The sequence below is a fragment of the Ischnura elegans genome, chromosome 4, assembly GCF_921293095.1.
Source record: "Ischnura elegans chromosome 4, ioIscEleg1.1, whole genome shotgun sequence".
Lineage (NCBI taxonomy): Eukaryota > Metazoa > Arthropoda > Insecta > Odonata > Coenagrionidae > Ischnura > Ischnura elegans.
In genome coordinates, this window is record NC_060249.1 from 51,143,037 (window position 1) to 51,287,215 (window position 144,179).

Genomic DNA, 144,179 nt, shown 5'->3' on the forward strand with positions numbered 1-144,179 from the left:
CTTTGAAAGTGTGTTACAAGCCCTTTCATATTTATGTACTCCAGACATTAATTCAGACAATGTATATTTGGAGTTCATGTACACTTATATTACATATTAAAATTAAAGTGAATGATACACTCAACGTTATTACGATTCACCTGCAGTCATTTCATACTGAATGGTGGTCTTCATTAAAATCAACTCAATGGTTAATTGATTTCAATTCAACTTTATTCTATTAGATATCTGCATTGAGGAAAAGGCATCTTGAAGAACTGAACTCTAGCTCTGGTATACATATTTCTTTTGTGAAGGTGCATTTATTAAAGACATCATTACAAGGTGATGGAAATATCACAGTATGGAACAAAAGTCAGCGTTAAATGAAAAAGAAAATGTTTAGCAATGCATATGTGGCCTGAAAGGAGGAGGAATACGCAAATATTCTAAGTAAAACCATTATGTGGTCTCGAAGGCTTAAACAACTTAAGTTCACTTCACTATTGAATTATGTAAGTTTGAAAAGTGGTCTCACATTTTGAGCAAATGCACCATGATTAATAATGCTAACTGTAGACTACTAAGCAAACAAATATCCACAATAATTGTACAATATGCTAATCTTTGCAAATGCTGACACATATGAGCTTCACTGTGGATATTTCAAGGTTTTGTTGGGAGAAATAGATTATGTTATGGTGGCTGCAATGATTATGATGACATATGTTAATGAAAGTCACACTTATGACTTTTGAGAAGTAGCAAAGACAATCCTAACTCTTAGTTTAACGAAAATTCATCACAAACAGCAAACTCAAGAGCTTCTCGCTCAATACTGATGTTGCCATGTTCCTTTCTTCTTTTAATGAGCTCCCTTTGCCTATTTGAAGAGCATTTATTTCTACATAAATAGATCAATTAAATTCTTAAGAGTTAGCAAATTATAGAATTCTAATGATTTAGTGAATATGTACCAATTTTTCTTACCCTGTCGATTTCTGAAACAACAATGCCTGTTCGCTGTCCGTTTGAAGTCTGTTGATAGCCTGTTGGAGATTAGTGAACAGAGTATAAACAGGCAACGAACAATCTCGGGTCACTCACAAGTAGGAACAACTTACGAACAGCCTACCAACAGTTTGTACTCTGTTTGCAGCTTGTTCCTTAACAGGCAGGCAACAAGCATTTCGGGAACAATAGTGAACAAGATTTTAACAGGCAGGGGCCGGTTGGTAGTTTGTTTCACCGAACAGGGAATGAACAGACAACAGTGAACAAACACTAAACACCCTATCGATTTACGTAAAAATAATGCCTGTTCGCTGTCAGTTTGGAACCTTTTGGAGATTTTGAGAACAAATTATGAACAACGTACGAACAATTGTTTTAAGTTTCGGAATTTGGACAACAATTTGGATTAATCCAAATTTAATTGAGTACAAGGAAGTTTAATTGAATCCAAAGAAAATATCATCTACTTAAACAGTAATTATATACGGTTGAATTCATTATCACGATTACCATCAACCACGGATGACGGTTATTGAAGTGAGCACGCAAATTATATTAGCTATCTGCTCGGCTAACGCACGTTTAGTACTTTACTTCGCCAATTACAGGCAGGGGCCGTATGTTTCAGCCAAAGAGTATGTTCTCTGTTGTTTCAGCGGACTGGGAACGAACAGACAACAGTGAACGGACAGTCAACAGGCAAGGGCCGGTTCATAGTCCGTTTCACGGTACAGGGTACGAACAGAAAACAATGAACAGCTAGTGAACAGGTTCTCAACAAGGACGGAAAGATAGCGTGGTGCTGCTACCTACCTATAGAAGATATAACCGCAATAACCGATACCGTTATCCGGACAGTTTACGAGCACATGGTCAACTGTGTTGTGGTGAAGTTGTTGGTTGCGGAGAAAACAGTTATTTATTTGATTATTATTTAACCTGTGCTAAATGCCCGCAGTGACGAATTAAGTAATTCGTGCATCCATTCAGTGATAGTGAAAGTCGTGAAGTGATATTTGTTCTTGAGTGTGTATTTAATAATTTATTGTGTCTCTTAAGTTTTTGAGCAAGTACTGAGATTTGTATTATGCGTATGTGCATTACGTCGCCAATAAGAACCGACAAACATTGTCAGAGGACTGTCTTTCTTGTAGGTTTGTTTGTGAGAAGTGAAATCATCGTGTTCATAAATATTCTTTAAAGGCGTGTTTCTCTTTTAAAATCGCACGTATTATATTGACATAGTGCAGAATCCGAGTTGTATTAATTTAAGGAAGTACATATTTCTTTGATGAAGGCATGTGAAATATTTGTTGGTGTAGTGGTTGTTCTGTTAATGATGACAAAGCTTGCTTTTCTGCAACTATTCAAGATTTTTATAACTAATGGAATATGTGGAAAAGCACAATAAAAGTTTTTCTTACAATCATTCAAATGAATTTCAACTTTTAATTCTATTTTAACATAAATTATCTCTTGTCTATTATGTCCAACTTAGCAACAGCGAACAGTTAAGGAACAAAGTATGCGCATAGGGAGAGAGCAGACAAATAACCGTCTTCCCACATTGTCACAGACAAGGAACAGACAAGGCGTTCCAATTTACATTCTACGAACAGTCGCCTGCCTGTTCTCTCTTGGTCAAGGAACAGGGAACAAACAACCTAAGAAAACAGGCAATGAACTGACAGCGCACAGTCCCCTGCCTGTTCATTGTCTGTGGTCCAACAGGTAAGGAACAGAGAATGCCGCTTTCTTAACAGGGAGGGAACAGACAAGTAACCCTTTTCTCACAGACAAGGAACAGACAAGGCGTTCCAATTTACATTCTACGAACAGTCACCTGCCTGTTCTCTCTTGGTCAGGGAACAGGGAACGAACAGCCAACTGACAGACAATGAACAGACTTTATTGTTACAGAAATCGACAGGGTACATCAAAATGTGCCGTACACACAAGATTTACACATTTATTTTTAAAAATTAATGGAGATTAGAGAAGTGTATGCAGAAAATAAAATGACAAAAAATATTATCTTGTATTACCCACGTAATATCTGCATATTATAGTTATACATGTGCCAAATCATGAAATGTGTGAAAATGAATGTGTATTATAACCATAAAGTAAGTATAAGTAGGTACAGTGAAACATTGTTACAATGAACTCCCATACAACAAAATTTTAAGTGAACCTCCCAATTTCAAAGGCATTGGCCCGGTCCCGGACCCGTCCAATCAACTATGCACACACCAAAACCCTCCCGATTGGAACCTCTCCAACTACGAAAACTCCGTGCAATGAAGCCTGCTCTTGGGCCCAAAACGTGGAAAGTTCCCCTCTAGAACAAATTTTTGAGAAAAATGTATATATTTTTGAATTTACAGGTTATTTTTCCATTAATGTTTATGTAATAAGCAGGATGTAGAACCGCTGCAGAGGATACAGCATCTTAACCATACCGCTCCGATCTTCTAAGGGTTCACATTCAAGACCTACAGAGTGGAAGGGTATGGAGGAAACTTGATGCTACGGCTCGGTGAAGGCCATAGTCAATTCTTACAGTTCCTGCCTTAAGAAACGTGAATGGAAAGAAAGGGAATCCAAAGCTCCGCTCCGCACGGCACCGTAGACTGCTCCGCTCTGCGCTGCTACGTCTATTGCTTTGCTGAGTGTGGCTATGTCAATTGCTTGTAAAATACCACTATATACCAATATCATAATAATAATAATAATAATATTTATTCAACGGGATTACACTCTTTTTCCAGTTTACAGAAAGATTTACAAAGAAAGAAAGAAAAAAAATTAAAAAGATGCATACATAAAATACATAAGTATGCAATTGTATTTATACTTTAAAGAACTTTTTATTTATTTAAAAATATATGAAATATGATAACAAAGTATATATATATATATGTGACGGTATCACATTGTTACGTTATTTATTACATATTTCTTAAAACAAGTATAGGAAGAATGGAATAGATCGAAGTTATCACAATATAAGTTAATTTCTGACATTGCTCTGAAAATAATCAAGTTCTTTGTATAATTGGATGGTTGAAAAGGAGCACAGAAAGTAGATGAATTTCTCGTATGGATGTTTGGGATTCGGAAAGTTATTAAGGACAATAAATCAGGGGATTTAATCTTATTATTAAGGAAGAACATACCAATATGTCTTCTACGAAGTGAGAGAGATTGCAAATTCAAATGTTTGGTAATTTCAATTCCAGGGTCATTATGTGACTTTTTCTTGAGATTATATTCAAATAACTTGAGAAATTTCTTTTGGATCATTTCCAGAGCATTAATATGTGTCTCATAATATGGATTCCATATCACAGTGCCATATTCCAGAATAGATCTCACTAGGGTAACATAAAGTAGTGATAAGCAATTTATGTTTTTAAAATCCCTACAAATTCGGTTGATAAACCCCAACATTTTGTATGCCTTAATAGTTATGTGTTCAATATGCATTCTAAAGCTTAAATTATTTTCGAATAATATTCCCAAGTCAGAGAAGCAATTTACTCTCTTCAAGGGGGTACCAGCTAAAACATAATTACGTAGAAAATGGGCATTATTTTTGCAAAAGGTCATTACCTTGCACTTATTAAAATTCAATTGCATATGGTTAGAACCACACCAAATGAGTAAATTGTTGAGGTAGTGTTGTAGCTCCTTGACGCTCTCAGTGCAATGAATAGGGTGGTAAATATCCTCTTATAAATTTAGGGTTTCGCTTGCATAAAGTATTGACCTTGGCCCGATACGCATTTTTTTTTATGCGAGACTGCCATGAGCGGTCTGCGCCCTTGAAGGCTTCTTCGGGGACCTCTCACGAGATTTTGCGTGGGATCTCTTCTATGGACGAAAAAAAGGGTTCGTTTATCCGAGGGAGCAGAAAGAAGTCTGCTGGGGTGACTTCAGTACTATTGGGGGGTAGGGTTAGCATTTGAACCTGGCGTTAGGCCAGGAACTCGCGGACTTGTGGCCAGTAGCGGACAGGGGCACAGCTAGGAATTAAGGCTGGAGGGGGGGGGGTTAGGTGCAACTAATACCTGGGTGCGTGGGGGCATGGAATACCCACCAGGATAAGCAGTAGGTGCGAGATTAATAAATTGAGGAATTTTAAGATAAATGGTTCAAAATGGTGAGTTTTGCGGCTTTCTGAGGGATATTTTATAAATCCTTACATTATTCTATTAGTAATACCAATCTAATTAAGTAAAATGGATTAAACTTAAAAATTTCTCTGAGCTCCAGAGGGGGTTTTATCCCTCAAAACCCCCCTCGCTACGCCACTGGTAGCGGATACAGAAAAAACTCAAGGGGGAGGGGGTTGCGCCAAAAATATCTTGAGTTACCTTTACTTTTATTCTAATAAAAATAATCAAGTTTGATTGAAATCAGTTTAAAATAATCAAAATTTTAATGAAATTTATAACACACATATACAAGGCAATGCTATCTTATGATATAAAAAAGTTGTACTTGAGGTTTTGCTATATTTGGCAATACGGACGGGCCCGCAAGGGGGGGCGCGTGCTCCTTGCGCCTCCATCTGTATCCGCCACTTCTCGTAACCCTTTGTGGCTAAGCTATGTCTTTCAAGACATCTTTTCTCGTCCTGATGACCCTTTTTCAGTCTTTCCAGCCCGTTCTTGTAATAGGCAGGTTTAATTTTCTGTCCCTGAGGAACAAATTCCTATTGGATCTCTGTTTTGCTGTCGAGAAAGACAATAAGCAGTCATTTCACTTTTGAATCGCTCGTTCTAGTCTTTTTGGCCGAGAAACTCTTCCCGGCCCCCCCTTAAGGTCCTTAACCATCCCAAAACCTGAGAGCTGGACAGAACAGAGTCCACGCAAGCCTCACGAATCATTAATGATTCATTGGTCGTGTAGGTATCAATAATTATGTTTGTCTCTTGGAGAAATATTTTCAGTTTATCACGAAACTTAAACTTTGCCCGATCGTTGATTCAATTTTTTCTGCGTGATACGGGCGACGCGCAGAGGTTTACAATAACTGACGTTCTGCATCTTCCACAGCTTGTAGAGCATCGAATCTGGTTTTGAGAAAAAGCTTCCATACCACCTCACATACAAATAGTTGTTTGATACCATTCCGACCAAGAGGAGCGACGCCAGAAATTCAATTGCATTACTTTCGGAATGCATCCTTGGTAGAGATTATTCACTGAGATTAAATCTTCATCTATATTCCACCACGCTAGCCGCCCAAAAGGCGTGTGGCAGGGGTGTTAGGGCACCCGCCTTTTACAAATAAAAAGGATATGCGAAATTACGATTAGCATTTATTTAAGTCCTTTATTGTTCGAGGGAAAAACGAATTCCCATATCTATCCGTTCGGCAAAACATCTCTCTTAATTTATCGCTTCTGTCGGACCTGGAAATATAGTGGGGCTCTAATAATATGATCTCCGTGTCGCTCTTAAAGATATCTATTCTCAATTGTTCAAGCAATCTAAGCCTAGCGCGCAGCCTCCGAGTCTCCAGCGTCTCCCAGCCTAATTCGCTTAACATCTGGGTAACGCTCTCGGTACTCCCGGAGCAGTTTTTGACGAACCGCACAGCCTCCCCTAGTATTTTATTCAGTCCACGGATTAATTCTTTCTGCGCCGGATCCCATATGCTCGTTGCATATTCACGGTGCAGTCGGACGAGTGCGAAATGGCACCTTTCTTTTACTTTCTCATCCGAAAATCTTCCCACAATACGCTTGACGAATCCTTATTTCTTCAGGACTATACCGCAAATATTCCTTAATAAAATTCCTTAAATATGTGTTTCCCAGGAGAGGTTCCAGGTTATCGTAACTCCCAGGTAATTCACTTCGTCTGTTGCCTTTAATTTATTTTTCCCCATTCTATTTTAATTGATTCCCCCCTTCATTTTTATCATTATTATTCAGTTTATAACAGAATAAATCGAGACAATAGTCTGATGCTTGCTGTTGCGGATTATGGTTACTATAAGGAGCGAATGATCGGCCATCGTTCGAAAGAGGTCAGCCATGTTCAGGTTGCCGGGACGTGGGCGGAGGCCGCGTGGCATGTGGGCGATGCTTCTGTCCACGAAAGGTCGAGAGTTCACGTCTGCGGCGAGGGCGTGGGTGCGGATATGAATTGGCAGCAAGGAAGGGCGGTCTGGGGTGATTGGGGGCCCTCGGCTGGGACTCGTGATGGGGCCCTCCTTACCGGAGGGCCCCATATTCGGAGGTCCTCGCACAGAAAATTTTAGCTAATTGTATTCTCGGAAATGGATCATGACGTTATATTATAGCTCTTAAAAAGTTAGGTAAAAGTTAATAAAAATAGCTATTTCGTGAGAAAAAAGTGAGAATTTCTCAGCTCATTAATTTTAATAATGTACGTATTACGGTTCTATTATCCATTTAGTGAGTTTGTTCCACAAAGCTGCACTGAAATCTTAAAGAACGTCTTAGATAACCTTAACAAAAACCATCAGTTTCTCTTTTATCTTTATTTTATTTTCAATGTTTTTTATGTATTTTTATTAAGTATTCTATAAATAACGTAACTAATGAAAACGTACAATTTTATAATAAAAAAAATTTTGTTCGTGTAATCCGAGTCTTTTTTTTACTACAGCTTCCGTATACGCTTCACGATAGTCGCGAGCGTTGTGAGGGGCTTTTAAGCTCGGGGCCCGTGGCGATTGCCGACCAGCAGACCTGGCCAGACCCCTAGTTGACAGATAGGAATAGGGTGGTTTCCTATTATTTTTATAGCCTAAATCGAAATATTACTTTTTCCTGGAGTACGCATTTCACGCTTTAAGATTTTTCAATGACTATTTTTCGCGATTAAATTAAAAGTGAAAAATTTCAAGCGCGCGAAAAGGCGACGGCGAAGTATGAATGCTGGGAAAAGCCCGTGCGACTTCATTCTGGTTCCCGCTGTCGCTGTTTGAGGTGACCTTGGGGCGACGATATGTGCGCCGCTGCGATGCGCGCTGCTAGCAGGTAGTAGAGTACCCTGCTAGCAGGTAGCGCTTGGCTTAAATAAGGATTATTAATACCTTTCAAAAGAAGGAAAGTTTCCGACCGTAGGCAGTTTTAATAGGTGATTATTAAGAGATGTTTCCCCGAGCTCTGTGCCTCATGCATGCATTGGTAATCTCAGACGATGTAAAACTCCTATCTACTCGTATAGAAACTAGGTCCCTGTGACGTCACGAGGAGTGGTATCGCATGGGCGCCAATCTGGCCGTTTTCAAATGCGGTTAAAATTGACCATTGCTATTCGTCGAAACTGGGATTTGTGAAACCTAATAATTTGTATGTTATGAATACACTAATGGTGGGTAACGAATCGCAATCAATGCCTTCCGTTTTCTTTGATGAAGGAAGCTACCCTATTACAAAGTGCATTTAAGTTTCCCCCCTGCGGTCCACTGCTCGTGTGCATCCATGTCTGTGTGCGCGCGTATTGATGCGACTTATTACTATAACCATGTTTAAAAACATGGTAATTTTAATGCCATATTTTTATTGATATACGTTGTTATGTCGTGGCCCAGTGGTTACGGTGTTTGATTACGAGATTGTAAGGTCGAGTCTCGTCTGCGGTACTATTTATAAAAATATATTTTTCTACTTTTCCTCTTACAGAAGTCTGCTTTTCACAATAGCGTAGTATCCTGCATCAAAGAAAACGAAAGGCATTGATTGCGATTCGTTATAAACTGTTTTATTTCCTAGTCGCAATACCATGTTATCTTATCTATACGTTATTTTAGCATATATGCTGTGGATGATATTAAAATAAAGGCAGCAGACGAAGTGGTGTACCTGGGAGTTACGATAACTTCGAACCAATTGTGGGGAACACATATAAGGAATATTTGTGGCCTAGCCCAGAAGAAAATAATTACTCAGCATTTTCCGATTTTTCGACTGCAAAGGATCAGCTTTACAGCTTGTCCGGTTTAGTCCTCCGTAGCTTAACTGACTAAATTAACCGGGAATTGCGAGATACGGGTGCGAATCCCGACCAAGGCGAATGATTTTTGCCATAAGGTTTATTTTTCTGTAGGAGGCTCCAATGGGGAGCAGTTGCCGCGTTGCTGTGAAACCCAAAGAGTGAAACCGGTTTGCGCGCATTAATTCGCACTCCAACTTGAGTCACTAGTGGCGCAAGGATCGGTAGCTGTAAATGTATTTAGCTTTGAATTCCGTTTAGATCTCTGCATGTAATCAAACACTGTAGTGGCTCAGTGGTTACGGTGTTCGATTACGACGTTGAGATTCTAAGGTCGAGTTGCGTCTGTGGTACTTTTTTAAAAATTTCTTTCTACTTTTTCTCTTACAGAAGTCTTCTTTTCACAATTATTTTCATTGAAATTTTCACTTTTTCTGTGCGAAATTTTCACTTTTTTGTGTTCATGCGGCATGTTATGTTTTCCCAATTTTTCTCTTTGAATTGTTTTGTTTCCTTGTCGAAACATGACGCATTGTAAAGGTACACATGTACTTTGATTCCTTCTATATTGCAATACGGGTTTGTGGACTTTAACGATTCAAGCCTAGCTTTCAAATCGTTGGAAATGAACCGTAAAATCGAGATAGAGCGAGGCAGGGAGGGAATGGGTTCTTCCTCAGGTGTTGAGGACGGTCAACCAACTTTTCACTCGGCGATCAGCTGTCACTCATCTAACGAGAGGCTCCAGAGAGGCGTCTTGTTGGTAAATTTTGCTTTATCCATCCGGGAATTATCCATTTTAATCATCAAAGAATAAATATTTTCCGGTTATGTTTTTTCCTACTCCACAAGGTGTTAAACGTTCAACCAATAACGAAATCCGATACGAAAACTAGGCATGGATGGTAATAATGAGTCCATAATATCATACTTCAACATAAAAGGAAACCAAATATATGTGTATCTTAACCCGGTAACGCCTGAATAAAAAAGTTTCTGCGATTTTTGTGGCAATCATTTATCTAAATGTCATTGAAACTCTGAGTCATTAGGTGCAAAATTTATCCTTTTACCACTAAGAGTTACGCCTACCGGTACCATATGGTACCACCAACATATTTGGCATCATAACATCCCAAATATTAGGCTCATATCAAATAATCATACTTTATACGAGATATACAGGCTACAAAAATCATAATTACATAATAAAACCTTAGCATTAGCAATACATAGGGCGTAAGTAAAGAAAATGAAATGCTTGCTCTAAAAAATTCCGTTTTTTTGGGCTAGTTGATAATTCTCGAATTTCAAACGGCTCTAAATGCGTTAAATACAGCTTTAAAATACCAAAATTTTCGGAAAATGTCATTAAAAATGTTCACAGCAACTTAAAATTCTCAAAAATCCTTATAAATTACGATAAATAATTTTAAAAAGTTACGTTTAACACTGCACTACCAGCTGGTACCATTTGGTACCGCTAAGCGTTAACGAGTTAATAATGCGTCGTGTTGCGGCACGAAAATAAAATAATTCAAATGAACCTTCCGCGTAAAAAAATGGGAAAACATCAGACGTCGTAAGTCTACAAAACATTTCCGCGCACAGAATCAAAATTTTCAGTGAAAATAATGAATATAATTGGGAATAGCAGGTTTCTGCAAAAAGGAAATTATGAAGAAAATTATTACTGATGGGAAACGAACATGGAACTCCAAAATGGTAGTCCGTCACCGTAACCGTCACTGGTGATTGATCACCCCCTGCCAAACACTCTAGAGGTGGCTCGCAGGGTAATATGTAGATGTAGATGTAACCACTAGACCGCATTTAATAGTACTTGCTTATCGTTTTGAAGGGAGTACATGTCACTTGTAAATGTTTAGTTCCTTTCTTAACTATAGGTATGAAATTTAGTTTCATATCAATTAATTGAGCTTGAGTTTGCATTCAACGCGTAGCGTATCTCTTGCTGGCTAATGCGTATGGTGACTTGTGTCCGAGCGACTGGAGCGCCACTATTTATTACGACCGGTGGTAATCAACGGAACCATGGGAGAGAAGAATCCTGTGTTATTTATGACTTTTACTATGTTGATTTTTTGCCATTGTCTATGTTGTTGTAACAACGAAACGCGTCGTATTCGAATAAATCCTATGGAAGTATCGCAATGACTCATTTAACTAATGCTTTAAGAATTGTCCAAGTTGAGCCGCGCCACCTCTTGGCCAAGCCGGCCAAGCCACAAAACTTTCGGTTTCAGTTTTTCGTTTGTTTTTGCTCCGTGGATGCGAGTGGATTCGTGTCGTGGTCAGTTTTCTTGCGAAAGTGGTGTGGAGTACACCGAAACGCCGGATTTGAAAAGAAGTCATCAGGCTGCCTGCGGCATGGGCCCACCTTTGGTGAGTGGCACACACCCGCGAGGCTCAACTATGTGTCGTGGCTCGATCCATTTCTAGTAAAACAGGACCATCATTAGTCTACAATGCAAACGTTGGTTTGAAGCAGCTCTCCATTCCTCTCTCTTATCCGCTAGCTTTTTAATAGCGACGTATTTCTTTTCTTTGGCATCCTTTATAAGTTGTCCAATCAGTGCTCCAAGCGTCGAGCGAATGTTCCTTAAGTACTATGATTTGATTTAAAGTGCAAATTTATTGATAATATGCTACAGGAATCAGCGTTGATTAGAAAATGTTGAAATTTATATTATTAGGCAAATTATTGGTGGAGATAGTTATCACTGTTTTGAAACATAGAGGATCATGCATCAATCATCCCGAGACTATATTGAAAAATTGACGATGTACACGAGATCTTCAAAATTAGAAGAGGATAGTTGTGTTGCGACCAAAACCCATTGCCAGAAAAATATAACTTTGAAAAGGCTCAAGAAATTCCCAAAGTAAGATACGATAGTTATGTTGTTTTGTGGTGATATTTGCCCACCATGGGAGGCGGTGGGATCAGAGCAGGGGCAGCTATACCATTTTCCGAACTGAAGGCGGCTGGGTGGAAAATAGAAAGTAGCCAATGGGAAGCGCTGCCCCTTCCACCTCTCCGTTCCCCTCCATCCCCTTCCCTTTTCCCCTCCGCTCCCGTCCATCCGGTCGACCGGTGTTGCCAGCCTTGGGAGTAACGGTACTTACGGGGGCAGCAGAACGAGCGCTCGGCGATCTCCAAAGATTCGGCTAGGCAACACTGCCAGCTGGAGAGCGATGTGCACTCAACGGAGTTCGAAGAGAGACTGCGGGCTCTTGCACACTTTCTCCTGTCGCTCTTCTGTGATTGGCTAGAAGAGTGGGTGGGTTGCGAGCACGCTCAAGGTCAGCCGCCTTCAGTTCAGGAAAATGGTATAGGAATTAAGGCTAGGGGGGTTTTAGGCGCAACTAGATCTGGGACGTGTGGTATACCCGCCAGGATAAGCGGGAGGTGCGGGGGCCATCTCCAAGAAAATTTTTAAGATAAATAGTTCAAAATGGTGAGTTTTATGGCTTCCTGAAGGATATTTTATAATTCCTTACACTCGTCTATAAGTATATTAATCAAATTAAGTAAATGGATTAAACTTTATAGTTTCTCTGAGCTCTGGGGGAGGTTTTATCCCAAAAAAGCCCCCCCCCCCCCTAGCTGCGCCACTGGTCCTATGTAAGTTATTCGTGGATGTCCCTTACCTTTCTTCCCTCCCATTTTTCTTTCTACGATTGTCTTCATCTGGGTAACATGAGTCATAATGTGGCCATCTAGGTAAGTTGTTTCGTCTTCTGCTTCAGGTTTTTAGAAACTTCTCTTTTCTCCCACTCTTCCAAGCGTTTCCTTAATTTTACTCGGTTGATCCATTTTATCTTCATAATTCTTCGGAAGCACCCTCTATAATCCGCCGCTTCATTTCTCCGACTCAGCCGTTAATGCGGCGTTTTTATGCATCCAGCTACCAAACGGGTAGCTTGGTCATTTCGAGTAGTGTACTTCGGAGGTGAGCTTAGTCCGACCCAGAAAATAGGGAAAGTAATGCTTATTGAGAGGGGAGACATGCATGAACAGTTGTCCCGCGGTGGAAAGGTTAGTCAACGTTAAGAATTTAATGGCGTGTATGTATTATAGTTTTCAGTAATATGTAGTCATCCACGAGTCCCACTTAAGGCCCATTGCTAACGCACCGATTTTGGACGGCCGGGAAAATACCGGCCTATATTTTACTGGTGGAGCTCTACTTGCACGCACGCCGGATTTTAACCGGTTGAACTAACACTTGCTTGGTTCTTATGTCGGCGGCGGTCATGAGGAGACTTCGGGATGGCCACGGGGGCACATACCCCGGGGCCCGGCCCCCCAGACGCTAAAAAATAGTTTTTTATACTGTTATCATTACCTTCGTTTTGTTTTGTGTACGGGGCCTCAATCATTTAATTTCTAATTGAGTTCATAACATATTAATAACTTTCATGTTAAAATAAAGAAGAGTATTTCGTGCATTAATTCTTGCACCTTGTTTTTTACCTCATGCATGAGAAGATAATTTGCCTGTCAGATCCTTGTGCCCCCCCTAGAAAAAATTCTGGATCCGCCCCTGGCACCGATCATCCACAGTGGCAACGGCTGCCTGCTAATGGGCATTTTATCGGTGCCGATGCGTGGTCGGTCTGTATGCAAGCTCCCTTGCCTTGGTGCAATGATTTTTTCTCTATTTCAGTATTGCAATGTGGACGGCCGATATTTTACCGGCCGTCAAAAATCGGTGTGTGTAAGAGGCCTATTTGATGGGGCTGAGTCGCTGAAAGGTTGGCACATTAAGCAGCCTGCATCCTTTGCCTTAGCGGAACCGAGAGCCGACGAGGACAGACGTGGACGCCTTATGAGTCTACAGATTGGAAAAACCTCGCCACGTAGCCCGAAAGAAAACACTCTGACGGCCCAACGTGAGCGTGGACGTGAGTTTCCATGGTGCATTCTATCCGCTAATCTCAGTAAAGCACAAAGAGAAAACTCAAGGGGGGGGGCGCAAAAGATATTTTGGGTTACCTTTACTTATATCATAGTAAAAAATAATCAAGTCATATGCAGAACTTCAGAAATTCTTAATTAAAGTGATTGCACACATATTCAGGACAATGCCATCTTATGATATAAAAAAGTTACAATCGTGGTTATGCTATGTTTGGCAATGCGGGTGGTCCCGTAAAGGGGGGTGGCGCGCCCCCTGCGTCCCTCATCTGTATCCGCCACTGGGTAATCTTAATTTCGATGGGGCATTTGCTCCTGGAGTTTGACTACAGCTTCGATAGCTCAGTCGCGTCCGCGGCAGTCCTCGTCGGCTCATGGTGCCGTGAAGGGATAGGATACAAGTTGCTTCATGAGTCAACCTTCGAAATTTTCACCGACCTGGCCCCATCAGTTAGTGGGACTCGTGGATATCTACATATTATTGACAACGATGTAGTGCATAATACAATATATTATATACCTGTATGCAGTGGTGTAACTTGGAATATGCTATGGGGGGGGGATGGGATGGCCTGGGCGGCGACCCTCCCAGGAAACGGGGGTCCGGGAAAATTTTTGAAAACTGATATGCCTTGTTATACATTTTATATCATTTTGGCACTAGTAATTTAACTTTCAGTAGATGCAGTTATTAAATTTCAAAGCTAGACGGTATTTAAACGGTAAACTTAACATTTTTTCTCTGAGGCTTTGGGGGGGGGGGGGATCTATCCCCTCACTCCCCCCCATAGTTACGCCACTGCCTATATGTATAAAGTGAACATAGCTTCTGCCGTTTCATGGCGTCATTGTTAGTGATTTCTTTCTTTTCGGTAATCCGGTAGTGCTCTGGTCCGATATCTGCTGCATTTGATTATCGTTGCAGTGTCATTGCTGGCATTACGAGGTGCATTCAAGTTCTGAGGCCTACAATTTTTTTCTCCAGACTGGAAACAAACAGGAACCTGCGTATTGTTTTAAAACAAGCGCCTACTCTTTGTCAATACGTGTCAGAGATGAGACAGAATTGTAGGACTGACAGAACTATTGCGAGAGCGTCAATAATGAGAAATGTTTTAGACACTTCAAATGACGACGTTTTCCTTAAACAAACAGCGTGCAATGAATCTTTTTCTGCATTTTCATGGTGTAAAACCATTTGAAATTGATTGACAATTAAAGGAAACGTGTGGTGATGGAGTCATGGATGTGTCGGAAGTGCGTCCATGGGTGCGAAAGTTTGGTGAAGGCAGAACATAAAGTGTCTAAAAACCAATATAATCCAGGCGATTTTCCAGTGGTAAAAACATACTCCTAAAGAAGCCCTCGCCGCGGCCACGAATATTACAAAAGAGTATCCTCAAGTCGGCCTCTTAAATATGTTGTCATCCACCGCGCATTTAAATAGTTTGCAAAATTCGCCACTCGCGTCGCTGACGGACTAAGTGATCCGAGTTTCACGGAAAAATATGGTATAATTAGGGGTATTTATCGGAATGTATACACATAATCATGTGATATATCAAATCCATAACTTTTCAATGCTATTCCTCGCAATTCTAAACACGATAATTCAAATTATTTGAAAAAAAAAAGAGTATCGCATTTACTCATCACCGCGCCGCGGACATTTTTGAAAACCGATTAAAATGCGACTTAAGTAAGTGGCAGCAGAAATCAGACTTCTACGGGATGGAATTGGGCCTCCTCCATGCAGTCCACTTGGCCGCGGCCGCCTCGACATTGTGAAAAATGTGTAAGGAGATTACGCCTTAGAACTTGAAAGCACCTAACACTAAGATTCTGTTGTGGTTTTCATCTTGCTTGTTTTTTTTTACGTTGGTATTCCAGGGAGTCCAGCGACCGGAAAATCGGTAATTGTGCGTGAAGTTTTAGTCCCTGGGATTTTGGGTGAATTATTATTTGAATTTTCGCCCCGACCTGAAATTTCAAAATCTTTTATTCCAAATTCATATCACATAAAATGTTACCTGCAGTTCAACACCCATTTTCTGGCCTAAAGGCCTGTTTACACGATTCATTATCACGTACGAGTTAATATCTGTTTGCACGAATGATTTTTGTGGACCGGAACGGAACATGTACGAATGCGTGAACCAAATTAGACCATGTTCTATTTTCTGTGAATGTTCGTATTAGTTGGGTGGTTACACGGTGCATTTTGGCGTTCATTCTCGCGTTCATACATTTAGACATTAACCTTTACGTGTTAATGTACCGTGTAAACAGGCCTTAAAATGCGTTTGTCGTAATTTTAAGTGCAGTAACTTAGTAGAAGTTTTACAGCCGTATCGAGACAACGTAATGGAATGTCAGACAAGACAACAGAATCGAAATGTCTAGCAATCTTGACTCAAGTAAGATTAAAAAAATACTAAGAAAAGAACTCCAGGTGACGTCAACATGTACTTTAAATTTGAAGCAGCCTCTTGGTTTGCATTGAATAAATTTATTTTGAGATTGGCTGGACTCTTTGTATTCGTAGGATACTGTTGGATTTTTTATCAGTGTTGGTTGGTTTTCTGTTGGTTGGCTGTTGCTTGGCTCAAATGGAAAAGGTTGAAAATGCTGGCGATCTAGAGTTTCGTATTTCATCTCTCATAGCAAAGATGGTTGCATTGATAAAGTGCTTTAGGCTACCGAAGGGTCGTTGGAACTTCTACCTCTACTTATGTAGAAATTTGTGAACGTAGGGGATTGATTCCTCGGTAGCTTAACTGACTGAAGCACTCGGTCGCAAATCGTGGGATAAGGGTTTGAACCTCGGTCATGGCAAAAGTTTTTTCCACCGTGGAATTCCTAGAATCAGGTGCTCAGGTTTAATTCTAGGTTAATTCTAATTCTAGGTTGCTTGACGCACAATTTCTTGGCTCCAAATGGAGAGAGAAAATTCTATTGTTTGCAGTTCAGTGGTTCCGAGAAGTTAATAGGGGAATATCTTGAAATATCTGGATGAAATTCAGTTAAATTACGCCAGGAGATGCTTTTCGTGTAAAAAGTCCCGCAGTTTGATATCCTGTTGATAACGTGAATAACCTCCAGCGTCCTGGGAAAAGCAAGTGGTCCTAAGGCGATAAATAAAAACAAATCTTTCTTTACATAATTTGGGGATTATTTTCATAATATTAATACCTTGAGAAATTTTTATATTTTCTCTTTGTAGTAAGTGATAATGGCCAAATAATGTTTGTATATTGACTATGGCTGAATTCAGCGTTAAGTACTAGATATTGAGAGCTCTGCTTTTCTCTCCTGAAAACAATCGAATGGAGGATTTAATTCTGCAAAATTACGTTTTGAATGGCATCCTCATATTTTTTTACGCAATTCTATGCCACTCATAGGTTTTCATTTCCACATAGGGTCCTTGTCATGAATTTGTAGAAAATATTTTAAATTTTAAATTCATTGTTCATTTTTTCTCTTAAAATTAAGAAAAAAAATCGGAATTTATTTAGGTTTTCTAAATGACAATACACGAATTTAAGATTTAAGGCAGCCCTAACCAAGTAAGAAATGTTGAGAAATAGAGAGTTTTTATAATGGAGCCCATTAGTAAATAATATTGATTATCCACTGAATAAAATTATGTTTTGTTATAATATGTAAACGACCTATGGGAAAAATTCTGAATCATTGCCTTATAAAAATGTTTATTTTTTATAAATATGTCTATTATTTAAAATAAGATGTACCTTTTAGGTCAGCTCGATGTAGTGTCTGGGAAAATGGAATAGAGCGATGTGATTGCTGCTGTTAAAAATATGAATGTTTTCAAAGGGCGTGGACATATATTGAGGACTGTCAGAAATTGTTTTCAATAAATGTGCCTCGTTCTTTCCTAGTTTAATTTCTTACCATGCCTTTCACGACATTCTTCGGTACGTTGTGAATATTGGTACTTACCTTGCAATCCTTTTGATCAATTTTACTTTGTTTTGTAAGCAATGAACTAAAATAACACCTGATGGCCGTAATGAGTCCAGTAAAATCAACATGATTTCTTCAAGATCAGAAATCATCTTTTGAGTACATGATTAATTTTTTTACCAACTTAAACTGACTTAAAATATTGGTTTCTAAATCTGAAATGAAATAGAATCATCAATGATCACTAACTCATTACATCATTTTGGTTACCGAAGTGTATTCAGAAGTGGCTCGTGATCGAAAACTATCGAGAAAGTTTTTTAAATTTCTCTTTTTCCTTCAATTTTGTTAAATATGTATTTGAGTACAAAGTGATTAAATGACCTTTTTGATCACATCCGTAGGTTATATATTTAGAGGGATAGCAACCATGTGGTAACAAGGTTTTGAGCGTTTTTTTTAATGATTAAAAAAACAGGGGTTGAATTTCAAGTGATTTATTTCAGCATCACCGTTTTTTATACAGATTTTTCACACCAAAGAGAACACGCACACAATATTTGTAAGTAGGCTTCTTTTTTGGGGAAAGCAATCCCTTATATCTCAAAATAGTATTTACAACGTCGTATAAAATATATATCAAGCGCGGATATGTACACTCATGTTTATATCAGGAAGGCCAATGTTCCAAGTAAACCGGACTCCGTCATGGAATTTCTTGGCGGAGCACAGCATGCAGGTCAACAGGTTTCATGGGAATAATGGAGGAGGTCAGGGCGATAGAAAAAAAACAGGAAAGAGGGAATAAGGGTATTGAAGAGGGTTAGAGACGGAGGAAATTATAGAAAGGGGTTCTGTAGAAGGGGAAGGTTAGGGAGAATGATTTAGTGGGGTTTGTTATTTATTATTTTTATTAAAAAAATGGAAGGTTTAGAGATTCAAAGTTCTCCTTCCTAGAGCCGCCGTTAACTGTTGTCTATGAACGGCTTGACGGGTATTAAGTTTATTACCCAGTGTGAGAGCACCGTTATAGCACTCGAAAAAAATGGTGCGGGATTACTAAGAGCTTTTTTTTTTTGAATTGACTTCACATGAATTGTTTCGCTTTTCTTAATCCGTTCCCATTCATAGTCTTGCGCGCTCTTCATCGCGGTGTCTACTTCATGCTCGATTAAAAAAAAACCATTGTAGACAAGTGTGTTTATGCCATATTTCGTAATTAAGGCTACTGCGTCATGCTCTCTGTAGGATTTCTTTTCTTTCATGACGACATTGATCGAAGTCATGCCGAAGGCTTTTGTATTCGGTTAATATTTTCGGAAAGGCTTGGGTAATTTATCTTTATCCTATTTTTGCTCGGAAGATGAATCAATCAGACTAAATACCATCGTGTGTGGAATGAAGAGTGGTGTTTGAAAATTGTGTAATGGGTAATTTTTTAAAGTTTGCGGACTTACTTTCAATAAATACGATATAGGAAATCAAAATTCACTTGGAACACTGTTTCTTTATTTTCCTAATATAGTATGTCGTTGTCAAGTTATACATGACAATGACACACTCTTGTAGAAATAATTATCTAAAGTAAAGTTTTAGTGAGAAGTGCACCTAGTGAATTTTCATTTCCTATTTCCAAATGGACTTCATGCTGTGCATAAATGTTTAAATTGGGTTAATTTCTGTTGCCTACTTTAATATTAAGAAAACACGTGTTTCAATATCCCAGGATTGGTGATAGACGCACATCAAGGCTTGAATATCTCTTTTCATAGACTTATATATAGCTTTGATCACGCTAAACATTTGAAATGGTTATTTCCTTCTGATTGAAACAGGTGTTTATGCAGTAATAGGTTTATCATCTTCAAGATTTTTCCACCACCAAACCTCATAGTTCAGGTCTTACTTTTTTTTTTACTAAGATTCATCCCAGAAACAATAGCATTTCATCCATTTGTTGACGTCATCCATGCATAGTTGGTATTACCTTTCAAACAACATATTAATTGTTAAAGCCTCCGTCATGAATATACGAGAGTCATGGCCATAAGTTTCTTTTGTCGGAAATAAGTTTTTGGTTCCGATCCAAAACATAGTTTTCCATAGCCTCAATCGTCTGGCGTGTTAATTAGTGGTACATTTTTGTAATCGAGTGACACCGCGATATATCTCTTTCTAGCAGCAGTCGCAGGTTTTTTTTTATCAAATTGATTGAAGAGAAGTGAAGAGAGTGAAAAATGTTCTTGGAACGAGTCGTGGAGTGCCCGAGATAACCAAGTTTCTTTATTCAAGATTTAAAAAAAGTGACTTAGTGAAAAGTAGATTTGTTATCATATTAGTCAGCGCACACCACACTGCCTTCTATGAAACTTTGTAGGGCATTCCTTGAAAAGATGGTTTCATCTAAGAAACAATCCACACATTTTTTTTTTTACTTCGGACAGCAAATCTTTTCTTAAAAAATTACACCCCTATTTATAGTAACCGGGACCGCTATTTTTAGTGTTTTTGTTTGAAATTTTTTCCTTTTGTTTTTTTTGACATATTATGACGTAGGAAGACAAAATATGTAGTAATTAAACAGACAACGTTAGTAACATACGATTTTTTTAAGGAGCAATAATAAGTTGTCTTTGATAATCTTTTGAGTTTTGAAATTGACAACACGTCAGAGTGGATAGGTAAAATATACTCAGTCAATTGCAATCTGACGTTTCGATCCATACGCACACTGTCATCATCGGCTCTGGCGGTTATTTTCCCTCGAGATCGGTGGGCACGGATGTTACGTGAAAAAGAGGATCTTCAATACGCCACTGAAGTTGCCACTCGCGTCTCTGATGGACAAAGTGATCCGCATCACTAATCGATAGACGATATTTCAAATTCATTACTTTTTCAATGCTTTTCCTTGCAGTTACAAACAATATAATGCAATGTATCGGAAAAAAAGTGGATCGCATTGCACTCATCACCGTGCTGCGGACATTTTTGAAAACCGATTAAAATACGACAGAAGTGGCAACAGAATTCTGCCATCTATGGGATGGAACTGGGACTCCTCTATACAGTCCCATTGTCAGTGGGATTGCGTCCAGAGTGCCGGGGCACGAATCACGAAAACCATCTCGGATGTCAACTTTGAGCTCCGCCAAAGCTCCCGACACATTTACAGATATTTTCGTTCACGCATGTATTTGAACAGCTTAGTCTCACATATCAACACGTACCCTTGCGAGTGACACGGAATATGATTACATCAAAGCACAATACTATTCCAATTCCTCACCCCACTCCTGGGGCAGCACAGATTAGATATATATATTTTTTAAATAGGTATATGTATATTTTTTTTAGATTTATGAGTAGTCAGTAGTATTTATTATTACTATTATTTGTGTTAGCAACGACTGCTCTCTCTCTCTCTCCTTCTCTCCTTTACGGGAATGCACGTATGAGTATGACCAAACGACACTAACTAAGTTATTTTTTTTTGGCGTCTTGACATTTCCGAAGCGCCTAATATCAAGTTAACTTGATTTCGAGTTCTATTGAAACTCAAGGACTGCGATATCATAGGAACAGAGTACCTCCAGCGGAAGAGGCTTCGCGTGGTCACCACGGTGATAAAAAAAGGGCATCGGAATGCCAATAGCATCGTGGTAAATTAACCCACGGATATTAGAGTCCGTTTTTCTGCATGACGTCTCTTCCGGTAGAGGTACCCTCAGAGGAAATATGTACAGCATATATAATGCGCTTCGGCTTCCGCCTATGGGTCCAAGATTGAAATGTCAAAAACCTAGATCACGTGATGGATCTGAGTGGCTGAATGCGACGATGGAATTCGTTTTCATGGAGTTTATTTCTGTTGGAAATTTTGTCTCCAATGAATTCGCGGAGGAAGAATAGTAAGAGAGGTAAAATAAAATCTATTTTTGGGTATTTTAGTGATCAGTATACTTGAAAATGACCTGAAGGTCGAAACTCGGATGACGTCGCTCAATAAAATAGAGGACAAATACCATATCTTTATTATTAAGTTCAGATAAGTTTTTCAGTTGCTGTTTCCATTTATTATTGTAAAAAAGTAGTTGGGAATTAAAATTGGCCGTCTTTTGGTAACTGCGCAGTCAACATGCGCGGTTTTGTTTACATATCCTCAGAGGAAGCACCTAGTTCGTTGGTACGATATCAGGTTGCAGTAATCGAGTTTCAAGTGAGCTAAGGTAACTTGATGTTTGGAGCTTTCGGAGACGACCTTAGGGGTCCTTCATTTTAGGACTCTCAGTGGCTCCCGAGCGAGCGTTGAAGTCACCCGATTAGCCTCCCAACAGAGGAGCGTGTTGGCTGCCGTTAAAGTCTCCCCCTCGAGTTTTCTAGTTTTTCTAAGCTACCGGTTTGCGCGTGAAGGCTTGGAGCGCATGCGCGGGAAAAATTTTCAGTTCTGGGCGATTCCATTTAGAAGAATCGAGAGGATTTCGTGCGACCTTCGTATGGTTGGCTTTTGAGAGGTTTCCGTTTCCTCTCCGAAGTTTATCTGATCAATCGAAGTCAAGCTTCTCGGAATGTTCCACATCTTTGCTATGCTTTTTTACGTATCGGGTGAGTTATTTGACTCAAATTGGGGCGACCAATTAATGCGTGGCAGCGACGATTCGTCGTCAGATTCGCAGTATGTTAAATTATAGTTTTTCAAGACCTAATAACACTGTGTTGCTGCAGGAAACAGCATCTACACGAGACCGACGCTGTCGCGTATAAATGGTCGCTCCAAAGAATATCTTGTAATCATCATGAATGTTGAAATGCTTCAGTCAGCGCGTGCTCTTTAACGTAGTAGAGAGTTCTGTTCTACTTTTTTGCGATGTGTTTCGTCAAGACGTTTTAGGTGCGTCATAACTTCATCCTCCCCCAAGTTTTAAGTCGATTTTCCTCTTTTCGTTGCTTCGAGACGAGATGCTTCAATCTGCTCGTCTCGAAGAGAAAATTCCTCCCTCCTCTAGATATTGCCTTGAGAGCTGTAGATTTTTTTTAGATATATGGTTTAGTGGCTCTTACACATCAATTAAAACCTGGAGATAGATGCTGCAACTCACCAAAAACGTCGCACACTTTGTAAAGACAACAGCGTGGGAAATCCCGAAAAGCTTGAATTAATGGAGGAAGAAACACCGTGAAACCTCCAGGAGGACATTTTCTCCGTTAACTTCGCCTACCCTTAGCTTTTGGTTTCATTTCCACTTTTACTCAGGGGCCATTAGAAGCCTTCACGCGAGCCATATATACATTCCTCAAATACTTTTACTCAGTGTATTTCCACCGAGGATAATCCTTAAGGGCTGGTTCCACAATGCACGAACCCTTTTGCGAATAGATGAAGCAATGCTCTTGTGGATTGGGAAAAGGTCCCATTTTTTTCGGCCACTTTCGTGGTTAAGGTCGCGAATATTTCGCGTCCTCGTCGCATTGTGCAACCAGATAGATAAAAACGACTAAGATCTTTCTCCTCGGCTACTGTCTTGACTTCGTCCCCTTTCTTTCTTTACGTCATTCGGAGATGGTCCTATCCCTCTGTAAGGGAGGATACGAGCATTCGAGGCGCTCCAAAATCCCTCCAAAATTGACACAAAGAGGATGTATTTAAAAGAAATACGATTGGAAGCCATCTCCCTGGTTGTGTGGTCACACCACGGGCGAGCGATTGCCCCCACAGGGTCCGCTTGGCGAGCCCTGGCTGGGGTACACCCACTGTCACCAGGTGGACCCCTTGATTTCTCATTATCCTCCACCCCACCCCGAAATTAATCGGTAATGGTCACGGGCCACCGGGTGACATTGATTCTTCGGTATGGTAGAGAAGGCATGGAAGAAATGATGGAGATCTGAGTACGAACATATACACGCTTCTGCTATTTGCACGAATATTCAGGTATTTATGTACAGTCGAGAAAGGGGAGTGTGAGTTTCTGTTTTTCAGGCTTTGCCTTTCTAACGCTCTCTTCTCCGACCGGTAGGCCGTTTTGTCCATTCGGACGAGGGAGGAGGATTTGCGTGTAAACAGAGGGAGGGAATAGCTATGGGAGGATAAGGATCTTACTTAGACGATAGGGGAGGGAAGAATATATATGTGTGTTTGTGGAGCGTTAAAAAGGGGGCAGAGTTTGGTTTTACCCCCCACAAGTCCACGGACACCTCTTCTATGTTCTCCCTCCCAACGCCCCCAGTCAAAAAGGATGAGTAACTCAAGGAATCATCCCATCTTCCCTTTTCTTTCCCGCCCTCCCTTTGCTCGAAGATTAAAAAAAAGAAACAACTCTTTTTTGTAAATCCTCTTCACTTTCTTTCCCTCTCTGTTAGTCTTGTCATCAGTCGTTTGTTTCTCCTCAGCGCCCCGCTGCGTGTCTAGTAGCTGATGCTTGCCGCGGTCGCTCCAGCACACGCTTTTGCCGCGCCAGCCCCCTCTATGCGTGCTTCAGTTCGTTGAGTTGTCGCAGCATAGCGTCCTCGCCGGAGGCGTACCTCTTCTTCTGCACGTGGCCGACGCTGCTGCCAACCAGTCGATGCCTCATTGGCTCCCTCTGTAATGATAAGAGAGATAACAAGGTAAGCTCACCAATTGCTCGCATCTTTCCCAGTTTGAATATTAAAATATTCCTTATTATTGAAGGAATTTACCGTGGACTAGCCAGCGACGTACTTAAATGGTGTCACCCAAAAGTACACATTAAGTGGGTAAACTACACAGAGAAAATATAATTTGCCTTGTCAAGGCAACCTAAACTTTTACGAATTGCAGTTGCCTTGACCGGCTAATTATCTTGCCTCTGTGGAATTTTTGCGCTTAATATTTATTGAACATAAAAAACCATTACGGACCTGTCCATAAAGTTTGGTGCAATCGAAGTAGAGATGAATAAATAAGCAAGTAAGAAATAAAAAACATCAGAAACCATACTTTGCATTTTTACCTGAAAACCACTTAAAGTAAGATGTCGTTACTCGCATTTGTCGTTTCTCACATAAAAATTTTCCTCTCAGGAATAAATTGTTCTACGTTTGAAATTAAGTTGAAAAATACCAATGCCAAATACATTCTGCTGATTACTCTGCCCAAGGCTATAGCATAAAAATTGAACTTGTACCCCATGGATTCCAGGGCCCTCAATTTAGGTTTCAGAATATTTTTATAGTCATAAATCATCAAATATCGCTAAATTTTACCTGTCTAGTTATGATTTCACATTCTGGGTTTCAAATATACTGATTTTTAATCTAGGTATCTCTTTGAAATCATTTTACTAGGAAAATCAAAAGAAAAAATAACTTTACTGTGAAAACTTTCTTTTCCTCGGGCAATTTTTATTAGATCATTTTTTTGCGCAACGCATGCTGATCGAGGGCAATTGGTTTACATCTTTCTTTTATCCAACTGTAATTTTCAGTCGGTTCTTTACGTTTTTATTCTATTTCTGTTGATTCTGGATCTCCATTTCATTGGAAATCGTTATCCTCACTCGCCGTTCAATAAGACTTAGGTTTCCACAGAACAGTTTAAATGCGAATGTAGTTTTTGCGATTGAATTTAGCATTTATAATTAAAGTATCAAAATGGATATGTGATCTGGAAGATAGAGATTTTTTTCACTAACGTGTAGAAGATTCGGAGTGAAGAGACATTGTAACATATTTATCAATTCATTTTGGTATCCACGGGGATTCTGGATATGAAAATCAGATCGCAGTCTTTTATTGTGAACTAGATGAAATACTTCTTCTCGAGCTCTCTGCCGGGTCAATCTTTCCATTGCCGACGTTTCTTTATTAGGACAGATGAGCCAATGAAGCTGCCCTGATAAAGATACGCGTGTATGGAATCGAAACGTTGACTATGAAAAATTTGACTCAGTTGAGAACCCGGGTAGAATCTCTTCATTATGGAGATGAGTTAAAACCTCAAGGATTAGGGTGACAGTTTTTTTGGTGTTTTTACGCCTCAGGGTATTCGGTGAGGAACGCGGAAATGCGCCCATAGCAATTGGGCGTCGCGCTAGAGAGGAAAATGTGTGCCTTGCCAGCCCTGCAGGGATGACCTACAATCGCCGTGTGAGCTGCCGTATTGATGGGCAAGATGCGTGCTCTGCTATCGGGTCAAGGTTCGCGACAGGGGTACTTGCACCCGCTCGTACTGGCGGCGGGGCTCACACGCTCGGGTCATTCGAATTACCGCGGTACTACGTTAAAAAAAAAGCAACAGAAGAAGAAAGTTGGAGCGAATCCCTTTTTCGGAATGGGGTTTTCCATTTTTTAATTTTTCTTGGCCAATTTTGTTTTAGTTAATAAACAAATCTCATTTTTTTTACAATCCCATGCATTATTAATCGATTGTTCCTTTACGCCTCCGAGATTTCGCCCGAATTTCCCGTGGGGTGCGCCATTAGGCAATCGTTTTATTTCAATAATAAATTTTATATTTAAAAAAATTGCGTTATTTATCCCTCAGTTTCAAAGAGTTATATGTAAACTATCTCTATTTTGTTTCCTGTTCATCTATTGAACCTCATGACCTCTCCATCCAAAATCTCTGCGGCTCTCGTCAAGGTGAATAAGGGATGGTAATGGATTTTTGAGACTTTCTAGTCCATTTAATGTGGTGTTTTGCAAACTTGTTAACCATTGAATCAAGTTGTTTATAGGCTGGTAAAGGGTAAGATCACAATATTGTCCTCCTTATTTTTCTTCGAAATCCCAATCGTCCCATGGTTTTTGAGACTGTCTAGAACTGTATGTGGTGCATTTCGAACACTTAAGTCATTAAATCATAATATACACTGGCTGTCAAAGGGCAAGATCTTAATATTTTCCTCATCATTTTACTTCGAAACTTAACCGTTACCTATATCTTTATAAGTCTTTCGTGCATGCGAATCTCCCTAATTGTCGTCTTTTTACTCTCAGTTTTCTGGCAACAGGAAGCTGTACAATCTGATTGAAAGCCCTAACGAGAAAAATACCTCAATTTCCACCACTAAATCTCATTCAAATATTTCTAGGTGATAGGAAATTCATACCCAGGAGATGCAGTCTTTGTTTCAAACGCCGGCGCTCAATAATTTTCGAGATATTAGCGAGGGAAAGGACCAGGAAAGCGCCTGCATTTAGGCAACACACATCACAGCAGTACACCTTAGTCGTAGTAGCATGATGTAAAGACCGTTTAACGCGGGACACATCTTTACGCAGGTTATCACTGAAAACATGCGGAAATTTCGAGGATGCAAGCTTGGAATTAGAGTAGGAGCTATTTTGCCGTCTCGCATTCATGCATTCTCGAATGTGTTTTAGCAATGGTTTCATATTTTTTTGATTGCCTAGATCGAAAGATTATTACTCCTGTAGTACGTATTTCACGCTTTTAGAATTTTAAATGACAATATCTATTTATCAAGATTTAATGAAAAGTGAAAACTTTCAAGCGCGCGAAAACGCGACGGCTAAGTATGAATGCTGAGAAAAGCACGTGTGACGTCTGGCTGCTGCTGTGTGTGGCCACCTGTGTGCGTGGCTATGAACGCCGCTACGATGCTGGCTGCTTGCTGCCGAGCACGGCGGTAGCGTAGAGCACCCTACTAGCAGGTAGCGCTTGGCTTAAATACGGATTATTAACACCCTATCATACGAAGGAAACTTTTCGACCATAGGCAATTTTAATAGGTGATTATTAAGAGATGTTTCCCTTAGCTCTGTGCCTCACACATGCATTGGTAACACGACGACGATGTAAAACTCCTATCTACTCGTATAGAAACTAGGTCCCTGTGACGTCACGTGGAGTGGCATCGTATGGGCGCCAATCTGGCCTTTTTCAAATGCGGTTAAAATTGACCATGAACATTCGGCTAAATTGGGATTTCTAAAACCAAATAATTAGTATATTATGTATACACCAATGGTGGGTAACGAATCGCAATCAAAGCCTTCCGTTTTCTTTGATGAAGGAAACTACCCTATTCACAGCTTCACTTGAAGCAATTAGGCCTTCTCCTTCAGTTTAACATTGTGCAATGACGTGCCCCGTGCAAAACGGGATTAAGGGTCCATTATTTTACTCTGGTAATATTTTCACTTTGGTATCACTCGAGGGACTTTATTGTAAGCAAAGGAAAATTCCCGGGGCGTTTGCTCTTTTGGAAGAGAGTAGCTCTTCGGGAGGGTTGAATAATTTGGAGGCGGAGGAGGCAATCGCAGAGGCTCTGTCAAGGTGAATAAACTCGCCGGGGATGGTAAAATGGGCACTGTGATTTTTCCTCTTTTTTTTTTCTCTCACCCCCTCTCTTTTTGATCAATCGTCCTCCCAGGGTTTGGCGACTGTCTGGCACTTCTAGTCCGGAATCGCTTCCAAGAGCCCCCCGCATCATTGGAGGCCCGTGTATCCCGCCTCAGGAGGTCGCCCGGGGGGGCAGTAAGAGGTGGGGGCGGTCTCGTCACTTTGGCTCCAGCCCGAGAGAGAGATATATATATAGAGAGAGAGGGTCGCCCTCGCCGCCGGCGAGACCATACCTATCGAACGCTAAGTCGAGTCCAAGAGTCGCAGACGACGCAACTTTTTTGACGCCTGCAAAACTATTTTCGCCTCTCACACCCCCATCCCCAGACTGGTCTTGTCTCTCCCTCCCCCAACATACCTTTCCGTTAAAAAAAAAAAATGTGTGTGCGCGTGTGTGTTGGGAAAAATAGGAAGCTCTGAATCAGGCACGTTGCCAGAAATTCGCTACTGGAGGTGCTTGGGTGGGTTGCGGAATGCCTACACTGGTAATTTTTTTTTGTTGATTCGCACGAATCGGATGACAATGTATTTCATTCGAAAAAATTCACCAACTCTTGATTAACTTTGTGGTATTCCATTATAAGTTTTCCTGGATATCACACAATTACTTATACCACTTCTTTTTTACAGAGCGCGACCCGGGTTTCAATGAATTATCATCATATTCGGGCGCAGATTATGATTTGTTTTAAACAATGAATGTTTTTTTTTAATTTTGAACAAATCATAACTTGCGCCTGAAGGTTATGATAATTCATCGAAACCCGGGTCGCGCTTTGTAAAAAATAAGAGTAATAGTAATTGTGTGATATTCAGGAAAACTTATTTCATTCAATTCATGGTTATCATAAAAGAATGGGGTCCAAATACCATTGGGACGTAAAAAATAATAATAATAATAAATAAAATAAAAAATTGAACACGGTTTAAACGAAAACAGAAATACGTTCAGTTAAGGTTTTTTATGTATCGAATTTGTCGTCTAGAACAGATTTATTTTACATGATTAATAAATTGGAATATATGCGTCCTCAATCGCTCGAAATATGCCAAAAAGCTAAATAACAATACTAAAATATAAATTTCCCTACTTTATTCCTATGAATTACTCCAACTGAACCATTCTCTTATGATAATCCTGTTAACTATATATTTCGTTTAAGAGTGCTCCAGCCCCTAGCTATATGCTCCCAATACCATTGGGTCGTAAAAATAATGATAATAAATAAATAAAATAAGCAATTAAAATAAAATTTCGATTTCTCGGATTGAGCGCTGATGACAGCACCGAAAATGGGTCCGCAAGTGCTATCGCCGCCGCCGAAGCGTTTTCGAAATCGTAATTAAAAAGAAATTCTTCCCGCGCCTGATACAATGAAAAGATTCGATGATTGCAGAGAAGAAACCTACCCAATTTGTATTAACCTGAGGAGAAATTAGGGAGCACAGAATGTGGATAGTTGTTGAATTCTTGATTAGTTAATTTATAAAAATTAACTGAGGCAGGCGAGATGTAGTGGAAGGGCATCATGACTTAATGATAAAGAGGTAGCATTTTTTCACAAATGTATTGTGTAGCGTACGACGCGTTTGGTCAATTTTAAGTACGCGGTGCACACAACCCAACCGTAGCGCTATGACCACGCTACTAACGTGATGTGACTTCAATCACAACATTTATTGGCTAATTACTGTAGGAATAGGCTGATTATGTGTCTAAGTTTTGTTCATTTCATAAATCGAGATGTTATTGGGAGCCAAGCACTTGGTCTCCGTAGGCTTCCCTATAGATCCTCGATTTGTAGAATTTCTCCTTGGCTATGGTTATCGCCTTATTAGATACTCTTTAACTTTCAAAATTTTATTAATAAATTCGACAATAATAAGGTATTAGTGGCCGGGGGGCTCTGTGATCCGAAGTTTGCGGAGCGGGTGGTAGGAGTCATCTTAAAAATTCCCTGGGACAACTAACAATAGGCTGATGACTTGTCTGATTGTGAGTTTTGGTTAGTTCATGATTATCAGGGTATATTAATGTTTTATCAGTTATTTTCTTAATAGTACGATTTATATGATCTACTTTTATTGTCATTTTTCATAATCTTTGACAATTAATACAATAGCAAACTAAATTTATGGGCTTTGAAATAAAATTTTCTGAAAACGAACTGTCGAAATCATAATTTTTATTGGCATCAGTCGATGAATAGCAAGTCGAGGAATAGTTTTAAATTTTCAAGAAAATGGCGTGCATTTAGTTTCTGAGACCAAACCACTAAATGATTGTCTTTGTAGTACGTTCTTTACCATATTGTTCGGAATCAATCTTCTTTATTCTTCATTGTTGTTCACGATAATTATAATGATGGAAAGTACGTGTTTCGAGTATGGAGTCTCATTGAGAGAACTTTAGGAGTGAAAATGCTTTTGAAATTAGCAGTACAAAATTGTGACAATTTGCAATTAATTTAAGAATTAATGTAAGAGATTATTTTATTTATTACGGAACTAACTTCGTGAGGCAAGGATGATTCATAAGCATGAAAGTGAGTTTATTCAGACGTGATGCGTTGGAATTTGGATATTTTAAAAGTTAATCTCCATTTTACGATGCAGTTTGTTCCATTTTGAAGCATATAATATTGTTTTTGTGAAATTTCTAGTACTTTCTCTCAATATTTAAGCTATGAAAGAGACGCAATTTAGGATTTTTAAATGAAATCGGAAGTGAAACAAAGTAAAAAAAATAAATTACCGTGATTTCTCTTTCATCGACCGGTCGGGTAATGGTACCGATGCCCCAGATTCTGGATGTCTCCTCGTATGCCGCCGCAACTGAGCCGATATCTTTCAGTGGGGATCGATCGTGGGTAAAAAACGACTGGAGGACATAAAAAGTGAAAATATATAATACTGCTCCGTAGGGAGTGTTTTCCTCTACACAGGATTTCTTTGCCCCCGCTGATCGTTTGTGATAGTGGAGGCATCTACCGCTCCCAGCGGGGATTCCGGTCGAAAGTCGTGAGAATACATTTCTCCCTCTATGCATGCTTAGGACGAAAGAATTGCTAAACAATTTCGCTAATGAAACGTTCCTATGCTGTATTTTTTAAATTTATAAATAATTTGTGACCGTTTAATCTTCATTAGAAATATAGTATGTGATTGGTGATATAATGTGATAAAAATTATACTCTTTTAAAATATTGCGCGATGAATTATGGTCAAAGTTTTCAAATAAACATGAATGGTTTATTTACTAGCAACCGTGGAGATACTAATTAAAAGAAACGCTCAGCATCACATACATAGCAAAAAATGACGAGAGAAGCATTTTTTGTTTATTGAGTTTGTGGTGTGATTAGAATTTCCTTTTTATTTTTGCGTTTTTTTAAATGTAAATAGCAAAATAATTTGATATTTCAATTCAATCTCTGTACATGGAGACTAAGAATAAAAAGCAATTTATGTTTTTGTCTAATGTATCATCCTCTTCCCATCTCCACTTACTACGTGGTTAATAATACAGCAATGTTTCGACTATCTGTCCTATAAACCATAAACCCATTTAAACCCATTATAATAATAATCGAAAGTGACCAATAATGTTTTCTCAATCATATTCGTATCAATTTTTACTGCTGTTTCTGTCGCAAGCTTTCTCTGCATCCTTTACTCCAAATGCATTTGAACAATATTAATAATTATAGCATATTAAATTGGTGGTCGAGAAGCACACAGGAACAAATATTTTTCGATGTGATTAGAAAAATGATTTTATATTAAAACACTTTATACCCTGTTAAATGGTCACGAGAAAAATAATGGTTGCAAAAAGAGACCGATATTCTTGTAAGAGAGAAAAGAAGCCTGATGAAAACCTTAACAAGAAGACGGAACAACCTTATGAGCCACATCTTGTGACATAAAGGCCTGATGAAGACAATCGTCGAGGGGCAAGTGGATGGCAAGAACGGAAAAGGAAAACCTTGTACAAAATTTATGGAACAGGTAAAGAAGGATGTGATGAGAAGAAATACCCAGGTGTGAAAGGAATTTATGTTTTTGTCAAATGCATCATCCTATTCTCCTCTCCACTTACTATATGGCTAATAATAAAGAAACTTTTTAACTATCTGTCCTATTGGAGGTGTAAACCCATTACATAATAATCGAAAGTGACCAATAATGTTTTTTTTAATCATACTCTCATCAATGTCTAAAACATTGGTGCACTAAATTATTGGAGCTCTTGCTTTAAAAATTGATAAAAAAACTTCTCTTTTGGGTGAATCTTGCGTATATTTTTTTATCATTTGCATTGGCTGTCCTTTCTTCTTATTAAGATTTGGAGATAGGAGAATGGATTGGAGAGCTGCGTCAAACAAATCTTAGGATTGACTAGTGATGATGGTGATGATGATTATGTTTGCTTGAGGGTATGATAATTAATTACCAATTAAAAAATTCGCGACCAACCTCCGAGAAGTGTGGGTACATTATCGCAAGGCGTGGAGTGCATGTATCGATCGAGGGGTGGCGTCCTGGTCGCGGTCCCGTCTCCGCCGTGTTAAAGTGTCGGCCGCAGGAGAGTGTTTTGCTCTTTGGGGCAAGCGGCGGGGGGTGTCCCGTCCAGCCCACTTTCCCACGGGAGGCGGGGGTGGATGGAGGAGGGGGAGGAGACGGCTAGACATGGGGGGAGGCGGCGGCAGGAAACGGGGATAGAATTTGACTGCGTCGCACCGTGGGTGGAAATCGGAAAAATATGGCCGAAAAAACAGTATTTGTGCCATTTTTATTTAGAAAAACATCGCTTCACTAAATTAATGAAGCTCTTGCTTTAAAAATTTATTTACAAAAAAACTTCTCTTTTGGGTGAATCTTGCGTACATTTTTTTAATCATTTGCAGTGGCGCCGACTAAATGGGGCCCGAGGGGGCCCAAGCCCCCTCAAAAATTCATTATGTGTGTGAGGAAAAAATGTGTCAGGTTTGTCGATTTTCCAGATATCGAGATTCGAGTTATCTGGTTTCTTATGTTGATCATATGACTCCTCTAAAATGCTTAAAAACTTTAAACTCAGTACTTATAAAATTTCCTGGGGCATGATCCCCTGTTTGGCCCCCCAATATTTTTTGGTAAGTCGGCATCCCTGATCATTTGCAATGGCTATCCTCTCCCATGCTGAAGGCTTCTTTAGAATTTTTACTCGGAGTTTCATCAGAAAATTGGTGCCGACCGAAACTTACATATCCGTCGACTGAGAGACCATTCTTTTATTTCTATCACTAAACCAGCGCTGGCATTTGAATATAGTTAAAGTTATCGAGAATATATAATCGGTGTTTTTCGTGAAAATCAAGTTTATTTTTATCCTCGCTGGTGGAGAGTTAAACTATTTTTCCGTATCTTTTTGAGTACATTTTTCTAGGAGACATGTTCTGTGTCAAGATTTGTATAAAAATTTCATGTTATTTTGCGGGAAAAGTAAATACGTATTTTAAACTATATTATAATTTTAGTTGAAGTAAAATGTAACGCTAACAGGATAAGTGCAATGAAGCAACGAAAACCGTGACCAAAGTCTTAACAACAGCATTCCTCACATGAGATGAAAAATACCGTGTCGGACGATGGTTTTATCGCCTATTCCTCTTGATCTTTTTTGCTTTCTCGACCGTCCCTGTGTGGAAATGAAGGTTGATAAATAGTTTTTTTTTGGTGATTTGCCTTTGGGATAGAGGAAGGAATAGAAAAGTGAAAGAAAAATTCGGCGCATCGTAAATCGAAAGTAATAAATCCTCCTGTCTCTTATTTTTCCAGGGCTGCTGAGATGCTGAGATAAGTTATTTTTTTTCAGACCTTCAAATCGTGCGGGGAACTTTGTTGACGAATCACCGTTCCTTTATCCCAAACGGGAAGTTTAAGACCTTATTTTCCTCGCGCCCGTAAAATTCTTTCGACGAAGCTTTGGATTCAGGTGATATTTTTTTACAGTGATAGAATAAGAATTTGCGCAAACATTACGAAGGTAGTATATGTACTCAATTGGCTAATATGTGTTCTTTCTATCAGTTTTTGGAGAGGCTTGATTGAATTTATGTGATGATACTTTTCTTTCCATATTTTTTCTAAGTATATAGTTTTTGTGATTTTTCTCTCCGATATATTCATGAATTTACAGCAGTGGCGCCGACTCCATGGGGCCTGAGGGGGCCCGAGCCCCCTCAAAGATTCGTTTGGGGGGGCGGAGCCCCCTCAATATTTCAAGAAAATAATTAAGTTATACTATACTTTGTGAAATCACAAAAATATATTGGTAATTTTTATTTCCCATGTTTGACAATAGTTACCTTTTAAAATAAATTCAACAATGTGTTAAAACAAATTATTATAAGGTTAAGCAGGTTAACTAAATCAGGTGGTGTGAATCATGATAGTGTTTCGGTGCTGCAACACACTTTGAATTTAACCTCTTCCCGGGGCAAGACCACGGATATGGGCCCCCCCAATATTTTTTATAAGTCGGCGCCCCTGATTTACAGTCAAACCACGACTGTATTGCGTAGTTGCATTCAATTGGACGAATCTGATTGATTATTCGGATCCGGTTATCACGCTTGTCGAGAATTGTGTTTCAGTCATTCAGTTTATCGTTTTCAATCATATATATTTTATTAATGAAGACTATTCGATAAATAATTCGATATGGACGTCAATGCGTGCTTTTATTCCGTCATACCTCTTTCTGAGATCGTACTGTGTCAAATTTTATGCCTTGTCCTATGTCTATTTAAAATTAATGGACATTAAATGGCCTAGGTTTTTCGGATAGTATGACATATTTCCCAAAATTAGCTGTTTTTAACCTCCTTTTGTGAATGTCTAAATCTTTAGATTCTCTTAAAATGGGCGATCTTGCGCAATCGTATTATAGAAAATCGCCCAAAGATTAATTGTTTCAGACAATTATTATCCCACTCTTTCGTCCAACCATAACTTTTTAGTATCCTTAAAAATCCTGTGTGTCAAATAAAATGTCGAAGAAGTTGGATACCCAAGAAAATAATCGTGTTCATGGTAACTGCGAAAATGGTGCATCATTGTTTGCGTTGCCATAGTTCAGTAACTAAGGAGCTTCTGCCCCATGTTTTTTGATCAGAAATGCTTAAATTTGTCTCTCCTACCACCTCCTGAATTATTGCAGGTTCCTCCAGAAAAATACCCTGTATATTGGGTCGTAATTATGAAATATCACCTGATGATGATACAAAGTATTAGAACCTGAGTCGTTTTGCATTGAAAATTCCTATATAGTCAAATTTTCGTTTTTTTTAATTCCATCATTTTGTTTATCTAATTTAATGCACGGTGTGTGACGGCACAATCCAAAGCCCGACAAGAGAATGTCCTGCTGTAACATTCGTTGTCTTGTATTTGCCGTCTCCTCTTTTCTGCATTGTGGGAAGGGACTGGTTTCATGGAGCGAGACACTCGTTTCAGGTACTTAATGTGGAAAGTGTTTGCTTGGGAAGAAGTTTATCTCGTCTGTTCGATGGGAGAGGAGAATCGAATGTCTTTCTGCGTGGAGACGGACGCGGGTCTTAATTCGTGCGTGGGGTGAGGGAGCAAGGGTCGTAGGGAGCGGTAGCGATTCTGGAGAGCGATGAGCCCGTAGAAGCCGGACTCCCCACGAACTGAAAACATCTTCGAAATTTCTCCTCTTCCTATCGAGGAGGCTGGAGTGTGGAGGGACTCGAGTAGGGGATGGTTCTGTCTTCCTCTCTCTCTCTGGATTCTCTCTCTTCGTAAACCGGACGGTGTTTTATCTGCAGATTATTTCTCATCCCGAAACGGTAGATGGTAAAGATTTCAATTGAGGGGGTGAGAAAGCTAGGGAAACGAGTACTTTTCTTTCATAACAGAGTTACGTACAGTAAATTGTTAGAAGAAATATTTTAAAAACTTGGTTGCTAAGGGATACGAATGTGTCTCTGTTCTATGCTGACATCGAGTGGAAAATCAAATGCACCAATAAATATCTAATTGATCTCGTTTGTTTTCTTTACCTAATTTTTGTACCTAGCTATGTTTAGAAAAAATAAATCACTTGTACCCCTTGGCTTCTTATCCCCTCAATTATTACTATTACTATATTTACTACAAGGATGAAGTTCGAAAAAAAATATTTAGCTTAGCCGGGATTCGAACCTGAATCTCCCGATCGCCGATCAGGTGTGTTACCTAGTTACACCACCCTCTTATAGAGAATTGTTATAATCTTCTAATAGCGAACTTCGAGATGGGTTTTACCGAACAAGGTGTTGACGTCACAAGTCGGCTCTGTGGCACACATGCGACGATGGTCGTGCTTACCGTTATTACTCTGCTAAGACATCAAACTGTTTCCTGAGCGGTAGACTGTTTGTAAAAAAATCAAATCGGATGTAAAAATGTGTGAACAATAAATTGTATTATTATTATTATTATCCCGCAACTAGTTCAGGAAGAACCTTATATTCAGGTAAGGTATCGCCCAATAGGGTGTTAACAACAATTAGCCAACCGACGTCAATTCACGATAGGATTATTTTCTGAATCAAATTTACGTTGTGCGAGAAAGTTGTGTATTTATATCAGGGTCTTAATCCAATTTTTTTTCAAAATCAGATAATTGTAACCACTGATTTTGGAGACAAAAACCTATGGAGAAGAAGTTACTGTTACTAAACCAATTTTGGCAGTAAGGAAGTATGAGCACAAATTTCAGCATTACATGCATTTACGAAGTTTAAAGTAAATTGGCCAATGGGTGAGAATGATAAAAATATTCGAGTGTAGGCAACCCGCGAACCAACCAAGATGTCTGGTTGTGTGTGGGATCATGTCACATTTTGACTTTAAGAAGTCGAATTAGCTATAAATTATCAACGTTTCCAAATATTGTTCCATTTTTACGTCTCAGTGTTCATGCAGAGGGAAATAACGCCATTGCACAAGGCTGAGGAGTGGTGGAGAAGCGACAAACCCGCTCGGCATGAGTTCATGACGTCATCAACCTTTCTGAGAAAGGTTTTAAGCCGCTGTTATTTCTTTTAATTTTTCGTAGCAAATAGATTGAGAAGTACGCGATGGATGAAAAGAACCCCTCTTCATTTTCAAATTCGTCAATAATAAAATATTCGTGGACGAGCTCATTCCCCAAGATACGTGCTCGGATGGTAGGATTCGCGAGTGGGAGGAATAGGTTGATAAGTACGTGACAGATGAAAAAAATAACTCCTCTTTTCTTGAAGTTGTTAAAAATTTCGCGGTCCATATGTTGACAAGTAATAAAACTTTTGGGTTGACCAAAAAAAGTCAACGTTTCTTCCCCTCTGCCGGGGACCTCTTCAGATCTAATGAGCTGCGGAAAGGTCGTGCATCTGTTTATACATCGTTACGGTATGGGGAGGGGAGGGGGATAGGTTAGTTTGAATGGAAAAATCTCGCATTTTCTTCCTTTATTTCGAGATATTACTGGGACCCATGCATTGCTAATTGGCTTTACTTGGCCCCTTTTGAAATTCGTGGGGTATTTATGAATTTCCAGGGCTTCCCTGTGGATCCCCAATTAGTAGAATTTATCTGTAACTAAGATCAGGGCCTTCTTAAGGCCGTTTTACACGGTACACGGAATTGCGCAATCTGACGCACGTGCGAAGGCACAATCAAAATTGCGTCGTGGAAAGCGGTGAATTGCTAGAACACATGCGAGAATGCGTGGATTCGAGACGGCATAATAGCCCCTGTTCTAATTTTGTTCATGCATTCGCGCAATTCTACACCATTTTAGAAATAAATGCAGCTCTTCGATCTGCGAAATTTCGTGCCCCGTGTAGAACGGCCTTTAGATCCTCTTTGAATTTCAAAAGATTATTATTCAAATTCGACAGTAATAAGATATTAGTGGACGAGCTTCACTTCCGAAGGTCGTGGAGCGGATGGTAGGAGTCATCGTAAAAATTCCCCGGGACAACTGGTCGGAGATATTCCAGTTCAGGAATACGGATCCAGGGTCTCATTCCAGGGTTCGCTTCTCTTCGCACCGAAAACAACCTTTTATGGCGGCCAGGATGACTGGGGTGGGGTGTGTGGGGAGGGTAAGTCGGCCCGCCCGGGACGCTACTCAGGCGCCGAACCCCTTCCCTGATTCTCTCTGGGGTAGACTCCGGGGTGAGCGGGATTATGATCCCTGGCGAAATACACTGTCGAGACGATGGGAATTCATTTGCAACGATTGAGCCCGGTGTTGTGTGTGTGTGTCCCGAATTTTTTTCTTCCCATCATTTCATTATTTCCACAATGTTTTACGTGAGAGAAATAGGGGGAGAGGAAGTGATTTTTATTTTTTTTAATCACGAGTGTCTGAATCAAGAATATCATAAATGAGTATCCTCAAATCGGTCTTAAAAATTGTGTCGTCATTCACCGCGCATTTAAATGAGTTTACAACATTCCCCAATTGTGTCGCTGTCACGGGGTAATAAAGTATAATATTAGGGGTATTGACCGTAATTTATTCACATGTCGATGTGGTCAATCAAATGTATTACTTATCAAAGATATCCATCGCAATTTCAAACATTCTGAAAAATATTGGAAAAAAGTGGATCGATCGCATTGTACTCATTACCGCACCGCGGACATTTTTGAAAACCGATTAAAATGCAACCGAAGTAGCAACGTAAATCTGCCTTCTATGGGATGGAATTGGGCCTCCTCTATGCAGTCACTTTGGTCTAAAACAAGGAAACTCCATTAAAGGAGGCCCAAGAGCATGGCGGTTAAGCGTTATCTCTGTTGCCGTTTCGTGCGCAATTTATTCGGCGGCGCCACTAGGCACATATATCCCGTTCAGAATGAATTTCGCCATTAACCGTGAAGGGAGTGGTTTCTTTTAGTTGACAATCATCTCGCTTGCGCTTAATGTGTGGTTTATATGATTTGTTGCCTCAGTTGACGAGTATTTCCTCGTGAAAGGTAGAAATAGATGACTGGCAGCGCCGCGAGTGACGATTTTGAAATCTAATTTTAATGCGCGCGGAGCGACAGCAATCATATCGGGGGACTTGAGAATCCTCTATTGTAATATTCGTGGTCTGAAATTTTAGTTTCATGGTTTATGAAGTTCCTGCTAATGGAAAAGTACTTTCATTTTTCCTGTGATTAATGTGTGATTTAAATGATTTGTTGCCTCAGTTGACGAGTATTATCGCATCGTAGTATCGTATTTTGAGGTGGCGACTGACAGCTGAGGCCATTTGCGCCACGAGAGAACAGTTGGTAAGGAAGGGTGGAGAGAAACCCGGCTTAGGCATTAACCTGCACTTGACGAAAGGCGCCATGGGGACCACGGCTTAACGTCCCATCCGACGGCCGGATTGCTGCGCTCGAAATGGTCTCCAAGCAACATTCAAGCAGGAATCGGGCAGTCTCTGAAAATTTTCTGCCACCTCCGGGATTTGAACCCGAGCCCAATGAAGATATCTGAGAGATGTTGCAATGTGAACCTTCATGTACACTGTTTGATATCGCTGCAATGTTGTTGGGCGTGTCCTTTGAATATTTGACAGATATCCATACGACGTTAACTGGATTAAAGTGTATATTGCACTGATGTATGTCGTCTGGATGTTGTTGGGACATTGATTGCTGCTTCGTTTAGGCAATTTACGCACTTCTTAGCCAACCCGCCTGTTATTTAAGAATCCCCTGAAGCAAATAGGGTAGTTTCCTTCACCAAAAAAATCGAAAGGCATTGATTGCGATTCGTTACCCACCATTAGTGTATTCATAATATACAAACTATTTGCTTTTATAAATCCCAGATTAGACGAATTTTAATGGTCAATTTTTACCTAATTTGAAAAAGGCCAGATTGGCGCCCATGCGATGCCACTCCACGTGACGTCACAGGTACCTGGTTTCTATACGAGTAGATAGGAGTTTTACATCGCCTGAGGTTACCAATGCATGCATGAGGCACAGAGCTCAGGGAAAGATGTCTTAATAATCACCTATTAAAACTGGATAAGGTCGGAAAGTTTTCCTCGTTTGATAAGGTATTAATAATCCTTATTTAAGCCAAGCGCTACCAGCTAGTAGGGTACTCTGCTACCTGCTAGCATCCTGCGTCGTATTAGCGCTCAGAGCCTCGCCCCAAGGTCACCTCACTTGCGGCAGCGGGAACCAGAACGACGTCACACGGGAGTTTTCCTGGCATTCATACTTAGCCGTCGCGTTTTCGCGCGCTTGAGAATTTTCACTTTTCATTAAATCGCGAAAAATAGATATCGTCATTTAAAAATCTAAAAGCGTGAAATACGTATTCCATGAGTCATAATCTTTCGATTTAGGCAATAAAAAAATAATAGGAAACCACCCTATTTCTGGTTACGCTTCTGTTTGTGACTGAGATATTTCTCCGGGAAAATGTTCGTCATGGTCATACCGCGCTAGGAGCGTTGTCATAAATTCATCTCGCGGAAATTCATAACCTCTTGGACCTCTAGGGGATGAATGTGATTTCATTTCGACTCCTTGCCCTGTCTCAATCCCTCACATCGACGATAAGATTTAATCAAGTCCACGCTGTCTTGTTGGGAGATAACCTCGGGAAGACTTATGGATGTAATCAATTCTTGATTACCACTCGTGCGGAGTGAGGAGGGGTCTCAATAATTCAGTGGGCGTCGCTTTCATTTGTTCGGAACTTGTCGAATGATATTTTGAGTGAGTGGTGATTTTGGCCGGGTTAATACCCCAGTGGTTAGGGCATCTATCAATGTGTATCTACTCGTAGCCTGAGTAAACAGTCGAAATGAAAATATTTTATATTATGAGGTATTTTTTTTAAGTGTTTTTTTTTGGGTTCTAGTGATACATAAACGACCGAAGGTCTTGAGATGCACCTTTTATAGTCCACGAAAGTACTATCTTCCTATAATATTTAGTTGAAAAATTCCTTCGGACCTGGAGAAATTCACTCTATGGATCAACCTGGAGGTTGGCTTGGATGGGTTGGGGTAGAGCTGACATCGGACTGAAATACAGGCGTGTGAATGTTGCACATATATTTTTAATGGGGCAGTTCTTTTCCTGAAGGCAGCTTGAACAGGGTTTTGTTGGGCTGAACGAGATTGAAATTTTTCATTTGTGTAGTTATTGGTGGGAGTAAATAGTTCTTTGTTATTCTATATTAAATTGGTTCCAATAACACATTTAGCACAATTGATTATTACATGTATAATTAATATTGTTCATATTGCTGCCACAATTCGGTATTGTTTACGAAATGGTTGGTTACCATCTTCGGAGTTATTCCGTACTTGGCTTTAAATTCGGATGACGTCATCGATTTAGCCAAATGATGGCTTTGTTTGGAAATTTTAAAAGTGAGCGATGACGATGCGCTTCTAACGGCTTACTTTCACCGGTACGGTTAATTTCCATCGCTGTTGCCTCTAGCAAAGAATGGCTCACTGAACGATTCATTTGATGATTCAAAAGCTCTCCGAATGCGGTCACTTTCAATTGAAAATAGGGAATAACTCATCTGATGTCGAGACTTGAAAACTGTCCTCGTACCCATCGATTGTTGACGAGTACACTTTGTAGAAATTCGTTGAAATAAGATACAAACAGCCATAGTAATTTTCCATTTTATTCACTCGAATGGAATTACCCCTTACACGTCATTATAAAGATATGACGTGTAAACATAAAGAAAATGACGTGTAAACATAAAGAAAATGACGTGTTAACATTGATACCGATTGAGCTTATAAAATACTGTGGAAAATTACTACAGCTGGTTGAATCTCATGTCCTCTTACCATTCGAAATATCTGCAGTAACGAATATTACAAATGAGGATCCTCAAGTTGGCCTCTGAATGTGTTGTCTCTCTGCATTTAAATGTGTTTACAAAAGTCGCAACTCGCGTCGCTGACGGACAAATTGATCCGAGTTTATCGGGGAAATAAGGTATAATTAGTGGTTGTAACCGAAATCCATGCACATGATGATGCAATCTATCAAATTCATTACTTTTCGATGGTCTCTCTCGCAATTACAAACATTATTCCGCAAAATATTGGAAAAAGTGGATCGCATTGCACTCATCACCTCGTCGCGGACATTTTAGAAAACCGATTAAAATACGATCGAAGTGGCAACAGAAATAAGCCTTCCTGGAAGATGGGATGGAATCGGGCTTCATATATGCAGCCCCCTTGCCTCTAAGTATTCCATTTAATCGACGTATGTCCGTTACACTGTAGTTTCGGTGACTGTAATGTATTCATGGAATGAATGGTTTGCTTGGCGAGCAGTTCCTTTCTCTGGACGCGGCGATTACTTTTCCACGGCTCGCTTATTAATGCCCTTTCACCCTCCCTGGCCCGAAGCCAACTTATTCCACTCTTATTGCTATTGGCCTTTGACGGAGGGCGGACTGAATTGCGGCGGTCTACTCCGCGATATTGCGCTTTGCGGCGGGTCGCTCATTACGTGGGCGAGAGAAAAACTAGTGAAAATCCGTACCTCAACGTCGCCTCTTTTTGTTTCGAACGCCATGGTAACGATGGGGGCCTCTAAAAATTTGTGATCGCTTGTAAATTGGTCCAGAGGAATGGATACGGTTCAGAGAAGGAAATTGCTAATAATCGTTGTTCATTTCTGCACTGTATCATACAATTAAAACAGCTTTTTTAATATCATGTACTGTACATTCTGTACGTACTCTGTTTTTAATTACTTTTTATTTAAGAAAAGTTCACATGAGAAGAAGCAAAATTACTTATGTATCATATTTTTTCATGTTCTTACTTCCGCTTATATTTACCGCTTGCAATGAATTTTTCCACTTTTTTATGTTCATCTGATAAATTTATTTTTCTTTGATAATTTTTTGGTGTTATTATTGTTGAATGGGCTTTGTAAATTGGCGGATTTGTTATAAAATTTCGCAACGGGTGTAAAATTTCAAGAATTTTTTTTTATATTCTTAATACCCGCCAACTCGAAAACAAGTATGCCAACAAACGATTAAATGGAAGTAATTACCACTTTATTTGGCTATAATACTGATCAATTTTCTGCACATAAGGTCTATCAGGTCCTAACTCTATCAAGCAGATAATTTTAGATTAATATAAGTGACCAGTCTTGAGATACGTGCTAATTGGTTTACTTCCTACTCAATCATTAATTATGAAAGCTGATTTGTACAGGTGAGGGTAGCGCTCTCCCCGGATTAAGCCAAGGGTTCATGAATTCCGCACATTCAGGGTAAAGAGGCCGTTCCTTAAGTCCGTTTTACGCGTGGCACGGAATTTCGCTGGTTAGAGCTGCATTAATTTCTAAAATGGCGTGGAATTGCGCGAATCATGGACGAAATTAGAACAGGGGCTATTTTGCCGTCTCGCATCCACGCATTCTCGCATGTGTTCTAGCAATTCACCGCTTTACACGACGCAATTTTGATTGCGCCTTCGCACGTACGTCAGATTGCGCAATTTCGTGTACCGTGTAAAACGACCTTAAGTTCCCTAAGCCACTTAGCTCATCGAGCAATTTTCACTGAGGGCTGGCCGAAGGTTTTGCCCGGGATTTGAATGCGGGAGCCGTTGATCAGCAGCCAAGCGCAATGATCTCTTGGTCACTACGCTCCCTATTATTGGCATGATTAAGCGAAAATACTCGATAAAAGGGATTTTAAATGATGGAGCAATTTATGTTTATTCCCGTATTTCTTTATTAATCATTAATTTTGGTTAACAATTATTGTTAATCAAAATTAATAATAAGCGTGAAATAATTTTATTTTGAGTGGGAGAGGAATTTTCGCTCTCAATCTGATCCTTCAGGGATTAAAAACTACTCGTATGGCGTCAATAAGTACTCTTTTTAAGATTAAAAATAAACCGATTAAACTTCTGTGGGAGCGTGAACCTCGGCTTATTTTTTCAACGAATCATGGCATTGTTCAGCTATTAATACTGACAAATATGCAAGTGTGCATTATCTTGGATTATCATATTTATCATTAATTATTATCATATTATTATATCACACTTCCACAAAAATAACTTCCAATTAGTTGATCTTTAAATTTAGCAGACATCTTGTTATACCTTCTATCCTTATTACAATTATCATGGCTATAGAATAGACGCTCAGGAAATAACATGGAAAAGGTATTATTTATTGAATGACTAATCAAAATGAAAATTTATGGCATTGAGGGTGAATTGTGTCAGGTAGATGGTGGTACTTGGGATTAGAAATGTCCGCTCTATTCGAAGAAAATAGGATGTTAAGTGTGTGCGAGAAAATGTTTTCAAAAGGAAAGTTTTTCCTGAAGGTTTAGTTGCGTAATCTGTTGGCTAACCGGATCAATGGAGAAGGGACACTTTTAGATCATAATGCTTGAGGATATTAACGCTGGGGACGTGGAATCATGGGTAAAATGGAAGAAAAGTTCTCATGAGAAGAAGGAAAAAATTGAAGCTCACGGTAGCCTTCACTCAAAGAAAGAAGTTCGTTCTGATATTAATCTTACAGATTACTTAAACGAGACGTTTGAGTGGGTATATATGAAATGATTGAGGATTTTTTTTCGTCATGTGTATGTAATGGGCTTTTTCATACAAACAAGCGTTATTAATGGAATGTCACACGAGGTACAAGCTTTTCGGAAGAAAATTGGCGCCTCTTTTTCCGTTTTCGTGTGTATTGTTTGACGATTTTATCAACCATCTATCACAATAGATATCATTATTAAAATCATCAAACAATATGATAGGCATCTACTCACATAAGCCATCCGTCCTCAATAATCTATTCTTCTTAAGGGAATTCGACGTTGAGATTTTATTTTCATACAATTATAATCGCTGATTTTCGTCTAACCTTAATTATTAAATGCACATTAAAATCCAGAGTATTAAATGCAATGTTGGAAAGGCTGGATACTAAAGAAAAAACGTTTTCGTGGTAACGGCAGAGTCCATCTAAAATAATGTTTGTGTTGCCCTAGTAACTAAGGAGTTGTCTCTAATGTTTATGCACAAAAATGTTTGCAATTCTCGCGCCTGCCACCACCATCTGAGGTATTGCAGAATCCTATTGAAACACCCTATACAATATTCTCCTTGCCAACACCCCTTAGAGAGTTTCAGACTCGTTGTTTAAAAATATCCGCTGCGCAGTAGTAATATTGGAGGGCATCGGGCGGATACCCCGGGGCCAGCGATAATGAGGGACAGCTGCACGCGGACAGGGAAGTTTCTCTTCCTCGGAAGAGAAGAGTGAGAGAAAAGCAGTCGATCGCCTGATTTCATCCCCAAACCACCCCTCATCCTCCACACCCCAATCCCATTCTCAAAGCTCTTGCTCCGCATATTCATATCGTTTAGTCTCTTACGAATCGGAATGGTTCTCGCATCGAATCACGGGAATATTCTATCTTCTATGAGACTTTTTATTTCGTGGTCATTACCCTTTTTTCATGTGCACGAGAGGGTATCGAATTACATAAGAAAATTAGTTTTGGAAACGAAATAGTTACTCTCTTACGTAATCGGAATGGTTCTCGCATGGAAGACATCACGGGAATATTCTGTCTTCTTTGAGTGAGTTTTGTTCGTAGTTACTACCCTTTTTGCAACACATTAGGTGGTATCAAATTACAAAAAAATTGTATCGGAAACGTAATAGGTCGAGAAAGTTGCTTTTCGGACTCAATAATAACTGTGCAAATAATGGCTTCTACAAAGTGATGATGTGATGATTTATAATGATGATATTTTATATGAACGAAGTACACGCAAATGCGTAGTTTCACTCGAGTGCTGTCTCTGCGCTGCGGGCCTGTTATTTTCGTCTCCAAAATGGACAGACCGATGGTCATCTGAGGTCATTCGCGCAGTGCCGTGTTGTCAGGCGAGCGAAGGAAAGCCTCTCAATCTCATTCCCTTTACATTCTCGGAATGGCTAAAAATAGCTCCGCCTCTCTTCCGATTTCCCTTATTTCATGCGTCTTTCTTTTGCTCCCTTGTCACCCCGCCATTATTTCCTTTCATCCCCTTCCCCTCGTCTCGCTGCCTCGATTGTTATTCTCTTCTGTGCTTTTCTCTTTGCGACAAACCCAACCCCCCCGCTACTACTTTCACATTTGTTTTCTTTTTTTTTGTCGTCCTGGGAGTCGGCACAATCTCATCGAGAATTTTTTTCTCTCTATCCCGTCGCAAAAGTCGTTTCTTTTTTTTTCCATCCCCCCCTCCCCCCCGGAAAGTGGGATCGTTCGGTGATCATTCCTTGGATGACCATTTTCTTCCCGGGCTTGCTGTTTTCCCCACGTGCCTTATTCATTTTGTCTCCGCAGACGTGAGGAAAAACTCCTCCTGATCAGACGGAGAAAATTGCTACTACTCGTGGAGGAAAATGAGGGCTCTGCGTCCGATTTTTTTTGTATGGAGCTGAGCTGTGAGCAGGAAAAAGTCCGGGTTCAAATCCGGACTGCGCACATACGGGGGCGGATTTAGAAGAGGGGTGTCACAGGGGTCCTGAAACCCCGCCAAATTTTATCAAAACTTTTTAAATTTTTAATACTTAAATAGTTTCCGTGCCCTTAAATGTCAAGTATTTTTCAAATTCTTCGGTTGTTAAGAATATAAGTGACACTTTAGGCTCAAAATGCGTAGAAAATGGATATTAAAAACAAAGTGCTCGGGCGAACGCCCCTCTCTTCCAGGGGATATTCCATATTGTCCGGACCCTCGTCATGAACCCCACTCCCCCCGAAATTTGATACTGAATCCGTCCCTGCGTACATATCCTGGAAAAATCTTCACGAACCATATTTCCTTCCTAGTAAGCTGGCGCGGCAATCTCAGGTGTGAAAATTAAATTCGAAAAACAATTTGAATTTTATGGAAGGAATTGTTTTTATAGAGATATATTTATATTCTCTAATGCTCTTCCAGTGTTTTCCCCAAAGTCTCGGAAATGTGAGGCGGCACAGGGTAAAGTACCAGCCACCCTACTCTGAATATATGAGGGGATGGATAAATCATCAAATATCCACGTTTATAACTAATTTATTGGTGCTCCCTAAGGAGGGCTCTCTATCAATCTTAGTGTCTGACTTATATACATAAAGAAATCCACATCTTGGCCTTCTTGGCAACAGTAAAAACTATTATGGCACCAATTACGGTCGCCACATGCGTACATATCCTGGAAAAATCTTAGGCTAATCTAAGGCTAAACATATGATATCTCATCATATGTTTAGCCTTAGGTGAGCTCTATCCTCACCTGCCAAATTCAATCTTCCATTCGAGCCCAAAGGAATCCTAAATACTCGGGCGGTTTTTTCCATGGCAATTTCTGTAAGTATCTCCCTCTCATCCGCACTTCGAATCATTCCGAGTGATTTATTCGCGGGCATTACTGCGTCATATTTGCCGTCACGCGCTCGCTGGACGGAAAACAGATGAATACAGACGTGATTAGATGGACGAACGATTTCAAGCGGCCGCCGCACGTTCATTTTTTTTTATTTTTCAAGTGTTCCCTCGGTCGTTTGCATGCTAATCCCTCGTTTGAAAAAAAATAGAGGGAAAATAATGCCGGAAAATACCTGTGCGGGCAGTTGCGTCGTAAATTATGTAACCCTATGAGACTATTTCTGGAGTCCCTCAAGGTCGCCATCTGTTGGCTAATTCTGGAAGTAGCGGCGCGAGTCCCACCTCGGGAAATTTCATCTACTCTTTTCGTTTCATAACTACGTGCGATAAGAGATCATTCCGGGACGTCGTGAGGGGACATAGTTATGGGTCCCCACGTAAGAGAGAACAAACGGGAGGCCTCGTTAAAAATAGCTCCAGATTTATGGGCCATGAATAACCTCGTCCCCTTTCTTGTGTTTTTTTTCTGCTTGTTTGAGAAATGTGTTTGAAAAAAAAACGAAGGGGCTATTCTTCCCGCCCATTTAAACACCGCCTTAAGTCCCGAGGCTAATAATAAGTATAATCGCCTCCGACGGTCTTAGCCGCACGCATCAGTTATTCAAAATCGTGTCGCATTATTTTCGTGCGCGCCACGATTTCTCTTATCCTGGAAACTTATTAAGAGGCCCACTTTATGTTCCCTTATGAATATTTTCAAAAAATTCTTAGCTTTTATGCTTCACATCCATTGGCGATGTCAGGGGGTGGTCTGGGGGGTCCGGAACTCCCCCCCGGAATTTAAAAACAAATATTTTCCTTCATAAAAGAAAAAAATATGGAAAAATCATGAATTTACAAAATATTTCTTCAACAAATGAAGTTTTTTTCGATTATGAAAAGTGTTAAAATTATTTCAAGACCATCTACTTAGAATCCTGTTTTTCAAAAAATTTCTCCCCTGATTTTGGGCCCCCCAAACCCCGAACGAAATTCTTGGTTACGCCACTGTTCACATCTTTTTTTTTTAAACTTAATTTTTAAAATAGTTGTATTTCATATTTTTTCGTAGCATGTGAACTGTATTTTTATATTTAATGCACACTTGCCTAGTTATATTAATTTGTGAGATAATTTTTCAGTCCATCCCGGCCAAACCCTACTGTTTAACTGAATTTTAAATTTTAACTGAATGGCACGTATTGTGTCTTTTAAATTTCACTACTTACATGCATATGAATCCTGGAAACTTTTTTGACAAATTGTGCATGGTATTTACAAAGCCTATATGGTCGCGACAAATGGGAACCTTTTTGTGCAGCAGATTGTTAATGACGGGGGGGTTCCCTAAAACCCCCCTCCGTGCGCCGCTGGCTCAGAGCACTGCAAGTGGACGCAGGGAAAACTACATGGAATGACGCGACTGTGTATCGACTTTGTTATTTATCTCCGTACATTTTAAACGTTTCTCCATTACGGTGGCGTTTTCCTTCCGGTAGCATGTGTCGCGGGTGGTGGAGATGTAAGGGGAGGGCAAATTTCGGGATGGATTGATGTGGCGTCGCGGGGGGTAAGGCGCGCACGTCGACGCGTATTTAAAAGAAGTTCCGATTTGTCAAGGCGAACGACCCTCACCGTCTTTCTTCCTCACCCTCCAGCGTCGTCAAGTGGTGTATTCATGGGGGGTTGGGGGTTGGGATGAGGGGGGGGGGGGGAAGGGAAGGGTGGGAGTCGACGGATATATAAGTCCTCATTTTCCACCTCGTTACCTCTTCCTCAAGAATGCCCCCTTCCTCCTTACCCTTTGCCTCCGGTGAAAGGGTCTCTCGCTTTATATATACATGCCTTGATTGTCGCCGCGGTGCCTGACGCACGGTGCCTTCGTATCCTTTTCTCCCGGAAAGGTTTCCAGGCGTAGAAATGAGGTTTTATTCTACGTAACTCGAACGTTTGCGGCGTAACGTCGTCGAACTACGCGATCGGGAAGGAAAATTTGCCGTGTTTATACGTTACGTTATAAATTGCGTGCAATTGCGTACGTCTTGCCAACGCATGGTGTATAAGTGTCCTTTATTGCGCGATGATTAAGGACGGCACATGCTGTACGTGCGGAACTAATTTATTACAAATTTCCTTTAATTTTATTTTGTGATATCGCTATTTTAATGATGCTAAATGGTTCAACAAATCATGTACTAATGTACTTTAACCATTGTCCTCGTCCTTTTTCTATTATATGTTCCTATCCCTTTCTTTCCTTACCTCTGAATTTATTTGAATGCTTACGCTTAAGGCGTCGTGTGAATGAATATATATGAAATATGTTTATATATGGTTCAAGTCAGTATCACTAAGTTTACTCTCTGGCTGACAAAGAGGTTACAACTTCGAAAGCTCCAAGTTTTATTTTCCCTTGTGAGATTTTTTTCTTTTTATGTGTTTATGTTTTAGTTATAGTTACTTGAGCCATTTATATTATGAGCTACCTGCATCTCATTTTTCCACAGGATTGTGTGTGTATATACATATATTTTTTCCAATTGCGTGGTATAAAAATATCCGATATTACGCGATGAATTGCGATGGCGCACGAAAAATAGCGCGGACATTTTAACGAAAGAAACTCGTGGTTCGAAATTTCCTGTTTCGTGTCGTCCATGCGTACGATTCCACACGTTTCTTCTGATTTGATTGGGAAATATGACTCCATTCCTATTTGTACCCACCATTTAGTTTTTTCAGCATACGAAAATTTGAGAGTTTCGTCAGGGGTATTGTGAATAGTCGTGTACTGCTTCACGTCGCGAGTGGAAATACCGGGTTTCGTGGAAAACAAACAAATCGCATTTGTGGCTGGTCCGCTGGAATCTGAGCGCGAGGAGAGAGCTTCTGAGTGTTCCTGATGGATAGAGGGAAACTGTGGGAGAGAATTTCCACAATGTTGAAAGTTAATCCATTCTTCTCTGTATTACGGAGCACTATTGTGTGACGTCCATTCGACTCCCTGAGCAAGTTAACCAGTGAATTTCGCGGAAAAACATGTTTGTATTGAAATTGCATTTTTGAGATTATCCCATTTTTTCATATTTTATCGAAACATTGAATTCCTGCGAATTCTATTGGACTTGCATCGCTAGAAAATGTAGATCTCCTTGTTTTACGACAACTTACGACAATTTATCACCAATAAAATATTTAAATGACACTGTGCGTTTTGCCTTCTCAGGTCAAGCGTTATAAAAAATATTCACTACAAGTTGAATATTCTCCTCAAATTTGAAATTTTTATTTATTTTTTGATATCAAGTATTAAATATTCAAGTAACAAGGTACATCATCATTTTTTAATATCAATTATTAAATATTCAAGTAATAAGGTAGTATTTCGTAGATCATCTTGTGTGATGAAAATATTTTTGAAGTAACGCTTCGTCATTGAGATTTGAACGAGATGAAAATATTTGTTTAGCGAAAAGAATAATTACTACCGTAAAAGGAAATAAATCAGAAAATATTCTGTCGGTTTTAAGCTAATTTCGCTTCCATATATTTAAGGAGAAGTTATGTCAGTCGACAGTGCGTGATTAACTATCTTTCATTATCATTATCAACCGTGAAACTATCTTTCATTTCGATAATTCGCTGTCGTTTAGAATTTTTGAAGAGCTGTGCGTTTATGGCATGTGGAAGTTTTATAAGCTGGCATCACAGGACGTTTAATCTACAAAGCAGGACTAATCGTTGGAAAACTTGGCTGGAGAGTAAAGTGGGTGGCGCAAATTTAGTGAAGTCGATGTTTTATTTCAAAAGCGTCATTTGGCGGGACCGTCGCCCAGTAATTCATGTCGTTAACTATACCATCTCCATCAAGAGGAGCGACCGTCCCGCGAAAGGGGGGAAAGCCATCACAATTCCGCTCCGAGAATAGAACGAAACAATCCAGATGCATGAGGCGAGCGGTCATAAATCGAATTTGGAGCTTCCGTGGAGGGAAGGGAAAAAATAAAAAATAAAATAAAAGAGTAACGCCGGCCGTCATGAAAGTGGCTCCCTTTTGTTGAATGGGGGCGAGCGTTAATGAATGAATAGAATGGGGTTCTTTCCTCGCTCCCAGCGCGCTGGCTAGCGGGAGGCACAGAAAACGCGCTCACAAAAAACATGCACCCTGGGAAAAAAATCTGAGCGATGAAATTCGAAATAAATAAAAAAAATGAAGTCGGCAAAACGAATCGGCACTGGAAATAACTCCCGAGTGATTTTTTTCTGTCTCTCTACATTAAGGGGAAGGGGAATACAAAACAAGGTAACCCTCCTAAATCTGAATACTAGTCCCTCGTGTCCATCACAGGGGCTTCGGCCGGAAACACTGTTGGCCACCGTAGTTAAAAGAGTCGTTTTAACCAATTTAGTCCCTCCATTTCGCAAAGAAAAGTATGTGAATGAGCAATACATTCTCTAATAGTTCTAAAGGTTCAAACTTTGAATTCACATTATTTAAATCCTTTATGGAAGGAAATGTCGGGAGAAATTAGTAAAACTTCACAATAAAGAGATTTAAGCCTCAACGCCGTTTAATACGATCGCATTCGGATACAGCTGTATCTTGGATGACGGTAAATGTATGCTTATACAATATTTAAGAATATTGTGATTCTAATCATCTCGTTATATAGTATTCCAAGAAGTATATTCATCAATTAGAGATAGGTATTTGGTATGGTAAAGTATAATTATCTCATTGAAATATAAGAAATGGGAGCGAGTTGTGGAGTAGTTAGGGAAGCAAAATTACTGTATTCTTCGATGCCACAAACTTTTGCTTACCCATATAATGTACACATACGTACGTATATTAATATACTGTTATTCTTATCTGGACATCACTCGGTATCTCAAGAGTTATATACATCAGTAAACTAGAGCTGTGTATATGAAATGAGAAAGAATAATTATATGATTGAAATTCAACAAATCGGAGTGATTAAAAGATTAATTGAAATAGCGAAATTGACATTTTTCTTTTCAAAATAAGTCGTTTTTGCAAACTTTCGTCTTATTTCAGCGACTGTTTCTAGCAAGTTTAATCCGTTCAGCCCCATCAATCCGACCCGGCGGCGTCCGGGCAAACATTCTCATAATATCCGTCATTTTTTTCCCCTCCGACCACCTGTTAATATCGCGTTTTCAATGTCGTGACCAAGGTCTTTGAGGAAATTTCGCCATCTCGTACATCTCTCCCTTTCTGGGCCTGCGGGGGCTCGAAAATAAGTGAATCTTTTCCGTGGAAAGGTATTCGGGTGCTTGTTGTTTGTTTACCTACTTTTTCGCTTTCGGAGATCACAGAAATTCAAGCCGGCTGGATGACGACGTTTCTATTTTTTTAACCGTGGAAAGGGTCATGTGAATATTTAATGCGGGGGTTGATGAAGATCCTTTCTTCAATTTTGTAAGCTACTCCCGTCCCGAGTTGAATTAAAAAGGAAGCGATCAAAAGAAAATTGGTTCTGAAAAAGCTGCGACGTCATGAGTAACCCGTTTAATTTTAAACACTTGGAATTTTTTTTTTGTTTTGCTGAGATAACTCACAGGCATACGTCGAAATGTTATCCAATCCCACCTTTGGTGATTCAACGATGGCACCAAATTCTTTTCGTGCCAAAGTCTCTATCAGTGTTAGGAAAAAGGATTGTGCCATTGGTTACAAGATTAAAAACTGGATTCATTCGAATTGCTTCGATGATTATATTTCCCATAACGTTAGCAGATACTTTGTTTATAGTTTTGGCGAGTGTGATTTTGCACCCCGCTAATCGCTTTTCATAATGAAAGTGATACTCAGTATTGGGAATACCATTCCTGCGTTTTTTTCGTCAAATACGGTACGTATTGACATAGGATTCATTTGAATGTAAAGGATATAAAAGGGAAAAAGATTTAGCAATCTTTCCAATTGAATGAAATATGGGGTGTTGCTTGACGATTTAGAAGCTCCCCTAACTCTCCCTAGTTGTCCATCTGTCTATGCGATGTACACTAGGTCTGATCCTAATATGTTATACTTCCCTGGTCATCGCACTTCTGTTATAGCAAATATTTCCTCGTTACCGCTTGTCGGATTTGGAATGAGATACCACCTGATGTCAAAAATTGCATATCTGTCAAAACCTTTAAACTAAAATATCATGATTATCTATCTATCTCGATAATATTATCTCGACCTCTTGTTTTTTTCGAATTTGTGTTCTGGTTATTATGGTTCATTTTTTGCTGTAGCGGTTTTTTGTTTTTTCTTTGTTTAGTAGAGAATATGTGACTTTTTTGTGTTTATATAAAATCAGGATTGGAAAATATCTCAATTCGCCGTTTTTTTGCTATATTTCATGCATTTGCTTGATCGGTTATGTCATGAAATGGAATATCATCGCAATTATTTATATTGTATTTAATGTAATGTGCTAGCAAAATGTAATTTATTTATGAAATTTAATATTATTTTTGTTCTTACGAAATATTTCCTGAACAATAAATATTTTTCTATCTATCTATCTAACTTTCAACTTTTCCGAAGCGAGGGGTTGAGAAAATGCTACGTAATCGTCCGCCCCCTGGCTAGGCAAGAGCTCCTGCAAGTAATACGCTAGACCCCCGCTCTGCTGTGATTTCGACTAACGATAGATTCGGCATAAGATCTGAGATAACTTTACTTAGCGCATTTTTGAAAATTTTCAATTTCAATCCGAAAATACTGGTTTGAACGTGTTGGAAGGGCTCCATATTAGCATTGATTAAGTGACGAAGTGTTATATTCGCTATTATATCCAATTTTTTCATCTCGCACAATATTTCTACAGTTAAATTACTCTCAACTCGTGCGTGGTAAAGGGCTCCACATTAACAATGAGAGAAAATTCGTTAATTCCACAATTTATTTAAAAATTATACTACCGGTTTCGGATGTTTCGTCATTAGTAAATACATAAATATCCTTCTATTTATTCACTTGATGCAGAATACTAGTGTATTTATGTTCTTTATAATGGCGTTACATCCGAAAATGGTAGTGATTTTTAAATAAATTGTGGAAGTAACGAAGTGTCTTTAAATGGTAATATTTCTACAATCATGTAATTCTTCTCATTATTGTGAGTATTAAACGGAACAAATTTTTAACATAGGAGCATTTACATGCGCTGATGTCCTTTAAACTCATCCGGAAATGACGCAGACTCAGCAACAACGGAATTCGCTTTACGTTTCGTTCTTCCGGATCGGATTAATATCGTAAAGGAAGGGTCTGCTGTACTTACTTTGGGCAATCGAGAAACAATAGAATGATCACTTATGTCTCACCCCAAAATCGAGCGACCATTATTCCCATTACCCTCTCTCCAAATCCCCTTTGCGCCAATTCCCAGATAATGCCGCTCTGTCTCTCTGCCGCTCCCGCTGCCGAGGGTGCCGCAGTCGGCGTGGGAGGACGGCTGAGTGGGTGGGTGGCATAGGTCAAAGGGCAAGGCGCAGAATGGCGTGTGGGTGGGGTTCTTTGGACGTGTGCGACGGGGCTTGGAATTCAAAGCATCGTCTCTTCATACATACATACATACATATATATATTCCCCTGGGATCCTCTGGTCTCGGGGGAGGTGTTGGGTCCCTTTACGCGACAACGAGGTTCGCTTAAAAGGACACGATTTCGATTAGAGGCTGATCGTCAAGCGCTTTCGAGGTGATTTCGATGAAGTGGTGTTCTGTCCGTCTTTCTAAGCATAGTTCACGGCAATTCCCAGTTTAACCAGCCATGCCGATGTGATGGATTACTGATGGAATGAGAATGTATTTGATTTAAAGAGAGAGAAGGGGGGAGAATATATTTTGTATTCTTGTTATGATTTTCTATTAGTGCTGCGTTTTGCTGTTAGCTTCGTATATATCGTTTGAATAAATAGTGGTAATATTTACAATGTATTTCATATGTGTGGAAATTTTGGGTGGCGGGATTACCAGGTATCCGCATTCGGGATGTAATTGCATGTATAAGTTTATATAGGTTTATATATATATTTTTTTTTAACCTTTGTTTTTTTTCTTCATTTTTTGTCTTTGCACTTACTAAGCCTTCTAGTTCAGCTTTTTTTAACCTCTGCCATTTGATTTTTTTGAATTGTTATGTAGTGGTAAGAAAGGCCCACAATGATAAATGACTACAATTGAAATTGATATCGGAGGCTCAACGCCCTGGTGAGAATGGAACAAATGAAGTGCGACATACTCATTTGTTTGTTAATGTACTGTCCTAATTTAAGCACAATCTAGGTTCCTCCTCTATGGCCGCTTTTCACTCCTCTCGCTGGAGTTCTGCTCATTCAAGGGCCACCGACTTTAACCGAAGTCTACAATGACAATACGCAGAGGAGGCACCAATCCGTCTCGTTGAAACTCGATTTGCGTAGTACTAGTCTTGAGCTCATCAATGAATAGGAAGTCGGCGCTTCAGGAGTAATCGACGCCAGATTTCTCTCTTGTCGGGCGACTAAAGGGCGCACATATTGAAATTTATTAATGATATGAAAACAAATGCTTGAGGCGACAACATTGAAAAAAAAAAAACATAAACTGTAAGTAATTATGTTTTCATATATGCCAAGCTCAAAACCGCTCTTTATCTTTTACCATTATTATTCTGTTACGAATACCCTGTTTTAATATCTATCGATAACCATACGAATTATTCGAAATTCTCTCAATACGAATACACAGAAAGTATTCAGGCTTCACTTGTTGGAACCGCATATCTGCAGTGTGAAATAACTCATTTTTTAATTTTCCACAAAACTTCATTCAATAATTCAAACAAAACTTCGCCTGTTGACTCCTTATCCTTCCTCTGCCTTCCTTCCCCTTACACCCTCTGTGTATATAAGGGCCTCACGGTGAACAATTTGATCACCTTGATAATGAGTCATCCTAGCGAGTGACGCCATTAATCCTATCAAATGAGACAACGTTGCCATCCTTAATAGTACGAGGGAAGAATGGCATTTTAAATCTCTCTGTTTTGCAGTCTATTTCTTTTATTTTCTTCTCATGATCACGTCTATCAAAAGTACGACGGTAAACGAAGGATATGAATAATAAATTTTTGTGGAACATCACAAAGTTAGTTATCTCGCTTTATCGTTTTTTGCGGTTCTATCGATTCGATTCGATTACGATCTTATCGATTCTAGTTTTTGATTGGTGGAATATTTCACTTATGGGTGTTATTTTGCGAAGTAATGCCGAGTTAGGCTGTTATGAATGGGGTTGCCATACTTGGTATGGATGGGTGCTGGGTTTTGGCTCCATGGTGCGGCGCCCGCGTCCCGGGGAAAAGGTGGGTGCGTGGGTGCGTTCCTGGGATCTGCAGTGACGTCAGAGGAGTCCTCTCCACCCCCCCTCCTCCCCTCCTTTGGCCCAACCAACCCTCACCCTTCTCGTCCCACGAAACTTTCCACTTGCTGCGTGGGAGTCCGGGTGATGGATGGAGAAGGGTGGGGGTGGCGTGGGGAGACATTGGGGGGAGAGGGAGGGGGGCCCTTCCCCCCTTAGCTGTGCGTGGAATGGATGGGGGAATTACCGCGGGGAAACGAATTTCGTGGAAATCCTCGTATCACATGACCCATGCGGTTGAGAGGTATGTATCGATATTCCGGTTCATCTGGTTCAAAGAGCTCGTTCACTATTTCAAGTTTGTTGTAAAGTGTATTTGCCTAGTTACTAATGTTCTCCTTAATGTTTGTCGAGTCCAATTTTTGATTTCTTAGTTTTAATATCAACCGGTTCTTGAATTTTTTATTAAAAACCTTGACTTTCTTACCTCTCATCACAGGTTAGCAAACTAAATGTTATTCTATATTTTTAAATACAATTTTTAAATATTAACGTTCTACTTTTAACTGTTCGTCGTCTTACCTCTTGGTTGGAGCCAGTTCCTTTCCCAGGGCCACCTTGCACTTCGAGAGTTTTATGTGGGAAATCCGAAAGCTTTACCCGGGATTTGAACCGAGGACCTTTCGGTCAAAAGCCTAGCGCTCTACCCACTAAATTACCGTGTTCTCTTTGAATAAGAAAGAAACAAGTATTTTCCCGTTTTTCCAACCTTTACCTAATTTTCGAGATATTCCTTGTGAATAATCAGCGGCCTTCATTTTTTCGCAGATAACTTAGTGACGTCATGAACTCATACCGATCGCGTCACCACTCCTCGGGTTGTCAAGGCTTTGAGTATAGGGTCTCGCGTGGTTCGTTATCCTTTATGCTCTTGTGACTGATCTCTTCTCGCAATGAAAGGTTATCCTCTAAACGAGTAAATTAACTAGAACTCTAATGACGTCAACAGCTCAAGAAAAGTGGGCGGAAACTTTCTTGTTTCCTTATTTTAAACTTACGGTAGAATGGCCCTTAAGATTGTTTATTTTCATTGTTACATATAGTTCCCTTCCCTCCTCCCCATTCTGTTAACGGACTGCAATTTCAGGTCTTAGTGTTCGACCCCACTGTCATCCTCTCGCATCGATATGTTGTCAGTTTCGATCAGCGTTGAAGTCTTTGGATTTATTGATATCGGTCGTCAAAATTGCGCTAGATACAAACGAAGTTCTATGAAGGCATAGTATACGGATGGAGGCAAAGGATTATAGTGGAATTCATTTTGTTCAATTTTTCTTGTCACGTGTCGTTTTCGATACGAATATGGATGGGAGGCATTAGTCGATGTATCGATGGGATATCAATTTTTAAAATCTTATTGTCACTCCCATCAATTCGGTTTTTGTTGGGAAAAGTGACGGCGAAAAACCTCCGATTAGTTGATATACACCCTAAACATAATGCGTCTTCTAAACCGTTGCCCTAAGAAGCCATACTGATGCGGGAAAGGTATCTAACGTTCGACTATTGTTAATCCGGCACGATGTTTCACTTCTCAGTATCAATATATTGTCAACCTCAATCGTGCATCGAAGTTCTTGGGTACATTATTGTCGACCGTCGAAAAAACACTGGAATTAAACTCTTTAAAGTCTTTGACTATCTATTCATCAGTGGTAGATTGCGGTCCGACCAAACGATCTTCAAGCACAGTTACATGGTTCCCGGCTGGCCACTTACAGGGTGGTGTGTTGTGGACGCATTGACTTTTTAAAAATTCAAGTGTTTTTCATTAATATCTTGAGACAATCTTTTCTTGTAATGTCCGCCCAAAATTTAATTCAATTTTTTTGAACCTATTGCGCGCTCCCTTGCCCGATGTCAATCTAGTGTTTAAATGCATCGCTGTGAAGAAACGGTAGGTGTAATTTGAATTAAGCTGCTAATATTAAATCTAGCCAACAACATAAGTTGCGAAGGCAACTAAGAGCATTTTGGCATGGTTTGAACGTGGTCCTTCCGATTTCCTGTCAGGCATTCTACCAGGTACACCTCCAGTTTATCTAACTATCATATGATTTGCAATATTTGTGCACCCAGGCGTATAATTGCGGAAAAAGTTATTTATACTTTTAGTGCATCGGCTCTGAAAAAAAATTAGAAGTACCGTCAATTCCTAAAAACAAAAAAAAATGGTCACCATCAAATTCTACATTTCGCTTGTAAGTGAATCGTCAGAGTTGAAATAAAAAAAAACACTCTTCCTGCTCTTATATATACGAAATTAAGAAGAGCTATGACTCCATTTTGGAGAGGGTATCAAAAGCCTCTAAAAAGCTCGATTATAATTTGTGACTGATATACTTTTAAGGGTTGTTATTTTTAAAAATTAAGCGTTTACTTTTTGGTATAGGGTAGGGGCGAAAGTGGCTTTTTTCTTTAATGAGAGCGGAGGCCTAATGAAGTAACTAAGAGGAAAATGGTGCTTTCCGGTCGTGAATTTTGTTCCTTTTTCCGCAATTTTCCGTCACGTGTTTTCCTTCCCTTTTAAAAGCCACGCCGACATGGTGCTGCTGCTGTGTGAGGTTAATTTCACTCCTTTGCCGTAGCAGCTCGCCACTTTCGTGCCTCGCATCAGGAAAGAAGGCACATGAAATATTCAGAGGACATATGCCGCGTTCTTTTAATTTTTTTTCGGTTGAAGCTCCATTAAACGATTCATTTGTGTAGGTCCCGCTTCTTTCCTCGTGCGAAAATTTAACGACATTGATTAAAATGTTCACTTTTAACGAACGGAAATATGCCGCACATGGAATTCTACTACATCACCCGTGAGAAAACTCGAAAATAATTACGTGAATATTGTGAGCGATGTTGAGTTTTACGTAGTGTTTATTTTGACTTCTTTTCTCTTGCGAAAACTTAACGACATCGATTAACATTTTCACTTTTAACAAATAGAAAAATTCTGCACATCAGCATGTACTACATCAACAGCCGTTAACCTGTGGGAGAATGCGTTAATAATTACGTGCGCATTGTGAACAATGTTGAGTTCGACAGAGCGATTATAGTGACTGCCTGAGTAGGACATAGCATTAATTAAAATCTTCATGGCTAAAGGGAAAAGCAAAATCCTTTTCCATAATTCGGCAAAATGTCTTAATTATTTTGACTTAAATGTTAGACCTAGAAATATACTCCGGTTCTGAGGTAAAGATCTTGAGCTGCAGACATGTGGAATGATGGTTTCCCACAGATTACTCACAGCATTGGATGGAAAATTATGTTTTACAACAATTACTGCTAAAGGCACGTGCTGTGAATTACTTTGATATTTTTATCATGCAATTAAAGGTTTTCTCGGTTATTTGAAAATACGGAGAATAACTTGAATCAACGTCTCTTATCTCACTATTTCACATTTTTTCTGCGGTATGCGGAACTGAAGTTTTTTTCTGAGAGCGAAATATATTGGAAAGAATTATCTCTATCGTCTCAGGGCCATCCTTGAGGAAGTTCATTTTAACTTGAATGAAAAGAAAAACTTGGTTATATTCCAGCGTTTTATTTTCAGGTAAAACTAGTTTCGAAGCATCAGCGAGTACCTGAAGAAAAAGCTGCGTCGAAACGAGTCGTATCCGAAAAAAAAATTAATGGAATATTTTATAGATTCTCTTTTCATTTACACTGAAAATGATCTTGCTTCTCTTTTCCGAGGAAAGAGACTATCGAGATATATCGGTCCGGATTGCTCAAAACTTTGAGAAAAGAATGAGTTTATTATGCAGCACGTGTTCGATGGAGTTCGGTATCCTAGGGAATACTGAATTTTTGGATTGACGTTGATGTGATCTGTTGTTTCTTCTTGGTGAGCTGTCGAGAGTAGTATAAAAGGGGCGCGGTTGGCCGAGATTGCATGGGGATCGAAGCCGTTAAACTCAAGAATAACTCGCAGAGAAGAGATTGGCAGGTAGATAAGGGGTTTATTTTCGTACCGACGCTCATGGGAAAGGTATTCCTGACGACGCAACCTTCGTCTCTCGCTTGGTTTGTTCGACCCATATAAAACCTTTGTTCTCTCTCGGATGGAGCTAAAAATGGACATCACACCTGTCGACTTGCCGGAACGTATTTTCGGGAAACTATTGGTGAACAAGAAAAGTAATGATGAACAGAATAGTACTCATATCTGTTATTAATGTTTAAACCTAAGGTAAAAACTAAATAGATTTCCGCGGAAGTATTTTCAATTACCTAGAATTTTCATGTGTTTATGTATAGTTTCCGGACCAAAAATTTAATATTTTTATATATTACTTACGTTGGCAGCAGTAATTGTATCGAGATATCCTAAGGTGCCTTTATTATTGGAACGGACGCGTTAGCCCTGTACCTGAAAGTGTATGGTTCCTATTCCAAAGTCGAAAGAGTACATTTTCAGCGTTCTCAAATTATTGAAAGGCTTAAGAAATGTTTATATATTGAGCTTAATGTTTGATATTATAATAGTTCGTGGAAATGGTCTGTGCTTGTATGCCACTTAAGAATTATAGAGGAGGACAAGAGTAAACTTTATATTAAATGCCTGAACCCATATTATTGGTGTTTTTGGTTCAACTCGTTGAAAGATATTAAGGGGTTTTCAGAATTTTTTTAACGTAAGAAACGTTTAGGTATTGAGCTTATTAGTGGAGGATTCTGTAGTTTTAGGACGCATATATGTTGTACCAGAAACAGAGATGAGGATTAGAGTAATATTTACATCACCGCAACCCATATTCCTGCAGTTATAGGTTCAACTCGTTAATAGATATTTTATGGTTTTTCATAAATATTTTTTTGTAATGATATATGTGTTTCAGTAATAAGAGTACACTTATGTTCCGGCATTAAGGTGGCATTTAGTTCTTGCTACAATTTTAGAAGAATTGTATACCGACATAGACAATTTTTTAAGATTTAAGGAAACTAAATTTTGAGCTAAGGTTTGGTGATTGTAATAGTTTTTGGACATTGTGGGGAAAAATTAGACCAAAATTTTTCATTACTTCCACCTATATTCTTGCGGTTTCGGGTTCAACTTGGGTTGGGTTGGGTAAAAAAATGCATTTTAGTTCGGAGGGAATGATTTTTCCTGTAATATTTTTCTTTGGTCGGACACAACAGTTTTATTTTCATCTATGTGCGTGAATAAGTGTGCTGGGGCAATTCCAAAGTGCTCCCTTTTTTTAAGTGGTAAATAATGTCACGGCGTTGTAAAAAGCTTTCAGCCGGCGATACGCCCTCCTATGGAGAAATAGCGTCTTCTCCCTCCCTCTCTATCTGCCAACCCCAACCGGTTGCTATCCACCCTACCCCCTATCTCTTCCCCTCCTCCCCCCGCCTTCCTTTGACGCAATTGCGTGACGTATCTCTGCCACGTGCGCACACACAAACGGGAATCCATCAACCTCGCCTCGACCATATCTCTCTCCCGCTCTTTATTTCCTCACATTCCGTCACATCTGCTTTTGTGTTTTCTTTTATTACTGCGGTTGGTAGAAATGGTGTGGGAAGAGTAAACATATCCAGTGGTTACGGTGTAAATAAATGAGTGTCTGTCCTAAATAAATTTATATCCGATTTAGCTGTATGATATTCAACTTGACTTAGCTATCAAATCAATGGTTCGGGAGTTCACTTAGTGGGATGGTAATGTGATGGGATAAAAAATAAACTTTGTAATATTCCGCACAGTATTTATTAAAAAATTAAGTCATGTTACCTCTTGATACCTGATAAGGTTGAAACGGGTAGAGTTTTTTTTATTAAATTCTGTTTGGAATATGGCGAAGGTTTTTTATTCCATCTAGACTTAGCTCCTAGTAATTATTATTTGTTGCTTAGGTGAAACGGTGATCCAAAAGACTTCAAAAAGGCCATAAATTGTGTTAAAAATGATTCTAATCTCCATTTTGTTAAATATAAAATGTCAGTCGTGGTATGAACTAATTTCTAAGAAAATTCTAGGTGATGCGTGCCTTAACTTTTGTTTCTACTTCATGGAGAAATATTTGTTGAGTACGTACTCAGCTAAATACCGAAGGCTTCCGGGTTTATTAACCGGGAGATGTCTTTAGGCGGTCCAAACAATATTAGCTACAGTGGAAGGAAATGGCTCGTATACTTTCAGTGTGTAAATATCATAATCCTGTGGCTTAGTTTGGAATGAGCTTGGCCCTCACGCATCCTAATCAACCTAAGAGTTGAAACAGTGTTTCAGTGATATATAATACACTATGTTATGTATACCCAAAAATATCGCTGATCAAGGTGTCTCAAGGAAAGAGACTGGCCCACCTGCCGTAAATGTGCGAATTACACACAACTGTAGCTTATTATGGGGCCAGCCTTACCCTCACCCACCCGAAACCACCTCAATCAATCACTGAAGGAGTGATATTTTTTGCTGAATATTTCTTTTGATCACCCTCTGCCAAACACACCCTAAAGGTGGCTCTCAGGGTAGATATGCATTATTACACGGTGTTTTAATTCAAAGATCAAGGGGACGATCGCTAGTTTTATTGCTTTTTCGGCGTTTATGATTTCCGCAGCGTTAGTGTGCCTCCGTAAGGATTCGTCGCATGGGTGAAGGATGACGTTGGAATCCCGGCCAGGGTTATGACGACCGTTTACGTATCAGAGATCCATAGTCCATGTTTGTATTCGAGAGTATGTGTAGGTTGTTACGTGTAGGCGTATCGAAGGATTTTTATTTCCCAGACGTTTCATTTCCCGTCGCAGGTGACAGCTGCGGGATAACGTCGTCACGTCGTCCAATTTGAGCTTGATGGTCGCTTGTAGATTGTTAACGCTGGAATGCGACGGGGATAGATGTATGGAGTGCCCGTCAAAAGAAAAAAGAGGGACGCATTTCGAACCGAAAAGAGAATACCATATTGTTTCCTACGAGGTTAAAAAAAGTGACGATTCTGTCCCAGTTTGATGCACTATATATAGAAAGTAAATTGCACCCATTACGCCACCCTGTCAAAGGATTTTACGACTCTGGCCCTGTTTTTGTATCATATTGTCTTTTCATCGCCAGGTATCTTAAAAAGCAGAGTCAATAAATCAGAGTGTTATAAATTGAATACATTTGGAGGTTCCCTAATGTCAAGCTTGAAACAATGAAAAGCTATTTTTCGATTAAATGTGATGTTTTTTAAAGAACCTATCCGAGTGCATAATTTATCGTCTGGTTTTTGCTGAAATTCTTGGTCGAAGATGAGGGAGAATCTCAATCGCTTCGGCATTTATTTGTTTCTTTTTTTTTCAGAGTCAACGTCGAACCCAAAAAAAATCTTCAGTGCAGTTCCGTCGAAAATGGTTTCTCGATAAATGAGAAAATATAATCAATTAAAAAATGATTAATGGTTGTAAAACAATCGACAGTTTGGTTGAAAGAGTATTCATAGCTAAAACATAGTAAACGAAGAATAAATTAAAGTTTGAAAAAATTATGGCTCCGAAAACCTTATTCGCGATAAACCATATGGAACTAAAGTCACATCATCACATCCTAAGAAGAGACGCGAGTCGAAAAAAATATGTAGTTGTTAATGACTGAAAAGGAAGCGATAACAATATGATATGATGTAAAACTTCTGGTTTTCACAAGCAACTTCCGCGACATGGAAACCACTGTTTTAAATTTGGAACGAACCGAAGATTGCGTTCGGTAGGGCACTTTCTTCTTTGAATTAGCATTAAGAATTCCGGAGCGCGGTGCTTGAGATTGTTAAGGGATAGCGGCGACTGGACTGCGTCCCCAAATTTAAAATCGGATTGGCTCTCCTCCCTTGTGACACCTTTGGGGGTCGTTGCGCCCAAAAAGCGTGCTGCGTGATGACGAACGGTGTGGTATATTTTCGTGCGTGGGAGTGAGTTGATTAGTGAGGGGAGAGTGGATATAACAATCTTGAATTTTGTGACGAATAATGATATTACTGGAAGTTCATTATTAGACAAAATATAGGCCCCCTCGAAGGATGTTGTTCACCATTGTCTTTCAACGGTTAAAGCAACTTAAAAAGTGCCATAGTTAACAATAGAAATGCTTTTCTTTTCCATTTCGTTAAATAGCTGTAATTCGAGGAATTCATGAAAAAGAGAATAGAAGAGGGTAGTAAACGATTTTAATTTTTCCTGGTGAATATTTCTAACTAATATTTCTCGGGTTTGCATCCAGGCTAAAGCTTTTATACAAGCTTTAACCTGGATGCAAACCCAAGAAATATTCGTCAGAAGAGGGTAGTAATTGGTGAGTAGAATGGGTTAGATAATTGGGGATTAGTATATTCGAGAGGGCTGGCAAGGGAGGTGATAGGCGGATAATCTAACAAACGGTTAATCGACTGACGGATAATACAGGCTCCAATATATTTTCATCATGATTTTCCATTTTATGGCTGTGGGTATTTTGGGGTTAACTTATCCCTAATCCATTCAAAGCAACTTTAGATTTGAAACTGTTTTCGAATTGTGTACAACTGCATATTAAGTATCGCTTATCGTGTAATCTCATGGAAAGAAATTGGCCCGCCTACCGTGAATTCGTGAAATTCGCACGCCCGTGGCATTTTATGGGGTGATATTTACCCTCACTTATCCAAAACAACCTTAGAGTTGAAACCGTGTTTGAGTGATGTACAACACTGCATATTAAGAAGAATCCAAAAATTCGCTGAACTACTCAGAAAAAGAAACCGTCCCATCTACCGTGAATTGCGTGAAATTTGCACACCCCTAGCTTTTTCTGGGGCGATATTTACCCTCACCTATCCAAATTATCTCAAAGTCGCCAGTAAGCTAAAAATAGGAGGAGAATTCCGACGAGACTGGGATCTTAGACTAGTAGTAGTTGGTGTTAAAACTGTTCATGGTCCGAGCGTGACGCTTATGCGGCAAAAGGGTTAGAACTTGCCTCCTTACTTGGAAACTTCATCGGCGAACTTCCAACTCTTCTTCCCCTTTTGGGTTCGGCCCTAAGGGTTAAAAATAACGACGCGTGACCCCTCTCGGGCACAATTTTAGCGTCTGGAAATAGACCGGCGGAGCCCTCTTATATGGCTCTGGCGTCATAGGGTCCCCCCACCCCCCGCCCAACATGGACGGAGAGTTAACCCTCTCCTCTCTCTGTCCTTACCTCCCCCTTTAGGGTTCGCTCACCTCAATACCCCTTCCCCTCTGCCCCCTCTTTACCCTAGCCTAACAATCCCTTTCTCCAGAACCCTTGAGACAGTCAATAATAGATCCTGGTAATTTTTTTTAGCCGACGCCGTGCCATCCTCAAACCATTACACAGAGTGGTTTCGAGGGGTCGGGTACGTGTTGTGCTTGCTGTTTCTAGAAATATTTTGCGTAATGATTCTTTTTAAAAAGAATTTTAAGTATACCGGGAGTAGACAGGGTGATAACTTTAGGGAGTCAACTGCAATGCTCATATTGTTCGAAAATTCCATAGAGAAAAAATCAATCGTTCTAATTGGGATGTTATCCCGGATCACTCGATATCTGGTCGAGTGCATTAGCCGGTTAAGCTACCAAGCATTCATTCCCCTCTGTGGAAATTTCTGGACGATACCTGAAAAGATGGTATTGACTGCAGAGCATATATTGCAACCAGCAGTCCTAGTCGTTCGCACTGCGCATTTTTTCCGGCACAGTCCAGAAATTTTCACAGCGGAGAATCAGCTCCTGCGGTAGCTTAACTAGCTAAAGCACTCTACTGAAAGTTGGGTCCTATCCGTGTTCGATTCCCAGTGAAGGCGAATCAGTTTTTTTCTCCGTGGAATTTCCGCACCCTAAGAAGAAGACGGGACAAATTAGTCGTTCACATCATGAAACTTGGCGGTCTGATGAAAGCGATCGCCGAAGGACAAGTGGGCGGGAAGAAAGGCTGAGGATGTCCACGATTGAGCTCCGTAAAAAAGTAGTTAAGGACGTAAATGAGAAGAAATGCGCGAGTAAGAAGAAGTTAGCTGAGAGGAGAGCGGGGTGGAGAGCTCTGTCAAATGAACCCTTGAATTTTGACGTTGAAAAAGATGACTTTTGAAGTTGATGAGGAGGAATAATAGTGGATCATTTAACCACCTTTTTACAGCTTTTGATTTGATAGCTTGGGTTCGAGTTGGTCATTGTCATGGTCAAATTAAGTCATTGCCGAGCAAAATTAAAATATTTAGTGCATGAAAAATGGAGAAAGCTATTGCTTATCCAGTCACACCTGCAGTTTGCCGCGGAAACGTATCAATTTGAAAAAGAATATGCATAAGTTCGTACTTTTGCACTAGACCTAAATGCCTGTGCAGCATGTTTCACCGCTTCGAGGCATCATCGATGCTGGTGGGACTGCATACGAAAGTGTAATATCTACGCGGTGGAAACCCGGGAAAAAAGGGAGCACGTACTACTCATCCAGTGGCGCCGACTTCATGGGGCCATAGGGGGCCCGATCCCCCTCAAAACTTCGTTATGGGTGCGAAAAAAAATGTGTCAGGCTTGTCGATTTTCCCCGGAGTGTCCAGATATCGAGATTCGAGTTATCAGGGTTGTAATGTTGATCATATGACTCTTCTTAAATGCTTAAAAAAACTTAAAACTGACTACTTATAAAATTTCCCGGGGCAAGATCACCGGTTTGGGCCCCCTAATATATTTTTGAAAGTCAGCATATTTGCACTCATCGCAGAAGCCTTCGCAAGAATATTTATGAGACTCATTGAGTTTAAGTCGTATTGAGTTAAAAAGAACTTTAGCGTGGATCAGCTCATAGTCAAAGCTCGGGAGGTTAGTTCCCTGAGCCGCGAGGCTGTGGCACCGTAAGCCTCTCACAGGAGTGTAGCATTTGCACCCTCGCAATTTATGCCGCGCTGTGATCGGTGCATCCCCTGGTCTCCCTCGGAATGAGGTTAATCCACTGCTGAACCATATTCAATCGAATGACGATCTCCACACGCCAGCCTCTCTTTGTATCTGTTGACGCCAGATCGTACACATTGGTGAGGACCTCGGTACGTGAATCGCAAAATGAAAAACGTGGAAGTTCATCATATGAGCGAATTAATTTTTCCCGTCCTTAAACCACCTCAAACGAATTCAATTATTGTTCATTCAAATTGCAATCCAGCAACGAATTTAGCGAATCAACTGGTCAAGAAAATTCACCAGGTACATTTCACATTCAAAATTTATTTCCGACCATGATTTCGACCCTGTGATTTCACTGTCAGTATTGATAACGGTAAGTCAAGTTTTTAGTTCCACGTTATCCCATAAAGCGGCGCGAGTGTGCTCAATATTTGCGTTGCGTATCGGATCAAATCGCATCGTTTGGATGTTTTGATAATACCGTAGTAGTAGCAGACAGATTTAGCATTTGAGTGACGGGTAACGGAAGGCTCGGATTCATTCTATTGTGCCGAGATCAGTGGGTTAATGACTCGATAATCGTTCCAGGAAATTCGAACGATGGGTGTTGGTTATTTACTGTCACGTGTTGGCATGGAAACCTCAATTGACTGCCGTGGTAGAAAGAGGATCACGCTCGAATCCCTTGCAGCCGAGCGTTGATCACGGTTGAATTAAAAATTAAATAGAATCTGGGAACGGGAACATTTTTAATCGGCTTAATTCAGTCATCTTGATTATCGGTTGTTTCTGTGTGGCAGGAGAGTATTTAATTTATTTCCACGAGATTCCGACTGGCCTATATTGGCGTATTGAGAATGATACTCGGTGTGAATAATTTTGCTGCCTTCCACTCGAAAATTAGATGGCAACTACGCGTTTCGGCGCATAACGCCTCCATCAAGTCTAATTACTAACGCGTGGAAATGTGTTGTTTCTAACTTATTTCCGATATTAACTCGTTGCTTTCAGGGGTGTTTAAATATTGAGGAACGACGTAATTGGGTAGAGATGTTGAGATTGATAGTATGTGCCTGCGTGTGCTTTTTAACTGCCTTTGGTTTAACCATGCTTAAAAAGCTAATGGTTAGATTATAACTTTACTTAACGAAAAATTACTATAACTTCATTCATAATAAGGGAACGAACAGCAACCGAATACGTACTACCAAATACCTATGGTATGCGTTAAAATTGTTTGAGTTGACGCGCCTCAATGAAGAGAATATTTGTCATCCGTCCGGAACTGTTTTTGTTGAAAAGATTTTGTCAATGTATTACGGGAAAAAATGATTTTTAATCTCCGAGTGACCTTTTTATGAGTTGAAACACAAACCGTTGAGGGTAAACATTAACTACGCGATTTTCTAAAGGCTTTACTGAAGCTGCTTTATTAGTTTCTATGCTTTGCAGCAGTTTGGATATAGTAACCACCTTAATAATTTATACTACTATGGATACTTGATCTCAATGATTTAAATTTGATCTTATCTCCTCTCTGAGGTCATAAATAAGTAGGTCAACATTGATTGGTAACACTTGTCGCGATGTTCACTTGTCTTTTCGTAGACATGCTTTTAGATGCACTCCTGTTCAGGGTGAAAAACGAACATAGTGAGACTTTCCATGAGTTTTCCAGCCATTACCTTATCGGATTCTGTTCCTTACGTGATTTTTATAAGGGAATTTAATGGTACGTGAGTATAACAACATATATTTTATCTTAACATTTATAAATACAATAGAGTAAGGTTGTACCTTGTGGATTTTTCAATCCTGATAATAGAAGAAAACAGCAAGTTTTATAATTTTTCATGCTTGTGTCGGTGTATGTTTGATTAAGGAACGGAAAATTACTAAAGATGGTATTTCCTTCCAACACCACTCCCAACAATTTCATATGTTTTATCTCATGGCTGAGGACATAAATATATAGGTCAAAATTGATTGAAAAGACTTTACGCCAAGAATTTCTCTTCTCGCAGTCGAAAACACCTGCTGTCGATGGAGAAAGGCCCGACATTGTCTCCGAACGACTCCACCGATGGATTCTCAACACCGCGACGAACGATTTCACTTCTTGTCGTCGCCCTGTTGAACAGCTGACTGCTAACAATCGGGGACACAATCCCTGGGAAACGGAGCGTCCGGAACGCTCCGACAAAACGGGGTCGCTGATCGACCTCGAAAAGATCGATGTTTGCGCGCTCTCGCTTGTATTCAGGCGGCGGCGGCGGCGAGGGCGTGTTGGGGGTAATATTCTGCCGTCCCCCTTCAATTCCCCCAGGCGGGCGGGCGATTGGAATCCGGTCGCTTCCTCTCTCCGGATGTTGAAACGGACACCGAGGGAAGGTGTTATAGGGTGCGAGAATGGGGATGAGAGGAAGAGAGGGAGGGATTGTGCGGAACACGGGCACTTGACGACGCAATAAACTCTCCGGTTCCTTCCGTAGCCTCCACGTCAAAAACTCTCCAACTATCTAACTCCTTTTTTGACGAAGGGCATCCGTCAATCGCTTCTCATTTTGATCTCTATTACGCCTGACTGCAAGCTTTTTTTTTAATGCGGATGTGTTTTACGAGACAAATTTCACAACTTTTTCTTAGATTAGTGAAACAATGTTAATTACTGGAACAAAGTCAATTTAATTTTTAAAAAATTGAAAATTTGCTTCCTCAGGATTTCTTTTTTTTGCTACCGCAGTCAAGTTGTCCGTTAAAGAAATCATGTTTTTTGTGTTGAAACATATTTATGATTATGTACCCTTTTATCATATTTTATGCGTATCTCTCATTTTGTTGATTATTTGAGCAATGTTTGTTAATAAACGTAATGGTATGAAAAAACAGGCCCTACCTGCATACTGCACCTAAATACTGCATGACTCCATTTTTTTCTTGGAATAATAATTTATTATTAATATGTGTAGATGGGGTTGCATTTGAAAACATGGAACCTTTTCATTTTCCGTTTCCAATGTTTTTTTTAAATTTGAGGAGGGAAATTCCATCTAAAAATACGTTTACAGAAATATAATGTGCTCCCGTAAGTCATGTTCAGAAATTAATTGTAACGCCTCAGATTTGCCTAATATTTACTAAAAATAGAATTTCTCCAAATTTTCAGGTCCTTAGCTTTATTATTTCGTCATTTTCATATCTTGAAATGGTGACAACTTCCTTAATGAGGTGGCTGGAGTCACTTCTATTCTTCGCGTGACGAATGAAGTCCAGGGATCCTCCTTATATCCACCCTCAAATCTAAGAGTGTACTGTTTCAAAGTAAGTGCCCTTAAACCGGAGCTCCTTTTCGTATATTTCTAGTAAGATAGTCAGGGCGTCATATATTTTATAACGAGAGCTGTTGCACTAGATGATGCAAAAATTATTTTTTTGCATGAACGGTTGTAATACTTGCCTCAACATTTGTAATTAGTGGATACTTGATGCTAAATATTCAATATTACACGCATAAGATGATACCTATCACTCCACTAAATTCTCTCTTGCAGATTAAAAATTAACTGTTTTCTTATCTTTCTGATTATCCTACCTCTTTCCTCAGGTACTTATTTCGAAAGTGCGAAGAGAGGAAAAGCTAGTATTATTTGTCTTTATGTCTTACATGCAGAATTAAGATGTTTACCAAGCAGCTGTAATGGTTTTTTAGGTTGAAATGTTTTACTCTATGTCTGACTTTACGAATGAAAACATTGCTGATTGAAAGAGCATACGAACGAATTGCACTAATTATCGGCACACTGAAATTTCAACCGACAAATAAGCTAGACAACGAGAACTAAGGGCTATCCGTAGTGTGTCGGATGCTACCTATATCTTGGCTCTGCAAATTTTACCGCGACATTGGTTAATTTTGGCCGCAATCCCTTCCTTTTCCCAAGGCGTCCTCATTTGGAATGGACGTTTTCGAACGGAACGCACCGATTCGTTTTAAAGTGAGGGTGTGAGATCAGTTTGAATGTTTTAGTGGGCCGTTAAGACGCTTTTAAGGCTCAAAGTCGTGCTCCGCTGTTTGTTCATTCTCGGGGAAGGGGATATTACCCCTTTCACCCCCGTCATTCCACCGCCACATAGGAATACCCCTCCCGCTCGACCCTTTTTCAGACCCTCTCTCTCTCTCGGAACCCCTCCGTGCTGTCGTCATTCCCATTTCGCAACGTACCCCTTTGCCTCCTCCACCCTTTCCCGGGGCCCACATTCAACAAATGCCCGAACCCTAGCCGAGATTCCCCTCCCGAACCACTGCTGCGCTACCGCCCAGTTTTCCCCGCTTCTCCCAGGGGGCACCTCTACAGCCTTAAGAAGTGAGGTGGTTGATTCGAGTCACCTAAGGCTATAAAATTTTCATCGTATACTAGCGGGTGACTCTATTTGAGAGACTGGGGATTTTAAAATGGGTCGGTATTTCTAATGTTTTAATCACGATTTATGGTGAAATAAGGTTTAACTTTCAGAAATTTGTATTTATTTACACAAAAGATGGAATTCGCCGTGCGTTGGCTCTGCCGGGATTCGAATCTGGTTCTCCCGATTACCGGTCAGGTGTGCTACCAGTGACACCACACAGCCATCTACTTTACGGTGAATCTCAGACTGGGTTAAACGGACAAAGTGTTGCGTTCTGTAGTCCAGACGGTGGTATTGTGGACTTGAAACGTCAACGACTTGTTTGGTTCACCCAGAACGAGAATCGTCTTGGGAGCATAAGGCTTGGTGGAGTAACTGGTAGCATACCTGAAAGGCAATCAGGTTCGAATCCCGGCTAAGCTGAATAATATTTTCATGGCGTATTTCATGATTGGTGTACATCAATTCGCACAAATGCAAGTGGCTGCGAACAAAGTCACTTGCCCTATGCCGTGCTTTGTATTTATTTAGTCTAATTTAAGTACTTATATACTGTAATTTTCTTTATTCCTGTTTTGTTTCATATTGATCCATAATTGCATATGACTGTGTTGTCTTAATATCGATTGGCTTCACATTATTTTCTTTCCTTCATGTATAGCAAGTCTCTGTTAATTTAGCAGTCACGGCTAATGGCTCGTGAGGGATAGGTTTTTAGTGAAATAAAACTCTCCATTGGGTGATGGTCTGTAAGATTCACTGTGGCATTGGGTAATTTTTATTTCTCCTCCTTTTTTCCAAGCGTCCTCATTTATGACGAATTTATTTCATTAGAATGACATTTCGAATCATAAATCGATCTGTTTAAAGTGAAAGTGTGGGATCAGTTGAATGTACTTAATAACTTAAGCAGCATTTAACAATTTTCGATCACGGCTTGATGAATTAAAAATAACATCATGTTATGCGTGAAGTGTCACACGACATGATTCATTTAATTACCTACCTAATGATCCCTTTATCTACAAAATCAGCCCGATAGAGGAAAATTCCCTCATATCAAAACCATCTTTCCCTTGGGCGACAACCTTTCTTTCTTGTCCCAACCTCGTTCACACCCTTCCACCACCGTGCCCTGAAGGGGATGTGAGACTCTTTCGTGAACCAATTCCCTCTCTGTCTCCTTATCTTTCTCTCTCTCCTTCTCCATTCCTATCTCTTCCCCCTCCCTCCCACTTTGCACCCCCTCTCCTCCCCCCACCCCTCGTGCGTCTCTCTCGCTATCTCTCCTTCGCTCGCTCCGGCGATGACGTCAATTCGGGGTTTTGTGAATGGAGAGAGCCACGGGTGTGTCTGCCTCCGTGGGGTGGGGAGGAAGGAGTTTAAAGGGACGTGTGTATGTGTTTGGGCCGACCCCGGAGTTTTACCGCGTATGTGTGTGTGTGTGTGTGAGAGCCAGCCTGGAAGAGGAGAATGTGGAGTGTTGCGCCCTTCTAGGATAGTGGTTTTTTTCTCTTTTTTTATGTGAATGTGTCCGTGTGTGTTATCACAGTGGTTTTTTTTCTCTCTCTCTCTCTCTCTCTCCCAAGGGGTTGGTGGTGGTGGAGAGAGGAGGGGCAGGTGGTGGTGGCTAGGGTTTTTCTTGAGGTAGAGGAAGGGGGGATGTTTGACGTAAGCGGTGTTTTAGAGGGGCGGGGTAGGGAGGGATGCAGGGGTGGGGAAAGGTTGTTGCGCGGCTGTGCCGATGCGTGGGTCGCACGATACGATTCCTGTGCGAGGAATCAGTCTCGCAAATGTGTCCGATGTTACGTGCGGGGTATTTTGTCCTCAATTCGGCTGTTGAACCTTTTGAGAGAAATTAATGTGGCCTTTTAACCCGACCCGAAATCATAATTTACTTTAAAAAATCCGGTGGATGGTAGAGGGAGATAAGTGGAGAAAAATGTCCACCAAGGGCCGAAATATTTGCTAATATTTCAAACTGGTCACCTCTAAGGCCGTAAAGCATGCACAAATTCATCGGGATAAAATTCTGCGAGTTAATCCTAACTCCATTAAGATAAGCACGAAAGTTAAGTATCATGGCGTTTGTGCGTTTAAAGTTCGTTGTTTATTTTCCGGGCTATGAGTAATTTCACTCTAGGAAATCATCTTGCTATTATTAAGTTTTCTAGAATCTTTCGAGTCCTTATAGCCAAAGAAATGAGAATGAATGATCTAATATTTGGACCTCATCCCTGTCAATGATATCATTTTTATTTCACCCATGAATTTTTTTCAATTGCTATTTCTGATTTCGATTTATTATCTAATTTACCTAGTGGCGATACAGAACGCTTATTCGTGGTCTGAAAGCTACATTGCTGTTCTAGACTGGCCTCACACTTTTTTGAAATGGATTTCGGAAATTTGGTATCTGCTTTTTAATAATTCATCACTAAAAATGGCAAGTATCCCGATGATTTTAATGCAAACATAATGATCGAAAAAAACGAGATTCTGCTTCTAACACAGATGGTATTTTTAATAATTAAACTCATCCCCGTGCCTTTTACAAGATTTATGAAATCCATTGATGAATTTAAGGTATTGATTGGCGTTTGGAATTTAATTGGAAGGCAGATCATGTGATGTTTTGAGAGTACTCCTCAGTATTTTTTTTTCCATTCGATCGATATTCGATAACGAACGTCGGGAATCGCACGTTGCAGCACTGGCGGATGACGTAAGAGGATTGTCACATGGGTAGGAGGAGAGGGGAGGGGAGGAACAGGTTGGGTTGGCTGAGGTAGGGGAGGGGGAAAGAGAAGGGGTGGGGGAAGTGGAGAACGGCACCCTGAAAAGGGGTTAAGGGGAGGTTGGAATTATTTTTCTCTGTGAGGGGCGTGAAAGGATTTTTCGTTGTGGGATGAGGTTCTATTCTTAGAATTCTCTTGGCCGTCGAAAATTTCGGCTGAGGGCCCCGCTGAATATTTTGGTGGTGGTATATATATATATATATACAAAAAAAATACCGTGATGAGGTCAAAGTGCCTTCTCAGTCTCCTCCCACCGTCTTCCATCGCCCTCTTCTTCTTCGTTTGCTTTCCCACGAATGCCCTTCCCTCCTCCATGTCACACGTAGCCAGTGTGGTAGCGACCTCGTTTTCCTCTTTTGCTTCTTGATCCAAACTGCGTCGCGCCGCAGCGGAATGTGACGAAATTCCGTCTGAGAAGAAATATTGCCGGGAGATGGGAGGCAACAAGTGAAACTGTTTTCTCGCAGGTGGCTATGTTGGAGGGATATGAAATTGTTTCAGGGCGAAGAGAAGATGGGTGGGAACACGGAGTAGCTGCTGGCTTTATTGCAGAAATATATTTTTATTTTTTTACCTTGGGGCTGTCAAAGAAAGCCGCAAGTATTTTCAAACCACTTGGGGCGCTAAATACCGATCTATGGTAACCCATTATTTTTTTCAATATTTTGGAGCGTTTTTCGCAAATTAAATGCTCAAGTGTTTGCAATGACTTTCTGTATACAATAGATCCCCTACAGTTTTCATTTTGAGTCTACTAATTTAAGCATCGTAAAATCTCCTTCTTTTTCTCAAGAATATGCAATTTGTTCAGGGTGAAAAAGAAGATGGGTGGAAACACGGTGTAGGTTGTGGTCGTATTCCAGAAATATATACTTTTTTTACCTCGGGGTTGTCTAAGGAAGACGCGAGTATTTTAAAACCACTTTTGTTGCTAAATACCGATCCGTGGTAACCCATTAGTTTGTTTTCCATTTTTTGTAATATGTTTAGCAAGTTAAAGGCCTAAGCTTTTGTACTGATCTTCTGTGCACGAAAGCTGCCCTAAAGTTCTCTTTATCGGTATGACTGTCAAAAATTTGAAAAACATCACAGTTCCATAACGATTAAAAACGTCGTTAATATTGTAGAATGAGTTGCTAATTTTAGAATACGGCACCTGGATATTCCTTTGATGTACAATGTATGGGATTAAGACGTAAAATAGTGATTAATATTTCAATTTTTTGGTTATTTTAATAGCACTAATGTGTAAATTAACTTATACTTAGTTCCTTCTTATCACTTACTACAAGGTTTCACCGTTTGATAATACTTCTTTGGTATTTGGTGTGATAGTAAAAATATTTAATTCGAATGTAGACTCATTAAAGTTTGCGAATGGTTCAGCCTCTATTCTTTGGAGTACTTTGGCCTACGATAATTTCGGCTGAGGGCTCCGTTGAATATTTTGGTGGAATAAAAAAATGCCGTGATGAGGTCAAGGTACCTTCTCAATCTCCATCCATCTTCCCACACCCCTTTCTTCGTTGTCTTCTCTCGAATTTCTTCTCCTTGCCACACGCAGCCAATAAAGAGTGACCTCGTTCCCTTCTTTGTTTCTGGATGTAAACTGCGTCGTGCCAAAACAGATGTGACGAAATTTCGGTGACGAGAAATTTTCTCGTGAGATGGGAGACAACAAGTGAAACCGTTTTCTCGCGGTTGAAACATAGGATATGAAAACTTTTACGTAAAGAGAGGTTAGAAAAATCGGTATGGGTGCCGCTCGTTATGCAGAGAATCCATTCTTCTAGTTCGTCTCTCTTTTCAAGGTGTTTTCTCAGAAATACGCGAACGTATTGAAACCGGTTTAGGTCGATTGATATCGATTAAGGCTTTGAATATGTATGAAGAAACCAATATTTTTATTTTATTTATTACTTTTCAAATGCGGACATGAAATGTCAAATGTTTTCAATGAAGCGCGTCTCCTCATTTTCTATTATTTTCTCCTTAACGCCAGATAGAGAAATAAATTTCAAATTTGGTAATATTTGAGTATTCAATGGAAAATAAATCAATTAATAGTTAAGGACTGATCTATTGTAAGATTAAGTTTATATTACCTAATATTAGTTATTAAAAAATTAAAAGCTTGAACCTGTTGGATTGATGTTCTAAGTACGGAAGTTGCCGTACAGTTTCTATTTCTTCAACATTACGGTAAGTATTCCGCAAATTAAAGTCTGAATCTATTGAAGTAATAAGTACTGGTCTTTTGAGTAGCACAATTCTCTTCAGGTTTTCTTTAATAAGCACGTCCAAGAAAATGAAAATATATTACAGAAGAATTGCACTCGGTCATCGAACGTTTGCTCCATCTAACGCTCAGTTTTCTGTTTGGAGAAAACCCAACTTTATTTGGCTGAAAATATAAGCTCTCAGTTTGCTGAAAACTTTCTTCATATAGCCTCATAAGCTGACCTGAAATGCACGGATTTGGACTTAATCGAAGATTGAAGTTCGTCTCAAAATCTCAGGATATTGCGGGTTCCGACGGAATGACCGATTTCACGGATCGATCTTTTTGATGAAAAAAATACCCTGCCTCCAATGGCTTACCCCTTGAGGGTAAGGTTGAATAAAAAATAAACATTTCTTGGTTCAAACAAATAATAGTCACTAACATTTTCGTCGTACCATTGCCATTGGCTAGTACTCGAGTCAAAGGTCGTATCTTTTTTATGATAACATCCTCAGGTAAATTATTTTTTTAGTACTTAGAGCTTACATTTGGTCGCTGAATGCATTTTTGTATACCATTTAACAGCAGGAAACGGAAGTTAGTAATAATTCTTTTTACGGCTTTACGTCTGGATTAGTTCATTCATTTGTAAAAAAAAAAACAGGCGTGATACGAATGAACCAATTCTAATTTGATTTGTTACTCACTAATAAAAAATAATAAACACAAAACAATTGGAAAAATTATCAAGATTTTACGTTATGATCCCTTATGTGTCGAACGTATATCCAAGAGCCGTATTGAAAAATTACCGACTCATCCAGCAATGCTAACGACGTTCCCAATCGTTATCAAACTGCGTCTTTATTCAAAATTTTGAATCACCACCTAGAAAATTCAAGTAAATAAGAATAATGATGAATTTGCTTCCTATGCCAAGGAAAATTTTGTCTGATTTAACAATTTTTCCCGAAAAACATCTCACTTCGTCCTGAAAGAAAACACTATTTTTAATGGTCATGATCTGAGGCTGCCCATAGTTGATAATTTAATTCGATCAAGACTTAAAATTCGTAAACATTTATTTATTTTGGTGATTTTTTTTCGGGTTCATTCCGAGTTGACTCATATTTTGCGGACGGCAGTTTCGGGCGCGTTCCAGCCAGTTTGTCATCAGTATGTCGGTTTTGGGCTGGAAGGCGCCCGAAACTGCCATTCGCAAAATATGAGTCAACGCGAAATGAACCCGAAAAACTGAGTTGAATAATGCTTTTAAATTATTTAGTGATTGGATACAAGTGTGTCGTATATAGTTGTCAGACAAGTAAGCATCGAGATTGTTAGAGTAAATGGGTAAAAACGAAAGTGTTATTGTAAATTATGGATAGCACATGGGATTTTCTCTATCGTTGCTCGCTTTCTGAGATGCCGACTTGACTGTTGGAATGCGTCTGGGCTCCAGCGTGTCTCTCACCGCAAGAGGTCTTTCCGTGTGGAGTGAATAATCCATGAGAGCCGGAAATTTGATTTAGAAGAGAATGGGCGAGTATCCCCTTAATTATTGGAGGCTTAAGGGAATGGGAAACTACAGGAACAAAGTTGATTAAAGAGCCTGCTCATGGATCATCACACATGTTCCTGATAGTCATTGGTCTTGGGTTAACATCCGGCACGATTCAGTTGATTCAAAGAAAGCATAAATCGATTCTCGTTATGAGGAGAATTAGCTGAAAATAAAAGCAATATTTGGCTTAGTACCTAATTAGAAAAATTCGTCTTCGTTGGGACTGTTGTAAAAATGTAAGATTGTTGTTGCATTGCAGGTCAGGCGTAAATTTTGCTCGACTTGAAGAAACATACCATATCTCTTCGCGCCGTATAAGAAGCAATACGTAAGACAAATACGAATGTAAGGTTGCCTACCATATAGGATACAGTCTCGTAACTTGTTTCCGCCACAACATACCCATGGGAACCGTGGGTGGAATCAGCTATACGAGGATGTATGAATAAGAAATTAGTTTCGTGGGCTGGATGAGTATTCCTACAGTAATATATTTAAAAATGGCTGATTTACGTTCATGGCTGATGTAATTCGAATGTAAAAGAATTATAGAGTATGTATAGATCGAATATGAGTTTTTCCTTTGTTTCATATAATTTATGCCTCTAATATCTTCTGGAGAAATTACCTCCCACTATTGTATGCATTTTTAATACAAAATTGAAACATCTTATCTCTGTTAGACCACTTTAGCAATCACGTGATTTTATGTTGCCAGAACATAGATGGTTGCGTTGAAAACTTACCATGTATGAAATTCTATAGAAGAAGATAGGCTAGGAGTAGCTGCAGAAGGTTACATACGAATTTCCAATTCCAATCTGTCTTTCCGGTCTTACAGATACAATCAAAAATGAAATCTATTCATCCTAAATAAATAAATTGTGCTGACGTGGCATTTCAATGTAACTCTGCTATGGGATGTAATATGCCGCGGATGAATGTAGACTAAAATTTTTAATCGCAGCTTTGAATTTGAAAACATCATTATGCAAAAAAATCATTCAGCCTACATTAAGTTTGAAATAGGAAACATGAGAACCCGTTCACAACAACTTAACTTGGCTAAACGAGAGCTATTACACTAAGCATCGGCGGCTAAAATCACTGGTATTTATTCAAATAAATTTGAACGAGAAAAGTACTTGTTTTAAATCGCGAAAGCTCGGAATTAGCTTCTCCGTTTTGAAACTACGTCAAGTTGAACCAATTTAAGTTAGTGCGAACAAATATTTACTACTAATGCGATCTCATATGGAAGAGACAGAGAGACAAGTTGAAATTTGCGGATTCCTCCATCTTTCTGGGTTTTGTCTCGTTGTTTATCATAGGGTTTTCGACCTGAAGACGCCTGATAGCATTCTGGTGAAACTGCTGTCACCCTATGACAAACAACGCGGCGAAAATCCGAAAGGTGGAGAGATCAACAAATAAAGAACGTCACCGAAGATCATGAGACAACATACATGCAGAAAGTAAGAATCGGACTCACCTCTTGCTCCAGAAGCCTCTCGAGGGCCTCCAGCACGGCCCCTTTACTGCTGGCAGCGACCAGCGCGTCCTTGCCCCACTTGCCCCCGGGACCTCCCGCCGCCGTCACCGGCTCAACGGGCAGCGGCCTCCTCGGCGGCGACGCCGGCCTCGGCACCGCGACTTCCTTCTGCCCCTTCTGTGCCGACGCCGCTGCGGCAGCTACTGTGGGCGCCACCGAAGTGCTCTTGACTGGTGCGGGCGTTGGCGGAGACGCCGTCGCTGCTGCCTTATTGCCCCCGGGGGACCTCTTGTTTCCCTTGCCGGCCAGAGACTCGAGCTCCCTCACGGCCCGGTCGGGTTCCGCCTGCGACGATTGATGCTGGGGTCTTCGGGAAGCGGTCGTCAGGGTCCCCCTCTTGCTGCTCAGCCGGTACGCCTTGCGTCCCGCCGTTGCGGAGCTCTCGGCCTGGGAGAGGGCGTCTTCGCGGTATCGCTGGGCGAGGATGAGGTTCCTCAAGAAGGCCCCCTCCGTCTTGGCCCTCTCGGCTTCCTCCTCCGCCTGCCTCCTCCTCTCCGCCTCCGCCGCTTCCGCGGCCGCCTCGGCCTCCGCTTCGGCCTCCTCCTCCGCCTCCTCATCTTCGTCCTCCTCGTCCACGTCGGAATCGGACCATCGTGGAGTGCCCCAGCCCATCGCATCCTCTTCGCGACGCATTTCTTCCTCCAGGTCGTCTACGGGGTCGGCCGGGGAAGCCCTCCATCGCTCCTGGGACCTCCAAGAGGTGGCGGCAGGGCGGAAGGCGGACACGGCGGGGTTGTACTGTAACGCGGGGGGAAGATACTCTCAGTGTGTTGAATTCAAGCAAATTTCTAATCGGCTTCAAGCGAATTTTAGGAATGAATTGCGGAGTATGATTGAAATTAGGATGCATTTACTCGGAAGGTTTGTGTACCACGCTTCTGTAACTTCGTTGGGTTGAACTGCAACGCATGGGGAATGGAATCTAATTGTGCGAATCAAATCTAATTTCTAGTGGGCTTCCAGGGAGTACTTTTCCAGGGAATTATCGGGACTGTGATTTATCTATATTTCTGAAGATGAATCTTGAAGAGCAATACCTGAAACATGTCAAGTAAGTACCTGAAAAATGTCTATTTTTTCCAGAATCTGGAAAATTTAAATGCATAAATTTGTATATTTAACGATATGTTTTTCGATTTTCCATGAATGGGATGCTTGCGAATAAGAGTCATAAAACATGTTTTTTAAAAATTATTTCTGAGTGTATGCTTAGGCGGAATCATATTTAATAATTTTTATTCATGGAACGAAAAGTCCGATAGTAGATGGAGAATAAGGTAAGCCGAAGTCCCTTAGCCTTATGAATTTTTTTCTGAATAGCATGTGAATGAGATTTTCAAGCGTCGAGTTTAAAGGCTTATGAAACGTGATGATAAAATTTCACTATTTAGCCATGTCTTGTGTTGAATGCTTTTTCATCTCTTTGATTATGTCCTCACCTTCGAGAAAGGCGGAAGGGAATCGATTTGAATATTAATGCGTAGGATCCCAATGTGAAAGAATCTTTTTCGTGTGATTATTTCAGAGGCTTTAAATGTTATCCTTGGGTTGTTGGTTATTGTTTGTAGGCCCGAGAAAAATCTCTGCAAGCTGACGTGAGTCCATCATGTTAAATGTCTTATGTCATTTTCTTTATTCGACCCCCCAGTCTGGGATCAATCTCCTTGGAACGATTTATTTCTGCTGGCTCACAATTTGTCTCGATATTTCTCCCTTTTCTGTTTCTTATCTGAGGGGATAGTAGAACCTTGTTATCCAAACACGTCGCGGTATGTTATCGGTGGGAAGCGATAAGAATCGATGCTGAGTCAGTGCCGCTGCAGCATAATCCGTTTTCGAAGTTCAGCTATTTTATTAGGCTATGCTTTGGAGGACCTTTTCACGAGGAGAATCAAATTCGTGACGGTAAAATTTCAATTCTTTTTTAGATATGAAAGTAGTTAAATAAAGTACTATTTAAAGTAATGACTCATATCTCGAAAAACAAAAACAACTGCAATAAAAGATTAGACATTGAAAATATAAGCAAAATGTTCAACAATAAATCCTAATTGATGGTAATTATGGTATTGAACTAGCTTGGGTACAAGGAGGAAACAAACAAATCTTTGCAAAAAAGGTATGAAAAAATTCTTGTTTCTTCTTTTTAATTTATGCCTAATGAATTATTTTTATTTTATTATTAAAAAAAACATTGTAATAATCTTTCATGCCTTCATGCATCAAATAAATGTATTCGCATGAATTCATAGTCCTGAAGAAGATATAAAAAATATATCAAAGGGGTGCCAAAAAATGTGTGTATCATTCTTAGACATATACTCCGAGACGTTAATCATCAATCAAATTTGTGCACTTCTTGGAAAATTCAAACGTTACTTCCGCGAGTCCAAAATATTTTCCATTGGATGTCATTCTAACCGTACAGTGAACAATATCATACAGACGTTGAACCGTATGCTCAGTCTTATTGTGATAAATGGTCTATTAAAACTAGTTTATGATTAATGCTATTCCTACTATAAATTTCAGTTAGTTATTTACTTTAACAACCTCATGGAGTTTTATCCTGGGGTTTCTGGGATTAAGTTTTTGTTTATTATTCTCCACTCTTTCTACAATTACCATTTTAAATAGACCTGAAAATCGTTATGCCACAAGTGTTTCAAGCATTCCTTAGTAGATTATTTATTCATGACTGATTATCCCATCATTTATATTCGTATACTTACTACCTCGAGTATTATTTTATCTATATTTTATCTTTAGAGTGCAATATTATAAGACGTATCACAAAAAAAAATTCCTGGAGAAGTTCGAGTGTCCATGAGTTTGACTTCCCGAAACATCGTCTCTACCTATCGAAGCTTCTCACATCTAGATCCTTGTTTGGGGATGATAAATTCAGTGGGGAAAATAAATGACCTCCGTTTTCCCGGTGGACCCTTCTGCGAAGCGATGGCATCGTGGAGGTGTGTCCGTCGTCGCTCATTTTGGTCAATCGTGTCGACGGCTTGTTGTACTCCCATTGGCCTTCCAAGAGATTTATATCCATCGTTTTTGAGGGGACAGGGGCGACTACAGTAGAACAGATGACTTCGTCTTTCCGTCCTAATTCTCTGAGAGTCAATAACCTGTTGAACGGCTGCGCTATATCCAGCGGGCCCATTGACAAGAACTCACCCCCCCACAGGTTAATCTGCTCGCAAAGTTTTATCCTCTCACCTTCATATCCATCAAAGACTATTTTCAATTAAGACATACATGTTGTTTTCTCTGTAGCTTGATTTAGACAATAAGTTCATAGTATATAGTTTTCAAATTGAGCATCGACCTTATTTCTTTGTAATCACGCGAATGTTAGCCAATAGACTAACATCATCAAAAATGCCTGAAATAAGGGCGAAAATATTATTTGCTATCGAGTTTATTCGGCAAATTAGTTTAAAAAATCGAACAGAGAAATAATTTCATTGTAAATTACGAGAATTTTACCATATCGGCCAACTTCATCACAGTCGTCAATCAATTTCAGCCTTCTAAATCATAAGGATCTAAAGGAAACGATCAGAAATTTACTGTTAAACGCATTTCATATAATTAAAAATTAAAATACACGGGTATCATAGTTTCGGGGCTTTTATCACGTTTTTTAATATAATTTGACGTACAGCAACGTGGCGGAAGCCCATAAACCATGATCGCAACTAGAACTCACCGCGGAAGCCTTCGAAGGAACTTCAAACCCGGAAAATTTCTACGGAATTTGTAGTAATTATATATTTGGCCAGTTTTTGTATTCTTGGGAACTGACTTTTTTTCTCTTGAAGTCAATTTTTAACGTTGATTAGTTTCTTGGAATGGAGGTCTTTAAGAAGTAAATGCAACATTTTTGGCCAACGTTTGGGTATATTTTTATACCTTTCTCTGGGCTATGACTGAATATGATTACATTAATTTTACACATTAAGGCATGAAAGGCTATTACAATGTTTTTACAGTAATAAAATAAAAAATAAAAATTTAATGGTAAATGAAATCAGTTTTGGGGACTATAATGGGTGTTTTAAGGACATCACTGGTCTAAGGATTAGGATTCATACACTAAATTAGCGGTTCTTAACAGTTCTTAACAGGTGGTACGCGACGAACCAGTCGGTAATGGTGGACGCCAGAAAATATGTATATATATAACATGGGGTATTTAAAAAAAAGTTTCTATTTATAAATTTATCTATAGTTGAAATTGCCACCTATCCGTAGTAAAATTATGGAAGAAAATGTGCACGTTACATTTTTGGGGGTAGAATATTGGTTACATAAATTAGGTACGTGAGGAAAATAAAAGTTGGGAACCGCTGCTCTAAATTACAACAAGATACAAGAAGCAAGTTAGTGCGTTTACCTGCAGGTAGCCGGGTGAGATTACGAACGGCGACTGGGCTGCCTCCGTGGACATCCTGGTAGCGGCCCGGCCCTCAGCGTAAGGTCCCTCGGCGTAGTATGCGTCGTCCAGGGAGTCCTGTAGGCTTCCTTGTTCGGGCTGCTCTAGCAATTCCTGCTCGACGAAGGCCCTGTAAGGGTCCACGGGGTCCCACTGCCTAAAGGTGGGTGCGGGAAGCACGGGTCGCAGGCGGGGGGTGGCGGAGTAGAGTTGGGGTACGGAGAGGGCGGCTGGGGAGGGAAGGCGGGCCCGGAGGTGCTCGGCCGCCGACAGCGGGCCGCTGGATGGCGAGCGCCGGTATCGTTCGGTGCCGAACACCGGCTGAGATGGTTGCCGGGCTCTCAGGGTGAGGATGGGCGAGGCGAAGGTTTGGAGCGTGAGGAACAAGGGTAGGAGGACGAGGAGGGTACTCAGTGATTTGACAGGAGACATCCTAGGAGAGAAAAAAGAAAAGAAGATGGGGAATCATTATGAATCTAAGGTATCTAAGGTAACTCGGTGGTTTTTATTTGACTGGTGTACAGGTGGATACATCCAGGCAAACATATGCTAAGGGGAGAGGTTTGGTGATGCAGTCACTCTCGGTTATCCGACTACCAATTATCCGATTCGGGCTATTTTCTCCTCCCTGCGCATAAGATTTCGAAGAATAATTGAAGGTAACGTATATATTAAAACAAAAGTTTGATGCATCTCAAAAGCGCGTCAAAATACGTATGCTAATATATAAATCCGGAATATTAGCCATGTTACAAAATTGAGTGTCCCCATTCCTGCCATATTTTAATTCTCGATTATCCGTGTTATTTAGTAAAACTCGGACTTCATCTCCCATTCATTAGCACGGATAATCGAAAGTTGACTTTATACGACGGAAGCGGATAGCTTGGTATTGCAGAATCCATTTTTTCTTCTTTTTTTCACTTCATTTTCAGTTGCTAGAAACTTATTTAGAAACTTCATTTTTTAATGGCTAAATCCCAAGTTTCCACAAATTGAGAATTCCTTGCATCTTCCTTAAGACCGGAATCGCCCAGTGCTTGAATAAAAGAGGCAAATTTCATCTCAGCATCTTGTCTCTCACCCTGGCTATTTCGCGAAAGTGGCAAGGAGGGAAAAACCTATCCCGCTTGTCTTCTTCGCTCGGGTCGATGAAGAATTTTTGCGTGGGAATCGAAATAGGATATTCGGAGCGGATCGGGGGATGGGGCAATGTGGTGGAGGAAATGGGGAGGGATGGGGGATGAAGGGTGCTGGCTGGGGGTTAGATCCTGAGTTCGCAAAATGTCACCGGAGCGTTCCCAAAGGATCCCTCGGAGGGGTGTCGCCCGATACCCCTGCTCAGGGGAAATAGAGAATACGCTTCTTCTATCGGCGATAATCGGACTCTCTATCGGTTTCTCCGGCTGGCTAGACATTTTGAGGAACCCCTGATTGCTTTAGCGGCTCAAAAAAATGGTTTGAAACAGCTTGAATTTTTCTGGTCTCACCTACTTTATGGGTTTCAGGTCATTTTATAGAATATTCCTGCTATAGAGTGCATAAATTTACCCTGCGATTTTCCCGGAATCGCACCCTATTTAGTCACAATGGTTAAAAACCTGTTGCTTCGAGTTTCGGCGAAAACCTTTGTGATCGGTTTCAGTTCATTTTCTAAAATCCTTTCAGTATAGAGTGGTTGAATTTACCCTGAGATTTTCCCGGAATTGCACCCTATTCAGCCACAATGGCTTAAAACCTGTTGCTTCGAGTTTTGGCGAAAACCTTTTCGATCGGTTTCAGTTCATTTTTTAGAATCCTTTCGGAAATGGAGTACATTAATTCACCATGCGATTTTTAAGAAATTCCACCCTATTTATTTACACTGGTTTAAAACCTGTTGATTCGAGTCTTGGCGAACTTTTTTCAGGTCATTTTTTTAGAATTCTGTCTGAATAGATTGCATTAATTTTCTCCACAATTATCGCAGAATCGCACACATTGTAAAAATTGGTTGAAAACGTACAGTTGAAAACTTCGAGTTTTAGCGAAACATTTTTATTTTATGCAAGTAAATAAGTCAGGTAGCGAAGAATAAGATTGCCCATGCAATGAATGTGAAGTGATTACGAAAATTTTTTTTGGGTTTGATAGCTGTGATTTTTTTTCGCAACCGTGACACAAGCTTTATACCTTTCAAAATCAATTTCCCATTTTGATTCTCCTGATTTCAATTGTTACAGTTGGTAAATAAGAACGGTGGAATTAGGGACTAATTCATGATCACGTTTCTAGGAATTTTTTTGGAGCACATTGAAAGATACCATGAATTTTTACTCTCAGTAAATTCAATATTCTGATGATTTTAACATGTGACTCTCGTATCATTATAGATGTTACGGCTCGAGTGTCTAAAATAAGGAGGTATAATAAACAGTTTCGAAATTTACATATTTCGTGTTTTTCAATGCATCAATATTTTCCAGAAAGCGTAACCTGAGCCTTCCCCTATGTAATCATTTCTTATCTTATATTGTTACTATTCTGCGATTACGCATTATAATGATGGATTTTAATAGCTGCGACGAATTTTTCTCCGTATTTCTCTATCCCTTGAAGAGAGGTACTAGCTACACTGCCTCTGATGTAGAGTGTTAAATTTCTTTCCTACAATTAATCTTCAAAGTCTTTTAACTGAGGATTTATGATTGGCTTTATACCTTGAATCAAGTATAATAGCATGAGTACATGTTGAATCTTTCATTGAACGCATAAGGTGCCTCATTTTTGAAGGATTCAATTGAGTTGGAAAGAAGTTCAAGTCTATGATTCGTTTGACCACTAAGCCAAGTTTGGGCAAAGGAGTGATATCCGTGTGGACTGTGGATGGTTAAAAATTGCGAGTGTGAGTCATAACTAGTTTCTCAACTACTGATTTGATATTGAAGAATTAGAGACGTACCTTGCCCGTGTGATATTAGCAAAATACGTGGTTGAAGGATTATGCATCCTATCTCTCATTTATCTACAGAGTAGTATCAGTTTCATAGAGATTGTTGTTGCTCGCATTATCGTTCCGTCAAGCAAGATTTTGTTAAGCTTGGCAAGTTAGTATTTTGCACCATAAATAAAATATGGAATCGTTTTAGGTAGAATTTAATACTATCCACGCTGCAAGTGCGTATAACTTTGGTGGATTTCAATTTGTACGAAGGCTTTTTCTCCGTACTCTTTCATCCTTATTTGGAAAGTTTAATATGAACTGTCTCTGCTAATGAATTTTAAACTATATTTATGTTAAATTCCCTGAAAACCTTAGAGATGATAATCAGTGCAGTGCGTAAAACTAATTTTCGTTGGCAGGAAGTGCTCAGGAGGCAAGATTAAAAATATCACCCATAGAAGAGTGGAGTTTTCACGAGTACGATGAATCGTTAAATTTCTGCGGAAACTAGTTAGGTGTCAAGATTATGTGAGCTTTATACGTGGCTGCAATATTATTCTCATAATCACTCATATCACTGCAATGGTGGTTATATTTTCTATAACGGATATAGTCTTGCAATGTGGAAGGCAAGGGGAAGCCACCATATATAATTATCCCGAGGAGTCGCAGGTACACCTCCCATTATAAAAAACTGCATTTCTTTATTCCTTTCTATGAGTGGATTTATTTAAATGTCTAAGGGGAGGCTAACCTTAACTTTGAATTGCCGTTGTTATTTGCTAATTTTTTTGGATTAGGTTCTGGGGTAGCGGCTAAAATTCAGTGAAGTATCTAGTTTTATCGACGTTGCCGTGTGCTAGTTGTGTTATCTTTCAACGCTAGACTACTAGAAAATTTTCCAGACAAAGGCGGAATATATGCGTATTAGTCCTTTTGAAAGTATTTTATCTTTGATTGAATATTGATTCAGAATGTATCGCGTTTCTTCATGGCGTGGTGTAAGTTAGCCATATGGAGGTTTATTGCCATGTTCAGAGCCATCTCTTGGCAAATAAATTTGGCTACATCTGGGGGAATCGGTTGCATAAACCCCCCGCCGAAAGCACTGATGATTGAAGTAATTCATGTAGCTCGATGATGTGAGCATTTGACCGGGAAGGGAAAGGTCCGGTGTTCGAATCGCGGTCGAGGTGAGATTTTTTACACGTGTTTTCGGCGATCATTCCATTTCTGCTTCACCATACAGTCACAGTCATGCGTTTGAGTCCCTATCTCTTTGTTTCATCTCCTATTCATTTTTGTATATTCGCTTATGGCGACCTGTGTGATTGCAAATTTGATATGTACGTAGATATTTACATATATCTGTACATATTCATCGATGCCGAGCAAAATATTTATTATATTTACTGTATAGTTGTTTTTAACACGCGTACGACGCGTTTGCTGTAAGACCGTGCAAAGCGCAATTCATTCATGTAGAATTTTTTTTTATTGTGAACATAATGGATTGTCCCTTGACAAAGGTTTGTTTTAATTACTTTTAATTGTTACCTAATTGACAGTTGCTTGTGAACTAATACTCAATTGGGAGAAATATGCGTGACTAAAGCGGTCTGGTAGTGAAACATTCCGAATGACCTCCGATCCGTCGCGTATCCAGTTGTCCGCCATATTGTCTTCATTCACGTAAGTTTTCCCTTTCATTCTATTCATGGAAGGAAACCATTCTTAATCAAGCCTCAGGTTCATTTCCACTATTAGAATTTCTATCGTCGTGTTGGATGGTTTAATTTTTATCAATGATATATAGTTCTTTTGTCCTAAGGAAACGGGTAGTTTTTTTTTCGCTAATAATCGTCGCATGAATGTGACGTCATGGAAATGACGCTGTCCTACTCGTAGCATATGTTTTCACATAAGGATACTTTTGTTCAACTTCGGGTATTGTAGTTATCTATCTCCGATTTCGGTTTTCATTAAAAAAAAATCGCTAAATGGTTGCATTGTCATATTGAATGCTTAGCAGATCTCGAACTTCTGATGTTGGAGGAGAGATCTGATGTGTAACATGTCCGCCATTTTGGTAAGAGGACCTTTGAATCGTTATTGCCATTCATTTATGAGACATGAAATAAACTACACTCGTTTGAAATAAAATATATTTCAACCATTGGAGATCGAAATTGATATAATTTTACTTAATCCAGTCAGATGGTCTTGATTAGTTATCTGAAAAGTAGCCTCGATAATCTTCACGTTGTTTAATATTTTATTCCACAAGTCATTTAGGAGATTTTCACATTCATGTGATTGTAAAAAAATATTTTGAGCTGTTAGTGTGCAATAATTATCTCCATGGAGAAGTTAACGGCTGTCGTTATACCTATCCGGAGGTGATCGAGGAATAACTTCGCTGCTAATTAGTTGCTGTGGAAAAATCGATTAAAATTAAGCATAGAAGATGATAATGACTCTCTTTATTGGCACAAAAATGATGCAAATAAGTCTAAAGTGTTGGTAATTATTGAAAACCATGCGAATAATTCCGGAGCCACGAATTCACTTTTCTTTCTCCGGGGTAAAACTCACCATTCAGCGGCGTCCCTTTCGTTTGAGACGCCAAAGTGAGATGTCGCTAGTGGCGTTTCTCGAATTATCAATGCCAGCTGAGAATAATTGATTACCCATTAAAACAATTATACTGACGATGGATTCTAAAGTATAGATAAATTATTCCATTGGATCTATAATGTTCTCCACGAAATTATTTCTTCGTGAGCATGCGACTGGTTATTATTCCCGATGTATTTAGAAATGATGATTCGTAATTAGTTAAAAATACCTCACATATATGCATAGCCTACGTAAAGTAACGGAGCAATATCTCGCTTTTCTAAAATTTAGCGTTAAATCTCAGGCCATCTTGTTATTGATCATTTCATTATTTGCCATCGCGTATGAGATTTCACTTGTTCAAACACTTCGTGCCATAGCTGGGGAGTTTTCACATATGGTCATTGCTACTCGGGCGGTGAAAATTGCACGATATCACCAGACTCGCTTGCTGTGTGCCGCAGGCGAAAAAAATAATTTTCACCCACACGCTAGTGCTAGTGGTAGATAAGCAAAAAATTGAATACCTATCTCATAGTGATTGTTCGTGGTAAAAGTAGCGAGGTGAACTTTCAAAGACCGTGAAGAGGCTTAGATGGCGCGTACAGCATGAATCCCCGGGATTTCTTGAAGACGAGTCGTAAAAGGTCACGCTTAACAGGAGAGGGCTTTTCTGGGAAAAAATAAGCTCAAACAGAGGGAGGGTTGTCAGGGACATATTGGAGACGTCGATCGAATAAGCTGATTGGATGGAGTGGTTGATTCTCCATACAGACGTCATATTTTCCAACCCTACCCAGACATCCATTCACCATCGACCTTTCCCTGATGAAATACTATGCGGAGAGTTTTACTGTAGCACGCTATTCCATCAGACCATCATTTTCAATAGACATAAAAATTCGCTGAAATTCGGATATCTTCACAAGCTTCTTCGAAGAAATGTTACAGATAAATTTCCCTTCTAAAAAGCGTAAATACAGTCTGCCGCTGATATCATCACTTAACTGTACGGAGTATTCAAGGCTTTGAGATGAAGTACCTCGCGTGATATATGAATGGAATGCATATCTTTCTTTATGTCTAATTATTTATTGAGGACATTAGTACGGATATGAGGTAATACACCAATGAAGGAATCAAAAAATGCCCCAAGGTATTCATAGTTCTCTAATCAAGGAATTACTAAGAAATGGTTAAGTTACACGTGTTTGCCCCTCAGGGAAGGGGAAAGCCTTAATGTTTTTCGTGTCCTAGAAATACCAGAATTCTCTTGTTGTAAACTCTTAAGTGTAGGAATGCATGTATACAGTGTAAAGACTAACAAAAGGTCATCTACCTCATCTACTCAACAGTCAATTTCGCTCTCTGTGACCTCGAAGTCTGCGAATATGCTTGCCAAAATTTTGTTTGAGATATTTTTACTCTAAATTACACTTTTTTTTAGAAGTTTTTCAACACTTCCTTTTTTCTATAATTACGTAAGAAACCTTTAACGGGAGGAGTTATGATTTAGTATTGCAATGTGCATATTATAAAATCGCCCACGCCTATCAGGAGGGAATCCAGTGGCACCTTTACCCGCCGACTCCACACGAAGGGGGTTCGACCTTTCCGTCAAAACACGAGCACTCGAGACGGAAATCAGAAAGTTGAGAAACCTGTCGTTTTCATTTCTCTCTCGCTGGAAGGGGGAGATATATATTATACGCATTGCTGCGAAGCCAAGCGCAGGTAAGGGGATGTTTGATATAACATACGGTCACATTCCAGGAGTCGTCGACGAATGCATAATTGGATTTTCCGCGGGATTTGAACCCACCCATTCCACCTGAGAGGCAACGATGCGGATTAATATGTGGACATCCCCGCGTCTCATTCGCGTGAGCTCCGATCGTTCTTAATAGGGGAATGGGGCGGTGGGGAGCGGAAGGGTTTGTTTCAGGTGGTGAGGGGGTGAAGGGTTCGTTAGGGATGAGTCCATTAGGGGATCTCCGCGCCGTTTGCAAACGCGAGAGGGGTTATGAGAGGGCGGTTTTGAAGAGGCGGGTGGGGGAAGAGGCGCCTTAAGCTTTCGGGCTTACCCTGAGTGGGTTTTTGTGGGAGTATGGAAGGGGTTGCTGAGAGTATAGAGATGAGGTGTTTTGGAGGAGTATGATGTGAGTGAAGGAACGCTGAAGAAAGAAGGGTGTGAAACTGGAAACTATTTTTAGTTTACGGGGACTAGCCACGGTGATAACTTTACGAAGTCGTCTCCCGCAATGCACAGTTTGGAAACTGACGCTTTAGTATGGTGAGGTTGACCGCAAGGGAGGTCTTAAATGTTGTATCCTCCCAGGTAGTGGAAACGGTTATGGAAATAAAGTGTGGAAACACTTTATAAATCTTATCGTGAAAACATTTTGAGAATAAGTATTATTTAATATCATATAAATAATTTTTTAATATAGTTTCTAAATTATGTGCGGTGATTGTCATATAAAAGCTTCATCCATCAATCCTGGACACTCCAGTTAACTTCCAAACGTTTCGCTACTAAAAATAAGTAAATTCGATGAATGAACTGCCAAAATGTAAAATACTAAGTAGCAGATTTGATGTGTTTGAAGCTTGTTTCTTGTGAACCAGTATCTCAGATGGAGCGGATAGGTGTCAGAACAGACGTGGAAGATGGGGAGAAGAGAGCGCCTCTGTTATCTTGCTTATTACGGAGGACGGTCTTGCGACCGAGGATTTGTGTTCCGTTCGAAGGATGGCATAATGTAATGAAAATCGCCTTAAATAATCCAAGCAAGCTTTTTTTTAAGTTTTCGTCTAAAACTTATGACCCGAGAAAATTTGAGGAAGAAAAGAGAAATAACATGGAGAGAGATGAAAAAGGTGAAGTCATTTTGAAGAAAAGTCTCATCGGTGTTTCTTAAGGTATTCACTCTTTCAGTTCATGAAAAAATTAATGGTAGGCTAAATTACTAAGCAAAATGTTGGAGAAGCGCCAACAAAACCCCTTTTTCGCTTTCCAAGGGAGTTCTTCGTTCACAGTGAACTAGTATTTCCTACTAATGACATTGCTGGCGATGTTAACTTATTTTATAAAATTAACCATGCTTATCTAAAGATTATAAGGCAAGTCCAGTGGGTAAAATTAAATTTTGCGGAATATAACAAATTATTTAGATTTTTGCCATTCGTGACGGAGCTCTAGTTTAGGGGAAGTATGATATCTATATTCACGCAGCTAGAAAAATCTAGTGTTTCACTAGATATCTGAATGACGTCACCCTTTTCTAACTACTACCCTAAATTATTTGCTAGCTAAATTTATGAAAACTATCAGCAGAAATCACTCTCTAAACTTATTTGGCTACAAACCCGGATTTTCACATAGAAACCTGAAGACTTCCCTGGAGCACCCTTAACTTTTGTGCTGCAATGCTAATATCCCGATTATTTACACGGTAAGTAATATTTGAGTAAATATAATGGGAACAATTGGCAATATAATTGCCGCTGATTTTTTCTGCATTGATTCTATAAAAATTCAGCATAAAATAACAAAATTTTGCTAAGATTATAGTTGGATCATTTCGGCTAAAATCCATTTGTAATCCAATAATTGTAATGATCCTTATTTTACTATCTTAAATTTTATACGTCGTATTTTAGGTCCATCCCTAGCCGGTAAGCTTGATGCCAAGGGAGAGGGGCGGGAAGGGAGGGAGGGGGGGAGAGTGGAGGGGAGGGGGAGATATAAGATAATGCCCACGCACTGAAATCCTCCGCCCACCTGGGTTTCCATTCCGCGAATCCGTATTTCGCGAGAAAAACCACCTCGCGTTGTCCCCGGAGATACGTGCGCGAACTGTACTTCCAGATAAGGGAGAGATTTTTCAGGAATTAGGAGGAGGGGTTGGGGAACGTGCGGTGTGGAGTGCGTGGGGGAAAGGATTGGTGGAGAATGGGCAACCCATTCCCCTTCCTTCCCACGAGAGTACCTGCGTATTTCGGAATGCTCAACGCCAACCTACCCTTCCCTCCACTCGCGAGACGTTTCGGAACATTTCTAGGAATACTCTCTTCCGCCCCTCCTCCCCACGCACGAACCAATAGGAGCACACGGACCTTTTTTTCTGCGGAGAGAAAAAAAATTCGCCAGAGGCACTGGTGTTCCAGGAAACGTCACCAGAGATTTTCCCTATCCTCAACGTTTCCAAAGTACCTCTCTCCCCCCCTTCATTGGGGGCACAGGCAGGATTTTCGCGGAAGGTACATCCGTCCTAACGCGTCGTTAATGTTTTTCACATGCAAGCCTATTGGTTAATTTTGCGAAAATATTCACCATTGCACTTTGCACTCGAGTTGCGAAATTTTTCACGCAGAAATCCACTGGAATATATAACCTGCAAGAGATCTGTTTCTAAGTGATAGACGACGAGTTTTACTACCATACCCTTTCGCACTCGAGTAACGAACTTTTATGTGCGGAGACTCACTGGAATATAACCTGCTAGGGATCGTAAATTTAAGATTCCATTTCTGAGTGATAGACGAATGCTATACGGGTTCTCTGCCGAGTCATTCGGTTGAAGCCTGCGTGCGCTCCGATTTTTTTCCCACCGTTTCGGTGGTCGAGTGGTTCAACTTCCTCATGCCATAAAGTTCTGACAGACCACTCGGCCATCGAAACATTGGCAGAAACCGGTCCAAGGGAACCTGATAGATAACCCGTATATAATTCTCCGATGGCATACGCCGGGAAAGAATTAAATCTTACGTAATGCATATAATCTGGAAAACCCGATCGAAAAGTACGATTTTTTTTAAAAATTGGCCTCGGGAAACGGACTTAACGCGAGAGAAATCTCGGGGACATCCACTCGTAACCCAAATCGGGGAGGTAGCGGTCTTCTCCGGCGGGAACAGCCCCTTTACCTCCCCGGGGCAGAAGACTACTACGAGCGATAAATCGTTTTCCCCGCCTCGCGGGGCGTAAGGTAAGAAAGGGGTTTTTCACCCGCTCACTCACCTGTTAACTTCACTCTTTCACTGTCTCGCTGTCGCCCGGAGAGGCTGGGGGCTGTCGTCTCCTTCCGCTTATCTGTGTCTGCCGACGAGACGGCGATCTGCGTCTATCTGTGGAAAGGCCTCCGGCTCCGCTGCTTATGGTCGAGGAAAAACACTCGAGTGAAAGTCGTTTCGCTGTCTCTCAATATGCTCTGACTGGTCGCCTAGTTGAGAGCGCACTTCAGCTGCTGCTCAGTGGACTCCTCTCAACTCTCCGACACGTTGGCCAGACTTCGATCCAATCCTCCGGTTGTCCACCTCTACGGGTCCTATATATACCCCTCCAGACCCGCCCCCCTCCTCTCCTCTCCCCCCTCCTCCTCTCTCTCCCTCTTCGTATCTACGTCCCTCGACAGAGCTCTCCTCAATGAATGGAGACGGTGAGGAGGCGGGCGTTTTGCGTCCCGGCCTCCCATTGGCCGGCTCGCGGATGCCTCGCGCCCACCCATTGGCCCGGCGTCCCGCTATCGATCCCGGTAGCGCTTCCTCGCCTGTCGGGGGATATCTTGTGTAGGCGTAAGTCGCCCTCCTCCTCCTCCTCATCAAACCCTCTCCTCCACCTCCTCCTCCGCGAGTCGCCGGCTCCCGCCTGCCCATCTCTCGTCCGCCGGAGAGAGCGTGGGCGAAGACAGGAGTTTTGCGAGGGGCAAGAGGCTGGTGGTCCCCCAGTCCGGGAGTAAGGTGTGGGGGGGAGGGGAGTGGAATGATGTCCGGGGGAAGTTTTTGGGGGAGCGTCGTAGGGTTTGTGGCAGGGGATGTTGGAGACTCGTGTTGTTTTTTAAACCCCGTCCATAACGAATTAACTTGGCGTAACTTGAGGTAATATCACCTAGAGTATTCCACCAATCGTTCAGGCTGTGTATCAATCGTGAAGCACAATATTATGATAACGTAATAACATGTCATTTGATACATAGTCCCTAATGATGATGATGCTCCAGCATTGATATCCGGATTGTGCAAGTTTTTTATTTGACCATAGGTTATTCTGTATGTTACTGTTATGGTGAATGGAAGTCCTCAAGGTGATAACTATTACCATTTCACTCCATAGTTTATACATTTAGATTAAATCCAAAAACAGTCCGGAAGGCCTTTTACATTGGATATGTAAACAAAGCGCTAAATAATAAAGTGCAACAAGAAATAACGACAAAAAACGTACATCAAATACTAATGTCCGGGGGAGGGTTTTTTTTGGGGAGCCGAAAGGGGTTGTGGCAGGGTGTGTTAGAGACTCGTGTTGTTTTTTAAGCGCCGTCCATAAAAACTTAACTTGACGTAACTTGAGGTAATATCCCCTAGAACATTCCACAAACCACAGTTCAGACCGTGTATTAATGGTGAAATCCATATTTATTTATTTGCATTAAGTTCAAAATAAGTCTAGAAGACCTTTTCCATTGGATTTTTAAACAAAGGGTTGACTTTACAGCTAAGGAAAGGGTCTCCGATGGCCTTAAATTTTGGCACCACTATTCAAACCTAAAACAAAGAAACAACCTGTGGTAGTTTACGAAAATATTTCTACCTTCTTTAACTGTAATCTATATGGGCCGTTTATTACCTTTATTTAAATAAAAAATATAGGATGCAGCAATAAGAGACAGAAAAAAACACACGTTAAATATTATCAGATATCACGTATTAAATTCACTTATTAGACCGCCTCAGCAGCTCTTCTTGAGATTTACTGGGTTGGGGAGGGATTTAGAGAGGAAGTGTTCTGATGGCGGTTTTAAATAAAGGAATTGATGATTTTATAGCAACGGAAGGGCTTTGATGGAATTGTTGGTGAGGGTTATCCGGTAGGTAAGGAATCTCTGAGCAGGGATGGCAATCGAAACCAAATGTAAGTCGAAACCAGTAAAATTTCAATAGTTTCGTTCCCGGGAGACACTGTTTCGCACCGGAGGGACCACGTGATTCTTCTTCGAACGGTTTAGTTTCAACCCACACACCGAGTACGAAGTATGACTGAATGAAGTAAAGGTTTGGCCTACCGCCTACCGCCATTAGTTTTCGGGAATTCGTTTTTTCCCCTAACAACAAAGGACTTAAATAAATATTAGTCGTGATTTTGTTTGAGCATTTGTTTTTTATGTGAAAACGGCTGGTGACCTTAAACCCCCTGCCACAAGCAGGGATGGCAAGTGAAACGAAACGAAAACGTTGCGTTCCCACCCGGAGGGAAACGGAAATACGAGGCCTAGGTTTAGTTTCGTTCCCGGACGAAATAAAAATCACCAAGGAGTTCATTTTCTATGTGGAACGAAACTTTACTCCCGGGAACGAAACTAAATTAATCGAAACTCCGCTGCTCACAGTTATGTTTTGATACCAAAATATGATTGGAGGGGGAGAAGAGGGAATAGTTTCGACCCATTACGTTTGACATAATTGTAGAGAGTTTAAAAAATCGAGCTTAAAAATCGAATGGCCAGTTTGCGTTCACCGTTCTGCTGTAAGTGGTAAAAATATGAGTGCCTCATGCATCTAATGGCGGTAGGCCGAACCTCTACTTCATTCAACCATACTTCGTACTCGGAGTGCGGGTCGAAACTAAAACGTTTGAAGGTTGAGCACGTGATCTCTCCGGTGCGAAACATTATCTGTGTTTCGTTTCGTCCCAGAGTTTTAGTTTAGTTGCGACGCGAAGTAGTTTTGACTCCGATTTCGTTTCGACCCTGAGTTTAGCTCCCCGGGTTTAAACCCATTTCGTTTAATTTCTATATTTCGCTCCCGGGAACGAAAATATTGAAATTTTACTGGTTTTTACTTCCGTTTGATTTTTATTGCCATATCTAGCCACAAGCATTTTCAGGCGGCTGACGGGGTAGTACGTAGAAGTAGATGAAAAGAGGTGCGTCTTGTCACCAACAACTTCAAGTATCAACTACATGCTCACGCCAAGTTATATTGCTGATAACGTGTTTTTTTCTCTCTCTCTACTTTCCGGGGTGTGGGGGTGACCGCTACTTGTATATTTCGATGGGTGGGAGTGGCTTTCTTTCTCATCGCGAAGTGGTGGGGAAGTGTTTTGGGGGCGTTCGAGGAAGTAGGGGGAGGTGGAAGCGGGAGGTGGGGGAGCCCTATTCCGTGGGAGGGGAAGGGTAGGGACTTAACTCCTCTCTTTCTTTCTTCTTATTTTATTTTTCTAGCGAAAACGGGACCACCATTCGGGGAACCCTTGCGAAAATTCCTCCCCCCCCCCCCCTCCATGTCGGATCAGGGAACCACATCGACGACGCGGAGACCCCTTTATGAAGAAAGTGTGGCTCCAATTTAGAAGGCCTCCCTCCATCCAAGGAGATGATAAAAAGAAATATGTTTTTTTTCTAATTTATCTCCAAATTATAACGTAATTATATCTCAAAGGAGAGGCGCGTATTGCAAAGGAATGTTCGGGAAGGAAGCTAAATAAATGACAACTTATATTTTATATATGTACATGGGATATGAAATTATTATCAAAGGAAAAATGTACGAAGTTGGAAGTTCCAAGTCGGAATCGGCGAAGAGTGGATTTAGTTCTCTCTTTTGAAACGTACACCTCTCTATTTTATTTCTTAACCTAATTATTTCCTTTTCTGGCCGTATCCTGTGAATGAACTTTTGATTTAACTCTTCTTTTTGGTAATGTGATTTTTGTGTTCCCTTCCGTGGTCTTTAAAATAATAATCTATCTCCTGCAGTTTCATTCATAAATTTGAATAAAATTCGTATTTTAAAGGTGCATAAATAGTGTCACCAGCATTGAATAACTCCACAGTGGGATAGTTGTTGGAAATAGAAGCTTAAAATGAATGCATTAGTTTGTAAAGGGAACATGTTAAAATAATAACTTCTCTCCTGCAGTTTCATCCATAAATTTGAATAAAATTGGAATTTAAATTGCGGATAAATGATGTAACCAGAATTAATTAGTTCCACAGTGGCATATTTGATGGAAAGATAGCCTTACTATGCATGAATTAGTTTGTAAAAGGGGCGTAGATGAAGCTTTTTGGAGTTGTAAGGAGTCCAACTGTCGTTTTCAGGCAAACAGATGTCTTCTGATACCTTAAAAATTTGTGGTGATGCTACTTTTGTGTTCCCTTCCATGGTCTTAAAACTATACTTTCTCTCCTGCAGTTTTACTCATAAACTTGAATGAAATTTTAATTTTTAAGGTGCATAAATTATGCCACCAATATTGAATAGCTCCACTGTGGCATAGTTGGTGGAAAGAAAGGCTTACTATGCATGCGTTAGTTTTAAAAGTATACAGAAAGGAAGATTTTTGGAGTATTAACACTTTGAAGTCCAAGTATACCTTGGGATGAATATTTACTGCCAGGGATCTGAGTCCGAGTACATTTATGGCTGTCGTATTTGATTCTGTGGAAAAGTATTTCGTGTATATTTCATCGCGGCCCCAACTATGCAGCCTGCCCCTTTGGTCTTTTTGTGTGAAAAGTAATGCCATTTAGCAGCTCTTAAATATACTTACTTCTAAATGTACTAGATTTTATAAAAATATATTGGAAACCCTGCACACGAAAACACACAACCTGCGCGTGAAAATACCTCTGGCCTCAAAGTTTTAAGATGTCTTGCTGTCGTTAGCATTAAACAGACGACTCAATATATTCTGATTCCTATCTTAAATTTTTTTTACTACCACAGCCGCACAGTGCACTAGTTAGTTTCCCCCACTGTCCCTATGGATAGTTCCATGCCTTATCCTCGCCGTCCATCCCATAGGTAACAATCGCTCTTCCCGAGGTTCTAAGCTCTCTGCCTGGGGTATTTAGCGCATTAATGTGAGAAAAATTCCGCATCTTTTTTTGGAGAAAATCTCATGAAGTCCGAGAGATTGCATTTATTTTTTGGGAAGAATGGGCACCGGGTCGCTGAGCCACTTCCTCCAGGCGTGGAAAAAATTGTGTTTCAAATCCACGTTAAAGGGGTAGGAAAAGAACGCGTATGACTCCGTGTGCATTTCGTTTGGTATTTCCACGGCGGTTCTCGGAAGGCATGGGCGGTGAGTATATTCCATCCTCTCAAACCTCGCTCCGGTAATGAATGGGCTGGTAGTATGAATGAGAGAGGAGAGACGAGGGTACTTGAATAGGGGAAGGCGCATTGGACGGTTCTCCATCGAAGCCGTAGACGCAGTTGAAGCATTGAAGCTCGCCCACTCTTCCACCCAGCGGAAGATGTCGCCTCGTACTCTACAAGGGTTTCTCACAGTATGTACATTAAACTATATTATCACATCCTCCGATTTTTATTTTTCTCTGCAAGAAATTCTTTTCCTATGTTCTGATTTTTTTTTCAATTTCGTTTCAAAATGTATTTAATTATAAAAAATTATATGACTTCCGCTCAACTCATGCTTTGTAAGTTTCCATTATTTTCAATGTATCAAAGTAATCCCACTTATTGTAAGTTATTGTTAGTGCATGATAGTTATGTTCAGCTTTTAAAATTCTCCAACACGATTAGCACAGCAGCTTAAATGGATGATTATTAGGATTTACAACAGGGCGAATAAGCATTCAAGCATTTGAATTTGGCTGAATATATAAGGAAATCAGCGCTTCTTCAACAACCAATGAAAATGGAAACACTGTTTATTTTTGGTTTGTAATCATATTTAAAAAAAAACATCGAAGTCTACGGGCATTATCTGTTTATTAAATAGCCAACTTAAATTTATACTCTGGGAAGAGAAAAGTCAAAGCAAAACTAATAAAAATTTAGCCCCATTTGCATATTACTTCTTTTTAAGCGTAGTTAAAATGTATTATTCAGGCCACATGTTGAACATTTGCCCTGAAAAAGACATTTCTTAATAAGTCCAGGCGTGATGTAGTGGAAGTTCAACATATTGAATTTGGAAGGTAGTAGTATTTTTCCAACATTATTTAATACGTCCGACGCATTAAAAAATTGCGTACCTAGTTTTTTTTACCAGATGACGGCTCTGATAGCTGAAACGCGTCGTACTCATTAAATAATCGTGGAGAAGAGCAACTTTCTTCCATTTCAACAAGATATTTTTGAATTGACATAGTGTTTTTGTATGAAAGTGTAGTTATAATTATTTTCAAGCTGAGGGAATTTGGATTGTTGTGTCGATTTCTAACACGCTCCCGTAATTATGTGCCCAGAGGCTTTTTTTTTTTATGAATTACGACTTATCAAATTTAATGCTTACCCCGAGCATCTTTAATAGTGAGCCCTTATCTTATAGTGATACCTCCATATTTAATAACCCCTATGAAAAGTGGACATGTATTTCAAAAATAAAACTTAAGCCTAGATACTACACAGCTCACCTAAGTATTATTTAATGTCTTTTTATAATTTAATGTCTTTCGGAAAATCCCCTGAGGATGATCAGCAAGTCGCGGATCGAAACGTCGGGAGACATGGACGACATCAACCGGTAGAAAACCCGATAAACTTATCTGCAACTGATACGCCGGGAAAACCTAAGATCATACATCAATGTCTTTTCAGTTCGTTGTTTAGGTATTTTTCCAGTCGAGTGTATAAGGTTTTAGGTAAGGCAGTAAGCCCAGTCAGCTTTTTTTACTTAAGCCACGGCGTTTTCCATATATTCATTCATAAACTTTATTTTTATTTATCAATTTAAAGTTTCATATTTTGAATGGCATTTTAGGTATTGTTTGAATTGGGTCTTCGTTCAATTATTATTAATGCTCTGATCGTTTTTTTATTTACCCATCTCACAAAACTAAACCTTATTTTGGATGTGTGTCATAAAAAGAACACATTTTTGGCGTTCCACTTTCCCACTCATCTGAGCGGACCTGCGTTTGTATCATTGGAGCCAGAGGGCCTTCCGTTCGAGTAGGTTCATTCAAAGTCCCTTTCTCCAAAGACCCAAGTCCCCTATGCTACAACCAAGCGATATCAGACGGCTGCAGCTAGGCCAAGGTCGAAGATTCATAAGCGATAAAATTCTTTTTAGCAGGTCGTTGTTCATCATCAATTCTTTAAAAATTGTGCATGATATTTATGTTCAGCTTTTAAATTTCTCCAACACGATTAGCACAGCGACTTAAATTGATGATTATTAGGATTTACAACAGGCATTCAATTTCAAATTTCAATTCAGCCAAATGTTAGGACTAATGTATTAACCCCTCAAGCGCGGCGGTCATTTAATTAAATCCCATCTCAGCGGCCGGATGAGATTTAAATGACTTCGCCTTTTTGGCATAGTATCATTCAATAATTTATATCTTTCATAATATACAATCAGTATCATTGAAAATTTTAGCAAACTTGCGTGATATAATGTGCTACAATATCATAATTTTTCGAGCGATTTGAAAAAATATTTATTGTTTTACGTATCTCCTTTTATGAACTAATGAATAAATTTTCAATTTCGAAAGATTTTAGTTTGGTTTCGAATAAGCTGCGAAATCTCTATCATTCCCTGCATTAAAAAAATGCAATTACATGATGTAATTTAGTTATTTGGGGTTGAAAATGCCATAACAGATCGGATATTTTCGATAGGATTACCCGTTTCGCCTGCTTAAAAATTTACCACTCCGCCCACTTCTCTGACTTTGTTCCATTATTACCGTATCATTTCATTCAGGTAAACACGTGCTAATGTTTCAAACGTCAATATGTGGATAATCAAATGATTTACCTTAGAAAATCTGCTTTGTGTGACATGATTTGAAGCAATCCAAACATAATCCCACTGCACATTTTTCACACCACTACACGCAGTCTCTTCATTTCCCATATGAGGCGCAAACTGCACACCTCCTTTGAGACTTTGATTTCTTCCCAGCTGAGGAATTGTCTTTAGGAAATGTATTTCTTTGAGTCTTGGTACTAAATTGTGTAATGAGGGAAGGCCATGTCCAAACAGTTCGTATGACGTTGGATATTTCAAAAATATTACCTCGACCAATGGCACGCGAAATGATAAGTCAAATTTTTATACGTGTTTTTCCTATGATCAACATATGAATTTAGGATTTCCGCATTCAATAGTCTCCTAAATAACTTCATACACCACTTGTAATGGCGTTTTCTTTCCATTAGTTACGAATGCAATAACAGGTTCTTTGAAATTCACCCCACCAATGAATTTACTATAACCTAACACACAAACAGACTTCCGAGTCTCTATTCTGCCTTTCAATACTATTCCCATTTCGTAGGATCCTCAATTATAAAAAAATACCACTCACAGGAAGTACACTTGATGAGAATTTCAACACACTGCCTGAAAGAACACCACACAGTATGAATGACTCTAGTGGACTGAAGCTCGTGGTTTAGAAGCTCCCTCAAGAGACGAGAAAATATCTCGAAGGGGCCCTGGTATATGCTGACTGTTTAGATGGAATCTTATCTTCGTTGATTACTGTCCAGAAAAAAATATAAAAAAAATAAATGCAGAGCGAAGCATATGGCCCCTTCGCCTAGAACGCTAAGGACTAACGAGGCGGGCCAAAAACACTTGGGGCTCGAGGTGACGACAAACAAGGAGAAGACGGAGAGAAGGCATTCAGCTTAGAAGATACCATATCTCAAGCTAAAGTAGCTGACCCTTCTTGACGTCTCTCAAGCAGAAAAGGCGGATTTTTTCATGATAGAACAGTCGAAGGAAGGCGTTGAGTTTTTGGACCGCAGTCGTCAACGCGCTGGTTTAAAACGGAATTTTATCGAAGCATTTTAAAAACATCTTGAAGGTATAAAGCCGTTATGAATATTTTATTGGAGAGGAAAAACATTTCTTCAAATGATAGAGTAATTAGTTTTAATTTAACATGCAATATCTCGCGTAGAAAAAATATTATATACAGTAGGTCAGGAGGCGTACTGGGTACGCATGACGGCGGCATACGAAATTTAAAGGGCGCGTACTGGGTACGCATGACGGCGTTGAGGGGTTAATGTGTGTTACATGTGCCAATTAATGTGTGTTACATGTTAGGACTTTTTCTTACTTTGCCTTTTATAAACCTCACATTTTTCACCTGCCTTCTGCTTGCTGATCAAATCGCTGTAAGGCAAAATTTCACCATGCCCAAAACGACTATGCCATACCTCTCTTGTTACCATTTTACAAGCAACAGCATCCACAGATTCTTGTTCACAGTCACTGCCCTCAGAGTCTGATTTCTTTAGTTCATACCAATCAACTTTGATGAACTTAACTTGGTAACTTTGACCTCCGATACCCTAACGATAAACAAACTTTGACCAGGGAATCATTGAAAAGATAATTGTGGAGAAAATATCAACGGGATCATTGAATGCACTACCGTTTTTCGGTAATGCAAATGAAAACGATACATGTTTCGATGATAAGTTGTAATGATGAGGTGTTACATGTCCTTCTACGTTAGTTCTCACCTCCTCAGAACGCTGTCTTTTTTGTGCACCATTGCTTATTCGACGTATAAACTTACTTACACCGTACCTAAAACAATGCATATAGAGATCGAACTACCCTTCGAAATCCGATGGATGCACTCAGTGGCTTTTAGCGTAGCCGCGAGAAAAAAAAATGTTTCCTCGATTACTCCATTTCCACTATAGCCTACCATTGAGGTAAAATAATGCCCTTGCTGAAAAACTGCGCAATATATTATTTTTTTTTTTAAGTGTCACAAATTTGTTCTATATTTCCGTATTCTTTCACCTAGTCCACCAATTACTATATTTTTGAACCTGATAGAAATAATCCCACTTATTGTAACAAGCGGATGCAAATAGGAATATCAACACTCAGACCTACTATGTCTGTATATATGATGCAAGTGTAATGGAAGTAAAAATAGAAGGCCTTCGAAATGTGGTGCTATAGGAGAATGATGAGGATCAAATGGATCGACCGAGTTCGTAAAGAGGAAGTCCTGAGAAGAGTAAGACAGAAGAGAAGCCTCATGAAAACCTTGATAAGTAAATGGAACATCCTTATAGGCCATATTTTGAGACATGATGACCTGATGAAGGCAATTGTCTGGGGACAAGTACCTAGATAGCAAAAACGGAAAAGGGAGATCTCGAATGAAATATATGGAACAGGTAAAGAAGGATGTGAAAGAGAAAATATACTTAGGTGTGAAAAGATTAGCTGATAGGAGAAATGAGTGGAGAGCTGCGTCAAACCAATCTTAGGATTGTGAAATATGTCAAAGGCAGCCGCGTGAACGGCGGTGAAATGTATGAATTACCATGAGCAAAAATTCCCCTGAACCGAGAATCGAATTGCGAACCTTTGGTCTTTCGGGTCAATGTTCCGTGGTTCAAAGGGCCAAGTTTTCCGGGCCGGAAATTTTTTTCTGGTGGCAATTCATGCATGCAATATTAGGATTGAAGAGCAATGATGGTGATGAAAACAAAAATAGGGAGCTGAATTACTGGAGCCACAGGATTTACTGAGTAGGCCGCGGTATGTGCGATCAAAGGTGTTGTGGAAGCTGACTGGTTGGGTTGATAGCTATAGATGATGAAGTCGAAGGATCTGAGGGGAGTAGGAAGGGCTGAGGGGTTCTGTCCACTCCCTCGAGGAAGGAAAGGGACGCAGGAATGCGAGGGCTCCCGGGGGAAATGATTTGTGGAGGGTAGCCGGGGTGAGTAGGAATTAGGTCGCTCTAGGTACAAAGCCTGATTACTCGGCTTGAGCGAAATTCACATCGCCCTCTTAGGTCACCTCCATGGTGACCGAAAATACGAGGTGCAGTGGCGCCGACTCCATGGGGCCTGAGGGGGCCCGAGCCCCCTCAAAAATTTGTTATGAGTGTGAGGAAAAATTTTGTCAGGCTTGTCAATTTTCCCCGGAGTGTCCAGATATCGTGATTAGATCTATCAAGGTTCTAATGTTGATCATATGACTCTTCTAAAATGCTTGAAAAAAATTAAAACTCACTACTCATAAAATTTCCTGGGGCAAGATCCCCGGTTTGGGCCCCCCCAATATTTTTTGTAAGTCGGCATCCCTGATAAAAAGGCCTTGATAATGACACTAAAATGTGTTGAAACCATGGTCGGTGCTGAGTTGTAATATAAAAGTGTGGAAATTACCATTGTGTTCTTCTTTTTATCATGGATATAAAGTACTTCCACAAAATCGAGCCGGAAACGATTTTATACGTTCGGCATCCCTGACGAGGTGCGTTAAAAAAAGTTACGGGAATGTCATTTTTTTAAAAGAATATTTATTTATTAGTCAACATTAATTTTGTCTTCTTCAGAATATTCCCAATTTCACAACCAGTTCATAACTATTCCAAATTTATATTTTTAATTTGAAAAATATGGTGTAATTAATCTAATTTTTGGGCCATCGACAGTCAAACTTGCGGAAATTTACTGCATCTAAGGAAAATGACCTAGTCCAATCGAGGTCGCATATCTGATGATGGCTAAGTTTCTATGTCCAATGTTTAGCTCTTTTCATATTTATCGTGAAATCATTCTTGTCGAAAGAATTTCGGGGAGTACTGGGGCAACTATCATTCACCCAATCCCTATCTTTTGCGCTGGGGCAGTCAATCTCTGTCCTATGCGTGCGGGGCATTTATCCTGCGGAACACCCTAGATATCACGAAATCACGCGAAATTGATGCCGTCCTCATAGGTCACCTTCTTGGTGGTGGGAGATATGAGTTTGTTACGGGAATGTTAGTTTAAAAAAATATTTATTATTTTGTCTACGTTAACTTTATCGGCTTCAAGATATCCCCAATTTCACAACCAGTTTTCATCGGCATAGACATTTCTTTTACTTTTTCCACGTTTTCATCTGTTGTTGATGTGCTGGCGCCCGTGGCGTTAGTCATCTTCAACATTTTATCGGCCATCTTGGAAACGCTTATACCACTCGAAAATTATATTTGCTGCTACAAGCAGGCTCATTATAGGCCTTTCAGCATTTCACACACTTTATCACATTTAATTTAATTTTTACGCAAAATTTGATACAAAATCTTTGATCCATTTTATCAGCAAACGAACATTGTCGAGCTCACGAAAACAAGTCTCTCCTTACCGCCTGCCACGGACAAATTAAAGATTGAATAGAGCCGAATTTTTTATCATACTTCAGGGTCATGTATACAGACGTAACAAAAAGTTCGACAATCGGACTCTTTTGAAGTAGTGCATACGATTTACGCCTTCATCATACTTCGGGGGCATGTGTATCAACCTAACAAAAATTTCGACAAACGGATTCTTTTCAAGTACCTAGTGAATTCGAATAACGCCATGATGGAATTTTTACCTCTCTTACCTTGGATTTATGCACACATAATAAATTTTAAATGCAAGATATGACTTTTTTTAAACACTTTTTCCCTTGGATTCATGAGTGGAAATGCCCCAAACCCACCCATTTCGCCACTGTCATGATCACTGGGAATGCAGATAACTGCTCATGCGGCAGATACGGAAATGGTCTATGCACACGGCCCTAATAGGGTAGTTTCCTACATCAAAGAAAACGAAAGGCATTGATTGCGATTCGTTACCCACCATTAGTGTATTCATAATATACAAATGATTTGGTTTTAAAAATTCCAGTTTAGACGAATTTTAATGGTCAATTTTAACCTCATTTGAAAACGGCCATATTGGCGCCCATGCGATGCCACTCCACGTGACGTCATAGGGACCTAGATGCTATACGAGTAGATAGGAGTTTAACGTCGTCTCAGATTACCAATGCATGCACGAGGCACAGAGCTCGAGGAAACATCTCTTAATACACCTATTAAAATTGCCTATGGTCGGAAAGTTTCCTTCGTTTGATAGAGTAATAATAATCCTTATTTAAGCTAAGCGCTACCTGCTAGCAGCCTTCATCGTAGCGGCGTTCAAAGCCTCGCCCGAAGGTCACCTCACACGGCGGCAGCGGGAACCAGAATGACGTCACACGGGATTTTCCCAGCATTCATACTTAGCCGTCGCGTTTTCGCGCGCTTGAAAATTTTCACTATTCATTTAAATGCGAAAAATAGATATCGTCATTTAAAAATCTAAAAGCGTGAAATGCGTACCCCAGGAGTAATAATCTTTCGATTAAGGCATTAAAAAATTAATAGGAAACCACCCTATTGTCCTGTAGTTAACTCCTCTCTTGTGGCTTGAGGCATATAGGGGGGTTGTGCCATACGTGAGGCACATGTTTCTCAAACCCGACTCGCAGCTTTAGGTCTATCGGGCATACAGTTTCCCGCGCTTGTCTGGGCTCAACATCCATGGCGCGGCAGAGTAAACTAGGTCGAAGAAAGTAATCCCGGCCTGGTCCATCGATGCCCGATCAATTATGGCGTTCCATGGACCACCACCATCCGTGACTCACGTATCCCTCAGTGTATTAATAATGGCCCGGGATGCTATGACCGTGTGGGTTGGAATGAGGTCAAGGGAGCAAAAGAGAGGAAAGCTAACACATTCGACCTCATTAATGGTGGATTTATTGCTTCGAGGCGCGAGAAAAATGTGAATATATCCCCCACGTAGCGACTGGGGTTTTTTCTTTTATCTTCGAAAGCAGTTCCAGTATTTAAATAAATGAAAGATCGTAGCACTTTTCCACAAATTGTTTTACTGCTTACAACGCGTTTCGGCTCACTGAGCCATCATCTGGTACATTTTAAGTGTTTTGTACTGCGTACAATGCGTTTCAGCTCACTAAGCCATCCTCTGGTACAAGACACTTCAAATGTAATGATGATGGCTCAGTGAGCCGAAACGCGTTGTTCGCATTAACAAATTTTGTGGAAAAGTGCTACGATCTTTTATTTATTTAAAAATGCCTAACTTCCACCAATGGAAGCCTGAATCTGTTGAACTTATACAGTTCAAATAGCTCATTCGTTTGATATGAGGATAGGTAGACATTTTATTCCGATGAATTATTAAAAATATTTTGAAATAGCAGGCCACCTAGCGTTGCTCGGTAAAGATAGTACCAAGAGAGGTGGGAAACTTGGGACTTGGAATTCATGGTCACATTGCAGGATTTTTAAGCAAAGGAACAAAGCAGGTATAATTATAGTATACATGTGTAACAGCATACAATGGAAAAATGATTTCCGTATACCGCGCATGTGATCAGCTCGATCATTGTATGTGTCTTTGCGTGCGTAGACCAAAAACGTCGTGTGAACCCATACTCCAGCAAAAAGGATTGCACCGAGAGGATCAATAGTAAAGCGTCGATTCATTTTAGTTATCTTTTCCCTTTGATCGTGTCAAGAGGTGTGCCTAATCGGCAGGTTATCCTACCCCAGAAGTTGTATAATGCGATATAAAAAACGTTTATGAAAAAACAACGCAAAGGACGCGTTGGACGCAACCAAAAGTAGCACTAAGTTCTTTAGGAGCATAAGATGCATATATGTACTAACTTTGGCCGCAATCCATGCAGCCGTATGGAAACGCATAGCGGACAAACAAACAGACATCCTCGTTTATGCATGTAGATATAGGATCAACTTAATGTGTGCACCCGCGTGGTAAACAACCAGTGGTGTAAGTGAAGGATGCTAGGGTACTCCACCGGGTAATATCCTCCACCGGCTGCCGACGTTTCGGGGAAAGAGTCGCACTACATTCAAGGCTGAATGTCGGGGCTCAGAAAGTGGTCGCCTTTTGTAACGGTGCCTGGGCCTCAAGTGCCCTCTGATTGGTCCTTGTTTTCCGTCAAGCGAGGAAGAGAGAGGAAAGCTAACACATTCGACCTCATTAATGGTGATTACTCGGGATATATTGCTTCGAGGCGCGTGAAAATGTTAAAATATCCTCACGTAGCGATTGGGTTTTTCCTTTTTCCAGTCGAAAACAATTCATATAGCTCATTTGTTTGATAGTCGGATAGATGGAAAATGTATTCCCCTGAATTACTTTTAAAAAATCCGAGTATAGAATTAGCATATGGTAGAATATAGGCACCCGTGTAGTATACAACCAGTGTTGCTGTTGCCATCACATAAAGTTCTCTTGACGAAGGAGAATGATTGGTTACATCACTGAGTGAGAGAGATTTGACCAAAAGTTGGCACATATATTTCTTCAAATGTTTCCTTGATTTGTGAAGTATGTTCTATTTGATTCAATTCTTGGATCGTCGGTGATCTAACTGGCGGGAACTGGCTGCAATTAACCTAAAATGGAATCGCCCAACCTAGGTCACAAAGCTAATGATGTTCAGGTTGTTTGATCAATATTTCAGCCCTTCCCATCTTTATTATGAAATATATCTACCGAAAGAATTACAGGAATTCACTGCCGCAATTATTATTCATCCTATTTGCATGTAAGGCGCTGTAGGAAAGGCACTTAATGTCCGTCCATATTCCAATTTTTGAAATGGAATACGTAAAAACTGATCCATTCATATTTTTTCCTCTTATTTGCCCTAATTATCAATAAATTTGGCGAAAATTTTTTCTCAGAATATATTAATATTTCTTTCATTAGTAGAATATGGACAAATTATTCTAATTCTTGGACCTTAGGCTTTCATTCCTAAGGGAATTCTCCGCATATGATGAGAATTGAGCTTTATAAATTTTCGAGATCGCAAAGTTGATGTTGGCTCATGCGGTTGCCCTATGACTTAATGATTAACAACCGAGTTAACAGCTGGGCGCGGATAAATTTACATTTTCCTAGCGCCCTGGAGGAATATCACCCGAGAATTAATGAGGTTTTCTATGGTTAAGCTTTAAGGTTATTAACAATGAATTGAAGGGTATGGTATGTAGAGGAAAAAACCGACAACATAGGTAATTTCCGCCAAAGGGAAGGTCAGGTAACGGGAGGATAGAAAACCGGGGTCGGCATTAGCCTGCTGTCAACGAAAGACGCCTAGGGGACCACGGTTTAACGTATCATCTGACAGACGGAGTGCTCTACTTCAGAGCCCTCTACAAAGTACTCACGCAAGGAACGGTGAGTCTCTGACAAATCTCTACTATAGGGGAAATCTGAACCCAGACCTACCGGATGGGAAGAAAATACTAGTCGCCATACCTGCACGATCCTATAGTTTTATTTACCTTCACCCATCTCTACCGCGAAACCTTACGCAGCGATTATTCGGGGAAGTAGTATGGGGGATTGGGCTCGTTCACCAGTTTAGGTAATTGACGAGTTTGAAAAATAAATGGTCCCATATTTTCCGTTTTTCGACCCCTCGTCTCCTTTCCGAGCCACTCGCCACGACATATAGTCCGGCTCACCCCTGTGGCTGATAAGTTCATGACGTCATAGACTTTTTGCCGAGACTCACACAGTTTCTCCGCTGCTTCTCGGCCTCGCGCATCCGTCTCGCGTAATTTCGTTGTCATATACGCTCAAATGAGTGATTCCTTCCGTCAAAGAACGGGTCTCTCTGAACGAATCAATGAATCAAAACTTTAATGACGTCAAGAACTCCTGAATAATGTGCGGCAGCTTTTGCATTTTTTCATTTTTTGAAACGATACCGTTATTAGTCACCCAATCACCATCTCTAGTGTTATGACAAAGACAATCAACATAAACACATATCTTTTTTTGGAATTTAATGAATAAAGACTGGTCTGTTTTTATTTTAAATTTCGCCATAAAGTCCTGAAATTGCTTTTCAAAATTACTTTTTTTTATTCTTAAAACATAGTGCAATTTATATAATTTTTGTTCTATCGTCAATCTAACTTGCGGCAACTTTCTGTAAGCACGGAAAATGAACTCGTCCTATCGAGGTCGCAAAGATGATGATGGCTCAGCTTTTGCATGTCCAATGTTTAGCTCTTCCCATATTTATCGCGAAATCATTCGTGGCGAAAGAATTCCAGGAAGTATGGGGCAATTATCAGTCATCCATTCCCTATCTTATGCGCTGGGGCAGTCAATCTCTGTCCGATGCGTGCGAGGTTTTTTTTTCGTGCGGAACACCGTAGATATCACGCGCACCTGACGTGCCCCAAATGAATGCTGCTGGCTTGCGAAGGGTGCGACGTGTCTAAATTGCATGGGTGACGTGAGGTGACACCAATTACTTCGCATACCCCTCTCCAAAGGGTATTTCCTCCTCTTTTGCGACGAAATACATCGAGTTTTCCTCAATGACGGTGTCCGAGCTAACGTTGATGGTGCGATACTCTGATCACCACGAAATTCCGTATCTTCATATCTTGTATTAATGTGAAATTCACGTCCCGTAAGATTTAAGGCTATCATTCTGAAAATGTCAGTTGAAATGAGAGGGTGAATATGCAGTCTAATCTCGAATTCGCAAAAAACTCAATTCTGAACCAAGATATCTCTCATATTTAATAAATAATTCTCGGGTTTCTTCCCGAGCAAGAACATTTGTGACTTACGTTTGATTGGAACACTCTTTCATCGTTCTTAGAGCAGTAATGAATTGCAGGCCTTCCTTCCGACGCTTTTATATATCCGTTTTATGCGGGGGGCATCGTTGTCTCCTTCTTCCCATTGTTTTTTGAATTCACGGTTTCCATTCCCTGCTTAGTATTCAGGGTGTTTCAGATGGATACTGCAATACTTTAGGAGGTGGGTAGGGAGACAATTTGAACCATTTTTTGTCCACAAACATGAGGCTACAACTCCTTATTTACTGAGTTATGGCAACACACGCATTCTCTTGGTGCATTTTGCAGTTACCATGAAAACAGTTTTCTTGGGTGTCCGGCCATTTCTACATTTTATTCATTATTCTGGATGTTAAGGATATTAAATAATCATGGTACAGGGAAAATTTGCTATTATAATCATCTGAAACAACTTTGAATTGCTGCTTCTATCCCCCTTCAAATTCTTCCACGCACGGAGCGCGTTGCGTGTTTTGATGCGGGATTTTTGCGCGTGCAAGTGGGCATCCCTCCCCAACAGCCTGTGACCCTGATGGCGTGGGTGGTGGGGGAGGGGTTCGTCGCTATCTCCCTCCCCTGCCCCCGCGCTGCCCCTGACCTTTGGCATTCAGCAAGGGTGCCCGGATGTGAGGCACCCGAGGGCATGGCGAGGGAGGTGATGGCGGCATTTTCCAGACCAGTCTCTCATCTCACACGTCTAGAGCATTCATAAGAAAACCACTTCTTGTCAGAGATAAAACTATTTCTAATGAAAACTTTTCTTGTAATTCCTACCCAATATGCTTGCAGTTTACACAAGATGTAATACGTTTGGTGTAAAATATAGAGATGTTATACACTGCATTCAATGTTTGTCAAAGAATTTTTATGAGGAGAGACTAAGTTAGAGGGGAGACTTAGTGTGAGGGGGGACTAAAGTGGAGAGGAGACTAAGCTTGAGTGGAGACTAAGTTTGAGGGGAGACTAAGTTTGAGGAGAGACTAAACTTGAAGGGAGTTGGAAGTTTGTTGGGAGAATAATAGGGATGGTCGGATCGGATACCTCGGATCCAAATAACCGCGGATATTGCCCTTCATCGGATACATCGGATCCAAAGTCGCGGAAGACATCGGATCTGGATCCGAAATTTTAAATAATAGCTTCAGTGAATGCAACGCCCCATAAGGGTGGAAACAGTTCCGATTCTCTCTTCGAATGCGCCGTCGCATGCGATTCTTGTCCTAATCATGAACTGTTTTGTTTGAAAGCTCTCGCAGAGGTAACGTAGGAGAATTTCAGCCGTGGAAAATAAAAAAAGGAAAAATACGACTGGCACATAGTGCGACTCTTCCCAAGAGATTGAACAATCATCGGGGGAATCTCAGCGTCAGGAATTTGAAAATGCATTTGGATCCGAAAATATCCGATCCGGAAGATCCGGCTCCGAAAATCAAGGATCCGATCCGAATCCGGATCCGAAAAAATCCTGGATCCGTCCATCCCTAGAGAATTAGTTTTAGGGGAAAATAAGTTTTAGGGGATACTAAGTTTGAGGAGAGTCTAAGTTTGAGGGGGGACTAAAGTGGAGGGGAGAGTATGTTGGGGGTATTGCTGTTTTCGGCACAGTAGTTTTGAATAGTTTAAGATTTAAGAACCGTCATAGAAGAAGTTCATCTTTTGAAGGCTAGCCAAAAATGATATTTTCTTCAATTTTCGGTGGAACTTCCGTAAATGTCATCAAAACTTCCCAGATGAATGATGTGGAAATGCGTGAATAAAATTGTTGGGAGATCGAGAGGAGAAAGGGACGGGAAGATAGGCATTTGAAGCCTTGAATTACAAAACAGCTCGACTCAATTAAGCATAGTTTTAAAGCTGTCGGTCGCCCCCTCCAAATATCAAACGGGCGCTTGGCGTGGTGACAATTTGCAAGTTCAAGAAAGAGGATGGGAATAAGAAAAAATCAATGATAATAATAATAATAATAATAATACAATTGAACAATTAAAAATTAAAAGAAACAATATATAACATTCAAAAATCTGTAATACTGGATACATGTAGTACAGTTAGATTGTTTTTAAATGAATTGTAACTTGAGGCAGCGTCTTGGCAAGGCCCGACGCTGGCAGACCTCCAAGTAAATCTTGTGGAATAAAGAATAAAATAATTATAATGACAGCAATAATAATAATGACAACAACAAACAAAAATAATATTAATCATAATGATAATAATAACAACACACCAATAGACATGACAATGTAGCCAAAATCATTTACCAAGAACTGGCAAGAAAAAATGGAATCCTGGACACCGATGAACCATACTACAAATACCATCCCCCTGATGTTATGGAAAACGTCGAGTGCAAATTATACTGGAATGCAGAAATAAAAACTGACCGAGCAATTAAAAACAATAGACCGGACATAGTTATAATATACAAAATAAAACGGCACACTACCCTTATAGACGTGACAATTTCCTTAAACCATAATGGACAGAAAGCACAATCCACCAAAATTAACAAATATGCAGAACTTGCAGCAGAGATCAAAGCCTTGTGGAAGATGCAGTCAGTAGATATATGCCCAATAGTGATAACAACAACAGGAATCACACCGTGCGAGGGTTTACACCAGCTAAAGAAGCTAAACTTGGAGAAAACTCTACCAAAAATACAAAAATCAGTCATCCTGGACACCTGTCATATTGTCCGACGGTTCCTTTCAATGGAATAATAACGGAAGTAATAACAAAACACAGTTGAACTTGACTTGGTCCGTTCACTGTGAACAATCCTTGTAAGATAGCAAGAGGGAAAAAGGAAAATAATAATAATAATAATAACAACAACAATAATAATATTGAGAGAGAAAATGTAGTAATTTTCAACACTGTGTTATTAAAACTTAGCCGGTTTCGACTTATCTCAACACATTCTCAAGAGTTGTCTATAGAATGACCTGATCCTTTTCGTCGACCTTCGATTTCTGTTGGCCCACTTCAGTCTCGTGTCGAAGATTGACGCAGGAGGTCGTCGACCGTTTACTTGGTTGGCTAAAAGGCTTCAATATTATCTACTCAGTGACCATGTTGCATGAGGATTTTACAGTTTCCATATCTACCATGGTCGTGCGTTCCTGTGAAAAGTCACGAAGATGAGAAAAGTACATAGTCAAAGTATTAAAATGGTAGTGCTTGCGGAAGGTGGATGGGAAATGGCTGCATAAGTTGGAGGGTATGGTGTTTGGAGAACTTGACATATGCAGATGCTATTTGCGGTATTAGGGAAGGGTTGGGATGCAAGACTGGAGAGAAGTTCGGCGTCTGCATTAGCCTCCTCACTACATCACTTCTCTGCATAATCGCCGTTCATTCTTATTATTTTTCTTATCGCTGCACCAGGTTCTTTAACCCCTCTGCATTGAGGCTCGCCGTCAGAGATTTGAAACAAATGCACTAAGCCACAGTCTCATACTACTGTCAAAATCAATGAGAAAATTTAAAATTTTCGTTGGGAACTTTTTGACCACCCACCATACAGTCATTATCTTGCACCTAGCGACTACTTCCTCTTCTTCAAATACTACTGCTACAAACCTACTTTTTTTCTCTAAAGAAATCGTTGTTAACATATAAGTATTTTTCTTATTGCTGCACCAGCTTCTTTAACCTCTCTTCCTGGAAGCTCGCCGCCTGAGAGTTGTACCATTTGAAAATTCTGTTCCTGAGTTCCTCCTCGGTTTCGAAACTTTGTCCACCGAGCCACTGTTTCAAGTTTGTTTCACGGTACCATTTTCTAAACCATTCCTTACCTCATAACTGTAGGTCCATAAACTAGGCATAACTCCTGATGAATTTCAGCAGCCGACAATCCTTTTTCATACAAGAATCGTATGACAGAACACACTTCACAGCTGGCGGGATCAATTATTGCTGCGGACATTGTTGTTTGCAAGAGGACTGCATAAAGGAGGCCAAATTCTATCCGATTGAAGGCTAATTTCTGTTGCCACTTCGATCGCATTTTAATCGGTTTTCAAAAATGTCCGTGGCGCGGTGATGAGTGCAATGCGATCCACTTTTTCCAATATTTTGCATTATTATGTTTGTAATTGTGAGGAATAGCATTGAAAAGCTCTGAATTGCATAGATCACATTCTTCATGCATTAATCATGATGTTATTTAATTATTAATTCATGTTAAAATCCTTAATAATTCCTTGTTTCCCAGTGATACTCGGATCAATTTGTCTGTCAGCGACGCGAGTGGCGATTTTCGTAAACCCATTTAAATGCGCTGTCGCTGAAAACACATTCAGCGGCCGACTTGAGCATCCTCTTTTGGGATATTCGTGGTTTTTTTTTCATGCACGGACAAGCAAACGGCTTCTTAAACAAAACAAATGCTGCTACAGCTTCTCAGTGAATCAGTAGATGGCGCTGAAGGAGTAAAACGTTGTTCTGAAGCGCCAATATTTAAATATAAGCAATCGGCCCTTATTCTAAGAATGTGCATCGTATGACTAACATAGTCACTTTCATTCATTAAATCAAATTTTTTACCTTCATTTTTTTTTTGCTTCTCCCTACTTTTCGATGTAATCTTTGTCCTTCATCTTGAAAACAAATAATTTTCACGTCAAAATTGGAGATGTGTTTTTCGTCCATTAGGTGCTACGCGAAATAGGATTCGGGGTCACGGTTCGCCAAGAATCTTTTTTTTTTTGCTCGGACCTGCGAGTAACAAAGTTGATGAAATCGGAAAAATTCGCATTCTCAAAAATGGAGGTGCCCAAATCATCGGCATCACACCGAAAGGGAGGAAGAAATCCATCGTGGGAAGTACAGGGAACTGTGATCTTCGAGGTGAAAGATTTCTTTCTTCCGGCGCCGTCACCCGAGTGAACACTTTGCGAACCTCGCATCAAGTCGGGCATTCAGCTTCTCGAGGATATGGGGAGGAAGACGATGGGGTTCGGAGGGAAAAAATCTGCACCGAGTTTACCATATCCCCATCACTTTAGTGGCGTGTTGAAGATTGACGTGGAAGATACGATGTTTTTCCGAGTACGGATCCGGCTATCAGCTGAACGTCAGCCATGTCTCGCCATCACTTTTCCGCTATTGCTCTCAGAAAATGTAGCTGTGGTTCCGTCATAAAATAGATGCATTATTTTTTTTCATACGTTGACTGACTGTCTACAAGCGTACATTATATTTGACTTACCTATGGTAACTTCAAAATTTTTTTTTTCTCAATTGTAATGACAAGGTACTAAATTAGGGTAAGGAAAAATCATGAGAGCCATCAATTTTCGCTATTGCATTCGGAAAATGTTGCAGTGTTTCCGTCATAAAATAGATGCATTATTTTTTTTCAAATTTTGACCCACAGTTCGCAAGCGTGCACCATATTTGCCTTAGCTTAAAAATAATTTTAACAATTGCAAAGACATGGTGTTAAATTGGGATAAGCAAAACATGAGAGAAGACAGCTTTTTTTTAGAGTCAACGCTCTCATGAAGCATATCTATACCTCCTCTGCACAAATGCTCAACAATCGCCCACCGAATCAAATCCGCTTATCTAGGACATCAACAGTACTAATGGTTTACGGAATCGGTTTTCTTGAAGTTGTGTCCTCTATTTAAATAGGAATTTCGGTGATGGATCGCCCGTTATGATCATTATCAGCACTATTTGACGCCAGTACTACAATCGATCATGGTCTAGGCTCTTTCAAATACTTTCCAGCCTTATTTTCCATCACTTTTCCGCCATTGCTTTCAGAAAATGTAGCTGTGGTTCCGTCATAAAATAGATGCAGTATTTTTTCCTTATTTTATTTATGCTTTGCAAGGGTACATAGTGTTATTCTATTGTTTATTGATGGTTATTGCTGAGTAAAGCTTGTCTTTAAACACTGTTATATTTGTCCTTAAACTGAAATTGTTAATGAAAAAATGACCTTTGAAAATGACATAGTGTACAATGTCAGCGACCCAGGTTACGACATGTACACTGTACATGTCGTAACCTGGGTCGGTCAATTGAAATTTTGTGGAACATACAACTCATTGTATCTTTTATTATGTTTTTCTCTTATGTAGCAACCATTGTAGTGGAGACTTGAAATATTACATTATTTTTTAGAGTTTTAGGGGCTTCTGATTTTATTTTTGTGTAACGAAGCTTTTTTAGAGTGTTATGATTTTTGTGCGCAATTATATATATATATTTTTCAATACTTTCATAATTTTTTTCGGATAAATTATTTACACCGATGATACGACGGCATGGGGATGTTGTTGCAATTGATATAACTATATTTTTAGAGGATTTTGTGTATTTTTGTTGCTTGAGATTGAAACAACCTTTTTATAACTACGCATTTATATGTATTTTTGTACGGAACAAACCCAGGAAAATATTGCGGTTGGCGCTGATAAAATATCTGGAATTAAGAATAAAATCTTCTGAAATGTGTACACTTGGCGACCTTGAATCGTTAAGGTTCCATTCACATTTCCTGGGAAAACTACAACATTTTCTCCTCATTTCTAGCTTGGTCTGAATAAACGTCCGTATAACCCTCATTAATCAGCATTTCACTAACTCGTCATGTACATATATTCGCTCCAGCTAGATTCGAATTTTAGGAACTAGTATCTTCTCTCATATTCTCCACGTAATCCGACACTCCGTTCATCTTCCTTTCTGCCCGAATAATTTTGTTCTTTTTTCCTTTCACCCATTTTTCAAAGTCTTACGAATAACCCTCAGTATTGCCGGCGGGAAGACCGGGGATATCTGAAGCGTAGCACTCTAAGATTGGTGTCTAGCATTTAGTGGCCCTGAGAATCATTTACAATTACGTCATATGTTTTGTTTCCTAATATTTTACCTGATAAATACTTGAAAGCAATTCCCCTAATTATTAGTCATGCCTCATTACTTTATTAATATTTTCAATTCCTTCATCTCAATTTCTCTTGGATGCGGGCTTTGCCCTGGTAATCTTAGGAAATAATGTGGCATTTAAAACTTTCATCAGGAGTTATTTACTTTCCAAATTTTAGATATTTAATGAAATTATTACATATATTTATTATCATAAAAAATTGTTTATGCTGGGTGTTTCAGGAGAAACTTTCAATACTTTCAGGTGGTGGTAGGAGAGATAATTTTCAAGCATTTTTTGTCCATAAAAATGGGGTGGCAACCCCTTCGTTTCCAAGTTTAAAATCTTTTGTTACTGAGTAAATCCGCTTTGCAGTTACCGTGAAACCCCCCAAACTCCCAAAAATATAGGTGTTCCACATTTTGGGTATTTTATCTAATACTCGGAACTTTTGAGCACAGTAAATAATTAAGGTTGGACGAAAATGTGCGATTATAATTACCTTTAAACAATCTCAAAATGGGTGATATTTCGCAATCATATTATTGATTCTCGCTCAACGCTCTCGTTTAATTGAGCTCCAAAATATGTATAGTTACAATTTCAACTTATTCTAGTATATAGATCCTTAATATTTCATTTAGAAACTCATGATATATTTTTTCTTTTGTCGTTCATAGTTCTATTTAAATTGTCCGTTAGTGGAAGCACTTTAATCGTGACTTGTGTAGCCATGCCAAAGTTTTCGTTATACCGTCATAAAAATATCACGGAGGTTCGTCACAGTACTAATGTTTTAGTCATTGAGAAATGAAAGCTGGAATTGAAGGAAAAACGTGTTAGTTTTATGAAAATGAAGCCGCAGTCGGCAAAAATTGCTGGAAAAAATATTTTTCAAAAAGAATATGATAATGACTGTATTGTTGTTTATTTCCGGGCGTAATGTACGCATTTTAGAACCTTTATCTTCTCAATGCAATATGTAGTTTTGGGAGACATTGTAAAACCTAGAACAGAAAATTAAAAACATTTAGAACATACAGAAATTCTTTATAATTGAGCATTCATAAGAATTAATTCAAACTCCTTGGAAAAACAATATTAATAGCAATAATATGCATCTATATTTTGTTTATGTATTTATTTTACCTTGTTCACAAATATTATATCACATTGCTCAGAAAACTCCTGATCTCCGTACGCGAAGATCTAAGTATATGACATAAGATAGAATTCGAGTCCCGCAAATAAACGGAGAAAAAAGGAACAATAGGGAAGTGCACTAATTTTTTTTTATTGCTGAATTTGAAAGTTTAGCCTAAAAAAGAAACATTAGTATAGTCACTTTTATTTTCTGCATCTGGGGTATGCACTTTAAAACGTTTTGAAAGTCGGAAAATTTCATGTTGCGCTGAAACACAGTGCCTCCATCTTGATTGAGATGTGACGTCACAAGGCAGTAGTCACCAGTGGAGTATCGCTGTATTCCGTCGCCTTCTTTAGCGCGGCGAGAGTTTCCGGGAATCGGTGGAGTTTGCTTCCTAAAAATGTCGTCTAGTACCGAAAATATGAATCCAAAATGGAATTATAAATGATTTTTTGTTCCAAATTTCATCTCGACGTCGAAACAAAAGCCTGGAGAAGATATTCATTCCTGTGCCTTAAGCACATGCTATACGGAATAAATGGTTCAAGGCTGCTCCTGACTCTTACCTATCGATGATATTCTGTTTTGAAGATCATTTGAAGGTATTGTAAGATCAAATTGATATTTATATTATAATAATTTACTTAATAGGTACCTCAGTCACATCAGAAAGAGTGTTGAGTCAAAATATAGCATCTTCCGCGTAGACCTACGTAATTTATAAACTGAAAGTAGTTTGGTTAAAGAATTATGGCGCGACTGTTTTTATACACGACCGGGCAAAATGCGTACTTTGCCCATGATATGTGCATATATGATAACAAACGATTTTTGTTAAAGTTAATCTCTATTTGTTGAAATTAGTACATTTATAGGTGATACAGATATAAAGGTACACGGCAGGTCGCGCGGCGAAATTTGTACTCCACTGGTGACGGGTTCATCTTGCTGATCTAAAAAATTAGCTACAATATCTCGAACTTTGAAAACTCGCAATATAGGCAGTCAAAGTACATTGTAAGAATACACGAGACCATTATAGCCCAGAATATACGTACAATGTCGAAATCCTTGGTTTTCAAAGATTGACGTATTTTATACGCCAGCGCGCCCGGTCCAGGGTTATCAACTTTTATTTCATCCTATTTGTTAGTTGAAATTATATTTCAGAATGGTTCTTTTAGCACTGCTACTGAGGTAAACTGGTAGGTACTGAGTACAAGGTACTGAGGTATGTACTGAGTAAGTAAACTCCCTTTGGAGTAATGTGAATTACAAGTGTTCGAGATATATGGCATTTTATATTCGCTTTGTGTTCTTATTAATTATGCCTGTACGCATATTGTTGCTTGCCGCGAGCCTTTAATGGTATGTGCTCTTGCAAGAGTGGTTTTCATTTTTAATGTGGAAGTTGGTCAGTATAAGCAAAGAAAAAATTAACATTTTAGCGCACACCAACCCTTGTAGTCATCGTATCTCTGCGTTTGTAAAGACACTGCTAAAATACCTAAACGCCATAATGATGATTAAAAAATTGTCTCATGCCAATGATTGCTGCAATTATAATTAATGATAAACTTGATGCCGTATGATCACAATGAAGACAACAAAACATAATGCCATGACGTAGTCTTGAACCACGGTCCTTCGGGTGAGACCTCTCCTTTGAATCGTGCACGCTACCACTACCCCAACCGACCAATTACGAAATTGTTGATATTTTGGATTTATATATATAACTTGTAAAAAGTAACGCATGAAAATTAATTAATTACAGCCTAACTAACGCCCTAATTGAAAAAGATGCAGCAAGGTACGCGGTCTCCCCTTGTTAGCCTTAACGTCTCGCATTTCTATGGAGCGTTGAACCTGTCCTCCTCATTCAAAAATTCAGTAACCATAAATACTTACATCAAAGTTTGGTATACCATTTATAAATCGTTGGAATTTTCCTTCTCCCAACCAAGATTACCTTTTCTTGAACCCATCCTGGACAGCGAACCATTGCAACAACCAGTCAGCTCGGAAATAAGGCTAACATCCCATGATTCTAGTTGCGAAGGGCGAACGTTCCGGCCGGCGTGAATACATACGCAACGAATAAGTCTTGCAGCAAACGTCTGAAATAGGTTTATTAGTTTGACTCGGTTCTTACAAAAAAAGTTTTGGCATGATAAACGGCATTGTGCCAAAATATACCCTGCGAAAAATAAATGCCATCATGCATTTATTAAAGATTCAATGTGCTATTCGTACTACTCTTTCCAAACTTGAAGTTGACACGTAAATGAATATTAATATATTACGCAATGATGAAGTCGTTTACTCAAAAGAGAAGCAGCCACATATATAATCTGAAGATATTTTATGACAGCAAAAAACGGATACCCTCAAATTCTGTAATTTTTCTATGCAATAATAGTGGTAGAACTAAACGGTGTAGAAGCTGCCTTCTGCTACTGCCTTGTGACGTCACGGCCAATATTCAACATGGACACCCGTTTTCGCGGCCTTTGAATTTTTCCATATTTCAGACGGTCATCTCGAATCAAGTATTCACTATTAGGATTTAAACTGTAGTTTTACGACATTATGTTATTCTGAACTCTAATTTAAAAAATGTGTTTGATGCATTTGAAACACTAGTGCACTTCCCTATTGGTAAGCTGATGCGGAATACTATAAATAGTACGATTTCTTGTACCCTTTTTTGGAACTTTGAAATTGATGGTCTGAAGAATTTACAGGTGCATCTACGGAATTCATTATAATTGTGCAAAAATGTAATACCAGGATTCTTTCTTTGTATGCAGTGAGGTTATAAATTTAATGTAGGGAGGACACTTTTATTGGCCATACTTTGGAATCCAAACCTGAGTCTCAAAACTTTAACAAATATAATTTGTAGCTGTTCAGTCACTTTTATGTTGGCTCTGTAATAAGGTGAGGAGACACAAGAACAATATTCGAGAGTTGAACATTTTTTCCCCTCATATTTTGACTTTTAACATCAATGTATACCGCTAATGATGGAAAAAATTTGATGACGTAAACGAACGATTCGAAAGTTTTCGAATGATGGAGCGAATGAATAGTCCTGTAGAAATTGTGCACTTATTGCCTAAATGTGGCGAGCGTGGTAACATAGTAGGGAGAGTTTTAAGGCTGAAACAAAATCATCGAATGTTGAAGAGTTGGTCCAGGGAGAGGAGCTCCCCCACCCCTACTCTACGTGTATGGAATTCACACACCTTCGCCTTAGTTTGGGGTGAGCTCTGCCCTCACCGCTCCACATCAATCTTCGAGTAGAGTGAGTTAGTGGGTAGGTGTTTGTTTTATCCTCTTCAGTCCCAGTGTGTCATATGATAATTATTGTTTTTATCATATCCTGTTCTAAAAGTGTCTCCAAGTACTAAACGCCGCTTGTACCGTTTTCTATACGTTCTGCGCTTGAACATACTCAATTGTTTTCCATCTCTCCCTTGAATCTCAACTGTGGTTGATGACGAAAGATTCTAGTTTTGGAGTTATTCTAAACTGAGTGGCATTAAGAATAAAGAGTACCATTTTTTGATGCTACTTCACTTAATTTCAATAACATGACCTTATCAATACTACGTATGTATGCAATATTTTATTTTTGCAAAAAACCCTTTTCTTGTAATTATTAGATTATTTTTACGCACCATAGGTGGTACTAGGGGTCACCATCTATAAAATAACACTTTTTGAGCGGATTAGTATTCTTCAATTTTATCCCTTTAGAAAAATGAAGGAAATGCATTTTTTATGGAGATAATACACTTTCAGGTCTGAAGAGGTTGCATGGCTGCAACTTCAGACGTTGATTTTGTTCCAAAACCTCTTTATTTTCTATAAGATACAGTTTGTTTTTGCCTCACTACCTCGAATAACTTTCCCTTTTTCCTCTCTCCTCAACAATCGCCCCTATCCTCCCATCAACGACTGTCTAAAAACATCAAAATCAGCAATTTTTGATCAAAAGTTACGTGGCACAGTCGCATAAAATTCAGTGCTTGTTCGTAAGAAAAAGTAAGTCCCAGCGTTTACCTTGCTCCAGCAATTTCCGCACGTTTCAAAGCTTCTCCTTTAAAGGCGGTGCGTTATCTAAGCAGCAACGGGGTCCGCGGGTATTCCAGCGTCCGCGAGGTAATACATTAATTATCTCTTTCATTTTGAAATTCAATTCCGCGCGAGCGAAAATGCTAGTCATAAAAACAGACTTCATCCAACAAGAGAAAGCAAACTATCCAGCACAACTCTTACTTAGAAGATTATTAAGGACGGCGGAGCTCATCACTACACGGGAAGTGAGGAAGCTCATGTTTCGATCGTTGACCATAACGCCTCGCGAACGGGCACTGAAAAAATATAGGAAATGGTTATCTTGGTAATGCAGATTCAAGTCGATCAACTCATGATTCCAAAGGTCGGTTTAAATCGTCCCAAGTAGGATTTATCCAGGAATAAGGTGTTGGCGTGTAAATTTAACACAAGTTTTCGGTCAGAGAAGAGTTTTACATGCTTCTTTTGTTTTATCTATAGAATCTTGGTTTTGATTTTTAACCACTTCCCACTGTCGGATCGGCTTTAAATTTTACATATTTGCTTGCTTCCAATAAAATACAATATTCAATAATGATACATATGAAATGTTGTTCCACTGTGCTCAAATTTATGAACTAAATTTCCATAGAGATAAATAGTTTTTAATTTTATCGATGGATGGCGTTAGTTTCCTCTAGAAATTCGGACACGGAAAGTTGTCGGAAAAAACCAGTTCAAGCCCAGTCCATTCCGAAATTTATTACATCAAATTATAACTTCTTTATAAAAAAACTGGGACTAAATCCAAACCTGATAGCTGCATAAATTCTGGGAATTTTTCCTCGGATGGAATTTTTCAAATATGAACAATTTATATGAGGACAACAATTCTAGAATTTCTTCTGCATACATTTTTTACCAGAAATTTCTGTATTAGCTCTAGTTTAGTCGTTTATATGATTCACCACGAAAAGGTAGCTATAGAGTGAAAATAAATTAAAAATATAACAAACACGCTTTTTCTGAAAAAAGTATAAAATGCTTTAAAAACGGAAACATAAGCATTTCATCATTGGGATGATTAAGCGTTGGTTCCGATGAGGTTTAGATATAAATATTGCGTTCAAAACCTCACTCACCTATCAGGATTTTCTACCCTCATTCTAGTAAACACAATCAGCTCCCAGGCTTCATTACCCGAGTGCGACTTCACTTCGTAGTTGTTGTGAGGAAATCTAGAGAAGTGGAATTGGACTTTCAAAGAGTAACACGGCCTTGATGATGGGAGACAAGGCATCTCTCGAAACTTCGGCTTATACGAATGAATTATCCTGGCTGAGAACCCGAGAAGAATTCATCAATAGTATTCACCACGAGAAATTAAAATCGTTTAAATATAGAGAACTCTGACTGAATCGTTACTCGCGCGCTGTAGGCGGTCACTTACTGATCTTCCAAACAATGCCCGTGTTTGGCTAAATTCGATACATCATCCGCATTTGAGCCCAAATTTGGTAGTACAGAACAATCCTCCAGGATGATTACTCTGTTCTTTCGTCACCATGGGTGGGCTAGAGCTAACATAAGCTAACTATAAAGGCCATTCTACAAGGTGCACGTTATTTGCGCAATCTGACGTATCTACGAAGACATAGTCAGTATTGCGTCATGGAAAGCAGTAACTTGCTAGAACGCATGCGTGGATGCGAAATGGAAAAATAGCCCCTGCTCTGCTCTAATTTCAAGCTCGCCCTCTCGCAATTTCAACATGTTTTACTTTAATTTTACTTCAATTTTTAAGAAAGATCAACTGAACGAGATTCTTCCTTGATGATTTATGGCGTCCCTCTCCAATTTTACCGGCCTTGGAAATAAGTCTTTACATGGGAAGGATGACGTCATCATAGGCTTGTATTGACGCTGATGAGATCAAACGAAACGGTCAAGATGGAAGTTGAAAAACTTGAGTTTGGATCGAAAATCGAAGGTGTTATCGATTTCGATCGATGACATATCGATCGATTGATACTCGATATCGATTCTATCGAACTTTGACTATTTAAACTCCATTTTCGATTTTAATCGAAATTGACTTTTCCATCATTATGCAGGGTGGTAGGAGTTCCGTTTTGGTTGCTCCTAGAAGGCTGTGTCGGGTGAACCTAGCGAAAATCGAAGATCGAGTTTCGATCGAGAAAAGTTCGATGATATCTATAGATATCACCGGTCTTTGGATATTAAAACTCTATTTTCGATTTTAATTAAAATCGAATTTTCCGTCACCATGCAGGGTGTTAGGAGTTCCGTTATGGTGGCTCCTAGAAGGATGGGGCGGGTGAACCTAGCGAAAATCGAAGATAGAGTTTCGATCGAGAAAATTTCGATGATATCTATCTATATCACCGGTCTTTGGGTATTAAAACTGTATTTTCGATTTTAATTAATATCGAATTTTCCGTCACCATGCAGGGTGTTAGGAGTTCCGTTTTGGTGGCTCCTATGAGAAGGCTGGTACGGGTGAAGCTGGCGCTAGGGTGGGCGAGGACACATGCCTGTTGGGGATTACTCTGAGGGGCTGAGCGCGGAGTGTGGGCGTCTAGCGAGCGGGATGAATGAATGAATCCAGGGCCGGGTGCACCTCGGGGGCTGCCTCTCGGAGGGCGGGGAAGGGAGGCGGGGGAGGCGGGGTTACGCCTCCAGCCACGGCCCGGGGCTAGACATCTGCCGCCTGCGGGGAGAACTCCTCTTCGCGACGACTCGACGTGTTGCACTACCTTGATGGCAATGGGGAGGGTGCCGCGCTTTGCCAATTCTTTCTCGGAGTGAAGTTAAATACTCTGTGTAAGTTTCCAACCCGTATCGATGTTTTAGATGCGAGTCTTTTTCTTGATTTCGTTGACTCAGTCGTGACTTCGTGGAGAGTCAACGTATCGATGTTCGGGTTTTATCCGCGTGTAGATACCCATGTTTACATTAGCTCTTTCTCAGTAGGTTTTCGCAAGTTTTTCACGCCTCCCTTCATACGTGGGTGTTTTTCCTGCAATGGGTTTTTTCCAATAAGGACGAAAGTCAATATCCTTAGGTTTTTCCCACGTTTACCTATATATTTTTCCACGTGCCAAATGGTAACTTTGTTAACTTATAATTTTTTTGTCGATTGGAAAGCGTCCTTCTATGTCTCTTTAGGTATTTTCTCGGCATGTAATTTCATGAGCATCTTGAAAATGTATTTAACTATATAACTATCTTGAAAATATATCTAACTGCAAACATGTAATGTTTGAGGAGGGGTTAGATGGAAGATGTGACTTTCTAGACCCTATCTCGCCCAATAAAGACAAGTTATTGTTGTTATTATTATTATTATTTTCTCAGGGAACCGCATATGGGGCGTGGTTTACATCTACATACTACCCCGCCAGCCGCCTAAAATGGCGTGTGGCAGGGGGTGTTAGGACACCTTCCGTTTACATATGAAAATCAACAAGATTACTACTAGCATTTATTGAAGTCTCTTATGGTTCAGTGGTGTTCGCAGTGGCCCGGAAAGCAGTAGGCCCGTAGTTCGATTCTCGGTCAAGAGATAATTTTCCCATGGCAATTATTGTGAATGTCTCTCACGCGGCGCATTACCCTCAGGTGGCGCTTCAGCGCAGGTTTGATGCTTTCAATCGGTCGCGGCTTCATTGAAGTCCTTTCTCCCTCGCATTGATATTTTAGATGTACTCAAGGGCCTTTACTTCTTATATTATTAGTCCGGGTACTCTTACCATTGAAACTCTGGAACCTGCATAACGTAGTGGTCTGCGCAGTGACCAATAAGGCCTAAGATCCGTGGTTCGATCCCTGGTTCAGTGAATATTTTTCGTTGGCAATTTATGAGAGAGTCGCCTTGACAAGTTTGCTTATAATTGATTGAAAATCACAAAGTTAAGATTGGACATGGACAATTCCAAATTTATTCATGATTCAAACAGCAGTGCTGGCAAAGCAACACACAATCAATACAAAATCAGGACTTGTTATTTTTTTTCTTTGTTACGACGTGCCATACATTTTAGCCAGAATTTTCTACACCGTATAATGAACGAGCTTTATTTAGATTTTGCACGCCACCTAGGTCAGGAAAACCTCCTATTCTGCCGCTAAACATACCTGGCAAATCTTGAACTCGCCCACTACGTATTATGTTTACAGAGTGCTCTTGTAACTTATGACCATTTCTTGGTATACAAGCTGGTACTTCACTTTATACACTAATGCTTACTGTAGCCAGCTTTTGTAGAGCTTAATATGGCTTCCTAGGAGTTGTTGTATACATCTTGGTCCTAACACCTCTTCAGGATCGAAGTCTCCCATAGCCGGTGCCTTTTTCTTGGAAATTAGCCTGTATCCTTTACATTAAGTATTTCCTCCAAGTCACACGGACCTAAGTATCACTTACTCCACTAGATAGAGATATTTTCCTGCTTCGGTGGAAGGATTTACGGGTTATACACTGCTTCTGTCCATCTTTATAGACGACAGTTTCTTCAGGTGATGAAGGGCATAGAGATATTTTCGTCCAACTTATCTCCCAGCACTTCATCGACCAAGCCAGCTGAAGTGCCGGCGAAAATATCATCCACAAAGATGACCAGACGCGGTTAATATTATTGATTATTTTGTTTGGTTTAAACTTCTTGAATAAATGAGAACTTCTTCTTATACTAGAATGAAACAGCTCCACTTTGTTTCTTTCTTCTTACTCCTATCGTGACACACTTGAAACATAAACTAGAATAATGAACTCGTTTCTAACAATGCATACCGTGTTACTAAAATAAGTACTGTAGAATAATAACAAATTGTGGAATCTTAATTGACTCTCCAATACATATACCGTGAACCTCTCCCATGAATCTTCACCACATTGCGAATGCCTGAACAAGGATTTCATCGGCTAAAAAGACTGTTTCGTTCGTGTAAAGCTGGAGAAAAATAATTTCAATCGAGATTCTGGGTACTCCATCAGCAATACCTGGATACCTGTTCTGAATAAAATATCAGAAGCGAGGGTAAGTTCGCGGCGACGAAAACCCGGTACTAACGCCATATAGCCTAACACAGCTAGCCAATCATGATGCACATGACCAATTTTCCAGTTAAAGAACATTATGCTACTAAAGATCATATAAGGAAATAGATTATTTTATAGAATACATATAGCTGCAATAAAGGAACTGGCATCATACTATTTAGTTAATTTTGTAAATAAAATCTCCATTCTTCCGGTGCTACCGCGTCTGGTTGTTTGTTGATGACACCAGTTTCGCTGGCACTGCTGCTTTCGTCTTCGACCTGAGTGCTAGCGAAACTGTTGTCATCAACAAACAACCAGACGCGGGAGCACCGGGAGAATGGAGATTCTGGAACCTCGACACCGCGGAAACCTACGTAGTCACAATTTTTTTTATTGTTTAATAAACCAAATCAATTGTTACAACGAGACCTAGCAACCAAAAACAAATGAAGCGACATTCAGCTACATGAAAATTGAGTTTGTTCTCGAACCGTTGCCTAAAATGAAGACTTTAACCCGGTGGAAATCCCGAAAAGAGTTTACCCACTCTCCGCTGGATCTTCCCCACACCGCGAAAGCCTGCACAAGGATATTTACCTATTTTTTTTCCTCCAATATCATGCATACAGGAACTGGCATCATACATTTTAGTTAATTTTTTATAGTTTAATAAACCAAATTAATTGTAACAATGAGACTTAAGCCTGAATCATTTGATCATTTGTTCTGTCCCTATCAATGATCACTCGAGCGATCGCTTTTCGCGACCGGAAAAGTGATCGCTCGAGCGATCATTTTTCTGAATCACACGGTCCCTCCCGCCGTCGCTTTTCGTACCATTTCCGATATCACAGCTCGTTGTCATAGGACCCGCATCACGGAAATAATATATAGCGTGTTTATGTTCACCTATGTCGTTCCTACGATTGTCAAACGTTGCGCTGCAATCGTTCCTTACGGGCATGCGTTCTGATTGGCTGATATGGTGTTTCAGTGACGGTTTCAGCGACGGAAAAAGCGACCAGACGAGTGATGATAAAAAGTGATGGGAATTCTCATCATTGGAATGATCGCGAAAAAGCAATCGCGCGCGACGATCATTTCAGAGTGATCGCTCGCGTGATCGCTGGAGTGATCAGTCGGAAATGACCATTTTTTGAACTAATCTCCATACTCAATTTTTAATGAATGAACAGATAAATAATGAGAAATTTAGTGTTTTCATAATTTTTCTTTGGGGTTCATGCAATTTTAGAGGGGGTCGCCATAAGACTTTTTGTCTTATCTCGTCTCGTTCACCCCAAACATTTGTATGAGTGAGTGAGTGGTCGTTAAGGGGCTTCGTATTACCTATAAAGATGTCGTTCCCACGATTGCTAAACGCTGCGCTACAATCGCTCCTTACGGGCATGCGTTCTGATTGGCTGATATGGTGTTTCACTGACGGTTTTAGCGACGGAAAAAGCGACCGGGCGAGTGATGATAAAAGTGATGGGAATCCTCATCGTTGGAATGATCGCAAAAAAGCAATCGCGCGCGACGATCATTTCCGAGTGATCACTCGAGTGATGACTGGAGTGATCACTCGAAAATGACGAAAAAAAATTAATCGTGTGATTCAGACTTTAGCAATCAAAAACAAATGAAACGACATTCAGCAGCCCTGAGGAAGAGCCCCGAGTCGGAGCTTGAAACTTTTATCGAGGATCTTTACCTGATCTTTTTCCCTCCAACATCTCTATTGGTTCTATACCTTAAGGATCTCTTTCTCTCCCACTCCTTCATGTGTGTGTGTCTCTATCTCTCCCCATTTCTTTCGTGGGAGTGGCGTGGGTAGGCAAGGGGGTGGGGTGGGATGTAAGTGGGGGGGTGGGGGGAAAGTGGGAGGGCTAGCGTCGCTGATGCGGAATTCCCCAAAATGTCAGAATTGAGATCGATCACCTCCCCAGTGAGTAGGAGGGTGAGGAGACGGTGTGCCCCTCCCCCCCAAGGATGAGGTCTATTGCTGATACTATTTCTTCTTCATCCACCATCGTATCCACTCGGTTTGCTTCAATAAGACCTTTTAGGAACTTCCAAAATGGTGTAATTTTCACTAATTTAGTGGACTAGGGACGTTGCGTCCACTTCGTGAAATCCATGAGCAATTTCGGAGGATCGGTGTTGTTTGGGTTCGAATCCGAGTGTCTACAATATCGTTTTTACGTATCTTAGAGTCATCGATGGAAGAGTGAGAATTGATGATTAAAAACCGTTCCCAAACGGCCAAACAGCTTTGGGGGACGATGGTGATAATTACATTGCGTCTACCATTGCGTGAAGTGTATGAGTTATTTAGGAGGATTGGTGTTAATCGTGCTCGAGCCCAGATGTATGCAGACTATTTTTTACGGATATTTCGAATTATTCGATGAATACATGAGCATTGATGATCGTTCTCAACTTGCCATAAAAGTTTTATTTTCACTACTCTAGTAGACGATGAAGATAGGGACATTGCGTCCGCCATTGCATGAAAACCATCGGTGATTGCGGTAGATCCGTGTTATTGGGGTTCGAGTCAGATAAATGCAGAATTCATTTTTCATATGTTCTTAATTCTTCGATGGATATGTGAGCGTTGACGATTTTCCTCTCGAGCACATTATTTTCCCATTTTTCGTACTGTTGTTTCTCGAAATATTCGCGAGGCATTCCATCTCCGTCGCATCTATGTGGTTGTTTGTTTCTGATTTCTTATCATTCAAGTTTAACTCAACCGAATTCTCATGCTGTATGTTGCATTTGAATTGCTCTTCGCATATCACGCAAGAAGGGATTGGCCTGCCTCCGGGATGTGTCCTTCATTGCCTGAATTTCAAAGCGGGCTCTGGTGGGTGCATTACCGATGCACTACTAACTGAACCGGAGGAGGATAAAAGGAGGATTTCTGAAAATAAAATTGTTTTCGGTGACACGAGTTCGACCGAACGAGTAGCCCCTTCTTGAGATGTGTTGTATCGTTGTGCACCATATCGGGAGTATACATTAGATTCTAGGACATGACTTTAATTTTTGTCGAGAGTTTCTACCTCGGTATTTGACGAAAAAATGGGAGCAACTTATTAAAGTCAATGGTTGTACTTGGTGAGAGTCAGTGGCGTAACTAGGAATATCTTGGGGGGGAGGATAATAAACATATTTCATATTTTCTCTACCAATTAACCTAGCTATAAATGTACTCTTTCCACAATTTTTTCACCATACAAATATAAATTCTTTTGTTTATGATACCAACCTTTAATTTTTAAGTTCCACCAACTCGAACAACGGTCGGCCCAATCACAATGCGATAAATGATATTCCTTAAAACACCGAAATGGACAAATCTTCTCCTTCTTAGCCGATTTATAAAAATGTTCAAAAAACTTATAATTATTCCTGTGTTGAAAAACAAAAGGATCACTATACTTAAAAGAACTACTTCTAATACACCACACATGACTTTGATAAAAAACATTCAATTTCGGATGGGATTTCGGTGGGGATGAGATGGCCTGAGCTGGCGACCCCCTCCCCAGGCAACAGGGTGCGGGAATTGTTCAAAATATGATATGCCTGGAAATACATTTTAAATCATTTTGGCACTAAGAATTTAACTTTAAGCAGATGCAATTATTTTATGTCCAAACTAGACAATGGTTAAAAAAAATTAATTTCTGTGAGGCTTGGGGAGCGGGGGATGGGAGATATATCCCCTAATCCCCGTCTCCTTAGTTACGGTTCTGATGAGTCATTCTAAAATGAGTCAGAAAACGAACAATAAGTTGTACTGTCCAATTTCCTCCGTAAAGTAGCTTAATTTTCATGCGTTACGATTTCTCCACCGTCAGCGTAAACTCTTGTGAAATGTAAGTCAACCCTAGACTCTTAAAATTATTGTCAGAGGATATGTATAGGGGGTGTGGAGGTTCGTTCAACAGTCATTCAACAACAATCCGTGCACTTTTGTTTGATATGCGCTCTCTCAAATTCCGAGCTCGTTCATGCATCAACCAGTTGGATAGGTTTGTTTGCCATTGGGCAACTTGGCTGATACTTAAAATGTATTTTTTATTAAAATTAGTTAATGAAATAAGTTACACCCTCTGAAAGACAATTACAGTAAAAGTTATCTAAAAATGATTTTAACGAGAACTACAATGCACTGAAAGTAAATTCCAGGTACTTTAGCGATTGATATTGTGCAGGAAAACGGACTCTGTTAATGTTTTCTTCGGCAGTACATTAACGTGCACGATTAATTCTCATCAATATTTCCAGTTTTGCGGCATGTTCCGATTGGAAAGATCTGCGACTTCCTCTGAACCTTTCCTTATGGAATTCGATCGGCGTGACCGAGATGTAGAAAGGGATAAGAGTGTTGACAAACAGTGAGTAATGGAAGGAAAAGCTTCCGCGTGAAAAAATCCATATTTTGCAGGTTTATCATTCACGGAAATCGTTGAGAATTTGCCGTGACTCAACGTAGGTTCAACATCATGGAAAGGTTCTCCGGGAGTTCCAATCATTCACCAGCCGATGATTCACGCTGGAAGGTGACTGTTCGTTTTTACTTTTTAAAAAAAAGATATTAACCCACTTCAATCCTGGGGTAGCCATATGGCTACATTCTATCATTCTGATAATGTGAGGCTCTTGAAGATAACTCACACTATTTTATGCTGTCTGTCGCAAATGTATTGTAGAAACTTGCTCAATAACTTAATCTACTTATCCCTTCATGTTTGAAGCCGGTCGAAATACGCCCATTATTGGTAAGAGACGGGTGCAAAACGGAAATTCAATATGCACGCCTACTGATTGAGTCACGTGCAAGTATCGTAACGGTAAACAGGAAATGGCATTGTATAGATAATTTTACTAGGCACATTCATAGAGTAAGGGCCGTTTGGTCACAGGAAAAAATATACTCGTATGAAACACATTTTATTGACACTTTTAGTGGCTACAAACCTACTTCACTGCTGCACACAATCGACGTTCACTACTAAGCATTTTACGTACCGTTGTACCGGCTTCTTTAACCCCTCTGCATAGAATCTCGCCGCCTGAGAGTTGAACCAATTGACAATTCCGTTCTTGAGTTTCTCTTCGGGTTGGAAATGTTGGCTATACCACCAAGTTCAGCTATATGGTTACATGCTATTATGTTGAAATAGGAGTTGAAATATTGCCAAAATGTTTCAGTTGATCGCCAAAGGCGTCCACGAAGGAGAAGTACCTAAATATCTTCAATATCGCAAGCAGAAAGTTTTCTGGACGAATATGGTTAGAGAGTTAGTCCACCACTGACGTTGTGGTTAGTCTGCAAGAGGAAGAATTTGCTAGGTACAAAATAAGGACAGTACGGTGGGTGGTCAAAGAGTTCCCAACGAAAATCTTGAATTTTCTAAATGGATGTGACAGCAGTGTGAGACTGTGGCTTAGTCCTATTGGTTTAACTCCCAGGCAGCGAGCTTCTACGCAGAGGGGCTAAAGAATCTGGTGAAGTGGTACGAAAAATGCTTAGAAGTAAACCGCGATTATGTGTAGTAGTGATGTAGGTTTGTAGTCAACTAAAAATGCCAATGAAATGTGCCAATAAAATGTTTATGAGCATCCTGTAACCAAACGGCCCTTTCTTGACGAATATTCCACGTAACTTTCCTTCATCCAAAAATACGCTTCTTTCTATCAAGACCACTCGCAGAAATTGAACAACATCTTATTTTTACCTCAATACCACCAAGTTCAGCTATATGGTTACATGCTATTATGTTGAAACAGGAGTTGAAATATTGCCAAAATATTTCAGTTGATCACCAAAGGCGACCACGAAGGAGACGTACCTAAATATCTTCAATATCGCAAGCAGAAAGTTTTCTGGGCGGATATGGTTTAAGAGTTAGTCCACCACTGATGTTGTGGTTAGTCTGCAAATATTTTATGATTTTTAATTTATAAGAGGACGCATCAATCTCTCTCAATTAGTTAATTTTCGTGGGAAATAAATCATTTAAAACTTAAGCCAACATCTTGAAAAAATTACGAAATGTTTATTCACACGTTGACGAAACGTTACGAATGTGGACTTGCGTGTGAAAGTTTGGCCCAAGGAAAGATTCATTACTGCAATACTATCATCCATACATTTTAACTCTCTTAATATAGAAATACTTATCTCTCTTCAACTTGAGATATCGGCCGTGGCGGAGCACTGTGTCGTATAAAATAGCAACATCTATTGAGAAGAAAACCCCCCTAACGGAAGGATTAGAGATTATTGGGACAGAATAAGTAAAGAAGCAACTTTTCATATAAGGAAATGTTGATATTGTCCCTCTTACTTAAAATAAAGGAACCTCAAAAGACGAAAATAGCCATTTCGGTAGAGTTCATTGCCGCGGGGTGATTGGAAATTGAAATCTACCTTCCGGCCATTTAAAAAATCAAAGAATGGGTAAAATGTAATTTTCAAAAGCTATTCGTATTTCAAAGATGTCGTTCTCTCTACAAAAAGAACAATGAAGTGCATCAATCAAATGTTTTTCCCGTGACGTGATGAAGACGACGACCGTTTCGCCGTTTTCATTGTTTTCGCGTGTTCTTCTTCACTCTTTCGACCGTAGAAGATAAACTTTTACGTTTAAACAATGTTTAACGATTCATTGTTGTAGTCTATTAAAAAATGAGTATAACGATATATGACACGACCCTACGGAGCTTCGGCAGAATTTCATACAAATGCTTAAAGTTCAGCGTTCTACCTTTTTTTGCGGCGATAGTAGATGGAGGAGGAGGTGTATATCGATGACTAAGTTCTAACGACACGTATCTCAAAAATGGCAACTTTTTGGTAGAGCAAAAAAAAAAAGATTAATATTTTTGATTGTACACTGAAATTAAAAACCAAAATTTCATAAAACTGATAAAGAAGCATTCATTTGCAAACAAAGAGTTGTTTTTTGCTAGTATTTTATTTTTTTAATGCTATTACACATTGTTTGAGATACCTGTCTCAAACCGGCCGAATTTGAGATACGTGTTGTTAGAACTTAGCCATCGATATATACACTATATTACATCCTCATCATCGACCCTGAAGATCTTGGAAAAGTCTTCCAAAGAAACGTCGGCCTACTACATGTAGACCTTAATCCGGTTGGAAACTCGAGAGCAATTCATTCAACGCTCTTAATGATCTCGAGACGTAGATTAAGATGATGAAATGCCAGCGCTGTCATCGCCGTAACTGCGCCACCATCTTTCTGTCGAGTGGGAGATTACAAATGCTTGAGACTTATGTACTCGTGCTCTTCGTCTATCGGCTGATATGTTGCGCGGTCGTTAAAGTGCTTCTTTTTCTTCGTGCCCTTGTGGTTCCCTTAGACGCGCATGAAAGGAAAGCAATGAGCACACGTTGAAGCACTGTTTGCTCTACGACCTGCTGGAAAATTAGCTGGAAAATCCCTATTGTCGCGCTTCTCCTACGTCTTCGTAAGTCCCTGCTTCGCTCGTGCGCCTCGCACGCAGCTCATTACTCAGCCATTATGCACCCTCTGGGGAGGATTTCGAAAAACAGGCCAATTAACTGACATAGAGCGTGCTGGTAATAGGGATGACGAGGGACGAATTAGACCGACTGTTAATTTTGTTCGTGGTAGAGCCTACAAATTTTCGCGAGCATGGAAAGAGCGTCCATTGACCTGTAAAGCATATAAAAATCATGGACGTTTCTCGGATAAGAAGAATTATATAATGCAGAGGTCTTCAAAAAGCATTAAGGAGAAGGCGGGACAAACTAGTTGTTCAATTAAGAATCGCTTCACCTAAGAATCTTCTAACAGCTGAGTATACAAGAACAGAAGTAAGGAAAAAAATCATCAGATGCTACGTATGGAGAATGTTTCTCTATGGGAGCCACTCTTGGACGTTGGCAGCAGCAGGAAGGTCAAGAGTGGAAGCATTCGGAATGTATTGCTACCGAAAAGTGATAAAGATAAAATGGATCAACCGTGTAAGTAATGAAGAAGTGATAAGAAGAGTGGGAGAAGAGAAGTGTTCTGAACACCTTAAGGAGAAGGCTACGTTGGCCCCGTCCCCGTGTTAGTAAATATCCAGTGTGGAATGTACAATGTGAGTTTTATTTCCCTGGTACTAATTAGTACGTCCATATAACACAACACAGAGGATGAGGTCGAGTCTTTTTGGAGGCCAGTGACAAAGTGTATCGTGATAGGTTGACGTCAACAGCGGCTCAAGCAAACAAATGCGCAAATAAATCTTATTTTATTGTTTTAGAACTTCAGAGCTCTAGAACTTCTGACGACAGATAGTTCTTAGCTCTCCTTGTATTCTCTGTAGAGTTATAGGCATTCAAAGTTGTGATATTTTTTTTATTCACCCTGGTTTATACATAAAAATCCATTCCACGTCACTATTATGGTGACTGAAAGTAAAATAATGCCCATGCGACTCAAAGAATTATATTATTTGCCATCAGTCCCACCGCTTATTAAAAAGGCACGGCAACGCCCACTGTATCATTGACACTTTTTTCCACTACTCTACAAATTAAAACTTACAATATTTTGTAAAGAAATTAATTGGATCTCTTGAAGATTGAATATTTGAAAATTTTCTCCGGTTAATTTAATTTCTCCGGTAGTTCCGATCATTGGTGGGAATATAAGAAAATGAGCCAATGTACCATTTTCTATACCATTACATATGTTCAATACATACAAATTAATGAAATTAAAATGGCAACAACTGAAAAAAAGGAAGACATTTTTGTTTTTTTTGTATCGTTTTTTACATATCCCCTAAAACAGAAAAGTTAGCTAAATAAAAAATGAAAAAAAAATCATTTTGTATTTCGCAAAAAAATCAAAATGAATGTTTTTGAAATGAAAAAAATCTCAATTTCATTTACCATCTTAGAATTTGCGATAAATTTTGTCTGGGAAAGAGATGTATAGTTTATATTAACAACGTAAAAAATAAAGCCCATTTATTGATTAAGTGTTTGCTCAGAAAATTCTGAAATGCGTGTATTGATGTGGGTTAGTGACGAATTATTTACAACCAAAGTTCACGAGAAAAATAGATTTAAATCGTCCTCCTTACTACCTCCTAAATCATTAAACCGTAGTCGTGAGTCATCTTGTGTATATATAATGGGGAAATACCATTATTCACGTGTTTTATCATTCGAATTCCTTTTCACCCTTTTTTCGTTATCCAGGGAAATCTCATTCCACTCATAAAACTTACGTGCCGTAAAAGATGCCAATGACCTCAGATCGTTCCAGCCTGTGTCTCGAATGTGAAGCCAAAAAACCTATAAAATAGAGGCGCAGGATTAGTTTTCCTATGATTTATCATTGTAAACATAGGCGGATCTAGGAGGGGGGCACGTGCCCCCCGAGACGCTTAAATAATGGACAATATTTTTATTACAAATATTTAAAAAAAATGTATATTTTATTATAAAAGCTATGAATATTTACCTATTAATAACTATTATATTAAAATTAAGGGTATATTTCGTAGATAATTGTTGCTTTTAGTTTTTGATCCCAAAGATTAGGAGACAGTTTGCCTGTCAGACACTGGTCCCCACCGAAATCCTGGACCCGCCCTTGATTGTAAATAATACAACTACATGTTTTTCTCAATACATTAGGTCAAAATATGGAGTGATGTCATAACTTATTGTAAATTTATTTCGTTTTTTCAAGGATTATATAATATGAGTCCCTTAAAATATTCCAGATTCAATGAAATTCTAATGAATAGTTGAAATCGCCTTGAGGATCTCTATATATATTATAAACGCTATAAATATTTACATATTAGTTACTATTATATTAAAATTAAGTGTATATTTCGTAGATAATTGTTGCTTGTAGTTTAGTAACTTGTAATAGGTTCTTTAGCTCTCCATCATTGAAGAATTCATGACAATTGTATGTTAGGTATATTTGTGTTCCTGCATTAATGAAGCAATGCCAATGTTAAACTTTATGTCTAAACTTAAATATCAAATAGTCACAACCATTTATTCAGAATTATTGAGATATTTAGCCTTTGAAAATGTGATTGTGAATGCAAATTATGCATCATTAATAATTCATAAACGGAAGCATGTTTTTGAACGTGACATGTAAAATTAAGTTGATGGAATATTCGATTTCATGTGAAGTAGAGTTGAAAATAATAGAAAAAAATGAGAACGGCAAAATTAGAACCAAAAACTATAGAATGCATCTAATAGATAAACAAAAAGAAAACAAATATGAAAAATCAGTTATCGCAGAAAAGTATTTGGCAAGAAATCAATGTATATCCCTATTTTAGTTGGAGATGAGAGACAATATGCACCAAGTTTTATGTGTTGAAATAACGCCCACATGCTAAACAAAATATTTTATGCTACACATGCACTTAACGTAAAATGGGGAACAGAGAGATTTTTATTTTTTAATAAATATCACCTTTTACCCATTTTTGGATATTCCTTGAGCCTTCTTCATTTCATGTGGCCTATTATGTTCACGCCTTTGTAGAGGGTTTGAAAAAATGTATATTAAGTTATTCTTCTCCTTAGGAAAGATGGAAAATTGTTATCTTCGACAACTCAAAATATTCCATGAAAAGTAACTATCTAGTATAATCGATGATGTTCCCGATTGCAGATTCGTACTCACCTAACGCAAATTTTACATTGGATAATGATTTTAAATCACTAAAACACAATGTTGCTACTAAGCAACATAAAAAATTCATCAATTTTCAGCTCTATTTATGAAATATCTAAAGTACGATTTATTTTGTGGTGTTAATTTTAATGACCACGATGATCTGCCACGATAATAATGATTGAGTGCAAAATTTTCAAGTTTTCAAAATGAGAAATTTTGATTCCCTTCCAGAAGCAGCTCTGGGTTAGAAAGTATTACCTTACTAGGTTCCGAATCCAGTTCTTGTTTAACGTTTCAATCTTAACTTGTGGAACCACGGAATAAGAAGATAAAATTCACTGGCAATTTGAGACAATTTCATGGAACTAAAAGAAGACGATGTATTGATCGTGCATAAATAAGGTTACCGAATGCTGAAAACATTGTATGGTTTTTAGCCTGTGTAGTCCATGTGCAAAGTTTATTAAAAAATACTGTAATAGAAGAGGTGATGAGTGAGGATCAGCATAGTTTCCGATCCGTCAAGGACGCAGTGAGACACTCAGTCATATTTGTCTATGATTAATACATGGAAAGGACATGAGGAATTATAAAGATTTAATAGCAGTATTTCTAGACGCAGATAAGCTAACGACTCTGTTTTTATGAACATCTATTTGGAAAAAAATTGGGGAAGTTTTTGTCGGTACTCCAATACTAACTATGTGAGACTTAACCCTTAACCAGTGATGTGAAATATTTGTTACACTACCAGTGACGTACGGTCTTGGAGACCGCAATAAATAAAAAAATCATAAAATGTTGCAACGCCATTGTTATTGTTTTGTTTAATTTTTGTTTGAATGCTTAACTATTCTTAAACTTATATTAAAATTTTTACACTCCCAATACGAACCTATTTGTCATTAAAAATTGTAATTAGAAGCAGGCTCAAAAAACTGATGCCCAAAACACTTGAGTTATAATTATTCCATTTATGCATCAATATGTCGCCAGATTAAAAAAAAAGCCTTAAATGTTAAAGTTGGAAGGCTAAGTAGGAAGTAGCTATGAAATTTATCCAGCTTATTCCTTTCTTGATGCTTTCTTATGCTAGTGACGTACGGTCTCACATACCGCTAATCGAATTGAAATTCATATTTACAAAATTTAATAAATGGAAAATTAATTTTTAAGAGTGGGATGTCCTTGTTATGCAAAAATATGAATCTAACGAGAATTATAGATATTTTGAAATATTAATTTTGAAAATATTCATAATTTTAGAAACGCAGCGGTCTCTCAGACCGCACGTCACCGGTTAAGGGTTGATCAATGCTGAGGAAAAATCAGTTTGTGGAATACCGAATAGTTTGAAGTTTTAGACATGGAGTGTTTTCTTGCCCATTCTGTTTAATCACTCTACCTCTCGGACCCCAAATGCCACCACTCGGGGTTCATTTAGAGTGCATTGGGTTGGATTAAGCCATTTCAAACATTTTGCTTTTTAATTTCTTACAGTACTGAGGGCTGGGGCATTATTTATCGTGTGGCTCAATAAGTGAAGTTTTCAGTTTTTCAAATCGTTTTTCATTAACCCTTCGTAATGACCTGAAAATCAGATTTTAACTGAAAAATATATTTTCTCTGAAATTAACTAAAGCATATTTATTAGGCTACCAGTGATTACAATTATCAATAGTCATGCCATTTAATCGAAATTTGTTGACTTTAGGACGTTTCCATTCCTATTTTTCCGATGGTGAAAATAAAAAATAGGTTGTACAGCGCTTTAAGTATTAAACAGTGAGATTAGATGCCATCCGAAAAAATCAAGCACTGGGAGAGCAACATAGTTGCGAACGTTTTCGGGGAAAGATGTTAATCTTCAAACCGAAAAGCGGGTAGTCATCATCATTATCATTAGTCAACAATCCTAAGATTGGTTTGACGCAGCTCTCCATTTCTCTCTCCTATCCGCTAATCTCTTCATAGCTACATATTTATTCTCTTTTACATCCTTTATAACCTGTCCTATATAATTCATTCGGGGCCGTCCCTTGCCCTTTTTCCCTTCCACTTGTCCTTCAACGATTGTCTTCATCAGACCATCGTGCCTCAAAATGTGTCCAACTAAGTTGTCCCTTCTTCTGCTTAATGTTTTTAGGAGGCTTCTCTTTTCTCCCACTCTTCTTAGCACTTCCTGGTTACTCACACGGTCAATCCATTTTATCTTCAAGCGGGTAGTATTCCTTGAAAATAGGATAAAACTTCATCAGCCCGTGCTATTATCTGTTTCCATGCATGGAAGCAAACTTATATATTTTTTATCACCCTCGTTGAGGTCAACGGGATTTTCCGCTTGTTCATTTATAATGTACTGGGGTATTAGCTTGAAACTCATATATATCACATGAGGACATGTGGCTTTCGACGAAACATTATAAATGATATTATCAGTGCGATCCTGACCGTTCACTTTTTTACGACGTTGCTGATGGAAATGTTCGCGTAATTGCCTACAGGCGATGTTATCCGTGTTAATGTCCTGTAGTCGTTACAATAAATGGTATCACTATTTGTTATTGCTATCACTGGAAGCCCATAATATAATAAGCCAAGAAATATGCTATAGTAAATTTATGAGAAAATTGTTTTAAAAAATACATTAACTCACTGAATAAGTAGCAGGTTAGAGTTTAGTTTATACTCATGAAATTTATTACGAAAATTGCAAAAATGATGCAATCGTAGGTTTTCGTGGAAAGGAGAGTCACATGATTCTTGCGTGACAGATAGTGACAACTCTGGTGGCGCCCCAAGGCCGCTGCGCGATTGAGGCTATAACTATCCATCATCGAAGAATTCATTACTATTTTATGTGAGGTATATTTGTGTAGCTATTTTGGTAAAGTCATGTCAAGGCTAAAATTTGTGCTTGAACTAAATTATCAAATCGTCACAACCATTTATTCAGAAATGTTGACCCTTTGTAAATGTGATTTTGGATACAAGTTATTCATCAATGATAAATTATAAGCGGAAGCCAGTTTTCAAACCTTAAATACGAAAAAGAGTAGATGGAATAGTCGGTATCTTATGAATAAAACATGTTGACTCACTGAAATAGTAGCTACTTAAAGTCTAGTTTATACTGATGAAATTTGTTACAAAAAAATGATACATCCGTTGGTTTTCAAGGCAAGGCGAGTCACATGTTTGCTTGCGTGACAGATAGTGACAACTCTGGTGTTGCTCCAAGGCCGCCGAGCGGTTACGTCCTGTTTATTAGTTGTGCGCGTGACCTTCACCGAGAAATTGGGTTTTTCCCCCCG

The 144,179-nt window shown here is 39.7% G+C and overlaps 1 protein-coding gene across 1 annotated transcript; it reads right to left on the reverse strand.

Moving 5' to 3' along the window:
- Nucleotides 1-18,329: 18,329 nt before the first annotated feature.
- Nucleotides 18,330-95,820, reverse strand: LOC124157440 (eukaryotic translation initiation factor 3 subunit A-like). The gene is made up of 4 exons (XM_046532140.1): nucleotides 95,551-95,820; nucleotides 84,947-85,418; nucleotides 80,482-81,279; nucleotides 18,330-24,429 (listed from the first exon to the last, which is right to left on the reverse strand). The coding sequence occupies exons 2-4, from the start codon at nucleotides 85,415-85,417 to the stop codon at nucleotides 24,313-24,315; spliced, it is 1,386 nt and encodes a 461-aa protein (XP_046388096.1). The 5' UTR covers nucleotide 85,418; nucleotides 95,551-95,820; the 3' UTR covers nucleotides 18,330-24,312.
- Between the last annotated feature and the right edge of the window lie 48,359 nt (nucleotides 95,821-144,179).

Coding starts and splice junctions, on each gene's coding strand:
- LOC124157440 (XM_046532140.1), bottom strand. CDS start 85,417: ATGTCTCCTGTCAAATCACTGAGTACCCTCCTCGTCCTCCTACCCTTG. Junction 81,280..84,946: donor TCTCACCCGGCTACCTGCAG/GTAAACGCACTA, acceptor CCCGCGTTACAG/TACAACCCCGCCGTGTCCGC. Junction 24,430..80,481: donor AGAGGCTTCTGGAGCAAGAG/GTGAGTCCGATT, acceptor TTATCATTACAG/AGGGAGCCAATGAGGCATCG.